The sequence below is a fragment of the Rhamphochromis sp. 'chilingali' genome (assembly GCF_963969265.1).
Source record: "Rhamphochromis sp. 'chilingali' genome assembly, chromosome: 2".
In the NCBI taxonomy this organism is placed as follows: Eukaryota; Metazoa; Chordata; class Actinopteri; order Cichliformes; family Cichlidae; genus Rhamphochromis; species Rhamphochromis sp. 'chilingali'.
Window position 1 is genome coordinate 9,057,901 of NC_137930.1, and position 105,939 is coordinate 9,163,839.

Below are 105,939 nucleotides of genomic sequence, written 5' to 3' on the forward strand. Positions count from 1 at the left end.
CCTCTGTTGGCTTTTATTGGTGTCATTTGTGTTCGCAATGCTCTAATTCTCTGATTAAAAAGGCCTCAGTAACTTCCAGATTTGAATCTGATGCCATGTCTTTTTCTTTTTGAACTGTTACAGATTTACATATAACTTTACTACCAAAAACTGTACTTGTAACCAAGAAAAAAACAAATATCACATCATAAGATGGCATTGTAGTTGCTTCATCATCTTTCTTCACTTCCAATCTCTGTGGCACAGAGAGAGTTGTTGATACCTTTGTTAACATCTTGTTTTAATCAGAATCCTAGGGTTGTGTGATGTGTTGCTGCCATGTTTCATTTCCACCAGTTCTTTAGAGTAATTTGTTCTGGTTTGCTACAATCATCTGTACCAGGTATAGAGGCTTAAGATTTTGGTACCTAAATAGATAGGTTTACTTTTGAAAAAGATTTGTAATGCATTTATGAAGCTCTAGCTCTAGTCATTTGTTTGCCGATGTTTTTCTGTTCAGGAAGTGGCTCAACAATCCATTTGAATTGTTCTACTTTATTGCTCTTAGCTGAGGTAACCAAAAGCGCAAAATAGCAGCAAATCCTTCGTCAGATTTTGAGTTACTCTAATGTTTTATATGTCAACCAACCACTTGGTCACTGACTTTGACAATGTATATATATAAAATAATTTGAAGGCATATGAATGTAATTTATTCATCTTAGAATTGTTTATGCAAGTACAGAAACTCAGAGTGCTGAAGATGCTTAAACAAGGTCGGATTGTATGTTGATATTAGGAAGCTTATAGGAAAACAGTAAGTTATGTAGTTTTTAGGTATAACATCAGTGATTGCCGTGAAATAAGATAGACTTGTAACAGTTTATTATCATTTTCATATGGCTTACATTCAAGAACAAATAAATGTAATAGGAATTATATTTGCATAATCAGAGTTTATATTAAAAGAGAATATATTCCAGTTAAAGTCTATATTTTACAGCATTTATTATCCATAACAATCTCTGAACCAATATGTGTAAAAGCTCATTTTCATCATCAGCCACTAGTTTGCATAGTCTCATAACATTCAAGTGAGCAATCACTGTGCAATGTCGTAGTAATAATCTCGTAGTCTTGGCTCAACAACATTAAATCCAGGCCTCTCATTTGCCCTGGAAGACATGAAAATAACATGCAATAATCACAAAAGATGTCCATAAAACATAAACCGGTTTGCTGTTTGTTCAGCTAATGCCTTATGATGAACATGTTACTTACTTATATGTCCAGCAGGTCTTCATGAGCTCATACATCTCCAGTGGACACTTCTCTGGGGAGTCCATACGCTTACCACTTTCAATCATCTGCAGGACATCATTTCCTTTCATTCCCTGTAAGGAGTTAAAAATTCAGAACAAATAAGACGCCATCAAATAAATTAAAATGTAAAGGCATAGAGATTATCAAAGTCATAATTTTTGTGTTGCAACCATTATTTTTTAATAGCAATAAGAAGGTTAGTACATAATTCTAAAGTCACACACTAAGATTATTATCCATCTATCCATTCGCTTATCCTTTTCAGGGTCGCGGGGGGCGCTGGAGCCTATCCCAGCTGTCATAGGGCGAGAGGCGGGGTACACCCTGGACAGGTCGCCAGTCTGTCGCAGGGCCAACACACAGGGACAGACAACCATTCACACTCACACCTAGTGGCAATTTGGATTATCCAATTAACCTATCCCCACAAGCTGCATGTCTTTGGACGGTGGGAGGAAGCCAGAGTACCCGGAGGGAACCCACGCAAACATGGGGAGAACATGCAAACTCCACACAGAAAGACCCCGGCCTGATGGTGGAATTGAACTCAGGACCTTCTTGCTGTGCGGCAACAGTGCTAACCACCGTGCCAAGATCATTATGATACATGCAATTCATAGGTCAAGATTTCATAGGTAGACAGTGAGTACACATCACAAAATTATTCTATAAATTACAACTAAACAAATCTGAAACATTTGTTTTGTAGTCATTTAGTTTACATAAGACAGCAACTATAAAGAATAAAAATTAACAAAATAAAGGCTGCAACAGCTGTTTGAATATTAAACTAATATTCAAACAAAAACACAATGTGTGAGTGAGTGAGGTTACATGTGTCACCATAACTCCTTATATTCAATAATAATAATACCTTGTATGGTTTTTGGCCATAGGAGTAAGCCTCCCACATGAGCACCCCAAAGCTCCACACATCACTTTTGGATGAGAACTTGAAGTAGTTTATACATTCAGGCGCGTACCATTTCACTGGCCACTTCCCATGACCTTTTGCCTAAAGGGAGAGACACGCAAACATAACTAGTTTTAATTTCATGCCACACTGGTCATTTTGCAGCTTCAAATAACACAATGATTAGGACTGGTTCCTGGCAGTAGTGTTCACAATATGATAACAGATACAAGTAAGGCAGATTGACTGGTGTTAGTGTTACAGTTATTTTAATGCTTTACAGCAGGGATGGGCAAATCCAGGCCTCGAGTGCCGGTGTCCTGCAGGTTTTAGATCCCACTCTGGGTCAGCACACCTGAATCAAATGATTAGTTCATTACCAGGCTTCTGGAGAACTTCAAGACATGTTGAGGAGGTCATTTAGCAATTTGAATCAGCTGTGTTGGATCAAGGACACATCTAAAACCTGCAGGACAGTCCTTGAGGCCAGGAGTTGCCTACCCCTGCTTTACAGTAACACTTTCATTGAAAGTGACTTACTTTTAAACAAAAATCTAAGAGTGTTGATGCATGCTCAATCATGAAGATAAGGAAATCCCAAAAAGTTTGTGGGATTCTGTTCATGAGGACAGTTTTTTCAGTGGGAGAAATATTTTGTCAGTCATCAAAGTGACTTCTTTAGACAAAATGTTTCTCTCACTGAAAACGCTACGTCCTCACGAACAGAATCAACTTTTTGGGAAAAATCTAAGACGTTCATAGAGATGGACCATCAAGGCTTTTTGAGAGTATAAGGACAGATGACGTGTCATCCTATACCATATGTTACCTTGTAGTAGTTTTGATCCTCAGCAACAGCTTTAGAGAGGCCAAAGTCACTGATCTTGGCATAGTGCTGTGTGACCAGCAGTACATTCCTTGCAGCAAGGTCCCTGTGGACAAAGTTATGCTCCTCCAGGTACTTCATCCCCATAGACACCTGATGGACCAGCTCTGTGATATTCTTTATGGCCGTTTGCCTGGAGATGAGTTGTTGTTACTTTAACTCTAAAAGCCACCATAAACCTCACACAATATGAGAACTGTATTTTGAAATCTTTGATTTTTTTATATACTGTTATTTTGAAACTAAAACTTATAAATAACTTCACATTTAGAAAAAAGTGATTTGTCACTTCAATCTCCTAAACTAGCAGATTACAATATTGACCACAATACTAGAGTTTTGATTAAGAGTGAAATGGGATGTGTAGGTGTTTCAGAGAACACTGAAACATAGAATGGAGAAGTACGGCATTGGATAGGATGTGTTTCTCAACAGACATTTGCACATATCTTAGCTGATGTGAATATTGCAAGCTCTAATTGCTACTGTGTAGTGCTCTTTTGTAGCTAATGTAGATACTTGTAGAATAACTTGTTATTCTACAAGTTACTTGAGTTACTTGTAGAATAACTCAAGTAACTTACCACAAAACAGTACCTTTATAAATAAAAATTCAGACTCTATCATAATGTACTTGCATTAATGTGAAGAAAAAAAAACAATGTTCAAACAAACCAAATTGAGGAAAGAGCAAGGCCAAGTCGCAGTACATACTTATTTTTCTGCAGGAACTTGTGGAGGGGTCCCAGCTCAGCCAGCTCCATAACTAGCATGAGGTTCTCTGCTTCACAGATACCAATCATCCGGACAATATACGGATTGTCCAGCTGCTGCATTACATTGGCTTCCCGCAGCATTTCGTCACGTACTGACTGGTTATTATCATCATTCTTCAAGACTTTAACTGCAACTGTCTTCTCTGTCCTGATATGCAACATGGATTAGTGTAAGTATTAATATGTTACTACAACAGAAATGCATTTTTCAGACATTTTGACTCATCCACAGTCAACATTCATCATCAGCAAAACAACATAGTGGTACGGATATCAATAGACACAACTGTCAATAAAGTAAACCAGTAAGACAAAAGCAGTATACACTTGCATTCTGTATAAAGGGGGAGGGGGGGGGGGGGGGGGTGCTATAATGAAGCCATCTTTTAATGACTGCAGGGACCAAGACTGTGATATTTGTGTCCTGTGGACTTTGCTTGGTTTTGATTTGTATGATATGAGCTGTGTGTTTTTGGAATTTGAATAACCGATTGAATATTTCTTTGGGAAAACAATGAAACAAGATGTGCTGAACTCATGTTTTATTTTTTGGGTTATATCAGTGAATCACTGACAGTGAGTTTGCCTGCTGCAGTCAGCAAATCATAAATATCATTTATGATAGGGAGAATATTTTAAATTTGTAAGTCTGATCATTTAACAAAGCATTGTGGTGCAATGTTTGTATGTAGTAATATGGTTTAATGTAGCATACTTTCTCATCTTGTAGGTGCCTTTCATGACGGTACCAAAATTCCCAGAGCCCAGTTCTCCATCCTCCAAGAAAAGATGTGAGCGATCCACTGTAGAACTCCGCAGTTCATCTGGATCCGCATAAGGACTCTCATATACCTCTGTGTCCATTGGCATGGCCTCTGATGAAGAATTCAACATGTCAAAATTAGGAAGCAGTGAAATATTAAATGAAAACATGTGAATTTGGATTTTACAAGTTTAGAATGTTCTCTAGCCAAAATAATAGCTCGTTATTCAGGTAGATTTTCCCTATTCAGATTTATCATAATCTATCTGTCTACACTGTAAAAGAAAATCCTAATATAAAAGGGTTTTACTGTGTATTTTACAGTTTTGTACTGTTCTTCTAGAATATCATTAAATTTACATCAATAGACTGTGATTTCACATTTCAAGTGTAAATTAACGTAAAATCACTGTAATGTAATAAAACACAATTTTCTTGTTTTTTAAATGTATTTGTCTGTACATATGCATATTTAGATTGTTAAAATACATTCACAAATGTATCATGATTTCACAAATATTTGTCCGTTATTTGAAAGATTGAACTGTTAAATTCAAATGTAATGCTATGGAAAAATATATAAAATGATTCTTATAAACTTTTTTTACATCAAATAATTATTATTATCATTGCTATTTAGGGCGATCGTGGCTCAAGAGTTGGCAGTTCGCCTTATAATCAGAAGGTTGCCGGTTCGAGCTCTGGCTCGGACACTCTTGGTCGTTGTGCCCTTGGGCAAGACACTTCACCTACCACTCACTGGTGATGGCCAGAGGGGAATTATAAAGTAGAATTGTAAAGCACTTTGAGGGTCTCAAAAAGCGCAATATGAATGCAGTCCATTATTATTTAAACCAACTGTTAAGTGTATATTTCTGTATATTTAAATATTATTATTCATATTGCCACATTAATTGACCTTGTTTATAGGTAATTTCATTAAATTGTTCCAAATTTAATGTTTCAAAGCACTTGAAAAAGGTAAAATCCCATGTAAAATTAGGGCAACAAATTGTATTTTCATTAATGGAAATAACCGTATTTTTATGAGTAAGTTATCTTCTGTTAATTTACGGTATTATTTTGGCGCCCCAGCTGCCGGAATATTACTGTTTTTTTAAGATGTTTTCTCTAACAGTGTAGTATGTCCCCTATATGAAAGCATAAAACTGATTTTACTTATTTTTGAAAAACATTGTACTGGAAAAAATATTGAAGGAGTACTGTACCTTTAGCATCACTCATTTGAAAGTGAAAAGAAATGCATTTTTTAAATCCGATTACTGTAATCCAAAAAATCTGTCATTTCTGACAGATTCAAGTTAAAGTTCATCCTAATTTTCCTTGAAGACTGGTCATCTCGAGTTACATTTTCAGGGTAAAGGAATAGTCTTGGTTTTTGTTAAACAAACAAAAATTAAAAGTATCCCTTGTCTTGTCTCATTGATATGGAGTCGTAGTGAGAGGCTTTCCTTTTTTGGTCTGGATCAGGTGACCTGGATGCTCTCTTGGTTAGGTCTATTCTGCTGACAGCACTAAGTACTTTCCTTTCACTCTCTATAGATTCATATGCCAATATTGCATGTGATTATCTTTTGTCTGCTTGTGTTTTGTCCCGTTTGTTGTATGCTTTTGTTACACAGAGCAGCTACGTGAACGGTACTCACACAGAGGTCAGTTATCTTTTTCATTTCTTTACATCTTCATGATATACAACTCTGGATACTGTAGCTCCCCAGAAAAAAACCCCTCAAATATACCAGGGAGTCTGAAATACTTGATCCCCTGGTATAATTCTCAATACACACCTTTAAAACCAATAACTAGTAAGCTAGAGATATTAAAATAATTACGTAGTCTGGAAAAATTGTTTGCTGCTTTATTTAAAAATAAGCCCTCACAAAGCTGGAACATCTTACTATTCATCGCTGGTTGAAGAAAATAAGGACAACCTTAGGTTTCTCTTAAGCACAGGCTGAAAACAAGTTTGTTTTGAGCCAACCATTCGTTTAACCTTAATGACTTGATGAATTTCTTTACAAATAAAATTGTCACCATTAGAGAAATATTGCTTGTAACCATCTCACAGACATAATATTATCTACAGTTACTTTCAGTACCATTGGTATTCATTTAGAGTCTTTTTCTCCAATTGATCTTTCTGAGTTAACTTCCGTAATTACTTCCTCCAAACCATCAACATGTCTTTTAGACCCCATTCCTACAAGACTGCTCAAAGAAGTCCTGCCATTAATTAACGCTTGAATCTTAAATATGATCAACCCATCTCTAATAATGGGCTATGTACCACAGGCCTTCAAGCTGGTAGTAGTTAAACCTTTACTTAAAATAGTAACAGTTTTTACCCAACTCTCTTAGCTAATTATAGGCCAATCTCTAACCTTCCTTTCATCACAAATAAATTCTTGAGAGAGTTGTTATCAAACAGCTAACAGATCATCTGCAAAGGGAAAGTTTATTTGAAGAGTTTCAGTCAGGTTTCAGAGCTCATCACAGCACAGAAACAGATTTAGTGAAGGTTACAAATGATCTTCTTATGGCCTCTGACAGTGGACTCATCTCTGTGCTTGTCCTGCTAGACCTCAGTGCAGCGTTCGATACTGTCGACCATAATATTCTATTACAGCGATTAGAGCACGCTGTAGGTATTACACGTACTATGCTGCAGTGGTTTGTATCATATATTTCTAATAGACTCCAATTTGTTCATGTAAATGAAGAGTCCTCTTCACACACTGAGGTTATTTATGGAGTTCCACAGGGTTTCATGCTAAGATTAATTCCTTTTACATTATACATGCTTCCTTTAGGCAGTATCATCAGAAGGCATAGCGTACATTTTCTCTGCAATCCAGATTACACCCAACATGACATAGAATCTATGCTAAATAATATTTACACAGTATGGAACATGCACAAGCAAGTTAGCAATTGAACAACAGTACATCAATATAGGGTTTGACAAAGGCAGTCTTACCTTTACCTTTACCTTTACCGGGTATCCTAGTTTCATAAGGATTGGAGTTATCTGGAGGCCTGGGACGAGATGGTCGGTTCTGTTATCATCAGAGGAGACAGTGTTAAAGAACATTCATTATGAGAATGCATGAAGTATAGCTAAATAGCACTTACTGCTGAAAGTAACCTGCAATAAGTGAACACATGATTTCAAAGAAGGGGTTTAAGACAAGTTTACAGTCAGGGGGTATTTTGACTCTCAAACATCTCAAGCATAAAATCTCAGAAAAAATTAGGAAGAAGACTGTACAAGATAAAACTGCAGGATTCAAAAAGGGAAGAAAAAAAGACATCTGATCCAAAACTTAACTGTAACAAAGCCAGGCAAAAACAAGAATAAAAAAGAAAACAAAACAAAAGAAAAAATGGCAGAGGGATTTTAAAGGATGGAACATGTGGACAATATTATCACAAGCACATATAGAAAGCTACCAAATGGCTGCTTGTGGTTCTATAATGTAATTGCACTGGGTAACCTCTGGATGGTGTTAAAACATAATTACAAATACACCAACTAAGATGTCACACCAATTCAATAAGCTTGTGTGCACTGACATCCATTATTTACTTGGATGTGAGATCTATCAGAGGGATTAGAAAGGACATAATTCAAAGGACTAATATTGCAAGAAAGAGTTAGTAAATAGAAATCCACATTCCATTAGTGAAGAAGTGCAGAGGTAGAAGGAAGGTGGAGGTTACACACTGCTGTGAGCAACTATGACTGAGGAAACAGGATGTGTGTAATGCACCTTTTTTATGCCGGGAACTTTACTGATGATGGTGAAAAATCCATCTGTCGCACTTTGCTAAAAATCAAAATGTCAGAGAGGTTATCATTAATGGTAATATTAAAATCATGCATGAAATTATTACAATAGGAAAAAGATTAATGGGAAAAATAGCTCCAAACGAGGATGTGTGAAGTCGTCTGACACACACATTCATCTACACATTACAAGAAACATTTCTATGTTTGTTTTACCATACAGGGCTTCCTGAAGAAGCCATATCATTCTAATAATAAAAAACAACCCTTGTCGTAATGGTTAATGGTAACCCATACAGGCTGACTGCTGAGGCCAATTTAACCAGCATTTCTGTTTCAGTTGAATGTATTAATGCACATAGATGGAACTTACAATGGCAGAACCAAGTCTAGGATGGCCCGGTGGAAGAAAAGGCCGTCCTATCAGCCCTGTGAACATGGAATAAGACAAATGTTAATCAGCTGTGTATACAGTGTTATAATTTAGATTATTAGATATTAGTTAACATGCAGTGAAATTTGCTTTCAATGAAAGTCTTCCTGTAAACACATTTCGATTAGTTGTGTTTGTGTTTCTCACCAATATCTCCATCAGGCCTTGGACAGGGCTCTGTTAGTACTCGCAAAAGACCATCTGGTTTGTATGAGTAGTGCTCCACCAGCTGTGTTTAAACAGAGGTGTAGGCAGAGTACACACATAAGTTTTACCACCTCACCTTGTAATACATTATACAATTTCAAACAGATTAAGATTGTTGAAATGTTCTAAGTAGCCCATAAATATAAAGCACACTGGGATTACCTGCCACAAGGTGTCAAATTTCTTGCCCTCTGGAATGGAGAGCTTGCCAGCCGAGTCCTTGTCAATACGATAATGCATGACTTGTCCTTCATGCAGTAAACACAGAGCATAAGATCCATTCGCATCTCTCTGCCGAATCCTTCACATAGAAAAAAAAGGGAGAATCGTTTGAAACAGTTTTTGTTTCTGTAGTTCATTATAAGTGGCGGAGGGCTTTCACTTTGGTGGCCTCAGAATCTCATCTCTGATTTTTGCAGATGATGTGGTTCTGTTGGCTTCATCGGGTGAGGGCCTCCAGCTCGCACTGGAACGGTTCTCAGCCGAGTGTGAAGCAGCGGGAATGAGGATCAGCACCTCCAAATCTGAGGCCATGGTTCTCAGCCGGAAAAGGGTGGAGTGCCCACTCCGGGTCGGGGATGAGTTCCTGCCCCAAGTGGAGGAGTTCAAGTATCTCGGGGTCTTGTTCGCGAGTGATGGGAGAAGGGAGCCGGAGATCGACAGACGGATTGGGGCTGCAGCTGCAGTAATGCGGACGCTGCACCGGTCCGTCGTGGTGAAGAGGGAGCTGAGTGTAAAAGCGAAGCTCTCAATTTACCGGTCGATCTACGTCCCTACCCTCACCTATGGCCACGAGCTGTGGGTAGTGACCGAAAGAACGAGATCGCGGATACAAGCGGCAGAAATGAGCTTCCTCCGAAGGGTGGCTGGCCTCTCCCTTAGAGATAGGGTGAGAAGTTCGGCCATCCGGGAGGGGCTCAGAGTAGAGCAGCTGCTGCTCCACATCGAAAGGAGCCAGCTGAGGTGGTTCGGGCATCTGACAAGGATGCCCCCTGGGCGCCTCCTGGGTGAGGTGTTCCAGGCATGTCCCACCGGGAGGAGGCCCCGGGGCAGACCCAGGACACGCTGGAGAGATTATATCTCTCAGCTGGCCTGGGAACGCCTTGGTATTCCCCCGGATAAGCTGGAGGAGGTGGCTGGGGAGAGGGAGGTCTGGGCCTCTTTGCTTAGGCTGCTGCCCCCGCGACCCGGCCCCGGACAAAGCGGATGAAGATGGATGGATGGATGGATAGTTCATTATATACATATATACCATTAAATAACTACAAAAATGTTCACATCTGACTGCAAACTGTGAATCAGTGATTAGGTGGTTTTTCAACTCATCTGATAGCTATTATGGAACGCAAAAGCAATGAATATCTTTTTTTACAGTTTCAAGATGTATTAACATTATTCATGCACAATACTTCAAGGTCACAAGAAAAAATGTCTATAAATGTAAAAAAAAATCCTACTTATTGTAGAGTCTTTACCTTATGCACCTTGAGGCAACTGTTGCGATTTGAAGCTATACCAATAATACTAAACTGAATTGGCCTAAAATCCTAGTGCTCATGAATGAACTCATGAATTTGTACATTTTTCTGTTTGTTTTCATTTATTTATTTTGCAAATTTACAACTTTAATTCAGAAAATTATGAATATTTTCCACTGCTGCGTCTGTATTGCTTTTTATTTATCTACGATGGCTCACTAAGCACAATGAAACCAAATATTAGTCTGAATTTTCAATTGAGAAATCATGTTACCCCGCCTATTACCACATACTGTGTCAGATGTGATAAGTTGTGGCTAAGTGCAACTTTTTTCATAGACTTGCATTTAAAAAAAAACCTCATCACATGGAGACATTACAGTAAATAAGAAGTAAGGAGAACTAAACAGGAAGTAAAACTAATAGCCTGTGTGCTATTATCAATAACTGTGCTCCAGAATGCTATGTGTGCAGTATGTGATTCACTCTTAACAAAATTTCAATAAAATTTAGAGACATAAGCATAACATGATGATGTGTTTCAGTGGAAAGTAAGTTTCCTGCTAGATGTTACATGAGAGAAGGGACAGAACAGTTACATTTTGCCCTGCTGTTAGTCTCCCTCTTGTTTGGCTACTTCAGGAAGTCCTTTGCAAACTGCCAGAGCGGAAACCACAGTGTGTTTGTGTGTTTGTGTCTCTCTGTGTCTGTATGTGTGTGTATGTGTGTGTGCATGTGTATGTTCCTCTCTTTCTTCAAGCGAGACCACAGCCGCTCAACTGAAGCTTGAGGTTCTATAAATACTTTACAAACTTTATTCAGTGGTTTCAAAGCAAAAAGACATTTTATGCATTTGACAAATGAAATGTAATAAGATGGAATGGAAGCAATACAGTGCTAACATAGCTGTGTTTGTTTAGACTGCTTGCATTTGTAGAATTTGATGTATTTCACTTACATTACAAAACCATATTAGAAAATCATATTTAAAAAATACTTTAACAACGAACAAATTGACATAATATGTATCTTTCAGTCTTCATCTATTCTCCACCTTTTTGAGAATAAAAGTTACATAAGAGAACTACTCAATAGGAAATACTCAAGAGTTCTGCCCCAGAGGAAAGGAAATTTCTAAATATTTTCATTGCCCAACCTATTTCTCAGACACATAACTGAACTGAGTTTCGTGTCATTGTGAGAGTTTAATCATTTGCTATCTCTGAAAGGCAGAAGCTCCTGGAGGGAAAAAAGCTACCCTCAACTTTAATAATTTCTTTGCTTTTTCTTTTCTCACTTCACTGATCTTGAGTTCACAGCTCTTGAGATAACACTCAGAAAATGCAACAAAAAAGGATGACACTGCACAATCTTAGGAGTTCTAGTTTCAGTCCTGTACTTGCCCTGCTTGTTATTGTGTTTCTTCAGTATTTGGATGTTGTAAGTTGTCTGAGACTGTATTCTTTTGCTCACTAATTTTGTAAAGCTGCAGATAATATTACTATTTTACTTTACTTTTGCTGCTCACCATAGTCTTTCATTTGTCTCCTCTGAAATAAACATATAGTTAAGTTAGGTAAAGTAAAGGCAAACCAAATGGAAACCTCATGAGGTTATTAAAATGTCAAGTTCTGAGAGGATTTGGGTTACAGAATATTGTATGGCTTTCTTGAAAATAAATGAAAAGACTCTGTTGATGTTGTCTTTAAAACAGTGAAATAAATAACTGACTCAGTCCAATTCCAGGTGATGTTGCAGTGTTGTGTGTATAATGAATTAATTTACTGTTTTGGCCAGACCTCAGCAATATGAAGTAAGACAATGAATCTGAATAAGACTTCTACTGTCATTGAAACAGCTGAACGTTTGAGTCTGATTTCACTGTTTTACAGGGTTAAAACAAACAAACAAACAAACAAACAAACAAACAAACAAAAAACCCAAAAGCATCCTTTTCTGAGTGAATTAATACATTAATATTAAATAACAAAACAATTTACTGTGCATGAACCACTTGTAGGTTTTGTCACATTTCTACCAATGTGGTAATGTTTTTTTACTCTAGTTTATCCTATTTAGCAGTTAGGAATGCTATGAACACAATGAACATAGTGAACGTTAAACTAAAATATTTTTAAAATGCAAATGTAGTTGAATAATATTTTTTTACCAGCTAACTTCTTACAAAGTGAAGCTAAGAGGAACTGAAATATTAAAACCACATTAAACCAATGTCATTTGTTTGTAAAACAACACCTCGTTACATTTTTCAAGGTCTTTTCTAGTGCCATGAGGGCCATTTTGTCACGGGCAAGAATGTAGAAGTTCAGCACGAGAATCACTGTATGAAAAATACAAAAAAAAAAGCCATTTTAAAAGCAATTAGTCCAGAGTCAGACAGATGTTTTAATATTTTGTCTTCCATCATGGTTAAGGTCTCTTCAGCTGTGTCAATTCAATGCACACTATTTGCACACACTATCAGTGGCAGGTTTCCCAGCTAAACTTGTACAAGTGATTCATTTTATTGAATAGAAAAATTATGAATATAAATATGGAATCGTAAAGTCCATAAAGAGGTTTTCTTCCAAGCCATAACTCTAAATGCTCTTCAGTTAGATTTTTCTACCCTGTCAGATAGAACTCAAATTCAATCCATGTAGTAACCGCAAGCAGTTCTTTAAAACTATGTTTTAACTGGTTTTCTAAAATTTATTGATCAGGACTAACAAAACATGAACATGAAACATGAAAAGACAATTATTTTTCAGACCAGAACCAAAAGACGCAGTGTAAAATTTTACCATGAGAGGAATGATATTATTCTTCTGGCTTTTTATAGGATTTTCTACTACTGCCTGCAAACACAGCAAATAATTTAATAAAAAGAGAATTAATATAATACTTACAGAAACTTTCCATTTGCACGCGGGCCACATTGAAGCCTGGGCTCAGAGTCTTCTCGTGTTATTGTTCCATGAAACCAGGGCATTCTTTCATGAGCAGTGGTAGCGATGAGCTTCTCCAGCTGAGGTCGCTGGCTGATGATGGCCTGCTCCAAAGCTGCACCCTGCAAACAGGCAACACACTTAGCTGCACTTGTAATATAAAGCTAGATTAATGCTGCCTACGTCCACCCAGAGCACACTCATAAAACTCACTTTAACTCTAGATTTATCCAGGTATAATGGCTGACTTACATATTGTGCCTGTCTAAGAAGTGGTTTTGTACATACATCCATGTGCAATTGAGAACAAGAGGTGACGCACAAGCAGCAGAGTCTGAGGAATAGTTGAGATAACCATTTATCTGGGCGACCATGGCTCAGGGGGTTGGGAAGCGTATCTGTAACCGGAAGGTCGCCGGTTTGATTCCTGGGCTCTCTGTCCTGGTCGTTGTGTCCTTGGGCAAGACACTTTACCTACCGCCTACTGGTGTTGGCCAGAGGGGCCGATGGCGCGATATGGCAGCCTTGCTTCTGTCAGTCTGCCCCAGGGCAGCTGTGGCTACAACCGTAGCTTGCCTCCACCAGTGTGTGAATGCGAGAGTGAATGAATAGTGGCATTGTAAAGCGCTTTGGGTGCCTTGAAAAGCGCTATATAAATCCAATCCATCATTATTGAATTTTCAGTATGGAAGAGACAGATTGGATACCACTATTGTTGTGGTGGAGATACTAGAACATCAACACAACCTGAGCTATCAGTTGCTATTTGGGCCTCCTGAAGTGAGCAATGCTTAAATGGAAATTTTGTTGAGTCCCTTCAACATTACTGGGAGTCCATGATGGTCTTATCTGGTCTGGTCTACTAATGAGGACAATTTTTAAAGGTAGCCTTTTGATCAAGATATGGTAACACAGTAGCATTATTTAAAAGAAGTCAAAGTAACATTATTACCAAAATTGGAGACAGACCAAAGTGACTTACCTCTGACTTTCTTTACTTCCTGCAATTATATGCTTTTTCTAGGCCTAGGGTTTATTAACAAAATTTAATGTGTGTAAAATGTAAAATACACTTTTAACATCTCAACAATTATGTTGGTGACTTTTATCATAAATGTAAATAAAGCCCAAACTGCAAAAAACCATCATTTAGTTTGCTATGGTATTCCATAAAATTCTGACTTCTCATTTCAAATATGGTTTTCTTATATTTTATAATAGAGATGAAACTTACCTGCAGGTTCCAGGTCTGCTTTACATACTCCCGTATGAGTTTTTCCTTCAGGTCCTCAAACGGCCCAACTTTCGGCTGCATGTTCTTGGGCCTGTTACAAGGCTTCTTCAGCAGACACACAAGACCGTCTGGTTCTTGGGAATGGTAGTCAATCACATCAACGGGACTTCTGTAGCTCTTACCACCAGCAATAGCATACATGTCATTGGGCTGTCTTTCAATTGTGTAGTGGTAACAACGGCCTGCATTTGACACGGACAGTGCAAAGCCTCCAAGATAGTTTCGGCTTTGGCGTAGGAGGTACAGGCCATTGCTTAGGCCTGTCTGCCGCAGGTAGTCCTCTGCCTCTTCCCTGGTAATATTGCCATAAAAGAATGGCAATGAATTTACATTGTCAGCCATACTGGCTTTTGGTGAGTGGCTCCCTTTAAGGAAGTCCCTTCACAAACTTCTTCCACTAGGATGAAATTCACCTAAAAACAAAAATTGGAAACAAATAGGAAATGAGACAGATTTCAAGTAGAATTGCATGACATGATAAATCATTTAGCACTGAATCCCACAATCGAATCACAAACAATAAACAATCCCAGCATATGGTGACTGAAAAGTCAACATGTGTGATGATTTTCTTAGTTTGCAAATGTGTATTCCATTTTGTGTTTTGAGTCTTTCATAATGCAAAAATGGTGATTAGTTTCTGCCTGTTTAAACACAGCAGTATTTTTGTTTCCGGGGAATTTTTTGTTTTGTGTTATTTTTAACTCTGTCTAAATTTGCACAGCACAGCTGCTCTTTTGCATGAAAACTAAAATCTGAAAAAACAATAACTTTAACCATTTGAAGCACAATATTTAAATGGCTCAAGCTCACTTTAAGTTCCCAGAAGACATGACGTGATAGTGTTTATAAAATTTGGATACTTTTTTTTTTCGTGTAGAGCTGCCTACCTGCTTTGCAATGTAAACTAAAGCACATAAAGCAAGTTATCATTGGGTTTCAGCAGCATTGCTTTTTGAACTCACAAAGGTCAGAAATAAGTCTGAGCTGTCAAAGGTTTTGGCCATGTTTTAGCCATAAAGACACCACATAGACAGGTTCCTGACTTTTTCACCTATTATTGTCTTTACTGTGTTTTTAGGTTCTTATGTGGAACTAACCTGACCAAGTCACCAAAATATAAGGATTCATTTGCCTTTACTAACATTTTAAAGATACCAAAGTATATCCTGGACACCAACAAGTGATAGATCAACTTTGGGAAGAAAATAACTTTGACAAACCACTTCCTTCTTTGAGAGAAATATGAATCTATTTTAATGCTGAATGCAGACTGCAACTGAAAGTATGACATTTTTTTGCTGGTTAGACAGAACCATTTCAAATTCAACAACCATTAATGTACACATAATGAAAACTAAAACTCAGCTGAAAAGTTGCAAGGATGGTGACCTTAAAAACCTGACCATCATTGGTAGGCCTTTTTTTCAGATCACTGTGCGCATGATTAGTTTCAGCAAGACAATTCTAGCTTTTCTTAAAGTAAAGTGACCACAGTGATTATAAAATGAAACCTTAGATTAACCGATTAAATAAAAGAATAAATAAATAAATACAAGGTTTAGACATTTTTTTAACTGTTGCAGATATTAAGACAGTGCACTGACCTTGTTTTTATGACCCCATTGTTCCATTTAACAGTTAACAAAATCTTTCCTGTTTGTAATGCACAACAGTCTAACATTGAAAATAAAAATTTAAAAGGGAATAAGCTGCACATTTGTGACCTAAAATAAGCAGCTTCTGGTATTTCCTGACAATGTCATCACACTACAGACCTCTTGAACTCTGCTCTCCTTGAGAATCTACCTTCCTTTCAGACTGTTTGATGTTGTTTTTGATTGAGTTGTACTTTGTATTTTTTGTTTTCAATGAAATGCTAGTCACTAGCAGTTAATCCTTTTTAATCATTTTACTTGCTAAGCAGGAATGTACAAATAGCTTTCAATGTGCAGAAAAAACAATTAAATCTAGCATCCATAACTTCACACGTAGAGATAGATATATGGTAGAACAGCTACTAAATGGAGTAGGGTTTTCCTTTTCTTTAACGAAACACGAGGACTACAAATAAATTTCCCTCAAAAATAGAATTAATGTTAGAGTACTTTTGTATAAAAGCTGTCCCGGATCTCATGTCATAAATATGTCACACTAAAATGCTGTCACTGTCTCTGAAGACAGTTCAGATAGTTAACTGTAACACTTTTGTTTATAGATAAATTTGATGATATTTTTTTTTTAAATCCAAATTTCAGTACTGGGCATCCTTTAATGTGTCACACCCAAACTCTGTGGTGTCATTCAATGGCTTATGCAGTTGGAAAGAACCCAAAGACACGTGCCAGAAAAAAAAATGCTATGCTAGACACAATTATTTTTATTTCTTGATCAGTTTTTAGCTGAGGCAGTTGTTTCAGTGAAATCATGCTGAGTATTTGAAATGTCTGGTGTTTTTTTTAGGCTCAGAAGTGGAATTAAGCACTTTGGTCAAATGTATTTTATTATTTTCCACAGCTGAAAAAAGATGCTAAAAGTGCCTCCTGATAATCTGACACTGTAGATAACACGAGATCCAGAACATTCTTTTCTCTTTTCTTTAAAAACCCTATTAGAATGGTAAAATAAGAAAACAATGGCCAAATCACTTAAATGATTTTAAATGTGTTATTCATTGAACATAATTATTACTTCCCAAAACAAGCACAGCAGCAAGTGACAAATGAACAAATGAAAATGATCTCACACTGTAGGGCAGATTTTTTTTTCTGATCAAAAACAAGTCAGCAGTTAGTGAGAAATGGTAAGCCTCGATAAGACAGTAAAAAAAAGAGGAAGTATAATTATTGTCGTTAACGAGACAGTCAAATGTAGCTTACTGGTAAATTTTAAATAGTCGTTTTTGAAAGAAGACACAAAGACTACACTTACTGTAGATATTGTTGTGAACTAGTTCCACTGTTCAACTTCAGAGCCCAGTTGAGTTTTTCAGCCCTTCAGTATATCAACTTCCAACAGTCTGAGCAATACATGAACAGGTCATCTTAAATTCAGTCAGCTCCTGACAAAAAAAAAAAAAAAGTGCTGTCAATATCTCATAAAACCAGGGAGCTTACACTCACGGGTATCCTGGTTGTGTTTTCCAGCTGAAGCAGGTTAACCTTTACTTTAAGTACTGACACACAGTAAAGCGGTGGAGCTCTGAAGCTTCCTCATTTCAACGACTTCCTTGACAATTTAACTCTTATACTTCCCTTTTTTAATCTGCACACTGACCAACAAGACAACAGGAAATGATGTGGCAACACCAAAAACACAAATAAAATGTGTAATTCAAATTCATCGTTAACTCGGGTGGAACGTTATTTTTTGGGGGAAATTACTGTTTGATATTTTCTTTCTGGCCTGTAAAAAATGTGAGATTATCTAAGAGAATGTACTTGTTAAATATAGTTCTTTTTCATCTATTTCTTGTATTTAAAAAAATGTTAACATTTGGCTTTTTTTGGTATGTGCTATGATGTATTTCACATGTTTTATCATATCTCGAAAATTCTAATCTTATAATGAATTTTAGAGCTGTTTTTTCCGAGCTTGGTGGGTCTTCAACATGTTTATGTCAGTCATGTTGTTCCATGTTATCTTCAATCTCATCATCTTTAGTTTTAAAAATTATTCTGGATAATATTATATAAATATTTCTTCATAAGTGAGCTTGGCTGTTACCTGCATGTATTTACTGTTACCTATGTTCCCAATTGAGAGTTTTATGTATTTTTTAAAAACAGGTAATAAACGTGATACTTCGAGTTTTCTGACATCAACACTTTGAAACTCTCGATGTGTGTGTGTCAGTATAAAATAGCACAGGGTGGTGGAAAGCAGACAGGGACAGTCAGTCACTCGTGTTTACCACTCAGGAAGCGCCAGCTAGCTTTGGTGTGTGTAAAACTCGTCACATACTAAAACAAAGACACACATGCATGCATATGTACATCCTCGATCGTCCTTGAAGCTGCAAGCTCTGGCTGATGTGGTCATGGCCAAAATGTTTCCAATCAGTTGCAAGTAAGCTGAAAATTGCACAAAAATGTAAAATGCATGAACTACAACTGTAAGGAGGTGGTGTGTTTCTGTAACTTTGTCAAGACCGTTTAAAACATTTCCTTTCAGAAGTATAGTGTGATCACACCAAGTTTCTCACCTACTACTTATACTTACGTTTCTCTTCATCTCTAAAATGGGCTGGTTTAACTATCCTGTTTGACCTGTGGATTTTAATTGGAACAGAATGAAATATCCGTCTATAGTTTAAAACATTATTAAACAAGGATGTAAATTTATGAGGTTATGTGGTTATAAAACTCTTTGGTGTGTAGAGTTATATCTCAGACTCTTAGTGGGTTATGGTTTACACACATAATGAAAACTTTACAGTACATTACAGTAAATCGTTTGCAAACATGACTAAATTCTGAATACATTTAATGCTCTACTAGACTGTAACTGGGTGGTTACCAAAATAATTTGAAAACACAGTTATGCATGAAAATCAAAACACAGAGCTAACTACTGTTTTAGTACTTAGTACCTTTATTTATCATAATGATCTTTATCTCTGCTTTTTTTTTTCTTTACAATTTGATAGCACATATCAGAATGTATCTAAGTGAGTACAAAGGAAATTCAAGAGTGTTTTTGAAGTTATTGAAAAAATACCAGTCATGATTAAAATGAACAGACATTATTTTTTTCATCAAGAAAAGGCTCGTTTTTGTTTTGGGTTGCTTTTACAATTTCAGATAGTTATAGCCAAATAAAGAAGGATTTTATTTAAAAATAAAACTGTGATGTTACAAGTATAGAAAAAAACTCTGAATCACTTGATCCTACTGCAGTAATCTCTGTGACTGGGTCTGAGTAAAAGTAAAAGAGAGAAGGGCATGAAAGAGATTGTGTAACACTGACATTTCAAGCTAAAGTTGTTTTATGCAGATTTAACTTTAACTTCAGGGCTAAGGAGGCTAAGGTTTCTTTGGAGTTGATGCTCAGGGGAATGGAAAAAATCTCAACCTATGATGTCAATTGTACATTTAGTGGTCTTTGTACTGTAACCTTATTGCAACTATGTCAAACTTATGTGTCTTACCACTGTGGAGGAAGTGAACTGACTTCACTTTCTCAGCTGTTTTTACACAACTTTTAATTGTTACCTTCTGGGTGTAAATTAAATATTAAGAGTAACATTTAAGTGCTTGCATGTATCCAAAACGGTCAGGTAATACAAACGTGACTTCACCGGTACCTTCTGAAATGCAGTGACATACACATACACAGCTTTAGTATGCATTCTGACCACTTTTAATTTTAGTGACAGTTGGGAGAATTTTTTTAAAGGTTTTATTTTGAAAGTTTGATTATCAAAATTCTGTTAACATAAGCATCACTACTGGAAGATTTCATTTACCTACCGGTATATACCATATGGCTCCACCTTGTGGAGAGCCATACCATCTCAACATTGCACAAACCTCATATATGCTACAATAATGATGTATACTCTTTAGATTAAAAACCATCATACACGTTAGCACTACACTGAAAAAATAATAGTGCACACTCGGTTAGCTTAACATGCTATGGTTATATGATCTATAAATACCACAAACAAAGCTCAGATTAAACCTTTAAATGTTTAATATCTGTCTAAAATACTAATGTTTTAACCAGTACATCTGAACAGTGACATACTCATATTCTTCAGGTTGGTCAGATAAAAATAAAAAGAAATTTAAAATGAACTGGCAGCAGGTCTCTACTTTAAATATAAATAGTGTCTACCACTTGCTTCTTCTGATGGTTTCCTAGTGTACTATCAAGTATCTTGTGTACTTTTCTGTACATTATTTTAAACTGTACTTTCATGGACGAGTGCTAGTGTGGGTGTGCTTAACTTGTATATGGCATAAATGCTTATTGAGTTCTTCTGCCTATGTTCACACTGCAGTAGAGCTGCCGTATTCATGTTGTAATTATGTTCTCCTTTTTGTTTCCATCAAGTTCGTGTTTTCTATAATTAAACATTGTCAAATGGTGTGTTGCACCATGTCTTAAATACATTTCTTTCCTTTTCTGTTCAGGCATCTGTATGCTGCATATTTAAATGATCATTATTCACCATATTATTTTTTTCTTATAGTCATTTTACTTTCAGAAACAGATCAAAGAACAGTGTTTCTTAAGAGCAGTGTTGATCATTTATTCCCAACCTTTTTTTTTACTGTCTCACAACTTGATTTTAAATGTTTAAAAAAATTATAGGTGTTTACTGATTTACCTAATCTAACTCCACCTCATCCAAAACTGATCCACACCTTCCTTTCCATAGAATAAAAATAAATTGCAAAGACCAGAACACGCAATCGTAAAAGTGAAAGAAAGAATCTTAATTTGTTACATCTGTAAGACAAAAACAACTTGTAACTAAGGCAAAAACAGGAGAAACATGACCAAATAAAATGGAGAATGTGTAAATTGACCCACAATATGATCAATATCAACATCAATATGATTACCATACCGTGTTCTTACTATGACTCTTGTTAGTATTCTCCACAAAATTTCCCTTAATTTTGTTACTTCTGTATCTGTAACACACACACACACACACACACACACACACACACACACACACACACACACACACACACACACACACACACACACACACACACACACACACCAGAACAGAAAAAAACCCAAGTGGGCCATTAAGACACAACTGTGTCATACTGTGGTATAAACGGATTATACGGAGAAGCAGCAAATCATGCGCAGTGGAGGAGCCCACAGTTCACTTCTGTGTTACTGCTGAACACAAGCTCCATTTTTGCATTTGTAACGTGTGTTCTGCTAAAGCTAAACTGTGATCCGTGCCTTTTAATCATAAAAATATCCTTACATGTGCGACAGAGCATAGCGAATAATATGCTTGCCCCTGCAACAGAAGGGTTCACGCCAGTGATCTTTTGGGACACGCCTCTGTGTCACATTTTATCCGCATCATTTGCAAGGTTTAATTCCTGTCCTGGAACATTATCATCGGGTCAACTCATGTTTTTTCTGTCATATAAATTCTATCTAAATGAAGCTGTTACAAAGATGCGGCGAAATGAATCGATATTTGCGGTCATATACTCACCCTCTGGAGCACAGTCCGTTTATCTTATCCATCAGTCACCCCATTGCTTTTATTCTGTTCGGTCGCCTATAACTTTAACATCACTATGCTGGATAAATTTGATGGCGATCTGTGGACACAAATGTGGTATCCTCGGAGCTCATCAGTAGCATCCTTACTGCTTTGAAATATTTACAGATGCAGAATATGAGCTTCCGGAGCTTCGCCATCCCTGGATCACCTCCTATTGGTCCATACCCACAAACACATGCAGTGATTCTGCCGACCTAATGCCCCCTTATTCCCTGAAGCAGATCATCTTGTTGTCAGAGTTAACAGGCATATCTGTCATATTTCTATCAGTGTATGCACTATCGACCAATTCATATCTGTTTAATGTCAAATTTGTTACAGAAGTAAAATGAGGTCCATTCAGCATGCAGTAGACAATGTCGCCAGCAGGTGGTGATGTTGCTACATAAGGGTTTAATTTTCTGCTGCTTGCGGATAGTTTTTCAGATAGCGCGCGTGCGGCTGTCACTGCCTCTAAAACAGGCATGCTTATTTAAAATAATCTCTATTCTAAATAGCTATTTTGTTTCTGAAAGCCCAGGTGACTGTACGTGTGAGTTTGTATTGGATTCACGTACTTGTTTTTCAAAATGCATTTTTTTATATATAAGGAACACTCGCCAAGAGCAGAGAAAGCACGTTAAGTGGATCAAACACACACACGGTCTGGAGAAGGGTTGTACGTTTCAAACTACAAAAACTATGGTTGACGGCTATCGTAATTCCTTAAACAAGACGGACTTTTATGTACGACCTTGTATATGTATAACCTTGTTGTTGTGATGACCTAAATTATCAGACTAGCTTTATTTCCATTTGTTCCAATAAAGATAAAGACGACTTATGAGAAACCGACGTTTCCTGCTGCTACAGTGGAGGAGTAAGGAGCAGAGTCGTTACGTCACTGTCCGGGGTTTCCTGGAGAAGTGAACCCTACGGCGTCATGGCGGAGGCCGGTTGTGGAAAGACACTGGATTGAAATGCTAGCTTTCTACAGTCGCTGCTTATCAACGGGCACTGTATTTTGTAACTTCTAAAACGGCAAACGGGACTTTGGTTAAGAAGAGGAAAACCAACATTCTACCAGTTCTATCGACCGGAGTCTTTCGGGCTGCGCTCCCTAACCGGGAGATAGCTAGCAAGTTTACGGTAGCATTAGCTACCAGCAGCTGCTAGCTCGCCAGTTAAATAAAAGAAGAAAGGACCCCTGGACTGGAAAGGCTGGTTTAGACAAATATTTTATCGGAGTTTCACGAGTAACCTAAACTAAAGACAGGTAACACACATCATTTAGTTACTTAGTCCTTACGCTAGCGAAAAGTAAGCTAACGTTGCATGTTGATGTTGTAAAAGCCGCGAGAAGTGAACAGCGAATGAAAACAAGATGGGAGAGGGTGAAGTTGGTTAGCTAATTTGGTTTTGTGGGTTTAATGATGAATACTAAATTTGTTTAACTGTTCATCCCAATCCACTGATTGCGCATATATTTACATAGTTAAATATTATTGATGATTAACTTTGAGTATCATCTGTAACTCTAAAGTTATCATTCTATTGGTTTCCTATTAGAGCAAAGTTTTCTCATTTTGTTAGCTTCTGTGCTAGCCTCGTGCTTCATAGCGTTAGCTAATGCTGTTTGCCTTGACAGCCCTTGTGATGGCCTGTGAGCCAGTTCTCCTCATGTTTATTTCACCCACATTGACACAAAATGAAACAAAGTACCAAAGGTACGTACAGTTTGAGCTACTTGGTTGCGGTGCATACCGTAAAGGTATAAAGTTCACAGTTGTCACGTGTAGGATTTTAAATCCAGAAAACAATAGCACAGCATAAAGCGGCTAGCAAACTGTAGCTAGATAAACATAGCAAAGTGGTTACAGGTAATCAGGTGGTTGCAGGTTTTGTGCTGAATCTTATTTTGTATATTTGTTCTTTATAGCTGGCTATGTCTGCATACGCTACTACTACCCGCCAATCGCTAATACTGCCATCGTTAGCCGGTAATAGCTAGTTAGCTTGAGCTACTTGCTAAACTGTAACCATAGTGATAGTGTACCCAAGTGATGACTTGAGGGTGTCCTGAAACTATTTATTCTGATTTTATTTTTATTTATTTATTTAGTTTTTCATCTTCTTCGGGTACACACGGAGCTTCATGTGTACATGAAAACACGCTGGTATAGTGCAGGCCTGATAGGCCTCTGCGGTGTGGGATAAATGACGTTCAGCTAAGTAGCATGTAGTGACAGCCATCCACACAGATCACACTTTTCTAGTTTTAACTTGAAATAGTCATATCTCAACACGTTTATCTGTGTTTCAGACGCGGTTCACTTCTCTCAGGATGAAACCACAGACCTGATAGATGTCTTGAAATGGTTTCAATTGAAACTAATTTAGCGAAAGTATATTTGCGTCCCTGCTTGCATGGTTCACAGGACAAGCTTTGATGCATTGGTTGTAGTCAGTCACGGGTGGTACACTAAGCTTGTACTTTGCCATATGGATCTGAGTTTTATCAAGCTCCACCTAATCAGATATTTTAATGCATGTTGTTGTGAAATTCTATTCCTGATATTATTCTTGTTTCAACGAGTAATAATATAACCCCAAGTATTTGTAGCATTTGTAGCATACAGTTCTTTTTAAACTTGTGTGTATTTTTGCTCACAGGTTAAACACGTGGACCGTACTACTACAGGTTGCCAGGTTGAAGTCTATATATTTTTGACTTCAGCATGGCTGGACGCAGTGAGGATGAAAGTGTAAGCAACAGCAGTGGAGAATCCAGGTATTGATTATTTATTTTTTTTATCACAAATAGAAATAACAGTTTGTTGTTTACTTATTTAGAACATCATCTCATACCTTACATACTAGATTGTCACCATACACCTGACCGATAGTAACAACCGTCAAAAGGTGTCTGTGATGGAGAGATCTAATTTTGGTTGTTCCCTTGTGACAAGGGGTTGCCACAGAAGGTGGCAGCACATGCTTGATTTGGCACAGTTTTTTCTGGATGCAACCCCAATCAAATCAAAAGCAATTTTTTGCTTGCCAGGCAAATGTGTCAAATGTTACACCATCGGAGGCCCTTTGTCAGTAGCCAATACAAATGTTTATGTCATTTGTTATGCATTTTATATTTTTTACTTAACTGAAAAATATGTACACAATTACACATTTATTATAATTCAGTTTTATAAAATCCTGTATATGTGAGTGTAGAAAGTAGTAGAGAAATGAATACCTGAAACCTAGCTAGCTTTAGCTGCAGTGAAGCACTTAAAGCTACATAGAGACAGTATAGCATTTCCCTAATACTAATCTATAACTGTTGGTTATAAATTGTTGTTAAAGGTACCACACGTTATAGTCATCCCTCAGCATCCAAATTCAGAAACCTTGGTGTTATTTTTATTTTTTTTATTTAGCCATGTCTTTGGAGAGCCATTCTCGTGGATCAATTTGAAACTGTTTTGTTTTTTCAAATGAGAAATATTTCTAAGCTTTGAATTCTTCTGTCAAAAGCTGAATTAAGGATGACTACCCATGCCTTTATTTCAGCTCGTCTTGGTTAGTGTGACAGTCTGTTTACGTGTTTACGTGACCGTCCCCAGTCGGTACAGAATGCTGCTGCTAGGCTTTAAACCAACACATGAAAGAGACTGCACATTACTCTAGTTTTAATCTCTTTACATTGGCTACTGGTTCGTTTTAGAATTAATTTAAACATTTTAGTCCTTACTCTTCTTGCAGTCTGAGATCTTCCAGTCAAAGATTGTTAATGATCCCACAAACTCACTTTAAGAACAGAGGGGATAAATCCTCTAGAGCTGTGGCCCCTGGATTGTGGAATGCCTTACCTCCGTGTTTGCGCTGTTTTGTTGATTCTTTTAAGAAGCAGCTGAAGACTGATTTAATTAGACTGGCTTTTAACTAGTTTCAGGTTGTATACTGTTTTATGTTTTAATCTTCTGTGTTTTTGTTCATGCCTGTTTTTATTGTAAAGCATTTTGTGGTTTTTCACCTGTGAAAGGTGCTGTATAAAAAAGGTTTTCTTACTTGCATTACTTTATTAGTCCCAAGGGGACTAATAAAGGTATATCAAATCAAATTACAAATTCCCCACAGCTCTCGTCTATGGGTATAGGATTGACTGAGTTCCAGTTCCTAACGGTAAAAAAAACCAAACAACTTGTGTCAATTTATATTGTTTATTCTGAACAAAAAAAAAAGTTTTTGTCTAAGTCTGTTGGTTTTGACAAGTCCATGAGAATCCATCAGGGCTGTCTCATAGCAGTTCATTTTTGTGTTCTTGGTCATTGTCCTGTCCCCATTCACATCATTACATTCAGTGTCCATGTTAGCAGCATGCTATGATACTTTTGCCCTGGAAATGGAATCGTGTGCTTTCCTGGGTATTGGTATCAAACTTTAAATTCTAATAATGTGACAACCCTGATAAATAGAATTGATAATGATAAAATCCCGATGCCCATCCCTGTCACAGGCAGGATTTCTTGTACTGCTCCACTATTGTCACTAATGGCTCTCTAAAGCTGGAGATATGAGTGATGCAGGTGGTTTCATATTGTGACATGATATATTTACTGGAGAAACAGTTGATTATTGCTGTTTATGACAAAATAGTCTTATTTATATTTGCATAGAAAATCATTCATGGTATAGCAAGAATTTTTAAATATAGAATTCTTTGGAAGGCATTGCTGCACCTCTTTTTGATTCCATACACCTATGTGTCATGTGTCAATCTCCACCTTCAGGCTGAGCAGGAGAGGGGTTGGAGAGTGAGCAGTTGAGACTCCAAGGGGTTAAATGATTTCTGTTTCTGATATGGGAAACCCAACTTTTGTTATGTTATTTCTGCTCAAGTATGTAAAACCTGTTGTAATGTTTTGCTTTGAGAACTTGATTCATCTAGTAATTACTAATGTCTTTATATGTAACAGTAATTCTGATGATGAATCCGGTTCTGGATCGGGTTCAGCTTCAGGATCCGGCTCAGGCTCGAGTTCCAGCTCTTCCAGCAGCAGCAGCCAATCAGGGAGCAGTGACTCAGGAAGTGGCTCAGACTCTGGCAGCCAATCCGATTCTGACATAGAAAAGTCAAAGGAGAAGATCGAACCACCAAATAAGTCAAACATTGATGGAGCTGAGGTAAAAATAAAGTTTTAAATTCCCAAAAGGTGGGCTGCTATTTTCTATTGCATATGTACAAACATGATATTATTTAGAGAAGCACTTGTAAAAATGTTGCCTAAGCTTTTTGGTTCCCACTGTCAAGTTTACTTAAAAGTGAAGTTGATCGCTATTTATTGAGTTTTAAGAATTATCAGTTTAATAGATGGTTGCAATTAAAGCATTGATTGAAAAGACAAATCATCCAGCTGTCTTTGTTAATTAAAAATCATTTTAATAGCACATAAACAGTACTAGTGAAGGTCTTACTGCCATACTATCATACAGTGCTAGTATGATCTTTTTATGACCGTTGACAGTGGACTTGTCTCTGTGCTTGTCCTACTAGAGGTTAGTACAGCATTGGGCTAGGCGATAAAATGATAAAGATAATTATCACTAAATAACTTTTCCTTCATATAAATCTGAGACATGATCAATATAATCTGGACAGAACTCAATCTATTCATGTTTTGACAGACGACATGACAGGCCAATAAAATAGTGATGAAAATAGTGCTGCAGGCACTTGATGACATGTAATTTTCTACTTTTAAAATTTGAAAAAAAACTGAGGTTGTTATATTTGGCCCTAGCATTACCTTGGCCTGTACTACTACAGGGAGGAACCTTGAAGTCATTTTTGGCTAAGATATCTCCTTTAACCCGCACATAAAACAGACTAGCACTGTCTTCTTATTGTTAAAAGCATCCGGTCTCAAAACTATTTAAAAATGGTGTGTTAATAACAAAGTTACTAACACACTGTTCTAAAAACTCCCTGAAAAGCATTCAGTGGGTTTAAAAGGCCTGTGCTAGGGTGCTATCAGTTTTTTTCCATATTCTTTTCATTTTCTCCATGTTAAACCCAAAATCAATATCACAAACAAAGTCTTGTTAATAAGGTTTTATCATATCTTAAGGATCTCATACAACTTGCCTTGTTGATGTGGTTTATAGATGTACTCTTTTCCATTACCGTAGTACCTATTCGGCTCGACTCCATTAGGTGATGGTATCTGGTACCAGTTTTGTCGTCTTTTTTTGTTTGTTTGTGTTTTGTTTTGTTTTGTTTGTTTGCTTGTTTGTTTGTTTTTAAACACCTACCCGGTCGGGGTTCTGAAGAGTCTGAGGAAATCTGAAAATTTGACATCAACAGACACTTTGCTATAGATTGGCCAGTCAATGGCGTAACTTGATGCGTCATTAAAGTGACTCCTTCACTAAAATTAAACCTGCAATTCTTAAAACCCAACAATGAGGACAAAACACACCCCTGTGGTCCTTGGGTCTGACAATAAGCCGTACGCCAAGTAGTGTATACTATTGCTTTGACATGCATGTGTTTGTGTACCGTATAAATGATACCCTGAGACTTTTGGCCACATTGCTATATTGACCGTGCTCACATTAGCTGATAATGAAAAACGAGTCGCGTTGAGTCAATCCGAGTAGGTACTCATGGAAAAGGGCTATGGCTGTATATCACCACACTCTGACCCTTGCATTACACATTAGCTTAGAACAGCAGGGTTGGGCAAAACCCTGGACCATTCAATAAAACGTAGATTTTATTTAACCGGTCTGGCACATTTGCAGTGTACTGTTCCTGTTTTTGCTAATCTTTGAGTGCATTCATTGGTTGCAGTTCTGGAAGTCGAACCCAAGTATCCTAGCAGTGCAAAGATCTGCTATGCTCAGGAGACAGCAGCTTCAGCAGCAGCAACAACAACAGAGACAAAGCTCATCAAATAGTGGATCGGATGAGGTTTGTTTTATACTCTTATAGACCCTAACCCTTCCCCAAAAACATTTTTCTTGCTATTTGAATGGAAGCTAGTCAACAATTAGATATTGCATAAGTGTACCTAAGTCAAATGATTATAATCTGACTTTTCATGCATTTTGTTTTGTTTTTTTAATATTTTGTGGTATGTTTTTCCAGGACTCTTCAAGTAGTGATGAATCGGACTCCTCCAGTGGATCCAAAATGAGAAGAAAATCTGGTTCTTCTGACTCTGGATCAGGTTCAGAATCTGGTAGTGGTTCTGGGTCAGACTCATCAGCAGAAGAGTCTGAAACAGCATCAGACTATGAGCCAAGTCACAAAATCAAAAGCAGGAAGCCTCCAACCAAGTGAGTTGATAGATGGTCTTTAATTATTGCTTAGATACGCTATTTTATACTATTCTTTTAACTATTTCGTCACAGTAACTCACTTCAGCTGTTTAGCTCTGGATCTGATGTTTTGTGAAGGAATGTAAAGAGTTAAACTTCACTGCCTCTTTATCTATTATTCATGTCTCAGGATGAACTTTCGAAATGGAAAAAAAAGCAACACCCAGAGAAAAAAAGCCCAGAAAAGTTCATCATCTGACGATGAGGATGATAACTTTAAGAAAATTACATCTGGAGGGCCACGGCGGCAAGCCACGGTCAACATTAGCTATAAGGAGGACGAGGAGCTGAAGACTGACTCAGATGATCTGGTTGAAGTTATGGGTGAAGATGTTCCACAGCCTGAAGAAGATGAGTTTGAAACACTGGAGAGAGTAATGGACAGCAGGATAGGGAGGAAAAAAGGTAAGAAACAGAGTCAAGATCAAATATGTCATACATTCTGGTTAAATTGACGCTGAAATAGGAATCGCCCAGAATTATCACAGTGGTTTTAGGTGCAAAGTCAATGAGGTAAATTTTATTATTTTGATCTTTGTGTGACACAAACAGCTCAACATTCCTTATGGTCTATTCAAGTCTTTAAGTAAATACATTTTAAGCACTGTTTCTTTATTTTTCCTAACAGCAACGGGCAGTTCAACAACTGTATACGCTATCGAGGCAGATGGAGATCCAAATGCAAATTTTGATCCCAACAAAGAAGCTGGTGATATCCAGTATTTGATAAAGTGGAAGAACTGGGCCCATATCCATAACACCTGGGAGACTGAGGAGACACTCAAGTTACAGAATGTCAAGGGCATGAAGAAATTGGACAATTTTAAGAAGAAGGACCAGGAGAAGAAAAAATGGTAAGCGTTTTAACTTGGCACTGCTGATTTAAGAAAGCTTTTAAAGAGCTCTTTGCATGCTAAAGTGTTTTAAACATTGAGCAGCAGGAAATGTCATAATCATATTATTGAATAAAAGACAATAATGTAAGTGAAAGAAACTGTTATTGGACTGAAAATTCAAAATAAACCTGTCAGAAAGATGGCAAAAATCCCCAAAAGAAAGGAATACAAACACTTTAGCACTAACTAGGATGAGAAGAAAAAGAAAATTAGTTGCTGTCTTGTTCTGGAAACTATTAGAAATAACAGTAATCCACCAGCTCTGCAGATTGTGGGGGTTGCCACAGCACTATATCAACTTTCTAAAGTTTCTTATTTTTTCTATGGGGATTAACACTGCTCGCAGAAATTTGCGGTCTTTTATTTTGCTTTATGCTTTATATTGTAAGGTAGACCCTACAATAATACATAAAACAATACATACATTGTTAAATTTCAATTTTATTTTTTTCCATGTCACCAGGTTGAAGGCAGCATCTCCAGAGGATATTGAATATTTCAATTGTCAGGAAGAATTAATGGATGACCTGCGTTCTCAGTACCAGCTTGTAGAGCGAATAATAGGTATTTTTGCATATATAAAGCACTCTGCTCTCAATATAATCTGCAACACTGGATGTGTATAGCTTAATAAGTCTGATTTTTTTTTTTGACCAGGACATTCAAACCAGAAGTCAGCAGCTGGTTATCCAGACTACCTGTGCAAATGGCAGGGCTTACCATACTCTGAGTGTAGTTGGGAAGATGGTTGTCTGATTGCTAAAAAATTCCAGAAATGCATCGATGATTACATGAGCAGAAACCAATCTAAGACCATTCCATTCAGAGACTGCAAGGTAACTTACTCCAAACTTTATTCTCTTACATTTTCTGATTTGAAATATACTGAGCTTTGAGTTTTGGTTCAGAAAGGAATTCTCCAACTTCTGTTCTGTCACTTAGGTGCTGAAACAGAGACCTAGATTTGTGCCCATGAAGAAGCAACCAGCTTACATAGGAGGTGATGGTTTGGAGCTCAGAGACTACCAGTTAGACAGCTTGAACTGGATGGCCCACTCCTGGTGCAAGTAGGACAAATATCCAAGAAAACATTGTCATTATTTGGATTTTGGGGTTTCTCCTAGATCCCCACCAAATTTTATTGGGTTATGTTCTGTTCTTACATGCTGAATGTTCTATTGGTCTGCTCTGTCTTAATTCATAGAAGCAACAGTTGCATCCTTGCTGATGAGATGGGGTTAGGGAAGACGATCCAGACCATCTGCTTCCTGAACTACCAGTTTAATGAGCACCAACTGTATGGGCCCTTCCTGCTGGTTGTGCCTCTTTCAACACTAACATCTTGGCAGAGAGAAATCCAGCTGTGGGCCCCTCAAATGAATGTTGTGGTCTACCTGGGAGACATCAGCAGCAGGAATATGGTATTGTGGTTTTAAACACCTGTTAAACGGGGCTTATCAGAGAAAAGCAATTGTTTGTTTGTCTTAATTCTACAATTTAATGTTGTCTTCCTTTTCTTTTGTGAATAGATCAGAACACATGAGTGGATGCATTCTCACAGCAAGAGACTGAAATTTAACATCCTCCTTACAACATATGAGATTCTCCTCAAAGACAAGGTCAGCTGGCTTACTTCATTATAGATCCTAGGTTGTGTATTTTGCCCATTTTTATAGTTATAACACATGAAATGATAGAGCTCGACTCAGAAGATGTTAAAATTACTTACTTTTTTTTTTTAAACAACTTTTGTCTCCAGTCATTTTTGGGCAGTGTTAATTGGGCCTTCATTGGTGTGGATGAGGCGCACAGACTGAAAAATGATGACTCCCTCCTCTACAAGACAATGATCGACTTCAAGTCCAATCACAGGCTTCTGATAACGGGAACACCACTGCAAAATTCCCTGAAAGAGCTCTGGTCCCTGCTGCACTTCATTATGCCTGAAAAGTAGGCCATGGCTAATGTTACTTTCAAGCAATAACTCTTAGTATGTTAAGTATGAATTTGAATTGAATTAGTATGTCAGTACCAGTAAATTTGTTCATTTACATTAACTGCATAGGCAAAGGTGTGAGTTATATGTGCAGATAATGTTTATGCACTTTTTTCTTTGTTTACATTAAAGCAAAATAGTGGATAATGGTGACAGACAGGGCAAAATAGTTTTGACAGTGGTATAATAATATAACAAAAACACAATAGATAAAAATTTAAAGGCATTTAGAAATGAAGAATAATCACACCTAACCAGTTTGTTCCTGTTTTTCTTTTCTATATCACTATAAGTCAGTTGATTTGTGTAAAATTTGTCATTTCAAAAGGTTTCATTCGTGGGAGCTGTTTGAGGATGAACATGGCAAAGGTAGAGACTCTGGCTACACCAGTCTTCACAAAGAGCTGGAACCTTTTCTACTGCGCCGTGTCAAGAAGGATGTGGAGAAATCTCTTCCAGCTAAAGTGGAGCAGATTCTCAGAGTGGAAATGAGTGCCATTCAGAAACAGTATTACAAGTAAGAGCTGGATGATGCCTGCATTTCAAGAAACATGGGCAGGGATGTGTAGCTTGGGCTCAAAGTTTAAGCATCACTAAAAATATTATAGCATTAGTAATATATGCATGTGTCCTGTTTGCCTGTTTGTGTTCAGGTGGATCCTAACAAGGAACTACAAGGCTCTGAGTAAAGGTACCAAAGGCAGCACGTCAGGTTTCCTCAACATCATGATGGAGTTGAAGAAGTGCTGTAATCACTGTTACCTTATTAAACCTCCAGAGGACAATGAGTTCCTTAACAGAGCTGAAGCTTTACAGGTATGTTTTATGTAGTAACAATATTAATATTGATGCTGAGGTTTTACTCATTTAAAATAAATACATTTACAATATTTAAATGTATTTAATTTTCCTAAATCTGTTACCACATTTAATCATTCAATTCTTGGTTTTTGAAACCCAAATAAGAATCATGCTTACTGCAATAAATGTTAGCTGTCCATTTCATATGATAAATTCTATTCAAAACCAGATTTAGATTGTGTGTCTAAATGTCTGCAAAAGTGAAGAAGAAATGGACACGCTGCTCTAATTTAACACTATATGCTTTGTCAGCGGTGCAAAAAACCATTTTTGCCATTTGAGGGTTGACTGGTTCTCTCTATAAACAAATTCTCTAACATTTATATTATATGTTAGATATATAAATTATATCTAATTATATTTGCATGTGAATAATTGGAAAATATCATGCTACACATTTTCTTTTGCTTTCTTAAAAACTGAGGTCAAAATTCTGCAACTTAACATACGTAATACCTTTTTTTTAAGTTATTATTGTATGGAACAGGATGCATTTTAAATTATTTTTAAGGTGATCATGTTAGAATAAAAATAACAACTATTTTGTGTTGTGTGCTCCAGAAGTGTATCAGGTAAACCGTTACCTACTATATATTCAGTTTATGTCATGACTGTTGAGCGCTGTTGTCCTCCTACAGCATCTGATCCGCAGCAGTGGAAAGCTGGTTCTCTTGGACAAACTGTTGGTGCGTTTGAAAGAACGGGGACACAGAGTTCTCATCTTCTCCCAGATGGTACGAATGCTTGATATCCTGGCTGAATATCTGAGGAGCAGACAGTTCCTGTTTCAGGTAAATATATGCTGTTTTTCCAATACCATAATACATATTGTAGATACAGTTGTGGTCAGAACTTTACATCAGTGACATATCATGTCATTAATCGTGCCATGGTAATTTGGTAATTTGCTTTTAATGCTTTATTTAAACAGTTCTCTTTCCAAGATGAAATGATTGCACAGCATGCATCTTTAAAGACTTTTTTTTTTTTTTTTTTTAAACATGATTTACGTGGACAAGTTTCAATATTTTTGGCTTTTCTCTAACCCACACAAAGTCAAAAGTATGCATGCATGCTCAAATATATACATACATTCACTTAAATCTTTCAATAAGTGGTGCTGAATGTTCCACAGTGTCATTTTTTTTCCTTCTCGACAGAGCTATGGTGGGTTAACGTAATTAGTAATCATGATTGACTGCAACTGGTAGTCTCTTTGCCAGCATAAGCATGATTTTATTAAAAGCACTCAATTGATTGACCAGCAGTCAGAATAATGGGAAAGATCAAGGAGAACTGTAGATTCACACAAGTTTGGAAGGTCTTTTGGTGCCATTTCCAAACAACTGCAGATTCCAAGATCATCAGCTCATACAGTTGTAGCAAAGCCTAAAAATTTTCCAGACTTTGCCATGGTCTGGAAAAAGACCTAAACTGTCAACCTCAGATGAGAGGACGGTTCATGGTCAGATAAGACTTAGACTAGTGGAGTAAAGGTGAGGCTTTTAAACCTAAGAAGTAAGAACACTGTACTGTCAAACACGGTAGCAATATCCTGCTTTGAGGATGTTTTGCTGCCGCTGGTTCTAGTACATTGCACAAAGATACTGAATGATGGAGCACTATGCCAAAATTCTTCAACATCACTTCAAATCAACATCTAGATTTTTAAAACATAAACACAGCTTGGTGTTCAGCAGGACAAGGACCCCAAGCACATATCAAAACTGGTTTTGCAATGGCTTAAACATACCAGTATTATGCTTCTGGAATGCCTAAAGCCCTGAGCTTAACTGTGAACTCGGCACCACTGCTGCCAAGAAGACTGATCAAATATTCAGTCATAATTATGCCAGAATATTGTTGAAGACTACCAAAAGTGTCTGGTCAAGGTGCAATATGTAACCAGTAGTAATAGAGGTATATATTTGAACCTGCATGTATACTTTTTACCCTGTGTGGATTAGAAATGAGTTTATTTTATGTGTAAATTCATTTTTGAATTATGCACCCATGTATATTGTGCAAAAATTAGTCTACGGTCGAATTCGGTTCAACTTCAATTCAATTTTTTTTATATGGCACCAGGTCACAACAACAGTTGCCTTAAGGCAATTGAGGCCATGGCTTGACCTCCATTCCCATGATTAATGTATAGAAACTTCTGACCACAACACTACATACACATAAAAATTGTGAATAAAATTTGTATATCCATTCTAAATATATTAATAATTTTGAATGTTGTAAATTTGTCTAGCGATTAGATGGCTCCATCAAAGGGGAGATGAGGAAGCAAGCATTGGACCACTTTAATGCAGAGGGTTCAGAGGTACAGTAACTCTTAATTATTTTAGATGCTGTTTAGGAAGGCCTGTACCTAATATCAGTTTCTATGCACAGGATTTCTGCTTCTTGTTATCTACACGTGCTGGAGGTCTGGGCATCAATCTGGCTTCAGCTGACACAGTGGTCATCTTTGACTCAGACTGGAACCCCCAAAATGACCTGCAGGCGCAAGCCAGAGCCCACAGGATTGGACAGAAAAGACAGGTAAGAAGAAACTTAAATCATTCAAATTCATTATATTTTTTAAACTGTATTTGCATTTGTAGAGTTTCGTACACTCTCACTAGTATTAATCAGTATTAATGGACCTAAGTCTACACCAAGCTGCAACTGCTGAAAATTTACCAGTGAATTAAAAACAGTGTTCATTGATTCGTGCAGTATATGAATCAGTGAACTCGGGAGGTACAGTAGGTCATCTGCTAATCAGAAGGTTGTTGGTTTGATGTCTAGCTGCTCCAGTCCGTTTGCCAAATACCCTTTGGCAAGATTGTGACCCCAAGTTACTCTCTGTGTCCAGAATGTGAATGTGTGTGAATGTTTGATGGCTACTTAAGCATAGGAAAAAAGTGTTTGTGGGGCATGTTATATAGAGCGTAAGGGAGCACAATACAAAACCAGTCCACTTATTCTTTATCATTATCTTGCCTATCTTACCAATTGTTATGGACCGGCAGGTGAATATCTACCGACTGGTAACAAAGGGTTCAGTGGAGGAGGACATCATTGAGAGGGCAAAGAAGAAAATGGTACTAGACCATCTTGTTATTCAGAGGATGGATACGACTGGGAAAACTGTACTCCACACAGGATCTGCTCCGTCCAGGTAAGTAACTTTATGTGCTTGTTCCCATATTGTTTCTGGCAGCGCTGCCAAGTCCATTTCACCCCAAAATTTGAGTGACTTAATCTCGTGTGTGTGTGTGTGTGTGTGTGTGTGTGTGTGTGTGTGTGCGTGTGCGCGTGTGCGTGTGTGTGCGTGCGTGTGTGTGTGCGTGTGTGTGTGTGTGCGCGCGTGTGTGTGCGCGCGTGTGTGTGTGCGCGCGTGCGTGTGTGTGTGCATTACTGCATACAGTTCAGCACCATTCAACAAGGAGGAGCTCTCTGCAATCCTGAAGTTTGGGGCTGAGGAGCTTTTCAAAGAACAAGAGGGGGAGGAGCAAGAGCCTCAGGTTTGTACCACAGTGCAAATGTCTAAATGTATTTAAAAAGCATTGCATGAAACAAACGTTTCATCAAAAAGAGAAAAAATATTTCAAAAGTATGTTAACACTCTTTGCCTTTAAAATAACATTTAATTAATTTAATTAAATAAAACAAATTTCCCATCTGTGGGACTAATAAAGGTTCTTTATCTTATCTTTATTGCCCCAGTACACTTGTACATTGACCTACTCCAACTATCAACTGGCCAGAGACCAGAATTAGTCGATTAGTTTGTTTTTTTTACGATTTACATTAATTTACGATTCCAAACTGGTCCATTATACACATGCACAGCACTTTATGATCCATTCTTGATCATGCTGCAGCAAGAGTACCTGACATGGACTAGAAAGAGAGAGCATATTTCTCCTATATTGGCTTCCCTTCATTGGCTCCCTGTTAAATCCAGAATTGAATTCAAAATCCTGCTCCTCACATACAAGGTCTTAAATAATCAGGCCCCATCTTATCTTAATGACCCTATAGTACCATATCACCACATTAGAGCACTTCGGTCTTGCACTACAGGCTTACTTGTTGTTCCTGGAGTATTTAAAAGTAGAATGGGAGGGAGAGCCTTCAGTTTTCAGGCCCCTCTTCTGTGGAACCAGCTTCCAGTTTGGATTCAGGAGACAGACGCTATCTCTACTTTTAAGATTAGGCTTAAAACTTTCCTTTTTGCTAAAGCATATAGTTGGGGTTGGATCAGGTCACCCTGAATCCTCTCTTAGTTATGCTGCAATAGGTGTCGGCTGCTGGGGGATTCCCATGATGCATTGAGTATTTCTTCTTCAGTCACCTTTCTCACTCACTGTGGTTTTATATATCACTCTGCATTCAGACAGTGTATTATTAATATCTGTCTCCCTTCCAAAATGTGTCATTACCTTACAATATAATGCACCTTGAGGCAACTGTTGTTGTGATTTGGTACTATATAAATTCATTTGAATTGAAGTCTCTTGTAATCAACTCTCTAGGAAATGGACATTGATGAGATCCTCAAAAGAGCTGAGACCAGGGAAAATGACCCCGGACCTTCAACAGTTGGAGAAGAACTGTTGTCTCAGTTTAAGGTTGGGGGGAGGTTGTCTTTCTCCTTTCAGAAACTTGATAACCAGTGTTCAATATGTTACATTATTAAAGTGGTCCGTGTATTTAGTTTGTGCAAATCTGTGCAGGTGGCCAACTTCTCCATGATGGAGGATGAGGAAATAGACATAGACTCTGAGCGAAGTCAGCGGAGTTGGGATGATATCATTCCAGAGGAGCAAAGGAGGAGAATGGAAGAGGAGGAAAGACAGAAAGAGCTGGAAGAAATCTATATGCTACCACGCATGAGGAATTGTGCCAAACAGGTACCCAAGGAGTCACAACAAATACACTATATACTGCTGGAGAGAGAAAAAATGAGGGATCACATAAGATACTCAATGTTTTATCTTGATCAGAAGTTAGAATGCGTTTACGCTGAAATCTTTCAGACATGCTCGTATCGAATCTGATCAAACTGTTAAGAACTGTTATGCTTGCAATATGAGACTGTAAATTAAATTCAGGTGATTTTTAATGGTTTGTTTGAACAGATTTATCAGAATGCAAATGAGGGCCGGCAAAGTAGAAACAGGAGATACTCTGGTTCCGACAGTGACTCCACATCTGATCGAAAGAGGCCAAAGAAACGAGGGCGGCCCAGAACCATTCCAAGGGAAAATATCAAAGGTTTTAGTGATGCTGAGATCCGGAGGTAACTATGTTAACTATGTTTTGTGTGTGTGTGTGTGTGTGTGTGTGTGTGTGTGTGTGTGTACATCTAATCAGCCTGACACATTCCTTTTTTTAACATATCTGTACACTATTGACAGGTTTGTCAAGAGTTACAAAAAATTTGGAGGACCACTGGAAAGGTAGAGTGCGCTACACTTTCATCTTGTTGTTTACATAAATGGCAGTCTGCTCAACATGTGCTGTCTTTAGGTTGGACGCGATTGCTCGTGATGCTGAACTCGTGGATAAGTCTGAGCATGACCTAAAACGCTTGGCAGAGACTGTTCACAATGGATGTTTGAGAACACTACGAGAAAACCCCTCTGGGCCAGAGAAAAATTCAGGTAACTAAAAAAAAAACTTTTCGTCCTTCTTATCATAATGTCTATTCCTCTGGTGGACATGTGGCATCTGTATTCTTTTAAAACAAGACCTTTATATGAAAAAGGTATATTAGAATACAAATTAAAATACTTACATTCACCAAAAAAAGGAGTAATTTCAAAGACTAAACAAATCAGTATTGTGTGGTTTACAAACAAGACAATTATTCCAAATAATTTCAAGTTCTAAAACAGTTTACTTCTCTCTACAGGAAGATTTAAATCTGAAAACTAACATTTGTTGTGTGTGTTTTCCTAGATACGAACTAAATAAGTAGCTTTGGTTTGAGTGAATTTCATTTAAAATATCTGTGCTGGGGATGTTACTGCCAACAAATTTCTTGTTTAACTAATTGGGGTTGAAAAATGAGACTGACTAGTCTAAAAATAACACTCAAGTTGCATTTGGGGCCCCTTTAATGGACAATCTCCAAAGCTGCATGAACAACAGCATGATGTGGTCATTTTGAGCCCTGGAATCGTGTATTCAGGCTCAATATATATATTTCTGCCTTGAGCAAAACTGAAATATCTTCTGCATTGCTGTCATGAGCTGTTTTTTTTTTTTTTGTTGTTGTTGTTGTTGTTTGTTTGTTTGTTCTAAACTGAGCGGGATCATAGCACCTTTGGGTAAATGATGTCATACTGGTTTTCTGAGGTGGCTAACATTAGCATCAGAAGTCTTCTTTCCATGCAAATTAACATCCACATGTCTGTTGAGTGGTTATATGCCAGTTTATTCTGCTGTTTCCTGGACTGCCACTCCATCTAGTAGTAGATGGCTGCATGACATTTAGAACGCAATACTTCACTCTCAACAACTACATTCATTGACTAGTGCGGGTTGTGCCAACTAGCAACATCAGCATCATTTAGTTGATTAATCGCGCACATCCCTAATCTGTGCATTTAATGCATATATGTGTGGTATATTTTTATTGTAATGATAACATGGCCGCGTTTCTATTAATTTCCAGTCATTTGTTGAAATTTCAGTTTGTTCCAAGCAATAAGGTTATAATTTGAAGTCTGTGTCAAGTGTCAGTACTAATCTTGGGAGTTGTGTTGTGGTTTTAAATTACAGATGTGCTCTAATAATTTAAGAAAATATTTGCATTCAGATTAAATTTGCACAATATTCGTTGCTGGGCTATGCGGGATCTTTCAGATATTTTTGTATTTGACAAGTTATTTTGAAATTGCTATGCTAGGATTTCAGTACAAGTTATTATTTTGTTTAGCCACAGTTTAACTTCTTGTCATTGAAATTACATGGCATCACACAGGATTAGATGAAGAAATCATGAAATAGTTTCTGTTCCGCTTCTTTGATTATCAGGGGGCAGAAGAGGGAAGGTGAAAGGCCCTACGTTCAGGATCTCTGGAGTCCAGGTGAATGCAAAGCTTGTGATCTCGCATGAGGAAGAGCTGGCTCCACTGCACAAGGCTATTCCTGCTGACCCAGAGGAGAGAAAGAAGTAAGACTGATTATTTATTTAATTTTATTTAGTAATTTTTTGCTCACTGTATCTTTTAACCATTTTCTGTCACGCTCACTCCTGATGCAAACATCAGGGTTCAGAACCTTGGGGCTCAGTATCTTTCCCAAAAACATTTCATATATGGACTGGAGGACCAGGGCTTCAGTCATTACCCGTCCAATTAGCTGATCAAGTCTGCAAGGCTTCGTCCACTAGAGAAGTCATAATCAAGATGACTGGAGGAGCAGGCAGCTAAGCTTAGAAAAAATCATTTGCTGCAAAGTGTGTACGTATGTGTCACATATCAGTATGTATTATTGTCCAGTGTGGAGTCAGTGCAGTATGCAGTCAGTCTTCAACTGAAAATGTTAAAGGTATTAACCTCCAGAGCATCAGCATTAAGATGTGATTAATACATAATTGAAATCAACTATGATCAGCAGGATTGATCATAACTGATTTTAGTTTTCAGAGCATTCTTCTCTCCATCACCTTGATAATTCTGCCTTCTTCATAAGTTCGTCCACGCTGTTCTTGTCTTTTGTGTAGACACCTTCTCCTCAACAGGCCACAGCAAAAAACAGAGCCCTAGCCACTAGAGGTGGGAATCACCATACATCCCACGATACGATATTATCACAATACTTAACGCACAATACGATATTATTGCAATTTTTTAAAATATTTTGCGATATTCAGATTCTGTACATAAAGGTAAACTTTATCAGTATTCATTTTATCTAATATCAAAGTCTGCACTGAATCTTTCTCTCATTTCAGTCAGTTTTACTGTTGACAAACTGAACGGTTTGTATTACAGTCTAGTCCAACTTAATTGAATGCAACCATCTGGTACAATTATAGCTATTTATGAAAACTATGCAGCCCCTTCAGCAACTGAAGAATTTGAAAGTAAATTAAAACAAAATATAATTTTACATTAAATAAAAAAAGTTTTAAACTTAATTAAAATAAAACATGTCTTAAATTAAAATAAGTAAACTGTCATGTTTATTGCTGCCAAAAAACAGTTAAACACATTTGGACAGTGAAGGAATGTCAGGATTCTTGCTCAGAAAAAGGATCAACATGCTCTGAAGTCAGAGCACAAAAACCTTTTTTTGTAACAAAATATCGATTTCTGTTGTCCCTGTATCGACACATTATTAGCAAGCAAAATATCACGATACTACACAGTATCGATTTTTTTCCCCCACCCCTACTAGCCACCACTCTATGGGTGAATGACCCATAAAGAAATGGATTTATTACAACAATAGTGCTGCCAAAATCACGTTGTTTTTCTAAAAATAAAAACAGGTTTAAATCTTTCAGATCTCTAATGTCACATTACAGTTCACTTAACCAATCCAACTAGATACAAACTGGCTGTATCTTTCTTTTTATAAAAGGTCCCATTTAAAAGATCTACATACTTATGGATTTCAAAAAATAAGTTAAATATTTCTATTTTCTTTATTTAATAACTGTATTAATAGTAATAACTGTATGTTTGCATACGTAAAGCACTTTATAAAAGAGAACAATGACCAACGAGTCTTACACTCCGGATTTTCCTCATCTGGCTGATTGTACCGAGCCACGCAATCAGCTGGCAGAGCCGATGCTTGCAGAATGCAATCGGTGCCATTTCAATAAAACAGTCTCTTGTTTCCTAAGCACAACCAAACAGTTTACAACATCACAGTACTACATGCACATCACACCACAAACATAACTGTTTCTTACTGAAACAGTTAAGTTTCTGTTTCTTACTGAAACAGTTAAATGCGAAAATTCTGACATCCATCTGCATGTCCACAGGGGGGGGGAAAAATCTCCACGTTGCACATTTAGGCAGTTTTACTGTCAAACCAGAAGTATGACTCAGTCTGATTTGCTGTCTAAGCTGTTGGTCTTTTAAACATCAAAAATAAATCAGTAACACACAAATTCTCTAACAGGTTTTTCTGCATACACCAACCGTGCCCCTAGAGGTGACTAACTGTATATTTGTATGAATTTGTATATTTCTGTTTCTGTGATATTAATTTTATATTTTTGAATAGGTATGTCATTCCATGTCACTCAAAGGCAGCACATTTTGACATTGAGTGGGGGAAGGAAGACGACTCCAGCCTCCTCATAGGAATCTACGAGTATGGTTATGGCAGCTGGGAGATGATTAAGATGGACCCAGACCTTAATCTCACACACAAGGTCAGTCCATGCACAATAAATGTCTAATCTCATGTATATAATTATTTATGAATACATAGATGCTCAGGAATACGTGTATTTGCTTCGATGCTTCATTTAATACACAGCTTTGCAATGTGCAAAGTGTTTCACCCACATTTGCTTCTAAAAACAGACCTGCAATACAAACATATTTAGAAGGAGCATGTGTTTAAAAAGTGTGACAACATGAACAGTGTGCAGTTTTCACTGGGGATATTTCACTGTGTCCATTGTTGAACAGCTCCTGCCAGATGACCCTGACAAGAAACCACAAGCCAAACAGTTACAGACCAGAGCAGACTACCTCATCAAGTTACTGAGCAAGGACTTGGCCAAAAAAGAAGCACAGAAACAAGCAGGAAATGTAAGTCTTCATATAACTTTACATGTCATCTGTGTATCTTGATATTTATTTATTTTTTTGTAATTGTTTTATAGATTAATTATATCTATCTCTAAGTAGTCTGACTTTCTCACACAGTCCAAAGACATGTTAACTTGGATCAGGGCAGTTGGTGATTCTAAATTAGTGCACCTGTCCAGAGTGTACCTTGCCCTATGGCAGCTGGGATGGGCTCAAGGCCCCCCAACCCCTCAGGATGGATGGAAGGACAATTAAGTTTTCCAGAATCTATAATGCTTCTTTGTATTTAGGCCAGCTCACGAAAGAGGAAACCCAGAAGTAAAAAGAGCAAAACTCAAAAGTCAACAAAGACAGATGAGATGGTTAAGAGCCCATCCTCAGATCTCCCATCAGACAAGAGGTCAGATGATGAGGATGAAATGGAGACAGACAAGGTACATTTATTAATTTATCTATTTTGCTTTTTTTTTGTGCGCTGTGCCTAAGATGAATATATTGAATTTTCAGTTTGAAAGTAAGTTGCTAACATGCTCTAATGATCAGGATCTGGCACCTATGAAGCTACCAAACCGACGAAGCCGAGCAGACAGGTTGGTGGTTAAAGAGGAGGATGACGAGGAAGACGACGAGGAAGAGAACTATGATGAGGAATGCGAGCAGGAAGCTTCCTCATCAGGGGAGCAGGAAGTCAAAGAGAGGGAGATAAAAAAAGAAATCAAAAAGGAGAAGAAGGAGGAAAGCTTTGAGATTAAGGACACAAAGGAGCTAAAAGAGAAAAAAGAAACAAAACCTCTTGAGGTTGTACATAAACAAGAGGAAAGCAAAGAAAAGGTGATTTATATTTTATTGATTGATAATTATACTAAGAATAGAATTGTAATTTAGTCAAGAATTAACTCTCAGAACCTTTTTACATCAGAATGAAGCCAAAAATGAGGTACGAGAACGGACAAAGAAAACTTATGACACGCCGGTCCACATAACGGCTAGTGGAGAGAATGTGCAAGCAGCTGAAGATTCTGAGGAACTGGATCAGAGGACCTTTAGTGTGGTATGTTGGGCTAATAATCAAATCTCTAAATAGAAAATAGTTTCATGATTAATGTCATGGATTAACAGATGAGCATAATTCAATTCCAGCAACAACATGGATTTCACTTCCTGAGGTGCATATTTGCTTTTGTGTTGCAGTGTAAAGAGAGGATGCGCCCAGTAAAAGCAGCTCTGAAGCAGCTGGACAGACCGGAGAAAGGGCTGTCGGAGCGCGAGCAGCTCGAACACACACGGCAGTGCCTCATAAAGATAGGAGACCACATAACCGAGTGTTTGAAGGAGTATTCAAATCCGGACCTGATCAAACAGTGGAGAAAGTTAGTTTACGTGGCCTCTTCTAGTTAAAGTCTTGATTAACATGTCAAGTTAAGCAGCTGACTAATGCCATTTGAACCTTGGACACTTTGTCATGAATGTACCATGTGGGTCTGTTCACTAAGTAACATGCCCGCATGGTAGATTTGTAGCTTTGAATAGATGTGGACGTGTTTCTTCTTTTTTAAATAAATGAGGCATCTTTGTACATTTTAAGACTGTCATAAACACTGTTACACTCAATGTCTCACACAAGTGTTATTTGAGTAATTTATATTTGCTAAGCAGATGGAAATGTTTTTTGTTTTTATTCCAGAAACTTGTGGATATTTGTTTCCAAATTCACTGAGTTTGATGCAAGAAAACTACACAAACTTTATAAGCATGCAGTAAAGAAAAGGCAAGAGAATGCCCAGGTATGTAAAAGCACTGTCATTTCTTATAATTATAATCTCTACTGACGTTAGAGATCCACAGTGATGATGGTGATGATTTTTCTTAGGCATTGGAGCAGAACACTAGAAGTATAAACACCCATGGCTACAGACATGCAGGTATAGTCTATTGTCTCTCACACACACACACACACACACACACACACACACACACACACACACACACAGACACAGAATAGGATGAAAAGGTTGACACTGCTGTCACTTTTTCCCTTCTTTGTCTTCAGATATTGAAAGGCTGAAGGACAGCTCTCACCAGGACGAGAGCAGCAGGGACAGCTACAGCTCTGACAGGCATCAGCCTTCAGGAAGACACTTTGAGAGCAGCACCAGTAAGGAGAGACACAGCTCTGACTCCCACAGGAAATCCACAGCTGGAGAGTCCCGAAAAAGACCGTATTCCTCTTTCAGCAATGGAAAAGACCACAGAGACCACTACAGACCAGACAGCAGGGATAGAGACAAACAGGACAGGTGAGGGATGAGAACTGCTCAAAGTTCTTCTTCCAGAGATAGAAATGTCCTCAGTTGATTTTTACAGGCTACACAAGTTCTTTAAGGCCCAAACATGAAATGCTCCACAAGTAGGTTTTAAAGAATTCAGAATTGCTTTTGCAAGACCTTCATATTCAGGGAGGAAGAGAGCCAGGTGGAAAACACCACTAAAATGCTTTGATTTGTATTGGAATTAGACTGAAGTTAAGGTCATAGTGAAAGAAGTGGCCGTTTGTGTTGTTTAGCCATACTGACACTAATGTGTATGTATGCGCAGATACTATGACGACAGCAAGCACAGGAAGTTAGAGGAATTCCGCAGTAGCCGAGACCACCGGCTGGACATGAAGGATCATCACTCAGACCACCGCTCTTCCTACCGCTACCACTCAGAATGGCAGACAGAGCAGCGAGGCTCAGCCAGTGGGCAGCGCTCACCCTACGACTCCCGGTCACCACTGGGGCACCGCTCACCTTTTGACTACTCATCAGACCACAAGAGCACACCAGAGCAGATTTGGAGCAGCCGCAAAACATAACAGGAGTTGCCCAGGTCTGCAAGTAGCAGCCATAAACTCGGAAACACAGCAAATGCCTTACACAGACTGTGGACTCCAACCTGAAGCTGTTTGAAGCACTGCGTATCAGTCAGTTCAGCATGACTGTCATCTCCTCGCTTCAGCAGCAGCTCATCTCGGGAACCCGGCAGGGAGCGGCTCAAAGCAGGCAACAGATTAGAAAAATAAATAAATCAAAGCTTATTTTTGTATTTAAGAGTTTAAAGCTGTAGTGTCGTGTATGCTCAACAGCATGCGCCACAATTTTTGTTATTTTTATAAAACGTTTTTTTACACAAATGGACACAATTGACCCTGAGTGCTGCCTCATATGTCACCAACCTATGACACTGGATCCTGTATTTGACTGTTAGTTGTCTCTGTGTCTCAATCATTCTTAATGTGATTATCTACCTTATTTAAGTGTTAACTGAACAAGAAGTTGGTTGTCACATGAATAATGTTATAAGGTGATTTTTAAGGTGTCTGGACTCAGGCTCACCACCTGAAGTACCTCATTTACAGCATTTGTCATTTCCTCAGCAGTTTTCTTTTTGTGTGTGTGTTTTTGTAATTCCCCCACATAAGGCATGCATTATTTAATAACACATCTTAGCTGTAAAAAAACAAACAAACAAAAAACACATGGATGCTTTTTTCCCTTTTTTTTTTTTTTTTAGCTATCATGTTTGTTTTCCTTAAATACTACTATTGTAAATTTTTTGTAAAATAGTAAATCGATGGTCTTTTTCCTCAGGCTCTTTGAATTTATTATGACTTGGCTTACCCCATCAACTCAGGCTTTTTGTCATTCTATAAATGAGTTTCTGTATATTTCTTTAAGAATGTAACTTTTGGTAAAGGGAAAGGTCTTTTAAGCATACCCAGTGTTCATTCACTAGTGCTTAGTTCTTTGATCTCTGTCGTGAAATGAGTGAGTTGGCAGGAACTGACTTGTCACAGTCTGGAAAATAGAAGCATCTGTTAGATGTTAAATAAAATATGCTTTTTACATGACTTTTTTTTTTCTTTACCTTTCATAGTTTATTTGTAGGCAATAATAATCTTTCTATGCAGCCAAGTATATTTGTGGTGAACCACCCAACTGAATGAAGTCACTGTTACAGTTCGCTCTGTTGTAGATAAATTTTCTCTATATTTCCAAAAGAATTTACACTGAAAATGCATGAATTTTTATGGACTGTTTTATATAGTTGTTTATGAAGCCATTAAAATCAATCACTGTACTCCCTCCTACCACCTCAACAGTGTGTTACATTTTTGGTTTTGCCACAAGTTAACCTTTTTTGGAACACACTATTACAAGACGTTGCTCAAAAAAATAAATGAACACTTTGAAAATATCAAATCTCAATAGGGGGGAAAATTGCTTAATATCTATGTTGCTATGGACTGAATACTGCTTTAGGAATGGATGCCTGTCATGGTGACTGATGGAAATTTAAATTACCAAACTACACATAGCTGAATTTAAATACAACCTGAAACCCAAAGAATGAAAAAAATTATGCGGCAGACTAGTCCATTTTGCTGGAATTTCGTTGTATAAACTTAAACTGGTACTCAGTATGGACCCCATATACTTTTATGTAAGCCTAACAACACTGGAGCACGCTCCTAACGACATATCAGATGGTTTCCTGGGGGATCACCTCCCAGACCTGGATCAGAGCATCACTGAGCTTGGTGGCGTCAGATGGACCAAGACGTGATATATCCCAGATGTGTTCTGTTGGACTTAAGTCAGGTGTGGGGGAAGTCAATGGTGTCAATTCTGGTGCACCAGGAGGAAGTCAGGTACCACTGCACCAGTGTTGGTCTAGCACTGGATCCAAGGACTTCATCCTGATATCCAGTTAGTGTCCCATTGCCTGGCCTGTAGAAGTCTGTTCATTTCTCCCCCAGAACATTACTAACCCACCACCAGTGGGTCAGTCATGTAATATGAGTGATGTTACGCAGCATAATGTTCTCCACAGCTTCTCGCATCTATCACTGCTGTAGGACTTGCCAGTTCTAGTATTCTATACAAGGACCTTCTATAGCCCAGTCCACTACTCTTAGGGTAACTAATCTCAGCAAACCTTATTGCAGTGGCACATGTTGCTATGGTAAATGGACTGATTCCTATATAGCGCTTTTCTACTCTCCTGGAGCACTCAAAGCACTTTATACAACATGCCACACTCACCCATTCAGCACTTTCTTCTATGCTTTTCAGTGCTTCCTAGCTAATATTCGCTTCGATGGATGCATCAGAAAGCACACTGGTATCTTATTGAAGCATCAAACCACTAACCTTCGATCAGTAGATGACCTGCTCTACCTCCTGAGCTACAGCCAGGAGAGGAGTCAAACTTAGAGGAATCTTAGAGGAGTTGAACTACCTTTGCAACCTGTAGGGTCCAAGTCTCGCCTCATGCTACAAGTAGTGACCCGGACTCTGGACTTCTACACAAAAGCAAAACTAGTGAAAAACAGAAAAGAGGTAAAAAGTCAGTGGCCTGTAACACCATTCCTGTTTTGGGGGTTGTTTCATTGTTCTACCTGTAGTGCACCTATTGTTAATTTCATTAACATCAAAACAGCTGAAACTGAATAACAACCCCTTCTGCACCTTAACTGACCAGCTAAATAACCAAGAAGTTTAATTGACTTGAAGCTACACTCTGATTAATTCAGTTCAGTTTTATTTATACAGCGCCAAATCACAAAAGCAGTCACCTTGAGGTGCTTTATATTGTAAGGTAGACCTTACAATAATACATACAGAGAGAAAAAACAACAATCATAAGACCCCTCTATGAGCAAGCACTTCAGCGACAGTGGGAAGGAAAAACTCCCTTTTAACAGGAAGAAACTTCTAGCAGAACCCGGCTCAGGGAGGGGCGGAGCCATCTGCTGCGACCAGTTGGGGTGAGAGAAGGAAGATGGGATAAAAGACATGCTTTGCAAGAGAGCCAGAGATTAATAACAAGCATGATTCAATGCAGAGGAGTCTATCAACACATTTTGAGTGAGAAGGGTGAATGACGAAGAAATACTAAATGTATCCTCCAGCAGAGCAAAAAACCCATTGCAGCATAACTAAGGGAGGATTCAGGGTGACCTGATCCAGCTCCAACTATATGCTTTAACACAAAGGAAAGTTTTAAGCCTAATCTTAAAAGTAAAGATGGTGTCTGTCTCCCGAATCCAAACTGGAAGCTGGTTCCACAGAAGAGGGGCCTGAAAACTGAAGGCTCTGCCTCCCATTCTACTTTTAAATACTCCAGGAACAACAAGTAAGCCTGCAGTGTGAGAGTGAAGTGCTCTAATGTGGTGATATGGTACTACAAGGTCATTAAGATACAATGGGAACTAGTTTCTCAGTGTGGATATGGAACAAATGGAAGAAGTAGTCGTAAATCTTTGTTTAATATGTGCACTGAAGGACATATCCTGGTCAGAAATGACTCCAAGCGTTACTGGAGGCCAAGGTAATGCCATCCAGAGTAAGAATCCAGTTATATACCATATTTCTAAGATTTTCAGGGCCGAGTACAATAACCTCTGTTTTATCTAAATTTAGAAGCAGAACATTTAGAGGCCATCCAGGTCTTTATGTCTTTAAGACATTCCTGCAGTTTAACTAATTGGTGTGTGTTATCTGGCTTCATGGATAGATAAAGCTGTGTGTCATCTGCATAGGAGTGAAAATGTACACAATGCCTTCTGTTGATACTGCCTAAGGCAAGCATGTATAATGTAAACAGAATTGGTCCTAGCACTGAACCACGTGGAACTCCATAATTAACCTCAGTGTGTGAAGAGGACTCTCCATTTACATGCACAAACTGGAGTCTATTACTCACTCTAATAGGATATTTTGGTCAACAGTATTGTTGTATTTTTACATCCCTGTACAGTGACAGCTAAAAACACACTAGTAAATGAACTGGTTCTTATATAGCAGTTTTCTAGTCTAACTGAGACCTTAATAAAGCATTTACAGAACCTGTCCTCATTCACCCCCATTTATACAAGCACTTTTTTCCCTCTATGCGTTTCCTACATAAGTGCTCTTTATCAGAGTATAAAGCAACCTAGGGTTACTGTCTTGCCCAAGGATATTTGGCATACAGGCTGGAGCAGACAGGGATCAAACCAACAACCTTCCAATTATTAGGTGACCTGTTCAACCTCCTCACATCCCAGCTGGATTTACACTATATATAAGGCCAGACCGAAAGTGAATAGTTTTAACCTTCTTTTTTTTTCAAAACATTTCATTAAGGGGATATAAAACACACAATTTGTTCCATTTGAAGTCTCTTACTAGTTAACTTAACATCTTTTCAATGAGCTGATCAAACTGGCACCAAATATTACTTAGGCAGCGATAAAGGAAAAACAAAAGAACAGCAAAGTACATGAGTTGTCAGTAAGACCTGAGTCATATCAACTCCTCAACAGCAAACTGAATAATCTCCATCAAATCTGTTGTACGATCATTAACATTAGGAAATGGTTTTAGTAAAGTAGTTTTTATTTGGTTCAAGAAGCATACCAGGACTACCATACAGTTAAACTGAGAGCCTTCCAGAAAAACCAAACAAAACATGGAGCGGCTTTGACTGCTACAGTTTTACATTTAATATCACAGGCATGAAGCTTACAGATGTGTTCTGAATAGGTGCTGTAAAAACTGACATTTTCAAGGCAAAATTTCTTCAATGAGTCAGCTACAGAGCTGGCACTGTGGACAGACTTCATTCTTAGGAGCTCTTCTTCTCCTCAAATATGAGGTTTGCTGTGGCTTTCTTAGCTGTGGACAAATCACAAACAAATACAAAGATACTGTCAGTGAAACGTAGTACATCAGCACTGCAGATGTTTGACTTTAGAAACCTGCAAAATGGAATCCAAGATCAACTTAATTTTAATTTACAACTACAAAATATAAACATGTCTACTATGAAACTATTTTAAATTATGGCCCACCCCTAGTTTTGGGGATTTGGACCTTGTTGTGCTGTTGTTGTGTACGTTTGGTACAGTGGATGATATGTGAAAATCTCCTGTATTTTTTACTGAAAATGTTTCAATCCTTTTTTTCTGTTTTTGGTTGACTTTATTATTGCCATTTTTTTTTAAATAACTGAAATGTATACAAATTCACAAAATTACTCCCAAGCTAGAGAAAGAACTCAAGTTGGAGTATTGTCTGAGGTTTGCTGTTCTTACATTTAGCACACAACATGTTTCACTTCAGGGATGCTTAGTAGCTGCCTATCCAGGCAATGTGGGAAGCAGGACACGTGTTTCTTCCCTCTCGTAAGAGGGAGACCATTATCTGCATTACACTCACATGAATACAAAGTGGTCTCTGCTAGGAGGTTTAAGTCTGTTTAATATCTAAGGAGCTTGAAAAGAAAGGCCAGTAGACTTTTTGAGTTTCTTGAAGACGTTTCACCTCTTATCCGAGCTTAGCTAGCTGAATGTGAGCAGCTACAGTTAAATCTCTTGAAGGCAATTTTTCATTGCATCTTAAATAGGATCTGATATATCATTTAGGCTCTTTTAGCAAACACTACACAATTATGATGATTTAGTCACCCTCATCCTTGAACTTGTCTGCAGCTTCTGACGCCTTGTCCTTGATGTTATTCACTACATCATCAATCTTGGCCTCGTTCTTGAGGAAGAATGGTCGAATGATGCGGTTATATATCTGCACCGATCCATTAGAAGGAGTTGGAGCCATACACCACACCAAGAAGGCACACTGGGGAAAAAAAACAAAATTTCTCTCAAAAAATTAAAACAGGTATAGAATTTGGCACTAAACAGAATAATAATAATATAACTTTCAGGCATTATGACCACCTGCCTAAATTGCTGGTCCCCCTTTTGCTGCCAAACCGGCCCTGAGTCATTGAGGCATGGACTCCACTAGACCCCTGTAATGATTTTGTTGTATCTGGCAGTATGATATTAGTAACAGAACTTTTAAGTCGTGTAGGTTGGGAGGTGGGGCCTACATGGATCGGGCTCGTTTACACATTACATTCTACAGATGCCCGACAGGATGAGGGGAATTTTGAATCCAGGTCAGCACCTCAAAGTCATTGTTGTGCTCCCAACCATTTCTGCTTTGTTGCAGTGTACATTATCCTGCTGAAAGAGGCCCACCCATCAGGGACTACCGTTTCAATTAAAGGATGCACACGGTCTCGTACAATGCTTAGGTAGGTGATATGTGTCATGGTAACATTCACATGGATTTCGAGACTCAAGGATTCCCAGCAGGGAATTGCCCAAAGGATCATACCGTCTCTGTCAACTTGACTTCTTCCCTTAGTGCATACTGGTGCCAGGTGTTCCCCAGGTAAGCAACACACACACACACACACACACACACACACACACACACACACACACACTAGGCCATCCACGTGATGTAAAAGAAAATACGATTTTTCAGGCCAAATCACCTTCTTACATTGCTCTGTGGTCCAGTTATGATGCTCACATCCCTAGCGGAAAACATTCAACATGACCCTGACTGGTCTGTGGCTTTGCAGCCCGATGCACAACAAACTGCGATGCACAGTATCCTGACAGCTTTCTATCATAACCAGCATTTTTTCCCTCTCCTATCATGACCAGCATTAATAGCAATTTCAGGTACAGAAACTCATCTGTTGAATTGGACCACATGGGCCAGCCTTTACACGTGCATGAATGAGCCTTGGATGCTCGTGACCAATGTTCCCTCTAAGCTGCGCGCGTGTGCAATTGCGCACTGCTGGCACGGTCGCTGCGCACAGAAAATCTGCGTTGGGCACAAAAAAAAATCTAACCTGAATTGAAATTAAAATTAATACTTTAAGAATTCTTTTTTGCAGTGTTAGTCAATAAGCTACTGGCTGCTCCCGTATGGAATTAGCACGATGCCACCTTATCCCATAGTCCAGCCAATAATGCGATTCACATTCGTATATACGCAGCTAATCAACGTCATTGACAGGCTATGACAGCGTCCTTATGTGCCGACACCGGTGTTTTAGCTAGCAAAGCAGCGTGGCTGATGTGGAGTGAAGCCACTTAATGACAACGTGTACAACCACTGGAGATGTGAGCAGGACAGACCGAACAATTGACGGAAAAAGTGTGGACTTTATACCAGTTTTTAAATTGTGTTGATAAAACCAGAGTTATAATAAAAATGTATCTGCAATGTTTGGTTTTCTTCCTGAATACTATCGTTGTTTATATTTACTGCGGGAAGAAACGGTAAAAACTGCATTTTATAAGGAAAACACTCAAAAGCATTCTCCGCCTGTGAGCAAAGACAAAACCAGAAAACCCCACCCTTTCTTATTGGTCGAAAAATGTACCATATCTACCAATCAAAAAATGATATGGCAACAAGGCATTTAATTGTTTAGGAAGGGGGGAAGTTTTAGGAGTAGAGCGGTGTTTTGAGATGTGAGAGATTTGCGACGTTTAGCGCAAATCTTGTGTAGTTAGTGTGTAGTGTAGTCGATAGTTTTGTTGTGTGTGTCAGAACAATGAGGCGACTGCTGAATGTTACAGGTGTTACAGCAGTGATACATCTCCTGTTGTCAGGCCTGCAGGTACCAGGCTGTTGTTCTCCTTCATCTCATAGTGGACAGAAATTATTTTTTTGGACTGACACAAATAATTTGTGTGGCATCAGATTTGATGCAGAACAGCTGATTGTTCTGTAAATAGTTTGAAATGTTTGTTTAAAAAAACGCCTTGGCTGCATTTTAAGGTAAACAGCTGCAAAAAAACTTTGTTGTTTGCATAACTCAGTTACTTTTTTGAAGAAGTAACTATATCATTAACTGCCCAACATTGGTCATTATATACTGTATTTTGCTGACAGAGAGTTACAGGACTCTCTCCCAGACCACAGACTCAGACTCATAATACAAGTCAGAGCTTTATAAAAATAATATTAAAAAAAAAAAAGAAAGTTGTGTTTTCAAAAAATACTACACAGGTCACGAACAAGATTTATTTAAATTTTCATTGTAAGTGGGCTAAAGCAGTTAATTAAAAGTAGTCTAGCATAAATGTAAATGCTGTAATTTGATTATTTTAATAAACCATGTAACTTGGATGGATTTGATGCTGGCGTGACCACAGTGCACACGTCTGCTGTTGCTCACAGTGGTCCAAGGGACCGCTCAGGGAGTTTGTGTGTTCGCTCAGACACGTGAAAAATTAGAGGGAACATTGCTCATGACCCTGTTGCTGGTTCACTACTGTTCTGTCCTTGAACCATTTCTGATTGACACTGACAACTGCAGACTGGGAACATCCTACAAGAGCTGCAGTTTTGTAGATACACAGACATCACAATTTGGCCTTTGTCAAACTCGCTCAAATCCTTGTAACAGATCAACTTCAAGGGCAAAATTTTTATTTGCTCCCAAGAGATTCTCCGTGTTATTTACTTCACCTGTCAGTGGTCAAAATGTAATGCCTTATCAATGTAAGTGCCAGGAGGACAGGCACAGAGACCAACTGGATTACCTTTCCAATATAGTAGAATGGGAACCAGGAAAGGAAGATGTCAGCAAAAAACTCTGCCACACTGAAGACTCCATACACCACCCAGTAGGTCAGCCACTTAGTATCATCATCTTTGGTGGCACTTTCAATGGCCTTAATCCTGGGAAGAACAAAGACATGTTTGGTACTTCTTTTACACATACCTGTAAGCACTGTTCTGTAAGGACCATGAATGTGCACATGGATCAAGCTCATATCTCGCTTTCAATATGCAGCATGTATTGATGTATTCAAGCATCAATAATAAATTGAACAGACAATACCACCTTGTGAATGCATAGGATGAATACACAGAAATCGGCCTGTTAATCAATGGGTCATGAATTTTCATTTTCCTCCAGTAGTACCAACACATCCATTATATGTCATTAATACTTAAACTCACTTAGTCTATATGGCCATTTGGTGAAAACGTGCATGTTGAGGTGTTCACAGAATACATCACAACAACATTTATACACACCATTAAGAATTTATCACACAAATGAGGGGTTTATAAATCTTACAGCAGTGGTTTGATTTATTTGTGTGACTACAAGGCACACAGACCATGCCATGCCTTCCAATATTACAGCCATACTCGTCATTTTCATGGGAGACTAATGTTACAATCAGTTTAACTCATATGTGAAAAGGATCAACTCTGAAACAAGTTGTTTTTTTTTATTCTATTATTGAAAAGCACCAGAACGCTACAGTGATGAAACAGAAGCTACAACATTTTGATCATGCTGTTGATACAGATTTTGTCTAATTTAGACATTTCGTTGCCATTTAAAATTATTAAAATGAAGCACAGCTACCATGCTCCACTTGCAAGGTGTCGCCTGGGATTCACAGTATTCACAGTAGTGGACAGCCTGAACTACAGCCTTTTCCAATTCTCATCCTAGCTAATCAAGCAACCAACCAAACTTTTTTAACTCTGCTGCTCAACCCACAAATGCATTTTCCTTACAAATGTAGTACTATTTAAGGGGGGAATAGACAGGATTTCCAACACCACAAGATTTATTGCAACAAACAGAAACACTGTTACACAACTAAGAAATAATCACGCAAACACCCAGGCAACCATGTTGCAAGTAATGGCTTAACTTTTAAAGAGCTGCTAGCTCTAGAGATTTCAGTTTAGTTTCGAAAGGATGAGTCATTTCAAATAAGATTTACAAAATCAGGATAAAATAACCTGTTATAAACAGAGTTACAGTGAAGATAACATATGTTTGTACAAATAAACCTATGCAGATTATTAGCTCCACTCTGAGCTTATTGTTTAACATTATTACTCTTTTCTTCTCTTGTACCAAATAATGTAACACCCATACTTTTGACTTGAGAAAATACTGATATCTTAAGATTAATAAAATGTATCAAATGTTGAGGACAATTCTGGTTACTTTCTATCAAGCTGTTTCTCAAAAAACTTGAGACAAGGAAAACATTCATAGTGACGGCAGCAGGCCAACATGTGACACTATGCTGACTGCATGTAGTATTAGCCCTGAGATTTTACTAGATAATATCACAATGATAAGAACTGTTTTAAAACTTTTGATGACAAAATTTTTTAAATGCTTTCTTTGTAAGTCACAGGGGAAATCCACTAACTTTATAGATGAAGTTCAGTTTACAATTAATAGATGATAAATCTGTGTAGGTTCTCAGTCATCCAGATCATGGTAATCTTTCAGTTCCCAGAACTGATGAAGCTTCAGAACTGAAGAGTCTTGGATGAGAGCTGAAGCTTCTTCAAGAATCTCAAAGTAGTCCAGTCGCTTTTCTTTCCAACTGCCTTAGATTAGTAGCCCGTTAAACATTTTTGTAACTCTGTGCAAGAATTGCTATAAAAAAGGCAAAACCTTACATCGCTGATACCCCGTTATGATGAATTATTTCCATGGGTCAAATGAAAATAGATCATCTATATCTATCTAGCAATGTTCCCCTGTGTTAGCAGATGTTAAACCAAAAAGCTAGAAGCCAGGGGCTAATTAAGGGCTAACTACGGCAATAATTGATAAAAAGTCACCTCACATTAAAGAAAGTTCCTGGTTCAAAACTGGGCCTGTCTCAGTGTTGGGCCTGTGATGGACTGGTACCTTGCCTCTTATCCCATAACAGCTAAGACAGACTGCAGCTCCCTGTGACCCCAAATTGGATAAATGTTGGGACGTTGACAATGCATCTCCAGCCAAAACCCTTTTTTTAAATTCTTTCTTCATGACATGGCAGCATCTCCTTATAATTTCCTTAAATAACAGCACAAATTAGAAAATGGTCAGTATTCATTTTACTTCCTAAAAGAGAGAAGTAAAGTTTTTGGTAGCTATAATTTGGTAAATTGCAGCCAGATAACTCATACTATTTGGTGGAGTGCAGTAAATTAAAGGTTGACAAAGCCAAAGTAGGTGGTGCAGACAGATAGAAGTATTACATTTCTGTACAGGCAGCAAATTGGCTTGTTTAACATTCAGCTATTTCTAGCCATCTGTAATTATTTACAGAAAATACATGGATAAATATATTTCAGTCTAATCGAATAAACAGGTACCATTTAAAAAAAAAGAAAATTAAAAAAAAATCTTCCATACAAACATGCTCATAAATCCAAAATCAGGTGTGTATGTTATCTTTTTTTTTTTGCTAGGTTTTTACTTGTTCAGACTTCTGATTGAGTTATGAGCAGCACCTACTTTTTTCTGTAAAACGTAATATTTTGATTTATCCTTTACATTTCTTTAAACCTGGGCCACCCATTTCTTTATATTTGCATAGTAGAGGCCAGACTTCCACTATAACGCTCTTATTTCTTTAAGTGCTCCATAGGTCTTTCAAGTGTCCTGAACTGGTATGGAGAAGGTGAGCAAAGGGTTACAACAGAGTGGAAACTGATTGTTCCAGGCTTCTTTTCAGCCATTGTTGTTGGGGATCTATTCAAAATGTCCTAAATACTTTTAACGATTCCTCCAAAGAGAACCGAGTACTGTGTCAATATCACAGCCGGGCACATGCAGTGATTTGGGGGCTGGAAGCTGCTGGCCTTCGCTGAGGGATGGAAATCTGTTTGTCACCTTATGTGTGACAAAAGAATCCCCTGTAATTACACTGATGATAGAGCTATATAAGATTTTCCCCCTTAAAATTACTATAGCGTTTTGTCTGAGATGTGCAGGCTTTCAGCATTTTCCCATAAAGCTGCGTGTTTTATTCCCTACATTCAGGCTCAGGGGTCATATGGTGATGTTGCTTTGACTGCATAATCACAATTTTAAAAATAGATATTAGTTGTCAATAATCTGTTGATTGCTTGGTTTAAAAAAATAGTCTGTGTTTGCATTGTCACTCATTAAGAACTGGTTGTCTCCCAATGACACGCTAATTCTCTCCTACCTGTCAGTACCTGGAGATTTGCACCTAAAACTAACTATATAATAATATAATATTATATAATTTTTTATACTGCAGTATTAGATTGGACACTTTTTTGCAACACATTTATATTTTGTTGCATCTCCTGTGTCCCTTTCACAGTGCCAAATTTTTGAAGCAGAGTATTACAATTAATCATAAAAAGTGATGTATTAAGATTAGCAGCAGATGAATCAAGTAACGCCAAAAAATAAGCAGGTTCTGCTATGACTGTTAATTACTTTGGAAAACCAGCACATACATTGCGAATTTCCCCAATACAATACCAAGCTGTGAATGAACGCCCCTCCACACTGGTTTTCCTAAATGCTGCTGCTTCTTCAGTTAATTGCCTCTTTACAGCGAACGACTGTAGCTAGTCTGAAAAGGAAGACTCAAATCAGCAGTAGGGCTGGGTATCGTCACTGATTTCAATAACTGATTTGGTTCCGATTCACAAGGTCCCCATTCGATTCAATTCAATTTAATTTTGACTCAGACAGTCAGAAATATTATATTCTAATCATTTATCAGAACATATCCATATTTTTATATCTATGTGGGCTATAAAAACAAAGCTGACACTTGTGAGACTTAATCAGAAGTCTAAGCATCACAGCAGATGTACTTGTGATCGTGGAATTTCTTTATTAGGGGAGCTACAATATCTAGAGTCGTAACCAGTGAAGATGTAAAATTATTAGCAAGAAAATCGACCTCTGTGGGAGTAGAGTTCAGGTAGCTGCTCTGCACTATGCTGGCACATGGCATTGAAGAAGAGAAGAGTGGATAATTTAAATCCTTAAACTTCATTACAACACTTTTAGAGAAACACCTACTGTGATGAAATCCACTCCCCACTGCTGTGTAATGACTTATTGTAAATTGAAATGTTGTTAGGAAATGATAAGACAAAACTGGTTCTTTTACATTTTGAGATAAGCCAGTTGAGTATAAATAAATTAAATACCATCAATGAATCATTTGTTTACTAATAGGGACTTAGAAGACAAAGACCTATACAGTTTAATAATCCACAGTTCACTGTTTTACTCTTTGGTGCAGTTGTGGATATTATATTGTTCTCCCTTTGTGATTTTTTTAATGCTTAAATTGTTCTTTTTCTTAAAACTAACATTTTTGTAGGTGCTTATGTATTTTATTGTCATTGTTTGTTTGCGGGAAATGATAATTAAAGACTGGTGGAGGGCAAACGCACTCAAAAATTAAAAACTTTGCACAAAAAAGAAGCTTAAATATTAAGTAAGCCTACAGATCTATATCCTTTTGGAGCTTAAGCGCTACAATACCCTAAATAAATCTCACAGGTGTGGTCATCTCGATTAAAGGAGGTTGTCCTTAGCGCTGACATGAACGCAGGCCTTTTTATAGATTCAGTGACTTGAAAGCACAACGACAGGAGCAAATAACAGGCGATTAAGGCCATTTCCAAGTGTTCTGAGAATAACATATACTTACGATATGTAGGCTGGATACAGAAACCCGATGAGGTTACATAGCAGGGAGGCTCCGTATCCAAAGACCAAGTAAACTGCGATTACACCGATGACAGCTGAAACACATCACACCACACAATTGTCAAGATTTTCTTCCCACGAATACATTAACCGGATCATACCTATATACCTATGTTACAACCAGTAACTACATTATGGAGACTACTTTTATAGTATCGAGCTGGTGATGTAAAATAAACACAATTTCTTTTGTTAGCTTATGGCTAAAGGAAACTGCAGCTAAATGTGAGTCTGTCCATCGGGCTTTTATTTCCTTTATCTATGCGTCCCTCAGTGATGCGGACAGCCTCTGCCTCTCTTTCCACCCGTCAACACTCACCGAGAGCAATGTAGGTCCTGCTTACTCCGACTTTTGCTTCCACCTTTGCCAGGGCATCTGTCAGCAGATTCTTTTCATGGAGAAAATTTTCAAACCTTTCTCTGAGCCCCTGCGCCATGGCTGCACTTCCTGCTTAGCGATGATGAATTACGAAACGATCAGAATCAAACTGCGCCACGCCTGTAACCTGACACGCCACTGTTCTCAGACCCACGGGCGTCAAAGTCAGAAGAAGGGATGTGTGGCACATGCATCAGATCATATCCTTCAAAATAAAAGCAATGGCGCTGTAACGCAAACAACCACTTAGTACAAAAAAACAATAATACAGACAACTGCTAGTAGGTCGATGTTTTGTGTGTGTGTGTGTGCTGCGCGTTTAAAATAAAAACAACTGGCACTGTTCACATGCTCTGTTAATTATATGCGGTATAATAATTAATCAAGGATAAAATGTGTATTTCCCACTATTGCATTAGATTTTTTTCTGACAATTGTAGGGAGCATGCAAATTTACTTGAACAGTAAGCGGAAGTAAATGTGGTTACATGTACTAACTGCAGTGAACTTGATGCAGCTGGTAGCAACCAAAAAAAGGATGCGGGTTGATTCCACCAGTCTGTAGTCTTACAGGCATTGCAATAGTGTTATATACTCGGTAGAATGCTCAGAAACCTTTAGTTTATGGATTACAGACTTAGATATACGTCAGATATAGGTTAAGTCAGAAACTGCTGTTGCTACTGAAGAACTACTTAAATTAGAGAAATAGTGCCTAAAACGCTAAAGTCAGGGCGCAAATACAATGGTAACTGCAGCCACACCCTTCCCTGCTTTGATGACATTGCAAAATACAAATAGGGACCTATTCCAAGAAGCATGTTCAACAAATTCTGAATTTTAAAAAATAAACTCAGAGTTGATTAAATCTGAGTTTGGCCAGTCTAGAAAGCTGATCAGTGTTATGTCAGTGAGCTCTCCTTGAGGTTGTATGGTCTCCTTGAGGTTAGCGATTGTGTGACTAGAGAAAGACATCCATCATCAACAGAACTCCATTGTCCGATTCACCAAGGCAAGGGGTGAATAAAGACTAGTGCATCCATTTTAATCCAATAGATACATGAATATTAAAATCTGCTAATGTGGGCCTTTTGATAACAGCAACTTTTAAAAAGTTATTTAGTATACTTCATAGTAAAATTAATAAATAAAATGTCCAAAATTATACCAAAAGGTTGAAGTCACAGAATGATACTCAAATAAACCATCAGTGCAATTTGAGTTATTGTGTGCTGCTGTTTTTTATATTAAGCAGAATGAGTAACGTCAAGAAAAAGAAATTGAAATCCTGAGGACATATTTATTTAGAAGAGAGTATGGAGACGGTCCCAAATTTTGCCAGCCCTTGCTTTTAGTTTCTGCTTTTATTGTTCCATAATGGCTCCTTTTAAATTGGGTGCCCTCTTACTAGTCTTTTTGATGCTCACCACTTCTTCACCTTTTCTGCTCTTTTGGAAGGCTGGACAGGTAACTGTGGGTGCCCTGTATACATGCGTCGCACTTTTCTCCTCTCCTCCTCACCCTTATCTTCCCTGCTTAGCCTCTATGTCCTTGTCTTGTCTCGTGTGCATTACTTTCCCTGGAACAGCCTCCCACTGTCGTTCTCTAAAACCTAAAAGAGAATTATGGATTTGATCAACTGGTCTCTGAATGCTATTGACACCCTTTTCTCAACGAGAAGTCTGGGCTCGGGAGAGCCTGAGTGCCCTGGAGGGACTTTCCCTGCCGGATACACGATGGACGGGTGGCAGAACTGGAGGATCATGTGCCTGGCGGGACTGTCGATCGAGGACGCTGAAGATATCTATCTATTCGGAACCGTGATGACAGGGTTCTTGCTGATCGGAGTTGGCTTAGCCCTGGTTTATCGGAGAAATAAAAGAGCGGAACCGGCTGTTCAAACCCCCCCAAGGCTGCCAGCTGGAATCGAAGCGATGGGACGAGGCGCGACCTCTCACAACGAACGTAATATGGTCAACGCCTTGGAGACGCTTACAGCTGCTGTGAAGGCTCAAAGCAACAACATTGAGCGTATGGGGGGATACATCAGAGAGAGGCCTGCTCAAAATGAGACCCTTGAGCGACAGTTGGAACACATCGTGGAACGGATCACTGCAGTTGTGAGGTCTCAGAATCAAAAGAATGACAACACCATGGAACAGAAGTTTGATACCATCATGGGGAGGCTCGCGGCTCTCCAACGGAGATTGAGAGACCAGTGTCAGAGTGTTAAAGAGCAGCCTGAAAATTCTCCTGGGCTGCTCGCATGGAAATTTACAAAATCAACATCAACATTGCGGACCCCCATCACGGCGCCAGCTGCAGGCCCAAGGCTGGAGCCGAACAATCACTCCCTGATAACGACTGTGTTACGGCTATTCTTCCCATCCCATGCAAGGACACCTGGATTGGCTGGAGGACTGTTTACTTAGCCTGATAGGCCGAAGGACACTGTCTCAGCTGAACTATGGACACGCACACACATACACTTACACTGATAAGCACTCACTCATCCCCCCTCCCTTTCCAATGCCTTCGATGCTTGTTGCCCCCTGGGAACACGAGGTGGGTCCGGGCACGCGCTGTCGAAGAGCGGGGCGATGTCTTACGTCGCCCCCGGCTTAAAGACGGCGCCGTTGCAGGATGGCTGCTGTGTTGCTTGGGGTTACTCCTCATCCCCTACCCATCCCTGTGGCTTGTCATGTCTTCCACAATGTTGTGCTGTGGACATTTATGTGCTTTTTTGTGCAGAGGAGTTTTTTTGTTTCCTGTTCTCATGCTGTCCTACCATGGAAGCACAGCATGAGTGGAGGTCTCTTTTTTTCCTCTTGTACCTTCCCGTTGTTGTGTACATTTCAGTGTTTTTTTCTGTAACGCTACCGATCTCCGACTTGTAACCCCATGTGATGTCTGTGTTATGTGTGTAAGGGGGGGGGGGGGGGGGGGGGTTCCCATCTCGCTGCATGGGCAACCTGCTTGTGACAAATAAAGCTTTCATTCATTCTTTTGGTGTCTCATCAACCTGCTGCACTCTTCATCTCCTCTTCTCTCATCTTTCCTGGTTATAATAAGAATGCAATCAGAATTTGCCATTCAAACTCCATCCAAACCTGTGAGTAATTAAATAATGTAAGAAAAATGTTCTGTGTAATATGCACAATACATGATTTTTTTTTTATTTTTTATTTTTGGAAGGACTCCAAAACTTGTCACAACAAAGATGGGAAACAACTCCAACATGCACAAATATTTGATCACACAGCATGCAATTAATTTGCACAAAATGTAATGTCCATTGTAATATCTGCTACTCAGAGATGGTAATGACTCTCAAAGTGGTGCCAATGAGAATGGATAAGAGAACTGATAAGGAATTAAATCAATAAGCAATAGTGATAGTGGAATTGGAATTGCTAAGTGCTTATCAATTCTTATCTCATAGTACTATCACCCCAATAGATACCTCACTTTCAGACTGATGGCTTACTTGTTGTTCCTAGGATAATTAAAAGCGGAATGGGAGACAGATCTTCAGCTTTGGGGCCTCTCTTCTTTGTAGCTGATTGTTTTTCCCCTGCAGAGAGAAATTACAAAGTTGGAGGGAGCTGCATGCATAAAGCTGACACTAAAAAATTAACAAGCTCTGATAGTAAGCTACAAAGTACAGCAAGCTGCCTATACCTGAGGCCCTGGAAACTGCCAAAAAAGACTCATAGCCTTGGCCATCTGCTTGAAGAGGTATACCAGGGAGCTGGAAGGCAGGAGAAACCAGCTGTGCTCCACAGAACCATCTGAGGTATACTACCATTGTCAGGGGAATGAGAACAGCCCCACCAAAGCTGGAGACGAAACACTACTGGAAGAGTATATGGGAGAAGGACGCAACCCATAACAGTAATGCACACTGACCGAAGAAGCTGACTGTACTCCAAGAGTTCAAATGAACTGAAGCATATATTTTGTAAATTCAGTCAAACAGAATAAAGAACAAACAACAAAAATAGTTATCAAGGACTCAGCAGCCAATTTTTATTGAAAAAAAAAGCCCTTCAAAACAAAGTTCCAAACTAGATTTTTACTTAGATTATCAATCAAATACCTCACTAAATTAAAGCCTTCAGTTAATCCAAAATGCTGTAGCAGGAGTACTGACATGGACTAGAAAGAGAAAGCATATTTCCTTATATTGGCTTCCCTTCATTGGCTCTGTGTTAAATCCAGAATTGAATTCAAAATCCTGCTTTCACTCATGTGTTTAGGCACCTCTCTACATTTAACTGTTAGTTGGTAGTTATTATCTCTGGCTCTCTTCCACAGTGTGTCTTTGTCCTGTCTTCCTTCCCTCAACCCCAACAGTTGTTGTGATTTGCCATTATATAAATAAAATTGAATTGAATTGAATGGCTTGCTAGAGTACTCCCACTCAAATTCAAATTTAATTAGTAGGCATCTATTGGCTGATCACGTAGGTCAATCACACCCCAGGGATCATTACAAAAGGGCAGCTTGACCAGCTGTGGCTGCGTCTTACTCTCTTTTGTTTCGCACTTTCTGTATGTGAATAGAGTGTTTGTAGTGAAAGGCTGGACAGGTAACTGTGGGTACCCTGTATACATGCGACAATATAGTTTCTAGCGACAACTGCTAGAAACTAGTGATAGCCAAATGAAGTTTTCTGAAGCATTGTATCGAGAAAAAAAAGGGTTCATTACTTGAAGCTTTTTAAGAAAATCCTCTTTGGTGACATCTGGTGGCCAAAAATATGAAGTGCACTGCTTCAGTATGATTGGCCACTCTACAGAGCTGGGTGTTCAGCTTCTGTTTAATATCATGTGAGAGTTCAATGAAATATCAGGGTACTTCTGTGTTGCTTTGAACTTCTTTTTGTTTGTGTGGAAAAAATACACATATCTATTTGATTAATAAATAATTTTGACGATTAACATGTTTAATCACGTGCCTTTCTGTGTTTGCGTATGATTTTGTTTTGTTTTTTTTGTCAATAGATAAAATAAAGAAGGCATTATATAGACAACACAATCTTCTGATAGGTTGGGACCAAGTATTTGTGATCACTACAAACTTTAAATACCAAAATATGGTGTAAAAAAACAAACAAAAAACATAGTAAGCAGGTGTTGCTGGAAAGACTAATCGAGTTAGATGTCTTTATTGACCCTACTGTGACTGTGATTGATGTCTCCTTTCAGGAAGCTTCAGCTCCTCCTGGAAGCAGTGCTTATCTTGTTTCACTTGATAGAACTGAGCACCATGCTGTACTTGCTACACCTCCAGGTGCCCAAATCAAGCCCAATGCAGCTCCAGCAACCCTGCCTCGCTTTAAGCTTTTCTTTCAAGAATCCCATGGACCTAGCAGTGATGCAAAACTTGAAGTTTGTTTACAGTAGGAGACACAGGAGAAGGATAAGCTGTGTGAAGCAGATTGTGATCTCTGGCTGCAGATCCATAGGCTTGAGATAGAAGCTGAAAAAGCAGATGTGTTAGCTGATGAGTTTATGCACACAAAAGTACAGTCCCGATTAAAAGCTTAAGATCATTTAATAAAGTGGCAAATTTTTTTTTTTTATATCTTTCATGGTTGGGTCTTAACAAGGTTCCAAGTAGAGCTTCAGCATGCAACAAGAAGAAATGGGAGTGAGACAAAACATTTTATTGAGCTTGCAATTTATTGAAAACAGGCTGTTTTACAGCTGATCAAAAGTTTAGGACCACACCTCCAGTGCCAGGATGATTGCCATGATATATGCACCAGGGACACCAAACAACCTCTGAAGAAGTGGATGGCACAACACAGAAGAGCTAACTTGTCCGGCCAGGACTCCACAGTCTATTTACACCTACAGGCCATTGGACACTCTTTCAATGTTGAGGATGTACACATCCTGGACAGGGAGGAACGCTGGTTTGAGCGCGGAGTCAAGGAGGCCATTTATGTGAAAAGGGAAAGACCATCTCTGAATTGAGGAGGCGTTCATCTTTCACCATCTTACAATGCTGTGATTGCAGCCATTCCCCAATTTTCTGTGAACAGTACTCATGGCCATTGATCAGTGGTCATTGATCATTGGCTGTGTCATAGTCTGCGGTGGCAGGCCATGGGGGTGTGGGGAAGAAGGACCCAAATGCAGAACTCTTGTGATGAAAGCAGTGCGTTTATTTACAGTGCTGTAAATATTACACAATAAATCCCCATGCACTCCCGTGTCGTGTGTTCTGCTCCCGAAGTCAGTGCTTCATGTTCTCCACTTCTGTGTCCGCACACCCCGTGCTCGCTGCCTCCTGGGGGGTGAGGGGATAACATAGGCAGCTGTCAGGACACTCAACTACAGCAGGCATACACTCACTAAACTTGGCTCACTAGGAAAACTCACATGGAGTTTCACACAACGAGTTTCTCCCCCAACGAGGCTGAGCAGCTGCAGGTGCGTGGCATGAACTTCAGGTTTGGCCAGCCACCTGGCAGGGCCACACCCACCAGGCCTGAAGGTGCCTGTCACCCAGCCTGTCAGCCTTACAAACATGGGAACACATGAACAGCAGCACAGTGCAGCAAAAACACATGTAATATAATATGAGTCCACACTGCTCATGGACCCTGGGTCCCTGGAACTGACCTCACAGCCCATTGTTCATTCCATGGGCTGGTTTCAGTCATTATGCAAATATACTGTTTATAAGATTGGGGAAACCTGCAGTCAGCTGAGACAGAATAAGTCACTTGGATGAGTGACAAAACGTTTTTACCACTGAAAATGCTACGTCCAGATGAACAGTATCAACCTTTTGGGATTCACTTACCTGGATGATTCAGCATGCATCAAGACATTTTACCTTTGTAATAAAATGTTATACTGGAGTTTTGATCTCCTGACATTTTACTGTGATTTAGGGTGTGTGTGTGTGTGTGTGTGTGTGTTCTTCTTTGCTGGGATTTTTTTGTACCAAAGGAGAATGCACACATGGCACACAGCCCAGATCTTGTGTGGGGGAGAAAAGCCTTCAGTGTTTGGTCTGGATGACTAAGCAAAGTCATCCTTAGTCATCCTGCAGTGTGGCTTGTAGCTGCAAGGGAAGGGTGGAGCAGTGGGTTCAAGGAACAGTATCAGGGGAGGCTTGCTGGCATCCATCACGCTAACCATCAGTGTTAACTGACTTTAACATGCATGATTTAAAAAGAAGTTATATTGAGTATATTGTGATTGACAAGGACAGAGTCATGACGAGAAAAAGTTTCTATGGACTGAGTTAAAAGGAGATCGTGCTGAAATAAATATTCAGGAATATGTGAAATGGCAGAGGCCAGAGGTAATGGCGGGACTTGAGACCACTGGCTTAAGCTGTGAAACATGGAAAGTCAGATAGATTTGTAGTGAGGCAGTCAACTTCAATCGGACTGCCGAGGGGCTATTTAATAGCCCCTCAACCTGGACACCATATATGTATGTATATATATATATATATATATATATATATATATATATATATATATTAGGGGTGCAACGATACACAAAATTCACGGTTCGGTTCGGTTCGATACTTTGGTGTCACGGTTTGATATTTTTTCGATACAAAAAAAATGTTCATGCCTTTTTAATTTGTCATTTATTAAAATTATAAATATATATTTTAACTCAAAAGTACAGTTTTTAAATTTAACCCTAACCCTTGTGCGTGTTTTTTATTTTGACAGCGAATGCGCACCTGCGGACCACTTATGTGCAGCCCTGGTTATTTAGCTCGTCATATTGCAGCCACAGAAATTCTTTTGTCCATGAAACCATAAAGCTGCACTTTCTTTTTGCCTTATAGTCTGATTTGTCATAACTTCTCAGTTTTGTGGTAAGCTTTTCTTTGGCTGTCACTTCTTCACCCTGACCTGTCTTATTTGGCTCAGCAGAACTAAAATATATATCTGTCTGTGAAGGTCATCGTAGTCAAATATAAATCCTGCTGCTTTTACACACGCACTCACATAAGCTCAGCGATTCTCTGCGCGATCAACCTCTCACATGTTTAAGCTTGCTGCGGGAGATTTCACTTGTCATGTTTGCATAGTAAGCTAACAATTAATAAGACTATGTCAGAGGAATTGGTGCACAAATTATCATCACTCACAGATCAGTGCTGTCATTGCAAAGTGAAAGCAAAAAAACAAGCGCAAATTCAAACGCGATTTCAATATGTCACATATTGACAGTGGCTCACCGATGCCAATGACATAATTACCCAGCTACATTTCTGAAAGAATGCAAAAGCATTGACATATATTTTTCCTTCCTACAATAGCCCGACGGGCAGGGCAGAGATAGATTTTGGTAGCCCGACTGAAAAGATCGCTAGCCCCGGGACGTCGGGCTAGCGATATTGCGAGCCCTGTATCTGATTGAGGAATCACTCATCTTTGGAAAAAGAGAGTTTATTACAGAGAAATGGCTCTTTCCAAAATAAAAGCTATACTATCCGCTTCTTCTGGGCTATATTCTCAGCAGCATATTAAACATATAAGGAGAATCATGTGCTAACAGCTGTCTAAATGACTCGGCTAAAGTTAGTAGCATGCTTGCTTGTTTTTTTTCTGCTTCCACTTGTCTTTGCACTAGGATGATGTCGGCGTAAATGTGCAGTCATATTCGTTGTGTTCCCACTAGTGCTGTCAGCGTTAATCTCGTTGAAATTACCTTAACGCCACAACACGGCAAATCTCCGTTAACGAGCTACCGCCGATCGCCCCGTGCATGGGGCTAGACGGCCAACACGTTAACGAGCTAACTGCGCTAACACACTAGCTCCCACCCATGTAATTGAGCATTGCATGGCACATCCAACATACTGTTTTACTTTAGTGCATGACTCGCTTACCTTCAGGGTCATACGTCACATGAAAACCAAAATAGTTCCAAACGCCAGATCTGAATGAGGGTGCGGGAGGTCCATGTTGTAAGGAGAGCTTAACTTCTGTCTCGCTAGCTTGCCCTGCGCTCTTCCTTCTGATGATGCTGTCTGTGTTGAGCGCTCAGTGAATCTGCGTTTGACTACTCCGCCTAGGCTGCACTGTCGAGCCTAGGCGGAGTAGTCGAACGCAGATTCACTGAGCGCTCAACACAGACAGCATCGTCAGAAGGAAAGTTGATAAAATAAATTAAAAATTTTGTAAGAATGGTCCCCGATGCAATGATCGGGGACCATTCTTAATTTCGTTGTTCTCATGACAATGACAATAAAGTTTCTGATGATCTGATGTATTGTTCGATACATATGCGTACCGAACCGAAAGCACTGTATCGAACGGTTCAATATCGATACGAATATCGTTGCACCCCTAATATATATATATATATATATATATATATACATATATATATATATATATATATATACATATATGAGTAAATATTTCTAAGCATAATGACAATCAACAATATAAACCTGACAGCTTGTGTGGGTCATCAGAAGTGGCCAAGGGCAAAAAGCCTGCTTTTGGTTTATTCGCTCTCTCTGGGCGCCATCTACCGCTCCACCATTGTGCTGGTTTGTTAGGCTATCTTTTGGTTCTTGCATCCTTATTCAACACCTTGCATGTACTTACCCTCGTCCATGCACTACTGATACCTAACACTTTAACAATTTATTGCCTGTTCAATTAAATAAACTGGAAAAAGTGTGTGTGTGGACTCTCCTTTGTTTTTTGCCAACTTGAGCAAACTGGTAACAGTAGGAAACAAACATAGTGACTCCTTTTGTATGCCAATTATTCACACTCACATTCACACCTTTGGACACTTAGAATAACCAATTAACCTAACCCCATTAATTCCATGTCTGTGTAAGGAAGCCAGATTTACCTTTTGGAATGTTTTATGGCAGGGATAGCTCAGTAGGTAGAGTGGTTGCCCCATGATCGGAAGGTCGGGGGTTCGATTCCCCTTAACAGCTACCCTGAGGTACCCCTGAGCAAGGTACCGTCCCTACACACTGCTCCCCGGGCGCCCAATGGCTGCCCACTGCTTCACTGAGTGAATGGGTTAAATGCAGAGAGCAATTTCCCCACGGGGCTCAATAAAGTACAATAATGTACACACTTTCTTCTTCTAAAGTAAAAAGCAAAGGTTGCATGCTTGTATTGTCTGGTCTCCTTACCCGAAGTGGAAACTGCTCTGACCTGGTTCCTTTCTCATCCTGCATTGAATCATATCTGTTATTAACCTCTGTCTCTCTTCCTCAGCATGTCTTTTATCCTGTCTTCCTTCTCTCACCCCAACCGGTCACAGCAGATGGCCCCGCCCCTTCCTGAGCCTGGTTTCTTCCTGTTAAAAGGGAGTTTTTCCTTCCCACTGTCGCCAAAGTGCTTGCTCATAGGGGGTCATATGATTGTTGTGTTTTTCTCTGTACCTATGAAGCGCCTTGAGGCGACTTTTGTTGTGATTTGACGCTATATAAATAAAATTGAATTGAATTGAATTGAATTTCTCTCCAACTGATCTAAAATCTGTAGCTTATCTTCAGTTTGTTTAGAATGCAGCAACTAAGGTCTATTGTCACCATTCTTGTTGACCTTTGTTGAAATTCAGAATTGAATTTAAAATTCTTTTAATTACAACTAATGTCCTGCTAATATAACTGTTCTGTTATGATCCTATTTCTCTTTAGAGGCATCCATACTTTAGCACCTTCATCAAAAAGGCAATAGTCTTTTTAGTGAAACTCAACACTTTGCTTTGGCTCTGCAAAGTGTAATATAAACATTTAAAAAAAGTAAATAATTGCAGGAATCGTTGAGCAAAAGGGAGGTAGTTATTCACAGTTGGTATTGTGAAAAAAGGACATAGAGAGATAGGGGTGAATGCTTTTTAAACATGTAGGAAAAAATGTGCATCATGTGCTTTCTGCTTTCAATTGACCAGTGAAAAAGTATAGCTGAATAAGCAGGCTTAGTACTGCATCATCAGTGGCTGACAAGATTAAGCGTAATAAGCTGCTTAGTATCAAGAATAGAAACAATAAGAACTGGAACAGTCTGAGAGACACAGGCAATGTAGACAGTGGAAAAGAAGCAGCTGTTCGCCGGCAGTCTGTCTATCTTTTCATGTCTGCTACATAAAGGTTTGATAGCAGTCATCAGGATATCACATCAATAGGTAAGTCAGATGTTTTTCTATTTTTAAAATAAGTTTACTTGGTCAACATGATCCCTATAGAGCAAAGCTTTCTAACATTAAACACAGTAACCTAACAGCTAGGGGTGCAACGATACACAAAATTCACGGTTCGGTTCGGTTCAATACTTTGGTGTCACGGTTCGATATTTTTTCGATACAAAAAAAATGTTCATGCCTTTTTAATTTGTCATTTATTAAAATTATAAATATATATTTTAACTCAAAAGTACAGTTTTTAAATTTAACCCTAACCCTTGTGCGTGTTTTTTATTTTGACAGCGAATGCGCACCTGCGGACCACTTATGTGCAGCCCTGGTTATTTAGCTCGTCATATTGCAGCCACAGAAATTCTTTTGTCCATGAAACCATAAAGCTGCACTTTCTTTTTGCCTTATAGTCTGATTTGTCATAACTTCTCCGTTTTGTGGTAAGCTTTTCTTTGGCTGTCACTTCTTCACCCTGACCTGTCTTATTTGGCTCAGCAGAACTAAAATATATATCTGTCTGTGAAGGTTCTCAGTCATCCAGGTCATCGTAGTCAAATATAAATCCTGCTGCTTTTACACACGGACTCACATAAGCTCAGCGATTCTCTGCGCGATCAACCTCTCACATGTTTAAGCTGCGGGAGATTTCACTTGTCATGTTTGCATAGTAAGCTAACGATTAATAAGACGATGTCAGAGGAATTGGTGCACAAATTATCATCACTCACAGATCAGTGCTGTCGCTCTCTATACACAGTTCGCACGATTGCAAAGTGAAAGCAAAAAAACAAGCGCAAATTCAAACGCGATTTCAATATGTCACATATTGACAGTGGCTCACCGATGCCAATGACATAATTACCCAGCTACATTTCTGAAAGAATGCAAAAGCATTGACATATATTTTTCCTTCTTACAATAGCCCGACGGGCAGGGAAGAGATAGATTTTGGTAGCCCGACTGAAAAAATCGCTAGCCCCAGGACGTCAGGCTAGCGATATTGCAAGCCCTGTATCTGATTGAGGAATCACTCATCTTTGGAAAAGAGAGTTTATTACAGAGAAATGGCTCTTTCCAAAATAAAAGCTATACTATCCGCTTCTTCTGGGCTATATTCTCAGCAGCATAAGGAGAATCATGTGCTAACAGCTGTCTAAATGACTCGGCTAAAGTTAGTAGCATGCTTGTTGTTTTTGTCTTTGCACTAGGATGATGTCGGCGTAAATGTGCAGTCATATTCGTTGTGTTCCCACTAGTGCTTTCAGGTTAATCTCGTTGAAATGACCTTAACACCACAACACGGCAAATCTCCGTTAACGAGCTACCGCCGATCGCCCCGTGCATGGGGCTAGACGGCCAACACGTTAACGAGCTAACTGCGCTAACACACTAGTTCCCACCCATGTAATTGAGCATTGCGTGGCACATCCAACATACTGTTTTACTTTAGTCCATGACGCGCTTACCTTCAGGGTCATACGTCACATGAAAACCAAAATAGTTCCAAACGCCAGATCTGAATGAGGGTGGGGGAGGTGCCCTGCGCTCTTCCTTCTGACGATGCTGTCTGTGTTGAGCGCTCAGTGGATCTGCGCTCGACAGTGCAGCCTAGGCGGAGTAGTCGAACGCAGATTCACTGAGCGCTCCACACAGACAGCATCGTCAGAAGGAAAGTTGATAAAATAAATTACAAATGTTGTATTGTTCGATACATACGCGTACCGAACCGAAAGCACTGTATCGAACGGTTCAATATCGATACGAATATCGTTGCACCCCTACTAACAGCTCTAATTTTCACATTTGAATAAGTCACATGTCTGACTTTACTGACATTATTGTCGTTTATTGAAAATCATCTCTTGTCTTTCTCAGAAAAACAAAACAAAAAACAAAAAAACTAAACAAAACCAGGTGTCAGCTCTAACTTGTTAACACACTTTGATGTTTTATCTGTTTATAGATGGTGCTCATTCAGACAAAAGGAGGTTTTTTTGTTTGTTTGTTTTTTGCTTCTTAAGCAGGAAACTGTTTGATGCACATGTTAACTGAGTTGCACAGGATTATATACCAGTGCATAAACTTTCTGTACATAACTGGATATTGCCAGGTTATAATTTTTCCTTTTGTATCAGTTTGTTCAACAGTAATTAGACATTTCAATAATTACTAGTGTTTGTATTTTTTTTAAAAAAATGGTGATAAATACTGAGAATTAAGCATCTTAATGATTTACATTTTCTGTTTCTTTAATAATTGCTTTCATGTCAGTGTAAAAAATGCCAAGCAAAACATTCATTAAAACAGTCAGAGCAAACTGACATATGATCTGCTTAGTCTGGAATCTGAAAATGTATTGAGCCAAAATGTGTACATATACCCATAAAAAATACAACACTTGTTTGTCTTCGTTCAGTGTTTTGTTTCCCAGCGGATGTGAGACTGTGGTGGATTTCAGAATGAGCAAGAGGGGGAGAAGGAGAAATAGCAAGAGGAGGAAGAGCTCCAGCAGCAACAAACGTGAGTTGGAGCTTGGGAGGACGCAGTGAGGTTAATCTTGTGCTTAGCTGATTCACATTTTTCTCCACACGTGCATACAACGTGCAAGTACTTCTTGAGACCGGTAGAGGACTAATAGCAGCTTCATAATAGTGGGTTTTATGGCATAACTAGTATAATGTTGAATCCTAATGGGCTTTTAACTTTATGGAGAAAAAGCTAAAATAAACAAGCAAAAGTATTGATCAGTACTTAAACCTCAATGCATGAGGTATCCAACAATCAAGCAACCCCAGAATGAAATTCACCAGTTCCAAAGTAATTTTGTAGTGTTGGGAAAATTGTGTTATATCATTTTATTTATGTAGCACTAACTCACAACAGCATTTGAGCTTTATATTGTTACAGTAAAGGGCCTACAATATTAGAAAGAAACCAGAACAAACTATGAGTAAGCACTATAATACTTGTACTGTCAAACATCCTCTAATATAATTATTTCACTATTTTGCGTTTTCTTTCAGAGAGTATCTCACCATACATCTTTAAAAAGCAGAACAAAAGCACTGTCTGCACCAAAGATGACATTGTTGAAAAGGGAGAAACAGACTCTTTTCGAAAGGAAAATGTACTGTCAAGATCTGAAGATGAGGAAAAATACAACAATCCTGAACCCAAGGAGAAAAGATTTAAGCAAGATTATCACTTGAATTCATTTGCACACCAAAAGAGTATTTATACCAAAACAACAAAGGACGAGAAGAACGGAGTGAAAATAGTAACCTCAGTTTCTGTAACAGGAGATTCATCACCAAATATTATGTTTCAGCAGTCACAAGAACCCTTATCTGAAAATCAAATCCACTCACCAATTCCAGTTACTAACATCCTGAATATTAACTGCACTGGATCACATTTAAAACTTCAGCTTAATACATCTGGCAACAAGACCACACTTGTTTTCATGAATAAAAGCTGGTCCAGTACTGAGGTTTTTAAGAGCAAATTTGAGGAGACATGGATGCCAGACAATGAGTCTTCTGAACAACCATTGGATAATGTCACTGATGAGGAAAAAAATCACAACAATAATGACAAAGATCACACTGGAACCACAAGTAAACAAACTGAGCCTTATTGTGATTCAAAATGTGCCAGATCTGCAAATATATGGGACAATCCAGACTGCAGTCAATGCTGTAGTGATGACAAACAACAAGGATCGGGAGACTTTAAACTGGCAGATCATCTATCAAGCCCACCGCTGCTGTTAAATATTAAACCTCAAGGAAAGAGGCAAAGTTTCCATACAAGTCTCAGTTCTGGTGATGGGTTCTGGCACATCCCCCCACCCCAAGAGTTTGCAGATATTAAAAACAATAGTTTAGAAGGTCTGACACAAGACTTAGCTTCTTGTAGAATCAACACTTCTAGTCCAGCTGTTGATAAACGAGGAGACTTGACCTCCACTGAGGAACTTCAATGTCTATTTTGTGCACAAGAAGAAGAAAGAGGGGGTCTGCCACCTTCTTTTGATGAGTTATCACAATCTGACAATTATGACCCAGTGTTCATGAGACCCTTGATGTCTACCAACAGGTCTAGCTTCATGAAAGACTTCATCAATAGTCAGAAAAGAAAATCCTGGATTAGAAATAATAGTATTGCCACCGTCGAACACAAAGTATGTTCATTACCCAAGAAAAGACGTCAAACATTTCCTGGGATGTCACAGGGTCTAGGACTGATGCAGGAAGATCTCCAGCTACCTTACAGAGAATCTTTTTCCTCTTTGGTCATGTGCTCACTTCCCCTCCAGACAGAGAAGCTAGAAAGGACTGAAAAGGGCGATGACAGGTTATCTGCATTTGGATTAGAAAATGATACATTTTCACAAACCAAAGGGAGTTTAAAACAAGTTCCGGAAATTCTAGACAGCCATGCCAGAGCACAGCCATTGCTCAGTCCATTCTATGTGACTGGTTCTGAGATTAATCCTGAAATCATCATGAACACTGAACACTGTGAAAGACATGACTTCAACAGTCAACATGATACTAACTTGAGCATTTATAAGGATATGGAAAGTCTAGACACTGATGATTGTGAATATACTGTTGATCAATGTGAAGTAGCAGACAGTGGATTTGACCAGGAATTTGGAGAAGGAGAATATCACAGTCCAGAGCCCCTTACAGAAGAGCTAACTCGAAGAGCTTTTTCTATACAAGTCATCCCTCCATCCTGCAGTGGCTCAGAGGAACATATGCTACAGAGTCACCCAGAAATACTACCTGCAAACAATGAGGTTAAAAATGCAAACCAGAAGGATTCAGTCTCTTTTTTACCCGGATATAGCAAGTTCTCAGTTCAGACAATAACAGATGGTGCATTTGAGCCAAGTCTCTTGCAGAGGGACTCACAATTATCCCTGGATAGTTGTCTAAAGAGGGATTTTAGAAATGCTGTGGACGACCCATGCATGTCCCTCTTGCAGGACTTAGATGTAGAATCATTAAACTTAAATGAGGTTACAGAGGACATTAAACCTAAACCAACTAGTGAAAACATGGAAGATACCGACCCTATTCTCCCACTGATAAATGAGAGGACAGATTATCTGGAAATCGACACAGAAAATTCAAGACAACCTGCAAGCATATCATCAGGTCCAGCAAAAGATTTTAAAGACACAGAGGTCCTTGCAAAAGAGACGCTTAGTAAAACTAACAGGACTGAAAAACAGTTTGTATCTAAATGTAAGTTATTTCCATTCATATTCATTTAAATTCGTTTCAGCCAATTAGTTATGTAAAACTCACCTATTTGTGATTCTTCATGACCATTCCCAGCTTCTTTAGAGATCAAGGAGCATCTGAAGCCTGTGGTTCATAAAGATTCGGAAACAAGTGGCTCTGAACACTTGGCTAAAAGGCGAAAGCTCTTCAAAGAGAGCAAGCAGTGGAGCTCTGTTGGAGGAAGCTCAATCACCAGTGACATCACAGAGGAATCAGGTGACTTTGATGGAAAGCTTGAACAAATGTCAGGGAAAAAATGTCATAAAGAGTAAGTTTAGTGATTAAATTTGATCTGCCAGTCCTGTAAGTGGTGCAAGCAGAATGCTGTATTATCTGTTTATTATCCATAAAAAGTGACTGGACTTCTTTAAGTTTTGTGAAGATGTTTCACATCTCATCTGCGAAGTTTCTTCAGTTTTATACAACCAGGTGGACAGGTATTCAAAACTTAAGTCGCTTTCTTTCCAAGCTCCTTACACTTCTTTGCTGATTTGACAACTGCAGATATAGAAATGCATCTATATGTAATGAATTGTGCTGTTTAGTGTTCGTTTGTTTGATTTGTGTCTTTCTTTGTTTTGCTAGTATCAGAGGACACGCCTTCTATGGACATAGCATTTCAAGAAAATGAAGACAGGGGCTTTTATACAGAAACATTCCACTCATCAGCATGGATTTTTCAAGGAGATAATGTAGGCTCTGGGGGAATTCATACCAGCCTAACCACCAGAACTCGTGCCGTCTCAAGTAAGCTGTAGCTTTTGTGTTTTTACAAAAAAAGTTAACTTTATTTAATTTAATGACAGTAACAGGTCATTTAGTACTGAATCCTAGTTGTTACTGAGAATTACTGAGAAACTCTTGAGTACTGCAGAGATATTACTGTGAATTTAACTTAGCACTACCAGTCAAACGTTTTAGAACACCCCAATTTTTCCAGTTATTTATTGCAGTTCAAGTAGTTCTACTCCAATGAATAGCTTGAAATGGTACAAAGGTACGTGGTGAACTGCCAGAGGTTAAAAAAAAAAGGTAAGGTTACCCAAAACTGAAAAAAGTGCAGCTGTTCGGCAGCAATGGAGGTTGATCAAGCCTTGAAAGCTAGTGCAACTAATTCCTACAGGTGTTCCAACTTTTCTGGATTACTTACAACCCCCTCTGTCTGCATAACAGCAGTGTAGGAACACACTGTGGTACCGTACCCTAACCATCAGTTGAACAGCACTGTACTGCAGAAAGTAGTGTGTTGCTAAAAAAAAAAAAACAGTGCAAAAAACAAAATGGACAATGGAAGAGAGCCACACCAGCATAACACTTAAAAATGTACGTCTTCCTACAGATAAATTGCAAAGAAAGTCAAGGTGTCAGTGAGTACAGTGGCACTCATAAACTGGGGCAAACTCTGACAGGAAGAGGTCTGGCAGATGCAAAGCCACAACTGAATCAGAGAACAAGTTTCTGAGAGTTAACAGCTTGCGGCATACAGGACAACAGCTTCAAGCACAGCTTAATAGCAACTGTAGTAAGCAATTCTCAGTTTCAACTGTGAAGAAAACCTTCAAGCTGTAGGTTTGACAGGACAAGCTGCAGAAAGAAAGCCCTCGCTAAGACGTCAGAATAAAACAAAGAGGCTTGCCTGGGCCATGAAACGCTGCCACTGGACTACAGAAGACTGGAAAATGGACTGATGAATCAAAATTTGAAATCTTTGGTTCATCACAAGGAATCTTTGGATGCTGTCAAGTAAGCAAAAGGATGGTTCCACAGTGTGTGGCATCAACTGTCAAACGTGGAGGAGGAAGTGTGATAGCCTGGGGCTGTTTTGCTGGATCAGGGGGTGGTGACTTGTACAGAGTGAGAGGCACCCTGAACAGAAACGGCTACCACAGCATTCTGCAGCACCATGCAGTACCGTCTGATATGTGCCTAGTTGGTCAAGAGCTCATCCTATAGCAAGAAAATCGATTACCTCAGGAAAAAAGAACAAGATGGTAAGCTTGAAAACATGGAGTGACCAGCACAGTCTCCAGACTTACTATCCATCAAGCTAGTTTGGGATGAACTGGACAGAAGAGCGAAAACAAAGCAACCTACAAGTGCCACACATTTATGGGAACTTCTGCAACAGATATGGGAAAAACGTTTTGAAGAATATTTGATTGCTATTGTAGAAAGAATGCCACGGGCATGTTCAGCTGTTATATCTGTGGCTACTTTGATGAGTCAAACGTTTAGAATACATTTTGCTCTATAAATTGATTCCACGATTTCTGTGCTTTGCATTGCTTATTTGTAATATGCTTTCATTTCAGAGTGCAATGAGGCATTAAACTGCATAATCTTCTAAAAATCGGGGTGCTCTAAAACGTTTGACCGGTAGTGTACATACAGCGGGTGAAATAAGTATTGAACAAACTAACAATCCTCTAAGTAAATATATTTCTTTCTTTTTAGTAACCTGTCCTGTCTGGAAGTTTTAGCAACCAGATTCATGATCTAAATGCTTTGTGGTGCCAAACACATTTGCTTTGCCAAGAGGAACATACAATTTTGCGTGTGTGTGAGTGTCTGTGTGAAACAGAGAGAGAAAGAAAGAATGTGAGTGCCTGTGCATGGGTGTTTGTCATGAAACGTACTTGATAATGAGGGTGAGAGACTGCAACAACGTCCCCTGGGGATGAGAGACAGACAGGGGAAGACCCCACCCAGTCCCCCAAGAGTGTTGAAAATCCGAGGCCAAAGTGTGTCCCCGCCGGTTTAAGGAAGAGGGAAGCCCACAGCTAAAAGGCAGGAGTGCTAAAGAACCAGAGGCACTAGGCAGCTGACCCTGGCAGAGGCCGGCCATCCCAGCACAATCCGAGGAAATGACCTGGGCGCAATCGGTGGAGCCCCAATGCAACAAAAATGTCCAAGCCAACCAGGCAGCAGGTCAGCAATCACACCAAATCGCCCAGCCAGGCACCCCAGAGCCAGCAAATGCCCATATCCTGTGGGTGGGGCAACAACAACCAGTGGATAGCAGCAGGGAGAGGAACCCCCCCCACCCCTCATGAAGCTGCACAAAGACAGATAACCATCCACATCCACCCTGCCCTTCGAAGTGCGGATGAATGGATGATCCCCAGAGCCAACAGCAACCCTGGGATGCAGTTGGCTTGACCCTGGAACACCAGCCAACCTCTGCCCCAGACAAGGTGCAGGAAACACGGGTGCATGAAGACCTGCCTGCTCCTATCTCTGCTTGTCAGTGTTAAACGTGGCCCGTTGGGTGTATGCGTTGGGGTGTGAATTGTAAATAGTGAGTATGACTGTGTAAAAAGTAGAGTGCTATTAAAATGACGATTTTGTGTCATTTTCTCATTATTACACATAAATTAATTCATGTACATATTTGGTTTGATTGTGTACATTGGATATTTACCTAGAAAATTGGTGATGAGTTCAATACCTTTTTTACCTGCTGTGCATATGTACATTTTGCTGCTCTTGTTAAACATCTCTTTCATCATCTTCAAACATCTTCCAGTTCGAGAGAGGACTGTTAAGATCAGCAAAGGGACAGGAGAATATCCCTGGGGCTTTCGAATACAGTTTTCTAAACCCATTGTGGTCACAGAGGTTGACACAAGTAAGTAAATTTCTATATCATAGTGCTGACTCAACTGCTTTGTAGTTGTTATTTTGCGTGTTTTTTTTATTTTCTGGAATTTAAGCATTGCAAAAGTAACCAGGATGCAAATGTAATTACACATTTCGTGGACCTGCTGTTTATCCTCTACCTAATCACACGAGCCAAGGTGTGAAAACAGGTGTGGGCCACAATCAGGGTTTCAGGTGAATCCATTGTGAGATCTAGCCCCAACCTATCATGTGATTTCCTGAGGTCAGATGGCCCAGGATGTGAGTGGGCGTTTAGGCGTCTGGGAAGGGATCTCGAAACTGGATTATAGATGGCAGACAGTTGGTGTTGTAAGGCACCGCCTCTGTTCAAAGAAGGTCGTTTACAGTGGACATAGATGGCTTCTTTCACTCCTCATTCAAACCATCTGTCTTCTCTGTCCAAAATGTGAACATTGGCATCCTCAAAAGAGTGATCTTTGTCCTTTAGATCCAGATGGACAGCTGAGTCTTGTCCCATCAAGGTGGCTCTTCTATGTTGTGCCATGCATTTATGGAGTGGCTGTTTGGTTTCTTCAATGTAGAGGTCTGAGTATTCCTTGCTGCACTGTACAGCATACACTACATTGTTAAGGTTGTGTACGGGAGTTTTGTCCTTGGAATGAATCAGTTTTTGTCTGAGTGTGAGGCTGGGTCTGAAGTACACTGGGATGTCATGCTTGGAGAAGACTCTCCTGAGTTTCTCTGATAAACCTGCTACATAAGAGATGACAATATTGTTCTGCTTGTCCTGATTCTCCCTAGTTGTGTCTGACCTTCTGCTCTGTGCATCTTTGCTGATTTGTTGAAAGCCCAGTTAGGAGAACCACATGTTTTAAGAGCTTTCTTTACATGTGTGTTTTACCCCCTTTCCCCTTCTGGCTTAGAGGGAACATTTTCTGCCCGGTGTTGTAGGGTCCTGATTACTCCAAGTTTGTGTTCCAGAGGGTTTAAGTTTAAAGATATAATTAATCCACTGTTATCTTCTTCAATGCCATGTGGCAACAGTGCAGAGCAGCTACCTGATCTTTGGTTTGTCTGTTTGGGAGCTGACACAGTCTCTAAGTCTACACAGCCAGTGATGAGAGGTGTGTAAGATTGCAACTCTGCTTCCTGGTCCCAACTCTGGATAGTCACGTTTTGGGGGAGGGGTTTATAAAATTGGCCAGATCTCTAGAAATGAGACCCATCCATGAGCTGCTCGATCCAAAGTGGGATAGATGTTTTCTCTCCTAACAAGACTGGGTTTTCTGTAGAAAATTTCCCAATCATTTATAAAGCCCACATCATTTTTGGACACCACTTGCTAAACATGTCATTACTGGTCCAATTGGGGAGGCAACCAAAGAAAACAACTTTGGTGATCAACCTATCACTATTAATTAGCTACATACCACAGACCTTCAAGTTGGCAGTAGTTAAAACTATTACTTAAATAGCCGTCACTTGACTGAGCGGTCTTAGCTAATTATAGGGCAATCTCCAACCTTCCTTTTGTCCCAAGAATTCTTGAAAGAGTACCCAACAGCTAACTGATCATCTGCAGAGGAATGGCTTATTTGAAGAGTTTCAGTCAGGTTTCAGAGCTCATCACAGCTCAGAAACAGCTTTAGTGAAGGTTACAAATAATCTTCTTATGGCCTCTGACAGTGGACTCATCTTTGTGCTTATCCTGCTAGTCCTCAGTTCAGTAGTCGATACAATTGACCACAACCGCCTCTGTCAGTGCGCCCCAGGGCAGCTGTGACTACAATGTAGCTTGCCATCACCAGTGTGTGAATGTGTGTGTGAATGGGTGGGTGACTGATTGTGTAAAGCGCTTTGGAGTCCTTAGGGACTAGAAAAGTGCTATACAAATACAGGCCATACCATACAATACAACAACAACAACAATAATAAAAATAATAATAACAACAACAACAATATTGTTGCAATTAGAGCATGGTGTAAGAATTACAGGTACTGCGCTGCAGTGGTTTGAACTGTATCTATCTAATACATTCAGGTAAATGGAGAGACCTCACCACACACTAAGACTATGTTTAATTCAGCTATAGGTTAGTAAATGGCCTGCATTTGTATAGCGCTTTACTCAGTCCCTAAGAACCCCAAAGCGCTTTACACTACATTCAGTCATTCACCCATTCACACACACATTCACACACTGGTGACGGCAAGCTACATTGTAGCCACAGCTGCCCTGGGGCGCACTGACAGAGGCAAGGCTGCCGGACACTGGCGCCACCGGGCCCTCTGGCCACCACCAGTAACACGGGGTTAATATCTTGCCCAAGGATATTTGGCATGCAGCCAGTAGGCAGCCTGGGATCGAACCACTGACCTTCTGGTTAGTGGCTGACCTGCTCTGCCACCTGAGCTACAGCCACCCTAGTGTATAGTTTAGCCCTAAAAATCTTAGAAATATTGAATCCAACTGGATGTTTACTCTTGATGACATTACCTTGGCCTCCAGTAGCACTGTGAGGAGTCTTAGAGTCAATTTTGACCACGATATGTCCTTCAATGCACATATAAAACATCACTCTGCAGTTAATCATAATTTATTATTATTCTCTGACTCTCTTGCACTACTTGTCTTTGTCCTGTATTCCTCCCCTCACCACCAAATGGTCGTGGCAGATGGCTGCCCCTTGCTGAGGCTGGTTCTGCTGGCGGTTTCTCCTTATTAAAAGAGAGTTTTATCTTCCCACTGTCACCAAAGCACTTGCTCATGTAGGGCGATTAGATTGTTGGGGTTTCTCTGTTTTCTCTGTATTATTTTAGGGTCCTTACCTCACAGTATAGAGTGCCCTAAGGCAACTCTTGTTGTGATTTGGCACTAAATAAATAAAATTGAATCAAGAATTAGGTATAAAACATGAGTTAGTAAAAAACTGCAAATTTATACTTTACTTCTTGTTTTTTTATATACTTTATTTTTATTGAAAGTTTTATAATTTTGACATTCATCCACATAAAAAAAACAAAAAACATAATACACACTGACAACAACATCTTGGCACAGTGAAACCCTCATATCTGCCCGGTCTGGGGGAGCTCCCCTCCACCTCTTTTTAGGTGTCTTCAGGTTTTGTGTTACTGCTGAAGTCTACGTAGCACTTTACAGTCCACCCCTGGTGATGTTCGGAAGGGTATTTCCAGTCTATTTTATGCCTTCTAAAAGCAGTGGCCACATCCTTAGCTGGCTTTTCTTCTTCCAGTGGTTGCATTAAAAAATATTTAGCTAAACTCTGGTTATATAACCCACCACCCATCATCCCACATTTCCACCTTCAACAAATCTCTCCCACTTCCTCCAGTTTTTATGAAATTGGTCCCTTTTGAGATTCAAAAGAGATGTAAGTTTTTCCATTCTGTATATTTCCTCCATTATTCCTATCCAATCTTTCTTTGTTGGGTGCTCTTTCTCCAGCCACTTCCTGGTAAGAGCTTTTTTACCCGCTCCCAACAGGATATTTATCAAATATTTGTCCCTTAAGAAGACTGCTGATGGGATATCGCCCAGATACACAGTACAGAAATCCAAATTTAATTTGAGACCAGTCACCAAGTAAATTGATTCGACCATTTCACCATTTCACTGCAGTATGGTTGGATTACTGGGCATTTCCAAAATATATGAAAGTGATCTGCCATATTTTCCTCACAGTTTCTCCAGCAGCGTCTCTCGGTTGACCAGTTTGTTTGTATTTTATTTTGGGGGTTATAAAAAACCTAATAACATTTTTCCCTTCAGTAACCCGAACTAGTAGTTTTCATCTGTGTTCCACATATATTTAACCAACTTTCCTCTGATATGTTGACTTTAGCCTCCATCTCCCATTTAATTTTAATATAATTGGTTGATTGATCTGTGATTGCAGGTTCTGATAAAGTTTAGCTATCAATTTATTTTTAATCTTCCCTTTATAAGCTTCTAGTATAAGGGGGACTAGGCCTCCACTATGTTCTTCTGTAGTTTTTATGTTACTGTTGAAATAGGACCTGACTTGGAGATAGCTGAAAAAAAAATCTTGGTTTTCCAAACCAAATGGGCTCAGCCCTATGTATTTAGAATGGGAAGGCAGATGAGCAAAAATCTAACTCCACAAAAAGGTTGTGTAATACTTGAAAAAATTTCTGTGCAATTATGTACCGTAAGGACTGTGTTTGCTTTTCTGCTTGTCATTTGTTTTGATAACTTACATCGTGTTGTTTCCTTGTTAGTTTAACATTTATTTATTTCTGTTTCAGATGGAGCTGCAGAGGAAGCTGGGTTGATGCTAGGAGACTATGTCCTAGCTGTCAATGGTATTGATGTCACCAGCATTCCTCATTCTGAAGCTGCTGATTTAGCCAGACAAGGTGTGTTGTGCTATAAACAATAAAGCACATTTGTGGAATGGATTCATAAAGAACCAATATGGAGGCCAGAAGGGTAAATTAGATGGTAACTGTGATATTGTTGATATTATAGGTCCAGATGTTCTGACATTGACTGTTGGTTCAGACATTGCTCGTGGTCCTAACGCACCGAGACCAGCCTGTCGTGGTTACCTTCATAAGCGTACTCAGTCTGGTCTGATTAAAGGATGGAGAAAGAGGTGGTTTGTACTGACGCATGACTGCTGCCTTTACTACTACAGACACAAACGGGTAAGCATGATACAGGTCATCAAAATCAAACAGTCCACAAAGAAATTTTTGTGTACTTTTGGCGCTACTTCATGGTCATTACAGGATGAAGGCAAAAGGCAGGCACTTTCAGCAATAAAGATGGAAGGGGCTGAGGTGGGACCAGACACTTCACTTGGAAAACCATTTGTGTTTAAGTGTCATCCTCAGTCTGGTTTTCGAGTTTACTTCTTCTGCGCCACTTCCAACCAGGAAATGAAAAGGTAGAATGACAGATATAACTTTCCAAACCAAACATATTTAAAATATTTTTATGTACCATTTTCTTTTTCTGTATTCTGAATTCTAATTACAGTTCTTTAAACTGCAGTCTATATTCTTTATTTCTTCAAAAAGCGAAAGAGAGAAATTGAAATAAAAACCATGTTTAAAATCTTATTTGTCTTGTTGGATTCCAGATGGCTGGAAGCAATGGAGAAATCTACCCATACCATTACACAAGTAAGTTCTATATTTTCATAAATCAAAGAGGGCTTGTTACAGAAAATGTTCATTTAATTGCATATAACATTTACCTCAGATTGGAGTAAATAGGTCATGTTGTTGATTGTGGTGGCTTACTACCAGTTTAAGCTTAAACTGATCTCAAATAACTCTTATGTTTTAGAACCATGTTTGGGTGGATGTCACTAAACACAACTCTAATCTGCCCCCGCTGGCTGTAAAAAATCCAGACTGTCTTGGATTGCTTCATAAAATGGATAAAAGCAAGGATTCCTGGGTACAGCACTACTGCATTCTGAAGGATGGGTGCCTCTACTTGTACAGTGGCATCCGTGCAACTCACGCACAAGGTACAGCTCTACATCATGTTTTAAACACTGACATGGAACATAGCAGTGGCAGTTCCAGAATTATAGGAAGGGAAAAATATTTCTGAGAAAAATAATGACAGAACTGGTGTTTTATTGATTTTTTTTTTTTTTTTAGCATTTGGCAGGTGGTACTGTGATGTCTGTCTTTGGTGACAGGGGTTGGCTGCAGCACCCTCAGCACCCCTGCTTCCCACAGCCTTGGACAGTTCTGTTAAAATGTTTAATGTTGATGAAAAAAGGCTGCAAAAAAATTGACTGTAATTATAAAAACTATTTGATGTCATATAAATGTCACAAGCAGAAAATTCCAGAAAGTACCAGTGCTGGGCTCTCAACAACAAAACTGAAGTTTGCAATAAGATGTTAACAATCAGTAAAAATTAAGGGTGTACTATCAACTATATCATTTTCAAAGTCAAGATTCCAGAGTTTAAGCTAGTCTTACTTATACAGTGTTGATCAAAAGTTTCAGACCACTTGAAAAATGGCAAAAAACATCATATTTTCCTTGGTTGGATCTTAACAAGGTTCCAAGTAAAGCTTCAACATGCAACAAGAAGAAATGGGAGTGAGACAAAACATTTTTCTGAGCATTCAATTTATTGAAAACAATGCTTAAACTGAAACTGGCTGTTTTACATCAAAAGATCAGGACCACACCTTCAAAAAACCCATAACCCCCCCCCAAAAAAACAGAAATCAAAGATCCAGACATGAACTCAGTAATGAGTAGCTCCGTTATTGTTGATCACTGCAAAAATTTGTTGCGGAATGCTTGAAGCAAGCGTTTCCATGAGGTGAGTGGGAACATTTCTCCAAGTGGTGAAGACGGCTGCACAAAGCATTGGCATCTACTGTCTGAAACTGTTGTCCATTTTTGTAAACTTCTCTTGCCATCCATCCCCAAAGGTTCTCAGTTGGATTAAGATCAAGGGAACATGCAGGATGGTCCAAAAATGTGATGGTATTCTCAACGGCATTAACGTTGGAAACATCCCATGTTTGGTGCTCTTTTGCAAAATCCAAACAGTCAGTTCTGTGGCGTTCAAGGAGACGAGGCCTTTGAAGATGTTTTTTATTTTTGAAGCCCTTCAGTATCAGATGCCGTCTGATGGTTATCAGGCTGCCGTCGGCACCAGTAACGGCCTTAATTTCGGTCGAGGATCATCCAGTGTCTTGACGGACAGCCAACTGCATCCTCCGGCTCATTGCTGGTGAAATATTTTTCGGTGTTCCACTTGACTTTTTTGTTCCATAACCCTCAGGATCATTTAAGAAATTCCAAATGACTGTCTTACTGCATCCCACCTCAGCCGTGATGGTGCGCTGCGAGAGACCCTGCAAAATATGATTTTAAACTTTTGATCGGGAGTGTACTACAGGTGAATTAACAGCTTACTGAGCTTTATGCAATAGCAAATATTTTCGTCTCTGTACACTAAAGGTAATAGTTATAGGAATAGAAATAGAAATTCAACTTCTTTTCTCAAAATAGAATTACTTTTGTCAAAAGTGTAACTTTAGTCTTAAAATGATCAATAATATTCTTTTTTCTTAATGTGGCCCTAGTACTCGTCTGTACATTTAGAGTGGTGTTATTATTACTTATCTGCTCCTCTGTGTATTAGGAATTCAATCGAGTTTTTTAGAGACACTTCTACTGCCCCAGTTTTTAAATTCAAAGCCAATCTCATAGCAAAACTTGGTATATTCATTAGAAAAGCAAACTATACGCTCATTTTCATTAATAGGTTTATTTGTGTCAGTTATCATGACTTTATAACCTATACATTTCTATAGGAGTAAATAAACTGCCACAGGAGTGTTTTAAAATCTGTCTGTGAAATTTTTTAACTCTTTGGTCATGTTATTCTTGTCCTATTTTATTCCTCTTTTATGTTGGGGAAACAAATAAATATTCACTCTAAAAAATACTGTTCTCATAAACTTTGTTCATGCTCTTTATCTCAACAACACACTTGACGGGGAAACGTTAATGTGACACAACAAAAAACATCAGCGCTATCATCAGCATTGGCTGTTTCTGATAAGCTGGCAACAGTCAACAAGGCTGATTTTCAGCTCATATATATATATGTGCATCCACAGCAAGCGGCAAGTTGGTGACAGCCTATTTCATGAACTGGTGAATCAAAATAAGGATCGAATAAAGGCTCAAAGGAATTCTGTATATTAAATAATGGATCTCTGTGGGTTTGTTAGACCCATGTTCAACATGATACAGATGTTCTAAAACAGGTCTGTGTGCAATGGTGAGAAACAATTTATTGTATACACTCTTCTCTAATTGGCCAGAAACTGTAGTACAGAAACATACTTTTTCACCTTGGTCTTATATAAATTATTGTAACAGCCACCGTGGAGCTTTTTTACTTTCTGTTTCATATTAGTTTTATGCCTTACCAGCATGAATGTAATGACATAAATACAATGTAAAATGTCACTAATGTTTATTCCCATTTTTATTTTTTAGGTAAGGACAAGTAAGCCAATGTCTCACAGTGTTTTGTCCCTTAAAATCTCACTTCAAGTGTCTGCATAACCACTTACCAGTTAAATGAAATTATTTTTATAATAAATGCTGAAAGGTGGTTTTGCTCTTTTGATTGAAAAAGGAAAGCAAATACATGACCTGCTGCTGCGAATGAATGATCTGGTCTGGTGACCTTCCATTGTGACTACATTTGTGAAAAAAATGGAACATATATTCATCTTATCATCATTTCTTCAGGTGGCATCTACCTTCAGGGTTACATGGTGCGAGAGCAGTCTTATGGAGCCAAGAATTCAATCATTGAGCTGAAACCTCCATCTGATGAGTTCAGAACTTTCTACCTGTGTGCTGAAAACGCAAATGAAAATAAACGGTGAGGAACTGACTCTTGTTTTATTCACAGGCTTAGTACGTGAGCTTGTTGGCTGACCAGCATGTCTTCTTAGTACTAGGAACAGCAACCCCTGTGATCTTGCACTTAGTACACCTGTGTCAGTATAAGAGAGCTTTGTATGAGTGCGGTTTAGGTATCAAAAGTGACTGACTTGTAACAGCGTCTTCTATTTGACCCAACAACGCCAGGGACTGTGGTGACATTCTGTTACTCTATTTGTACACAAAGACATCTTTCTAGTGTGTTTTTGTTGTGTCTGCTTCTCAGTGTGCTGCTGCTGCTGCTTCTGCCCTCCGACTCTCCACTCTCTATCCCAGTGTGCTGCTTAAATTAGACGACAATTGCAGGATTTATCAAACTATCTCGTACATAAGCTTTTTTAAATATATATATTTTTAAAAACAACAGTTGAAAGATGCTGTCATGTTGACGTTTCTGTTTTTCTTTACAGATGGATTATAGCTATCAAAGCTTCAATAAAGAAGTGGCTGCCTTTACACCAGGCACTTCAGCACTACATGAATGGACCACCAGAAGAGACCAGAATGTGAATGAACATGTGTCTGTAAATACTGACAGAATCTTGTGGATCACTGATTAAGCCTCCTGTTTGCAGACTGCTATACTTTCCATATGTGAGGGACAAGATTATTTATTTGATTTTTCTTTCTTCTCTTTTTTTACACTGCTTACTTTCAGCCTCGTTCATTTTTTATAATTCATTGTGGATTTTTGCAATGGATTCTAATTTTTTAGATCAAGGTTGTATACGCAAACAAATGAGGCGTAAAATTTATACTCTATAAATAAATTTTATTATGATTAAAAAACAGTCACATGGGAAAAGTCAGTACATCGCTAAACGGTTCAAATATCACATCGATCACCTTCATCTGTGTAGACTGTATTAAAAGGATTACATGTTTGTTTCCATTTCCTGTGATGTATTATTTTACCTAACTAATCTTATACCTAAAAATACCTTATACCTTTTCATTGTTTTTAAACAACAATGTTCTTTTCCTTTGAAAACATCCTTTACACGTCCTGTATGCCTGTCTCTATAGACAGCACCAACTACTTAAGAATGCTGAGGATTTTGCAGGACGGTGACATCAGGCTTATAGGCAAAATAATATCTGGATATTAATAAAATTACTTCTGATATTTTTCATTTTCTTAAAGGAAATGTGACTCATTTTATTGTTTTCTGTGTGCACGTACTTCAGTTAAAAAATGTTTTTAGATAGCTTCGTAAAACAATTCACAAGATTAAAATTAACAACAGACTCAGTGAAAACAAAAAGATATTGATTACATCAGTTTAGCTAATTGCCCTTTAATCTTTAGCCATTTTGTTCTGTACTTCATTTATACTGTGTTGTGAATTCCAAAAACTCTTTGGGCAGGTTTCATTTTTTTAAATTTTTTATATCACATGTTGACATTTCTATGCTTTTATATTAATATGGTGTTTTTATACCAGTTTTCCTTTTGATACTTCCCCCCACTGTAGAACAGACAGAAATGTATTACTGTCACTGTAATAAATTCTACAATCAAGTCCTGAGATTTTGCTTCTTACATTTAATTACCATCCATTTCTTACAAATGTTATGATTCAAATTAAATTAATTTATGAACTCTTTCTGCATTCAGTATCTTCCTCGAGGACACTTTGACATGCAGGGATTGAACCACCAAACCTCGGATTAGGAGATGTGCTACTAATAGAGTTTCTTGAATAATAAATAGTAAGATATTCCTGCTTTACGTAGGGCTTTTTTGTAGAACAACAGAATAGAGTAGAATTTTTTCCAGTCTAAATGACGATCCTCTAATGTAGTGAGATGCAATTTCCTCTCCAATTTGCAAGTTTTCTGCTTGTATTTTATTGTCTTGTATTATGTGTTGTATTACTGGCCTTTGAACATTTTGTTCCTTCTACTATAGTCACTCTGAGCTGTGTGTCTTCTACATGGTAGTCTAGCTGACAGTGAGCTGTTCATGCCCCTTGCACACAACCTTCTATTAAAGTGACTGCATGCAGTTCAGAATTGAGACTTAATGCGCAACTAAGTAAGTAAGATAGTGGGATGACTTTTTTTTTTTTTTTAAAGTGACCCAAGTTCTTTATGAAGTCATCATATTCAATCATTATTGGGGTGTCTCCAAAAGCAGCTTTCAATACAGCCACATTGTCAAATAATCTTTTACTGCAACATTTACAGTGATCTCCATCGCACTTTAGAAAACTTCTTTTTTTTATCAGCTGAAAGAAATAGGAACATTTTAAAAAGTGATCACAATAAAGTACAAAAAAGAACTTGGCTACACAGGAGCTCTACATTACCTTTCACAGCATATCACAGACTGTCTGGCTATTTAAACTGTTGTATAAACTACTGAATTTCACATCCTCTACTGCCAAAGGTTTTTCTTTTAGGTAAAATTTTTTACCTAACTTAAGTCACTCATATTGCTAATTAATATTTGTTCCCATCAAGACAAACATTAAAGTTCATAGAGGAAGGTGTAGTGTAACATGTTAAGAGATCACTAATGTCAGCTCACACAACAACATTAAAAATGTGAAAGTCTTTTTTTTTTTTAATTATATTGTTATATTATCATAACCACTGCATTATTATTTTGTTTCCACCAAGTATTTGTGGATAAAGTGAAATGCACTTAAAAAAGAAATGAAAATACACTTGTTGAAAGGACATTTTGCAGACTACCCAATTTGAATTTGCTTCATCTGAGTCTGGGCCAAGTTGAGAATATTCGTATTATAAATATTCAGAAAGAACTAACTCAAAATTCTCTTTCTTTACACAGCTTTTTAGACAAAAACAACACTTTCTAAAAGCTAAATTCATTTAGAAATGTGCTTGTTTTGATCATTACATAATTAATATTACAGTATTTATGATGTTTTAAATGGTAATAATTATTGCTCATCATAATTCATAATTTCTGGCTCTCAGATTGTATTAGAAAGTTACAGTGGCATACAGCAATGCGACTGACATGCTCTATGGCTCTGACCTGAGAATGTTGAGATAAACGGTCTCACAGATTGCACCTCAGATTATTTCATTTTACGCAACAGAACTTGGGAGATGCCATTATAACATTAAATTTAGATTTCACAAAGGCTTGTTACAGCTTAAATTAATAAATTTTACACTGATAAATGTAACAAAAAACACAAGTTCTGAAACAAGAATTCACAATTTCAATTCTTTCAAAGAAGCATGTCCAACGGTGCATACTCAAGGGGTGTACAGATCTGTAAGTGTTTAATGGCTTACTTATATATACAATACTGTTGTTGTAGTGTTTTCTATAGGAACACATAGTTAGTGCCATGGTGGTGACAGAAGCAGAGAATTCCAGAGACAGTCTGTAGCACATATCCAACAGTGCAATACGTCCAGAAAAAAAGTGTTCTGCAACAGAGGGACTGAAAACTCAACCATTACGAGCTGTAAGGGAAATCTACACACTTATTAAAAACACATCTCACATCTGTACATACTGCCGTCATGAACAATGCAGAAAACAAATGATGCACTGATACATATTTGCTACAATAAGCAATAAAGATTTACAAGAAGTGAAGTGACACTCTCTCACACTCTATCTGTAGTGGAAGACACATGGTCATTTGGTTGAATTTCATCAAACTACACGATAATCCTCCATTCTGTCCAGTGTGGCTGCAAATTGAGTCTCTTAAAGAAGCATGGCAAACTCTGCATCCCTCTAAAATTCTTTCTCATGCCTTTCATAGTCACATTAGTAAGCGATACCAGCGGTCTAAGGAGATGACCAAATAATTGAAGCATCCTTAGTTAAAGTCTGACTGGAGATATTTTACATGTCTTTCCTCTGTCATTTATATTTACCACCTTTCATCAGTTATTGGATTCAATCAAAAGTGAAAGTACATACACTACCAGTCAAAAGTTTGGACACACCTTCTCGTTCAATGGTTTTTCTTTATTTTCATGAACATTTACATTGTAGATTCTTGCTGAGGGCACCATAACTGTGAATGAACACATGTAGAATTATGTAGTAAACAAAAATGTGTGAAATGACTCAAAAGATGTTTTATACTTTAGAATCTTCAAAATAGCCACCTTTTGCTTTGATTACTGCTTTGCACACACTTGGCATTCTCTCGATGAGCTTCATGAGGTCGTCACCTGAAATGGTTTTCCAACAGTCTTGAAGAAGTTCCCAGAGATGCTGAGCACTTGTTGGCCCTTTGCCTTCACTCTCATCCCAAATGATCTTGGGTTTAGGTCAGGTGACTGTGGAGGCCAGGCCATCTGCACTCCATCACTCTCCTTCTTGGTCAAATAGCCCTTGTGCAACCTGGAGGTGTGTTTGGGGTCCTTGTAATGTTTTCAAAAATAAATGATTGTTCAACTAAACACAAACCAGATGAGATGGCGTGTTGCTGCAGGATGCTGTGGTAGCCATGCTGGTTCAGTGTGCCTTCAACGTCACCAGGAAAGCAGCCCCACACAAAGACACGGCGAGTGGAATCAAAGATCTCAAATTTGGACTCATCAGACCAAAGCACAGATTTCAACGGGTCTAATGTCCATTCCTTGTGTTTCTTGGCCCAAACAAATGTCTTCTGCTTGTTACTTTTCCTTAGTATTGGTTTCTTAGCTATTTGACCATAAAAGCCTAATTTGAACATAGATGTTCTGCTACTGGGACTGTTGTGTGGCATTTATCTGGGCTCTAATCTGAGGTGCTGTTAACTTGCATCAACTTATCCTCAGCAGCAAAGGTCATTTCCTGGGGCAGTCCTCATGCGAGCCAGTTTCATAGTAGTGCTTAGTGATTTTTGCGGCTTCACTTGGGCACGTATTGGAAGTTTTAGCAATTTTCCATCTGACTGACTTTCAGTTCTTAAATTAATGATGGACTGTTGTTTCTCTTTACTTAGCTGATTGGTTCTTGCCATAATATGAATTCTAACAGTTGGGCTCTCAGCTGTGTACCAACCTGACTTCTGCACAACACAACTCGTCCTATAATGTGGAAAGTTGTAAAAATAAAGAAAAACCATTAAATCAGAAGGTGTGTCAAAACGATTAAATGGTAGTGTAAGCACTGATAATTATTATATTTGTGAATCAGAGGAAGAAAAAAAAAACCTCTTAAAAGCACATGGCATATCTTATATTACGACAAACTTCAAGTGGCATGTTTTTTTTGTTTTTAATTGATTTACTTACATTACTGTAAATTAGAGCGTGGAAATCATATTGACATCTAAACCAACAGTACTACATCAATAAATAAATACGTAAATAAATGTGCAACATACAATAACGTTATATTGTTAATTTGACAACTCCAAATGCAGTTCCTTAATGTCAAACAAACAAGAACAGTCACAGTAAAACTATTGTACTGATGTCAACGGTGCATTTTAAAGCTGATACTGTATGTGATATGTGCTTTCTCAGCTATAAGCTGGTATAATAGTGTGTATCCAACCATTACAAACACACAACAATGCCAATAAAAATTGTCAATAAATAGGTCTATCAGTTATTGCTAAATTTATATAATTCAATTTTTTAACCTCAAAAACCTCATAATGCTAAGCATACAGAACAAGGTAAACCTCCCAACTAATAATAGAACAAGATTATCATCAGACTGTCTCCTTAAAGAACTGTTTATAATCATAGTAGAAAGAAACAAGTCTAGAAATAGCACCTAAATACCCCAGAGGATGAAACACATCTAAAAAAGTTTCACTGTGCTTTCATGTCTTGTTTCTGGTAAACACACGCTCCCCTCGTAGGTTGAGGTGCTGCAGTTGGTACTGTAGCACTTCAGTGTCTGATGACTCTTTGATACTTATTTTGTCCAGATTAAGGTAGTCAAGAGACTTGGACTGGGCACCTTTACTTTTAAGCAAACAGAGTGGTAGTGGAGCATGCAGAGCCCTCCCAGACTCGCCGTGGGCCAGAGATCTGAGGAAGGTGTCGCTCGAACTGGGCATACGCCTTCGTCTTCGTCCATTAGTAGCAGGAATGTCGTATGGTTGGTAGTACCGGCCTTTGGCTTTGAAAATACGTGAAGACCGGTGGATGCCCAGGTCCACAGACTTAGGGACAGTGCTCTTGATGGAGCTGGACACTGCATCTGATACACGGGCCTTCTCAGGATTACCTTCTGACCACTTGTGGGCCAGTTTGAGCAGCTCCTCACCAGTGGTGAAGCCCACCAAATAGTTTGAGTCCATGTGGAGAATCTGGTATCCTGCAACAGTACCTCTGATTGGTGAACATGGGGTGCTGGCACAGCGAGGTCTCTCTGCTTCTGGTTTCAATGTGGCTTTGATGTCAGTTGTAGGAAGAATGGAGACACGTGTCCTGGATACTCCACTTATATCCATTTCCATCGTTACAGATATCCTGACTGATCAAAAGGTTAAAAAAAGAAAGAAAAAAAATATCAGCCATGAGAATTGACACACACACACACACACACACACACACACACACACACACACACACACACACACACACACACACACACACACCACTTTATTTTTTATAAAGCATAAAACAACAGAGCTGACCAAGGTGCTGTACAATAACATCAAACAGAGGGTGGACATAGCTGGTGGTGGGAAGTTGGCCGGTCCCAGCACCAAGAAGGAGGCTCCAGGCACATCACCACTGAGAATATTGTACTATATCTACCCTCATTAGTATTTACATTTTCCAAAAAATTGATGCCTTCACTTAGATTTAATCTATTAGAAATATGTAAAAGTGGGCAAAGATTTGTGCAAGCAGCCAAGTTGACTTGCTGTCTTGAATACAGCGGGTGAGCTGACAATTGCCATTCATGGCAGCTTGAAGTTGCTCTATAGCACCGGCCCTATCCAGATCAGTCAAACATGGCATGCTTGAAGCAGACACCAACTGGCGATTGTAGCAGGTGCTGACAATCAGCTAGCTCCCATGCTCCCTGTTTCTCATGAAAATGCAACAAAATGTCGACAATTGGAGGAAAAAGAAGAGAAGAAAAGAGTTGAGAAGAAAATAAACAAATAGTTATTTTGTCATATATTTTAAATACACTAATAATATTCTGGTTATATGCTAATAACAACAGCTGCCATCCTTTCAACAAAGAATATAAATGGTTGCCAGGTGCCATACAATTTTCCAACAAACAAACAAAATAAAATCAGAAAAAAGAATCACTTTCCCTCTGATAAACAGTTTCCTTACATTCTGACATCACACGAAAGTTTAATTGGCTAAGTGTCATAATCCAATGCCAGCTACCAGCATCAAAAACGCAGTATCGCCACTTCTAATACCTGTCGACTGATTGGCGTGTATTAGACTCCTTTCACAAAGTTTTACAATTTATGATTCTCTTATACATTCTCATTAGGTTCTCAATGGCCCCACTTTGACAGTTACCACCATTGTTAAGGAGCATGTTAAACACAGTACACTTGTGCAAATTAATTACATGCAATGTGGTCAATGTGGTATGTTGTCGGTGTTTCCCTTCTTTGTTGTGATCAGGGTCATTATTCAAAAAGTAATCAATACATATGTTACACATAACGCTTTTCTTAAAAGTCATGCAGTATCTTACTTGTTATACTATAACAAGTATAAAATAAAATGGCCTGCAAAATGACCTCCAGCAGGCCATTGGTGTGAAACACAAATTCTTTGCGTTGATGCTTCGTTTAAGGCACGGCTCTGTAACCATGGGAAGGCAAAAGCGAGCGTTTTAGCCACATTTGCGACTAAAAACAGACGAGCAATAGAAACGTATCTAAGAGCAGTGTGTGACTAAAAGGTTTGGCAACATTAAGCCCACACAGCCCCCAGTTTTAAACAGAAACACTGATAACGCAACAGCAGCAGTGATGATGACACAGGCACAGTTTAACGTGAAGCTGGAGTCCATTTACACACACAATACACAAGAGCAAAAAGGCAGAGCCATTACCAAGAGCGCAGAGTGAAAGAAAATGTGTTTCTAACATCCAAAACAGCATCCATCCTTTGGAGAAAGCTTTGTTTTAATTACAATTAAAGCATTTACTTTGAAAAAACCTCCAGAAGTTGTATTAAAATATCCAGACAAATGTTTTTGTTTTTTGGACAAATGAAACAGATGATGAATGAAAAAAAAAAAACCATTGCAGTTTCTAAAATGGAAGCCAATGAGCAGTTCATTTTGAAAGACCTGTATTTTTTCTCTTTTGACTACATATATTTGCTCATTAATAAGACAAAAGCATTTTTTTTATCTGATTACTCAAAGAATCAATGAAATAATCAATAGATTAATCAGTTACTGAAACAATCCTGTGTGAATGTCTCAGACCAAACAATCACAGACTCCATGAGGGTCGTCCTGAGTTCAGTGCCTGGCACTGTGAAGCCAGACTGTTATTTACCATAGAATACCAGAATTGGTAAGGTGTCAGGTGTGTGTGTGCGTGTGTGTGTGTGTGTAATGTACTCAGCTCTGAGGGACACATTATCCTGTCAGCTACTAAAGGGAAAGTTAGCCATCTGATCAGATGCATGGCATGACTTTGCCGTAATCTCTACTAATGTATACATGAAACATAAACATTGCTCTATGTAAGCCATTAAGCAGCATGAACAAAGAGACACTAAATCAGGTTAAAGCTAACCTGCAAGACCACCGTGATACAAGGCAAAAATAGTGTACATTAAAAGTATTATTATTATCATTATTATTATCATTATTATTATTATTATAAAGGATTAGTTATTAGTGACTTGAAATTAGGGACAAGCTTGTACTGCTAGATCAGCTATTGCATATAGCATATAAGCTATCTCATGGTAAAGAGCTGCAACTCATCTTACAAACTCACCAGATTAATCAGGTAATGGCATTTACCAGTCCTTTTGGGGTCTAGCAGCCTAGCTATATTAATATTTCTTCCACTTGAAAAAGCAGCCCTAGTTGTAGCTTGAATTTATTTAATGCTTGAAGAAAAATGATGCAATGTTCCATCCTAAGCTAAGCTTGCAAAAATGCAGTAAACTGTTCAGTATAAAAGGTCAATAATTACTGAAGAATAACAGATGACCACTCAGAAAAGAAAAAAAAACATGCTGCTAACTTGCAGAGGAAACAGCAATCTTATAGTTCAGTGAAAAGGGGCCTTAAAGGGAGGAAAGCCAATACCGGGAGCAATACTGTAAAAAAAAAAAAAAAAAACAACCCAGAAAATCAGTCATGAATTTGTGTGAATAAAGCGTGCTGGCGATTTTTTCTTTCCATGAAACAATTATAAACCAAGATATTTTATGTGTCCAGACTTTAATTTTAAAGAGAAATTGAACTATTTAGACACAGAGGACCCGCACCCATAAAAATAGGACTAATAGCCGCAGCGCCTGCAAGCGCAATGGCGAAGCTAGTCGTGCCATACGAAGGAAGCCTGGAAAAGCAGCAGCAACGACAAGCATTGTTATTATACCAGTGCTACTGGCTTCACACCAACACACGTACATCTCAAGCGTGATATAATTGATAACCTTAATATTAATGTCGTATTTTCGAAGGAAGTGAGATAGCGCAGGTGGAAGAAATGGCTGTTACACCCAACGACAGGCCTGACTCATTCTGTTCCTCGCTGAATCAGATGGCTCACCGCGCTAGTGAGAGCAAAAACCTCTTACATACAAAACGTTAGTACACTGAACACACATTATCTACATTTCTGTAGAAACGCGACGTATCGCAGCGTTTTAAACACTGGCTCAGCACCGCACTTGAAACACACCGATGCTGAGCACTGAACTGTCGTTATATGGCCTGAGAAGCTAGTTCATCATCAGTAATGTTCACCGGAGATTTTCTGGCTTCATAGCCTATTAACCGAAAGCAGAAGGAAAAATAAATACTACTAATGATAATAATAAGAAAGAAGGAAGGAATTATAACACGAACCCTTGAAATCTCCGCACTCCGTTATCTCACGCCCGTGCTCGTCAACAGCAACAGGAACACTTCCTGTCTTCTTCTTCTTCTTCTTTTTTCCAGGAAGAAGAAAGCAAAGGATGACAAGGCTGAAATTTACACACCTGTGTAATTACGAGCAAAATCAAATTCAGTGAAATGTAATTACATCAATTATTCCCAACGAAACATTTTCATGAACAAATTCAAAAAATACGAGCTTAAAAAAGGAAGCATTTTGATAGTAAATTGAACTACAAAAGTTACTTCTTTTTATTGCTGGAAAATAAAAAGGAGTGCGTCTTTTTTTTAGGAACTAGATGCAGCAATTTATTGACACATATTCAAACATACATAGAAATGCAGCAGCACATAAGGCAAAGGCAGAGTTCGTGCCATTCTGACAAGCCTGAAGTAAAGATTTAGCACAACCGACTTTGATTACTCTTTAACACAGCCTTAACTCTCTTTGGCAGCTCTCTTCTTTAAGTAGGATTCAGGAGTAGTTGTAGGCATCTTGAATGACATTAAAAAGCTGCTGTTCAGCTGCTGTAGATGGTGTTTTGTTTAGTTTGGGTTTTTTTAGGTTTACTACTTCTTTATCTTTTACTTGTCCAGTTTCCTCAAAATATCTAACTACACTGTAAACATCACTGGGTAATAGAGCTTTGTGAATCACTTTGTTGGTGCAAAAATATTGTTTTATGCTGGTCAAACTGTGTTATCATTTGCATATACTCTACATTCAGTTAATGAAATGGAAACAAGCTATGTGTATTTGTGACATGCTGCTAGTAACAAAAAGTAAAGGCATTTAAAAAAAAATGTTGTTATTTGTCAGATAAAGACGGACAAAATGGTGGTAGACGGACAGAAGAAAACGGCCGTAGTGATAGATGTACCGATTCCGAATGACAGCAACATCAGGAAGAAGGAACACGAGAAGCTGGAGAAGTACCAAGATCTCAGAGAAGAGCTCGAGAAGATGTGGAGGGTGAAGGTAACAGTGGTTCCAGTTGTAATCAGAGCACTAGGTGCAGTGATTCCCAAGCTATGTGAGTGGCTCCAACAGATCCCAGGAACACCATCCGAGATCTCTGTCCAGAAGAGCGCAGTCCTAGGAACAGCAGAGATACTGCGCAGGACCCTCAAGCTCCCAGGCCTCTGGCAGAGGACCCGAGCTTGAAGGATAGACCATCCGCAGGGCTGAGAGGAGAATATATGTATGTAATGTGAGGGTTCACTATGTGGTTTGGAATCTCTCTGAACGATTAGAAACAGCAAGATGGAAATTGATAACTTTCTTAGCAGCCTCTTTACTCTCAGCACACAGCAACAACAACCAAACACTTCCTGTGTATAGCCTTCATGAATACTGCACTGGCCACTCAAAGCCAGGAAAACCTATACTCAGATCAATGCAGGGAAAACAACTAGGTAGATTCAGCACATACTTATTACTGCTTTGAACATGCATGTGTAAAAATTCAGATGCGTAAACATGTAAATAGCAAAGCATGTAACCACTGAATGGGTACATAACTAGCTCTTTAACCCATTTAAACACCTCTTTGTGTATAAAATAACATTTAAATTTACACTTTACATTTATATATATACATATGCGAAACCCTTCCTGGATACAAACCATGTTGGAAATGTCTAAATAACACTAAACAGCTTGTGTGCTGTATCTTGCAAATGTAACACATGAACATTTCACAGCAAATGGAAATTGGGCCTTGAAAAGCTCATCAGGGCTGCAACCCCAGTCTACATCTCTATTCTGTGTCTCACTGTACATCTGTATAGTGAAAATAAAGGCATTCTATTATATTCTATGGATCACACAGGGAATCACCTTTTGATTTCTTCATTGTCTTAACAATTTAGAAATTCTGGATGTTGTTCTTTCTTTCTCCAACACACAGGAGGAAGAGCTGAGCAGCCATTTTCCTTGTGAAAAGTCTTCATGCTACCCACCACTTGAGAAAGAATCCAAGTGAATTACGTTAAACAAAACTGGAAGTCTGATTTTGAGTGCCAATATTAAAATGTTTAACTCCTGGTGCACAATTGTTCCGATGTGCACATTTAGTTATAATAGAAACAATCCTGTGTCTGTGCTGCAATACCAAGCTTATCTGGAATAGATAAATCTGCTGCATGTTGGGTCTCCTTGCCCTTGATAATCCACATCTGTTCACATCAAAAGTGAACTTCTACTTCAATACAATTCTAAAAATCACATCTTCAGCAGCCAACTCAACACATATTTTGGGTCCCTCACTCTAGCAAGCGGTGAGCGCAGCGCATGCCGTGTCCGATGTGAAAGGGCCTTGAAGCAGATTTGGCTTGGCTTGAAGAATGTTGGCCACTTTGGAAGGAATTTACCAGACAACTTCCTCCTAAATATTTTGAAGACTGGCTACCTGGCTTTGAATACAAAGCAATCTGAAATAACAACAACAAGAAATTAATATAGAGCATCTACCAGGCTGTTATAAAAACATTCAGCACTACCAACACTAATAATATTTCATTATTAGTATTGGTAAAAAAAAGATAGCTAATTGGCAATTTTCAGTTATAACATCAGATCCTGAAACTAACTTACATTTCTTGCAATTTGCTGTCATGAGGTCCTCATATCATCTGTCTTTTCTGAGCTTTGGTAGAGTATTATTGTTGAGTCTGGTCCCAGTGATTATCCTTTAGATGCAGGTGACCATGGTGATAAAGATGAGGCCTCTGAAGACGACACTGCCACTCCAGTAGGTTCCTTCAGGACCAAATAAGTGGAACCTGGAAAACTTAATTTCACAAGTACAAGTAAATCAAAACTATATTTATATGAATAGTAGACAAATAAATTGACTTAGTTACATTCCATCACTGCACTCAAATTGCCCCCTTGTAAAGATAGAAATCCTGTACATAAATCCTATACATGTCTGGGGCCCGGATCTCCTCCAGTCGCTGATGACCTGGGGGGCAGCGTTATGGCTCCCCATACCCACTATTAGACACTTACATGGAGAAATCTTATGAACATAAACGGGCCCACACACACAGGTGTATACACAAGTGTTCAGACAGGTGTACAAACAGGTACTCACACACCATCTTGGTTGGCTGCTGCCTCTAAACATATAATGTATTATTAGCACTGTATGCTGTTCACTCAATATTTATTACTTACTATTACTGATGCTTATGGTTGTTGCTGTGGTTTTCCTACTATGTTGTCTGCTTTTTGCCCTTTTTTTCACTCTCAGCAGGCGATCAAGCAGATTTTCAGTATCTGTTCTCTCTCATTTCCTTTTCTCCTCTGTTTTTCTTCCCGTCTCCTTCTGTTATATCCCAGCCTCTCTTTCTTCCTCTATCCTGTCCCCCAGTCCCATCCATTCTGATTGTAATAACTAAAAATGAAATAATAATAATAATAATAAAGGTCGAACAAAAAGCCAGACAGGCGATTCCAAAAGAAATAAAAAATTGCCCCCTGCGGACGGACTATTCTTCAAGCTCAGGTCCTCTACCAGAGGCCTGGGAGCTCAAGAGTCCTGCGCAGTATCTTTGCTGTTCCTAGGACTGCACTCTTCTGGACAAAGATCTCGGATGTTGTTCCTGGGATCTGCTGGAGCCACTCGCCTAGCTTGGGAGTCATTGCACCTAGTGCTAAAATTTACATTGGATTTATGAAATTCAGTGCATCATAAATAGACAAAGTAAGTTGAACTTTTCAGATTTTATTTCACTTTTCCTGTGTAAAGTTTGAATCTAGCCAGATTTTTAAACATTTAGTATTCTCTGATTGGTTAACAGGTTACCTGGAATAACAGTTTGTGTCTCCCCAAAAGTTTGAGTGAAGAGCAAAATAAACATGTATGCATAAAAGAAGTGGGGGAGTCGATCTGTTGGGTACCTCAGTTCAACTTCTCATTAAAAAAGCCTGATTGGAAACACCTGCCGGTAGGAAGGACCGATAAAGACAGCAGCATGTCCTAAACACGTAACTCAGATGTACGCTGGTGTTTGGTCGGAGTAGCTGGTGTGTGTGGACCCGTGGAAATGTGAGTGCTTTGCATGCACAGTCCAGCTGGAGGGTTTGTGAGGACAGTGAGTGCAGCTACTGGAGTCATGGTTGCCCGGTTCTTAATTGCAAGGTACAATGTTTAAATGTATTTTCATGATATGCACTTCCTGTACTTGAATGTGAGGCTTTGGTCTGTAGTATGTAATCCAGGCAGTTTTTTTCCTCTCCCCCACTTCAGGTGATAAAGCTGTTGGTCACTAAACAGGTCTACCAGTGTACCTTATCAGGACTTTGCAGCTACTGGGTTAGGGTCGAGATACCTCATGCTCAAATTGGCAGATTTGATTTGGTTAAAGCAGGGTATTTAAATGGCTCACAGCACACTGAGAGGTAAAATGTAACGCTGAGTTTGCATTACTTTAACGTCACAGCCGGGTTTCATTTAGTGGGGGGGAAACTCTACAGGTTCCATGTATGATGCATTAAGTTAACTTGCAGATGTTTAGATACCAAAATCTCAACTTATGTAATCAGTCATCGTAAGCATGGTGTTTTATCTTTTTACTTTAGTAATTGCTTTGAAAAGACGGAGTTCTTCAGTGTTAAATTTGGAAAAGGAAAATTCAAGCTGGGTAACTGTAGATGGTATAAATGTATATGAATATTATGCTTTCTGTGAGTGGATCACACAAATTAACAGACTTCCTTCCTCCTGTTAAGAGTATAAGAATACAAATGTCTTTGACACTGGCTTAATAAACTCAACACTGAAGTTCTATCTAAACAATACTGACAAACTGTAGATGTGTTCTAAGCTTTACCAACATGATTATAATCTGTACTCATACCCATGTTCTTTCTCAGCCACAAGTTCTGTGCAGCCTAGAACGTGGCAGGGTGGAAGAGGGGAACAAGATGTGTATGGAAATCCTCGCCCTTTCCAATACATGAGGGCTCTGAGGCCGACAGATCCACAGATCTACCCTAATGTGCGTAATCAGGTTCAAGTCGAATCCCCAAGATCATATCAGCAACGCTCTAATATTCCCACCAACAGACCCATGGAAACATCGCTGGTCCAGCCACGAGCACACAGAAACAATCTTGTGGCCAAGCCCAGGAGCTTTGACATAAGCCTGAGGATTCCTTTTGCTCACTCTCATGATCGTGCTAATCCTCCTCGGTACGGACCAAGCGGCCTTACTATTGACAAGAGTTTTAATAATCCCCGCAGAGACCATGCCCATGATCCTTCAAACCTGAGCTACCAGTTCAGCTTATCCATTCCCTTTTCACATGGTTCTCCACGCCCTCCAGGTAGCCAGGAACATCACGGTGGACGTCGACACAGGCCTGAGAAAGATGATTTGAGTTGTCAAACAGAGCATTTGCCAGTTCACACAAGGCTGTACCCTGACCAGCATCATGATGAAGGCCGCCTGCAGGAGTTTGCATTTCCGAAGCCAGCTGGAGAAGAACACCCATCAAGGCCACGTCATCCTCAAAGATATGCCGACCCTTACAGTGGATACTACAACTTCCAGATGAATCCTACGTGGAATAACTACTAGTGGCATTACCGTGGACCTCATTGGGGTCATGTAAAGCATCCATCTTCTGACCCTTGGCCAAATTTCCATCGGTCAGCTTCAGACTGGCATGGATGGAAGAGATGACCCAAACTCACAGGGCAGAGGTGGGTCATTAGTTTTTAGCTATTACAACATGGCATTTCATGTTGTTAAAATCTGTTCCTCACAAATGTCTCCTCCTTTACAGCTCTACAGTGCAAAAAGGATGATTTCCTGTATTTATCTAAAATAAAGTGAAAGCTCCCCTGTAGTTTCTCTTGTCTTTTGTCAGGTTGTCTGAAAGAACGGCTGAACATTTGGGCTGAGGTTAATTTTCAAGAGCTATTGACCATTCATGTCTGAGTCTTGTCCTCATAAGCAAGAAGCAACAAGTCTATGCCCAAATCTGCTTTTTCTAAATACTTCGGTGATGTGCATTTTGAACCAACTCCAGTCGTCAGTTTCACGAGAGGCATATCAACACCATTATAAGTATTCCAGACTTTACACTGAATCAAATATCCCATCCCGATAGTTTCTTGTATACAAACATTGTAGAACTTCAGTTGAGTGCCTGCCATGAGATTGCTATTAATATTGCTATTCCTTAAAACAGTGCATCATTGTGGCTGAAGTAGCAATAGGACTAATGGTAGGGAAAAGTGGCAGAAGATCTTTTGGAAAGATGTACTTGAGTTTCAGGGGTGATTTATAAAAGCTGGACGTCCCAGGTCTGGAAAAGCTGACAACAATGCATCTTTACACAAAACACTAATACCTTCATTATTCAAATATAATTTGTTTTAAAGAAGTTGAAGTGCTCCACACCCACACGGACTGCTAAACCCCAGCAAGCACAAAGGGAATGTGCAGCTGACCAGAAAAATGCTTTAATTCAGCAGCGTATTGGCACAATGATGCATCCTCTAGGTGGACAAGTACTCTCTGTAAGAGCTATTGCATCAAATGTGTTTGGAGGAACTGGTGAGCACAAACTGGTTGGAGTGTAATTTGATGGTGCTCTGTTGTGCAGAGAGTTTCAGGTTTTTCCAAAATTTGAGAGATTCACCTAGAACATCTACAACTCACCAAACACTTTTGTTTAAATAATTGAAGAAAAAAAAGGGTTGTGGAACTGTTTTGTGGCAAGGCACACTGACTCCAGTAGTCTCTTTGATACTGCACCGTGCAGCGTGTAATATTTGGCTAATGTGTACTCAAACATGTAGCCCCCAGTACAGTCAACTTATAACTTCAGTGAATAAGTCAGACTTTGCACTGTTTTGTTTTGTGTGATATTTAAATATGATGGCTGTCAAGTTTTTTCAGTAAACCTTCTTATAGTCATAAAGAAATGTTTTTGCAAAATATTTCAAATTGTTCTAACAAATCTGTGCTCAAAGGAGTTCCTCCTGCTCGAGGTGTCTTGCAAGAACACTAGCATATAATGTGCATGCTGCGTTATTGCCATCACATGTATGAGGCATGTATTTACTTTTTGTACTGCACTTTTTCTTACTGTTCTTGCTTCTGTTCCTTTTTGGTACAGATGAGTTAATTCGAAGGTTTCCACATCTCAGCCGACAACTGAAACAAAGCAGCTGACAAAAAGGCATCTGTACCTCCAAAAAGTGATGCAAGAGGCTCCTACCACCAGCAAATGTGTGGGCGTGTCTCACTGTCAGACAAGCTATAAAACTGTGGACTGAATATTTTTTGTTTGCATTATAATTTAAAAAAGAAGAGAATGGAAAGGCATTAAAAAAAAACAAAAAAAACATTTCCCCTCGTGATTACTCTTGAAGGCCACGGCATCCTTAAATATTATTCTTCATCTCTAGTTTTTGTATCTCACCAGGCTGCCAGCAAGCCCATCTCTTGCTGTACAAGATTATAGCTCCTATAAAGCAAATGAGCAGAAATTAATAATGAACTTAGATTAGTTGAGTTTACTAAAGATTC

General features: G+C 38.8%; 5 protein-coding genes across 8 annotated transcripts; 2 read left to right on the forward strand and 3 right to left on the reverse strand.

Moving 5' to 3' along the window:
• Positions 1 to 727: 727 nt before the first annotated feature.
• syk (spleen tyrosine kinase) lies at positions 728 to 22,400 on the reverse strand. Of its 3 annotated transcripts, XM_080875244.1 has the most exons (16): positions 22,010 to 22,400; positions 21,389 to 21,455; positions 17,740 to 17,869; positions 14,749 to 15,221; positions 13,476 to 13,636; positions 9,251 to 9,389; positions 9,029 to 9,110; positions 8,822 to 8,877; positions 8,432 to 8,488; positions 7,639 to 7,717; positions 4,593 to 4,752; positions 3,816 to 4,025; positions 3,045 to 3,234; positions 2,177 to 2,317; positions 1,261 to 1,373; positions 728 to 1,154 (listed from the first exon to the last, which is right to left on the reverse strand). In XM_080875244.1, the coding sequence occupies exons 4-16, from the start codon at positions 15,148 to 15,150 to the stop codon at positions 1,082 to 1,084; spliced, it is 1,863 nt and encodes a 620-aa protein (XP_080731370.1). In that variant the 5' UTR covers positions 15,151 to 15,221; positions 17,740 to 17,869; positions 21,389 to 21,455; positions 22,010 to 22,400; the 3' UTR covers positions 728 to 1,081. The 3 variants fall into 3 exon arrangements, with proteins under 3 accessions (XP_080731370.1, XP_080731368.1, XP_080731369.1); XM_080875242.1 differs by lacking the exon at positions 21,389 to 21,455; XM_080875243.1 differs by lacking the exons at positions 21,389 to 21,455; positions 22,010 to 22,400 and having other exon boundaries at positions 17,740 to 17,964.
• Positions 22,401 to 22,955: 555 nt separating this feature from the next.
• On the forward strand, positions 22,956 to 46,879 carry chd1 (chromodomain helicase DNA binding protein 1). The gene is made up of 36 exons (XM_080876020.1): positions 22,956 to 23,336; positions 24,734 to 24,851; positions 27,037 to 27,244; positions 28,914 to 29,033; positions 29,211 to 29,401; positions 29,574 to 29,848; positions 30,072 to 30,297; positions 30,803 to 30,903; positions 30,997 to 31,175; positions 31,282 to 31,406; positions 31,544 to 31,760; positions 31,869 to 31,958; positions 32,099 to 32,289; positions 32,664 to 32,852; positions 32,989 to 33,151; positions 33,835 to 33,987; positions 35,457 to 35,528; positions 35,600 to 35,749; positions 36,223 to 36,371; positions 36,621 to 36,717; positions 37,732 to 37,827; positions 37,933 to 38,109; positions 38,338 to 38,498; positions 38,617 to 38,658; positions 38,729 to 38,862; positions 40,241 to 40,379; positions 42,452 to 42,602; positions 42,865 to 42,987; positions 43,278 to 43,421; positions 43,531 to 43,818; positions 43,907 to 44,038; positions 44,179 to 44,357; positions 44,672 to 44,771; positions 44,858 to 44,909; positions 45,038 to 45,284; positions 45,583 to 46,879. The coding sequence occupies exons 2-36, from the start codon at positions 24,799 to 24,801 to the stop codon at positions 45,842 to 45,844; spliced, it is 5,376 nt and encodes a 1,791-aa protein (XP_080732146.1). The 5' UTR covers positions 22,956 to 23,336; positions 24,734 to 24,798; the 3' UTR covers positions 45,845 to 46,879.
• A 3,514-nt stretch (positions 46,880 to 50,393) lies between these two features.
• On the reverse strand, positions 50,394 to 59,943 carry reep5 (receptor accessory protein 5). The gene is made up of 5 exons (XM_080874797.1): positions 59,741 to 59,943; positions 59,363 to 59,456; positions 54,434 to 54,572; positions 51,482 to 51,650; positions 50,394 to 50,690 (listed from the first exon to the last, which is right to left on the reverse strand). The coding sequence occupies exons 1-5, from the start codon at positions 59,856 to 59,858 to the stop codon at positions 50,641 to 50,643; spliced, it is 570 nt and encodes a 189-aa protein (XP_080730923.1). The 5' UTR covers positions 59,859 to 59,943; the 3' UTR covers positions 50,394 to 50,640.
• Positions 59,944 to 70,846: 10,903 nt separating this feature from the next.
• Positions 70,847 to 88,880, forward strand: pdzph1 (PDZ and pleckstrin homology domains 1). The gene is made up of 14 exons (XM_080871220.1): positions 70,847 to 70,956; positions 73,382 to 73,485; positions 73,989 to 76,223; positions 76,317 to 76,478; positions 76,848 to 77,009; positions 79,789 to 79,890; positions 84,174 to 84,284; positions 84,397 to 84,575; positions 84,660 to 84,817; positions 85,013 to 85,055; positions 85,222 to 85,408; positions 88,182 to 88,317; positions 88,606 to 88,703; positions 88,790 to 88,880. The coding sequence occupies exons 2-13, from the start codon at positions 73,425 to 73,427 to the stop codon at positions 88,670 to 88,672; spliced, it is 3,603 nt and encodes a 1,200-aa protein (XP_080727346.1). The 5' UTR covers positions 70,847 to 70,956; positions 73,382 to 73,424; the 3' UTR covers positions 88,673 to 88,703; positions 88,790 to 88,880.
• A 2,767-nt stretch (positions 88,881 to 91,647) lies between these two features.
• On the reverse strand, positions 91,648 to 101,001 carry macir (macrophage immunometabolism regulator). 2 transcript variants are annotated; one of them, XM_080871233.1, is made up of 3 exons: positions 100,985 to 101,001; positions 98,359 to 98,492; positions 91,648 to 94,803 (listed from the first exon to the last, which is right to left on the reverse strand). In XM_080871233.1, coding segments are annotated over exons 1-3 (795 nt in total). In that variant the 5' UTR covers positions 100,987 to 101,001; the 3' UTR covers positions 91,648 to 94,144. The 2 variants fall into 2 exon arrangements, with proteins under 2 accessions (XP_080727359.1, XP_080727360.1); XM_080871234.1 differs by lacking the exon at positions 100,985 to 101,001 and having other exon boundaries at positions 91,650 to 94,799; positions 98,359 to 98,432.
• Positions 101,002 to 105,939: the final 4,938 nt, after the last annotated feature.

Bases quoted from the DNA above. Each gene is read 5' to 3' on its own strand.
- chd1 (XM_080876020.1), top strand. From the start codon at position 24,799: ATGGCTGGACGCAGTGAGGATGAAAGTGTAAGCAACAGCAGTGGAGAA. The intron at 24,852-27,036 runs GTATTGATTATT...TATATGTAACAG, and splicing joins AACAGCAGTGGAGAATCCAG to TAATTCTGATGATGAATCCG. The intron at 35,750-36,222 runs GTAAGAAGAAAC...ATGGACCGGCAG, and splicing joins GGATTGGACAGAAAAGACAG to GTGAATATCTACCGACTGGT.
- pdzph1 (XM_080871220.1), top strand. From the start codon at position 73,425: ATGAGCAAGAGGGGGAGAAGGAGAAATAGCAAGAGGAGGAAGAGCTCC. The intron at 76,224-76,316 runs GTAAGTTATTTC...GACCATTCCCAG, and splicing joins AAAACAGTTTGTATCTAAAT to CTTCTTTAGAGATCAAGGAG. The intron at 79,891-84,173 runs GTAAGTAAATTT...TTTCTGTTTCAG, and splicing joins GGTCACAGAGGTTGACACAA to ATGGAGCTGCAGAGGAAGCT.
- macir (XM_080871233.1), bottom strand. The intron at 94,804-98,358 runs GTTCGTGTTATA...CCTTTTGATCAG, and splicing joins GGAGTGCGGAGATTTCAAGG to TCAGGATATCTGTAACGATG.
- syk (XM_080875242.1), bottom strand. From the start codon at position 15,150: ATGGCTGACAATGTAAATTCATTGCCATTCTTTTATGGCAATATTACC. The intron at 13,637-14,748 runs GTAAGTTTCATC...GCCTGTTTGCAG, and splicing joins AGCAGACCTGGAACCTGCAG to GGTGCAGCTTTGGAGCAGGC. The intron at 9,390-13,475 runs GTAAGTATTATA...TTCTATGTGAAG, and splicing joins CGTGCAAATGGAAAGTTTCT to GATTCGGCAGAGAGATGCGA.
- reep5 (XM_080874797.1), bottom strand. From the start codon at position 59,858: ATGGCGCAGGGGCTCAGAGAAAGGTTTGAAAATTTTCTCCATGAAAAG. The intron at 59,457-59,740 runs GTGAGTGTTGAC...GATGTGTTTCAG, and splicing joins CAGGACCTACATTGCTCTCG to CTGTCATCGGTGTAATCGCA. The intron at 51,651-54,433 runs GTAATCCAGTTG...TTTTTTCCCCAG, and splicing joins CATTCTACTATATTGGAAAG to TGTGCCTTCTTGGTGTGGTG.